This window comes from Cavia porcellus, unplaced genomic scaffold (assembly GCF_034190915.1).
Source record: "Cavia porcellus strain 051 isolate PalLab524CR breed Dunkin Hartley unplaced genomic scaffold, mCavPor4.1 scaffold_2, whole genome shotgun sequence".
NCBI lineage: Eukaryota > Metazoa > Chordata > Mammalia > Rodentia > Caviidae > Cavia > Cavia porcellus.
The window spans coordinates 133455305-133599483 of NW_026947485.1; the positions used below are offsets into that span (position 1 = coordinate 133455305).

The 144179-nt window shown below is 36.3% G+C and overlaps 1 protein-coding gene and 2 non-coding genes across 4 annotated transcripts; 2 read left to right on the forward strand and 1 right to left on the reverse strand.

The window, feature by feature from the left end:
• Nucleotides 1-9291: 9291 nt before the first annotated feature.
• Nucleotides 9292-9425, forward strand: LOC111754504 (small nucleolar RNA SNORA2/SNORA34 family). The gene has a single exon (XR_002789185.2). It is a non-coding gene; the product is annotated as a small nucleolar RNA SNORA2/SNORA34 family (small nucleolar RNA).
• Nucleotides 9426-35249: 25824 nt separating this feature from the next.
• Chd1 (chromodomain helicase DNA binding protein 1) lies at nucleotides 35250-102115 on the reverse strand. 2 transcript variants are annotated; one of them, XM_063245409.1, is made up of 37 exons: nucleotides 101944-102115; nucleotides 99974-100162; nucleotides 81310-81511; nucleotides 80359-80496; nucleotides 78800-78861; nucleotides 76219-76368; nucleotides 75731-76002; nucleotides 74802-75027; nucleotides 74328-74428; nucleotides 73932-74110; nucleotides 72814-72941; nucleotides 71380-71596; nucleotides 70394-70483; nucleotides 69289-69479; nucleotides 68482-68670; nucleotides 66115-66277; nucleotides 64791-64943; nucleotides 62521-62592; nucleotides 61794-61943; nucleotides 60630-60778; nucleotides 60268-60364; nucleotides 60077-60172; nucleotides 57915-58091; nucleotides 54526-54686; nucleotides 53156-53197; nucleotides 51998-52128; nucleotides 51272-51410; nucleotides 50999-51149; nucleotides 50010-50132; nucleotides 49142-49270; nucleotides 48499-48756; nucleotides 48001-48141; nucleotides 43194-43372; nucleotides 40248-40344; nucleotides 39337-39388; nucleotides 38615-38825; nucleotides 35250-36781 (listed from the first exon to the last, which is right to left on the reverse strand). In XM_063245409.1, the coding sequence occupies exons 2-37, from the start codon at nucleotides 100024-100026 to the stop codon at nucleotides 36436-36438; spliced, it is 5415 nt and encodes a 1804-aa protein (XP_063101479.1). In that variant the 5' UTR covers nucleotides 100027-100162; nucleotides 101944-102115; the 3' UTR covers nucleotides 35250-36435. The 2 variants fall into 2 exon arrangements, with proteins under 2 accessions (XP_063101479.1, XP_063101480.1); XM_063245410.1 differs by lacking the exon at nucleotides 48499-48756.
• On the forward strand, nucleotides 86295-86427 carry LOC111754526 (small nucleolar RNA SNORA84). The gene has a single exon (XR_002789204.1). It is a non-coding gene; the product is annotated as a small nucleolar RNA SNORA84 (small nucleolar RNA).
• Nucleotides 102116-144179: the final 42064 nt, after the last annotated feature.

Sequence of the window (144179 nt, forward strand, 5' to 3'; positions counted from 1 at the left end):
ATCTGCTTATTGGGTCCCAACCAGAGGCCTGGTTCAGCCCCAGCAGATCCTGCCAGTTCTCTCTGTGCCAGAAGCAGCTGACTAATGTCACCATGGCACAGGGCTCTGCCCAAACCCCAGCTGTCCTCTTCCAGACCTCTCTGTGCCAGGAGCGACTATCTAATGTCACCGCAGCAGGAGATCTGCCCAGTTCCAAGATGTCCTCCAGCCAGCCACAGCAGCCACGGGACCCAGTCCCTAGTACTCACCAGGACTCAGTGCAAGTCTTCCTCTTGAGTCTACTGCACACTACGCCGCTTGCCTTTACTGCGTTGCCGACACAGTGCGGGACAGTCAGAATACTGCACGGTGATTGGCTTCAGAGCTCCAGAGCTTCTCACAATCTCCTCCGGCGCAGCCAGGCAGCCCTGGCTGCTTCACAGGGTCCCAGGTCTCAATTTCCAGCAGTCGCCAAAAGCCAATACAGCTTTTCCTCTTGGATTCCCTGGTCAGTGTGTGTTAAAGGTGTAGGACTTGCAGCCTCCCGTTATCAGCCATGGCAGTCTCAGCACGACCTTAAATCCTTTAGTCGTGCTGTCTTGGTTAATAAGAATCGTTATCCATTCATCTGGCCCTCTCCATGTTGTCATATTCTAACATCTAATATGATTTCTCTGGAGAGACTCTCCGCCCAATCCCCTAGCAAGCCGCCATTTTTGAAACTCCTCTATTCTCTTTTTTTCTTGTCCTTTTCTTCATTTCCTCTCTTCCATCCCCTTTGTTCCCCTTCAGATTTAAATATTTTCTTCCCATTTCCAGTATCTGTTATACATTTTGGTCCTTATTTACACTGTTGGTTTCTCACACCAGAAAGTAAATGCAGTATTTAAAAGTGTATCTGATTGATTTCTCTTAGGAGTATGGTCTCAAGGTACATTTGTTTACCGAGGAATGTCTCAAACTTATTCTTCTTGGTGGCAGACTAGTACTGTATTGTATTTTTTGAAAAAAAAACACACACACACCTTAATTCACTCATTGTTTGATAGGCATTGGGGCTGTTTCCAAGATTTTCTACTACAATCTGTTCCACTACAAACATGGATGAGCATGTATTGCTGTGGCATGATGTTTCTTTTAAAAATTTTTATTTTGAAAGTGGTAAAATACAACAGAACAAGACAGAATAAAGCCAACTAAGATCATACAGTGAAACTGGTACAGAACTTCACAGCAGGTTACTGGGATAACAGTAATAGGTATCACAGTATATTTCCTTATCTTTATAATAGTTGTTCTTTCAATCACATATATCAAAATGAGATGAAATACAGAATATTATAGAACTTAGCAAAACAGAATATTGAATAGAGCAGTACCATTAATCAGAATAGAGCAAAACAGTAATAAAAATATTTGCTTTCAAAGAGATGGTAGAAGGAAGTCCCCCTTACTTACTATGGTCAGCCTCCCAGGAGACACTCAGATTTCTGGCTCCCATTTGCTAACAGGGAGGACAGCAGAAGGGTGATAGGGGAAGTGGGATGTTTGACTCTAGGCCATGCATCAGTAGGTTCACTATTGGTTAGCAGCGAGGCAGGCTGGTTGCTTGGTTTCCCAGGGTCCTATGTTCCAACATGGCACGGATCTCAGGAGCTGCTGGTGGTTCTCCCCCAGGCAGGGCCGCAGTCAGTCACACCGCCACCGCTTACCAGGGAGGGGAGTTGCGCACTCGGCATGATGGTTTTAATTGTTTTGGGAAGATACCAAAAAGAGGAATAGCTGGATCAAGGGAAAACTCTAGTTTTAGTTTTTTGAGAAGTCTCCACATTGATTTCATGGTTGCCATCATTTCCCTAAGCTCCTCTTGTTTGTTTTGTAACTTGTAACTGCTCTCAAGTCACTAATCATGTCATTCATTATGGTCACCATCTCTGTTATTATATGAGAAATTATTTCTGATTTGATTTTTTTCTAGAGCCTCATTAATCTGCTTTGTTACCATTGCCGTTACCACTTGTAAGAGTTCAGGTGGGTGGTTTTCAAATGGCATTGCTTCTTGTGTTTGCTTTCGATGAGCTGGAAGTTTGGGATTGCATTTCGTTTAAGTGTCTTCTCCTTTTATCTATATTTTAGTATAATTCCTGGTTGATGCTTATAAACTTGTTTATGGTGAGTAGCTTTATTACTAGTATTTAGAACTTTAGGAAATGACTACTTCTCAGAGAGGATTTCCAGGTGTTTCTGGCTTTTGGATTTTGAGTCTGTTGTAAGATCCTACATCTTCTACTTATTGGAGATGAGAAGTTACTGCCTATTTGGCCTAGCCCCTTTGTTCTTTGGCACTGGACTATAATATTGTTTATGACCCTTAGGCGCTCTCAGTCTTGGCATACCAGGAAGAACAACTGATCGGAACAGTGATGCCACCTTGGTTAGAGAAGTGCAATCAGAAGGAATGACTGGATCAAACATAGCCTAGAAAACGATAAACTGTCATAACTATTAATCTGCCACCTTTAACCATACCAACTATATTTGTGGTTTTATAACAAAATCTAAAACAAAACAGAAAATTGTATATAGTACATGGGCCCTCAATATGATGATCTTACTTTCAAGGGAAAATGTTTTAAAAGGTCTGGGGGAAAAATAGAGAAATGGAAGAGGAGAAAGAGATTAGGAATAAGGCTGGAGGATGAAGGGGAAATTATTGAAATTATCGGAAAGTGGTGCAGAAGACGAGGGAAAGACAGAAGGAAGAAATAAAAACAAGAACAGGACAAAACTATAAAAGTAGAAACAATATTCACCTTCATGTACAAACAAGAATAATCAAAAAAAAGAAAACAAAGCAAAGCAAAACAAAAGAAGAAGAAAACAACACCTTGAGTTGTGTCTCTGCTGTTACTGGTAGACGGAGTGGGCAGACAGAGCCCAGATCTGTGTTCATTAATCCCAACAAACCAGCTGTAGATTTAGAGCAGGACAGTGGATAATCCCAGCAAGCCTGCACCTTTAGTTCCACTAAAATTCAGGTTGGATTTGTGTGTGCAATTGGAACCAGAGTTATTCAGCCTGCACACTCGATGTGCCTCCTGCAAGTTTGAACTCAGTTCTACCACACCCTGACCCTGGGAACTGCTAGATGGAGCCAGCTGAGTTCTGAGCTCAGCTGGCCCTTCTCCAAGATGGCTCCCAGCCAATCACCCTCTCCTGAGGTTGTCTGAACCCCAGTAACTAACCAATCACTGCAGTCTGCTGCATTCACTGCTCCATTTCATTCCTGCATTTCTCTGTGGAGCTCTCTGAGGTTTCCAGTAGTCACTGTGTATCTGCAGGTTCAAGTCATCCCTCCCACACAGTGAGTCAGGGGCTAGGGAGAAAACATTGCTTGCCACCTCCTTCCTCTGGATTGAGGTCTGTCTCTTCACTCTGCTGGTGGGCTTCAGTTCTCACTTCAGATCCTTACTGGGTCCTGGGGACCCACTTTCCTCTCTTTTCTCTGTTTCACATTGATTTATTCCAGCCTTGAACACCAAATCTCAGAGAGGCTGTTTCTTTGCTGTTCACCACTCACCATGTTCCCAGAAGTCCTCAAAATTGTCTTTATGCTGATTTTAAAATATCCTTCATGCAGTCTTTTTAGGCTGTATCGGTATGTTTTCTTTCCAGAAAACTAAAACATCAAGGATTGACTTTTTCTTCACAGACTACATATTCCTTGTTTTGCTGAGCATCTTTCATTTGTACATCCCAAGTTCAATGAACTAACCTAACACAATTAATAAACTAAAATGACCTGAGTTATCCTTGTCTATGCCTTCTATTCTGCCATTCCCATGTATTCTCAGGTACTTAAAATGTTTGTGATAAATAACAAAATTACTAAATGAAAATCTGAAGTAAAATGCCCAAACTGCAGAAAAGAGAAGGCAAAGATACACTTTTCTCTCTGCTCTTGGAACGTGAATATAATCAAGGCTTCGACCTTTATTACCTTTGCTATCAGGCAGGTGATGCTTCAGATAGAGGCCTAACACCCGCCGGCTTGGGATCCCCAGTATCTCTGTTACCTGACTCTGGATGACTCATTTCTACAGTCTGCTTTATCTGGTGCCTTCCTAGCTGGAGTTCTTGCTGAACTGGTCTATTATGTATAACAAGATGAATTTCTCAGCAACGCTTCTGCAACCTCTTTCCCATGAGGTATTTTGCAAGAAAGCTCGTCCTTTGATATATATAACTCAGCATATTATATAATGTCACCTCTTTTTCCAATTCCATTTGTTCCAATATCAGTTTTCTGACAAAGTGAACTATCCAGAACATATCCAATAACAGGAGGAGGAAGAGTACGTGAACCACCAGAGAGATCTTACAGGATACTACAGGAGAATATTCCTTAGCTATTACTCAGGACTTATTTACTTGTGTTTTAGATACAATGTTTACATGCTTAATGAACCAATTCCTATTCAGCCAACTTCCTGCTGTATCAGTGGAAAAGCAATAAACATGCAGACAGTAAAAATGGAGGCTGGTAGGACGAGGGACACTTTGGTTATAGAAGGAATAATAAAAAATAAACCTGATAGTGGCTTTAGGTTCATGACAGAGGACTTCAAATGCACGTCAGAAAACAAGACACATCATTCCAAAGCTAAAATGCAGAGGCTTGTGGATCTCAGCAACCCCCAAGGCTATTGAGAAGTTTCTTATAATAGAACTGTGTCATCAAGATTTGTTTTTTGAATTCCCCAAATAAGATGCCAGAAGATGTATTTCCATGCTGTAAAACTTATAATAAAAATGGTTGAAATGAAAATGCCACATGAATGTAATTAAACTTATGTTAACACCGTATTTGGAAAAAGAAGCTAAACAAGCTGAGAAAGCAAAAGTCATCCGCTATCACAAAAATTAACTTAACCGCTTACCAGTTCAGTTAAGTACAGGATGACCAAAACTTGTATATTTTTCATTACTCTTCATAGGATAATATAACAGGAAATACAAAACCCACAATTTTGTCAAACTTACTGAATACAAGAATTTACTGGTTGAAACAGTCTGAATGACTCTCAGGATACTCAACACGTAAACAAACACGCTGTCTTGAGTGAGGCCCGAGGTAAACTGTTAAGTGGTTAACATGCTTTTTGAAAAAAAATGCTTTTTGATGAAATAGGAAAAAAATACATTTATCTACATTCACAGCTATATCTATCTGTAACTTCCTTGCATGGAAACAAAAGCTCCAAGTATTTATATTTATATTTGTATTTATTTTTATATATGTTTATATGTTTACATTTATATGAAAGTAAAATACCAGGGGAAAAATAATTCAAAGTCTAAAGTGGTTGCTTTTGGGAAATGTTATTCAAATGTAAAAGTCAGGAGAACTGCTGTGTCAAGTTTTTAAAAATCTTTTAGTACTTTAAACTTTTAAAACCAAAAGCGTGATTATTTTGAAAAACTTAAAATATGATGAAAACATTCACAGAAACATCTCATTATAAAAGAGAATCCATCTTTTAAAAAAATGCTAGCTCAGGGCAAAGAGCTTGTATTCAATCCCCAGCAGCACAAGAACAAACAAACAAGCAAACAACAACAACAAACCAAGACTATCCTTGGAACAATGGCTATGTTCTCTGAAAGCCTATGGAAAGTGGGATAAGATGTCCTGGGGGATTTCTTGGGCAACAGAGTGAAGTTCAAGGTGACAAATGTCAGAATCTAGATCTGGCTACATGTGAGGTTCTAATTGCTCTTCCGTCCGATTATATTTCTAGGATTTTTAAAATTATTCTTCTCTGAAACACAGGATGTACAAAATTATGACACTTGAAAGTAAATGCCTTAGGACAGTATTTTTCAAAACATCTTCCTCATAACCTGGACTATCCTCCCCTATGGTCTGTGATGGTCCTCCAATAGTCTGTTTAGCAATTATGAATGTTAAAAAACTTCCAATACAGTTTCACATATATTTCATAAATTAGAAATTTAAAATTAATTATAGTTTTGCTAAAGTTTCATCGTACTCTAATAATTCTAAGATTTTAGAGGTTGGGCTGCATTGATGGCCACTCTTGCTTAGCATTCAACTGAGCTGCAATATGGTCTTGATTCATGGTACTTTCAAGGCAGCTGAATATCGTCATTTACACTGGTTCTCGTTGGGAGCCATTAAAACTGAAAATTGAACACACATGCAGGGCTGCTGCATGGCCCGGCAGGCAGAGAACACCTGGCTCTAACTCCAGTTGACTAAATAAAGACTATAGCTGCAGGCACTTCACTCCTGTAGTGAAATGCAACAAGGAGATCTTCTCATAAGATACTCCTCCTAAATTAACATAATTTGTTACTTAGAAAAGTCCTTGAACCACTCCCAAGTTCTGTCCAATTTCCTGCATTTTCCACCCCTAAATAAATACAGGCTGCCCAGAGACATCCCCATTTTAGCCCCCAGAGTCCCAGAACTCTGCAGACAGTTTTGATCCTCCTGGAGGCCCTAAAATCATAGCACTTATCTCATTTATTCAAGCCTTTACTGTACACTAATTTGGGAGGTTGGGGATCTAGCCCAGGTCCCTGATAGGTTATATTTGCATTTTCACTGTGTTATCACAATTCAAAGAAAATATATCCACTTCATTAAAGATGAAAAGGAACGATTAAAGGAGGGATTGAAGCATACATAAAAGCAGTTCTTCACATAGATTGCAAACCGGCCTGAGCAGGAGCAAATAAATCTAAATGTGTAATGATTTTGCACAAACAGCCAAAAAGAAAAGGCACAAACAGCCAAAAAGAAAAGTGGGGCTAAGTATGATGATGAATGTAAGATAAGATAAATATAATATAAGAGGACTTCATTGGAAAACTGACCCACTCCCACCAGTCCTGGTACATTATCTGTTGAAACACTTGTCAGCAACGACATATGCCCCCAAGGATCCCATCTGCAGTGATCCTTCTTGTAAGATCAATCAGTTTTACAAAGCTACACAAACTCATGCCCTCAGTACACAATCATTCAAGACAGATACATGACCAACTAGACTGATACTCAGATTTACACACCTGCTACACATATTACTCTGAAGCTTTTAAAAGCAAAACAAAAAAATCTGTATTACATTGGAGATAGAGCAGAATATTAAAAAACATATACAAACAATGCATCCTACCAGGTATCAATAACCTATCTAATGCATAATAATTGAAACAATGTCATATTGCGTGGGAATTAGAAAAATAAGCTCGTAGAACATATATTAACTATTATATCCATAATACATGTAACTATTACATTCACAAAATCTTGATCTATGATGAATTGACTACTGAAACCAGTGGAAAAGGAACTTATTTAATAAAATATGTTTGAACTATTGCATATCATATGCAAAGTTTAACACTGTATTTTTACCTCACTCTATATGAACATAAACCAGATGTGTTGAAGATATTCCAGAAGGAAACATTTTTAAACATCAGAAGAAAGTATAAATTTATTTGCTTCCATATGACCTTAAATTAAGTAAGGATCTTTTAATCGATACACTAAAACAGAGATAAACTGTACATGAAGAATAGTTTGATATATGTGATCATCATATGTGATATGAATGTTGTTAATTTAGGAAAGGGGATAGATTCAGAGAAGCTATCCAGGAGATTTTAGTTACATATGTGTGTCTATATGTAATTATACTTCTATAATTGTGTGTATATTTATGTGTGTCTATATGTAATTATACTTATATTTCTCAAAATTACTTATAACATATAGAACAAAATGCTGAGATTTAACAAAGATGATTTATGGGTGTAGATTATATTATTTTCTGTAATTTATTAATTTTATGCTAAAAGAAATTTATAATAAAAATTTTAAGAATGTTTAAGAGACATGGAAGATAAAAATTTAGGGTTTTCATATAATAATAGTATCTCCAAAGAAAAATATTAGAACATCAAAGCATGGTATATTCAAAGAAATAATGGCTATTTTCCACAATCGATGAAAGACATAAATCAAATTTAATACATATATACATAAATACCTTCTCATGAATACATATTTCTGAGGGCTGAGGATGTGGCCCTGTGGTAGAGTTCTTGCCTTCCAGGCACAAGGCCCTAGTTCAGTGCCCACCACACACACACACACACACACACACACACACACACACACACAAATGAATATATATTTCTCTTAAATAGCAGTTGAGCTTGAACTGGGATCTTGTTTATTGTGACTTTTACAGAAAAAATAAGTATCTAAGTGAGCATGTAAGAAAGTCATCATAAACCTGAATGTCACAAGTTAAACATTTTTACCAGCATGCTGATGAACAAATAAAGAAAAGTTAAGCCATCAGTCAAATTCTTTCAAATGATGCCAATAGATGTTGCGTAAAATAAGTGACATACAATGTAGAAGAGCAGTGATTCTCTATGTTCTGGCAGGTGACTCCTTTCACTGTTAATCACTAGTGATCAAGTCATGGTTTTGATGTTAGCATCTAAGCAATATGTGTAAGATAGAGTTCTTTGATGATCTTTGTTTCATTTATTGCTTAAAACCCACACCACATGAAAAAGAACTTTTCATTTGATTAATTGATTTTCTTTCTGAGGTATAAGATAGGACATAGGTCAGCAAACGATGGCCTGCAATTCAAATCCGGCAAGATCCCTGGTAAGTTCAGTAGTCCACATGTAGATTTATATTTTAAATGGTTCAAAAAAGAAAATAAAGAGCAATATTTTCTACATGTGAAAATTATGTGAAATTGACATGGCAAAGACTGTAAATACACATCTTTAAAGGCAGGCATGTTGTTTACGCACTGTTTATGTCTGTTTTCATGTTACAATGGGAAAGTAATTGCAAAAATCCAAAAGGCTAGCAAAGCCTACAACATTAGCTCTTTATCATTTACAGAAAAAGTTTACTAACCCCTGACATAAACTCCAAATAGTTAATTCAAAGGCTTTAGCTGGGTATGCAGGAAGAAAAAGACATGCGCTGAAAATAAATAAAAGAGTTTATATTAACACTAATTTATATACACCTCTCGTCACAGAGAAGAATCATGTAGAAAATATGACTCCTGATAATGAGTCAAATTAAATGAAACTAAAAATATAATTAACTGTGGTAATGCGTATATCTCTTTTCACATGTTACAGGAAGAAATCATGAGTAAGTAAATGGTGACGCTTCTTCCTAAGTCATTAACTAGCTTTTGAAGGGAAGTTTTCTGCATGACTCTTGAAAAGGAGTCATTGGCCCTGAATCAAGGCTGGCAGCTTCCTGACACTGTTGGTTTCAAACAGGAGCCTAAAGAGATGTCTTTCAGTGGTCTGCTGGCCATTTCAGAACTTGGGCAGTGAAATGGTCTGATTAGAAAGAAACAGCTTGAAACAACCCCTCCCCTACCCCTCCTGTAAGCAGCTGTGAGTGTGGCAGGCTCCGCAGGCCCAGGTCAGAAGTCTCCAGTGTTTTGGGACCTGCGCCATGCTGGGACCTGGAGCACCGCGAAACCAAGCAACCCTCCCTCCCCCTGCCTGTTTTGTTTTGTTGACCTTCAATACACATGAAAGTATGGACAGCTATTTTGAAGAGAACAAGAGACTCTAAGGCAGCCATTAGTGACTTCCCTACTGTCTGGTTTTGAAGACCTAAAACACCTTCCTCATTCTGTTCGGATCAGTTTTATACTACATTGTTTTGTATGAATTCTCTGTATGCGAAGATATGGACAACTATTTGGGAGAAAACGAGACAATATGATAGATAGTGAAGATCTCAGGTTGTCTAAGCTTTAAAATTTATATCTCTTACATTACTTTCTTATGTTCTATTTTGTTCTGCTATGTTGTATTTAATTTTACCCCCTTTAAAATAAAAATAAAATTATTGCTGAATAACTGAAAAAAAAAGAAAAGGAGTCACAAAATTAAAACACTATCTCATGACAGTTTAAATGCCAATAAAAAATCAATGAAACTCATACTGTGTAATTGTATGAGAATAATAAGAAACCAACACTTCAAAACTCATATGTTCATGTTGAAAACAAAATTTATATTTCTAAAGAATACAGAATTATGGTTCAAATTTACTACAGCATTGATTTTTCTTCTTGTGAAGCACTAGATATTTTTCGTTCTTCAGAGAATGGCATTACTGATGTTATTGTGCAAACTTTAAATCCCCCCACTCCACCAAGTGCTGAAAGACAATAAACGTTTCCGAGCTAAATGAAACACAGTTCTGCCTCATGCTGTCAGTATTACTGTTTTGGTGTGTGCTCATTTATGCGTGCCTAAGAGAGGGGTGGAAGTCATTCTCAGTAAACAAGCTCTGCTTAACTTCCAGGTTCATGTTTAATACAAACTGTATCAAATAGTGCTCCCATTCTCAGCGATAAATAAAGGTAAGTTTCTAATTCATTTGAAATAAAAATCAGGATAAAAAAATTACTTAACTATGGAACTTCACTGTCTACCTCCAGGAAGACTGCAGATACTATATTCTGTTCTGATTTGAAACAACAGATGGTTAACATTTTAAATATGTGCTTTTCTTTTTAAAATTGCAATGAATTTATGTCTTTTAGCTGCCTAAAATAGGCAGCCTTAACTTTGCATATAAATAGTTTATGGACATTGGAATAACTTTTGAAAAAATAATTTTTTACAAAGACTACATTTTTTTGTTAGAAGCAAATAGAGAAAATTTCATGAATAAAATAGGAAATTGAGCCCATGCCTTCCTGTGAGCCAGTGGTAGCCATGTGGGCTGGGAGACAAGAAGAAGAATGTCACCCCCACCAGCCCAGTGAACTGGTTCAGAGGAACTCAGACTACGCTGATAGCAACTGAAGTAAACAATAAATAAATAAGTTAATGCTTGTATTATTTGATTGATTTTGCAGGCCTAAAGTCTGAGCATCTGTTTGGAGGATAACAATATGCATTATAGCAAATTGAGGGATTTCCTTCTGTCTTGTTTTTGAAATCCAATGTTTTGTTCTGTTTTATTGTTTTGTTTTATCCCTGTATCTGGTAACCTGGGCAATTATTTTGAAGATAACAACATACAATATAATAACCCCTATTCAATTCCCATTATCTTGTTTTGAAATCTTATATCTTTATTGTTTTTTGTTGTTATCATTTTGTTTTGTTGTTGTTGATTTTTTGGTTTGTTTGCTTCTTGACTTTTCTTGTTTTCTATTTAAATTTTTTTAAAAAATAAATAAAATAGGAAATCAAGTGAAACCTGAAGAACAGGCAGCATTTTAACACAGATATATTTTTGAACTTCAAAAACTTGATAAGAAGAGATACAGAAGTGTGATAATGAAGTAAATTTGGGAATATCTAAAATATCCCCCCAAAGTTTCATGTATTCAGGGGCAGGGATTTTGGAAGGCAGCTGGACCATACCATACTTATGGGTGGATGAGATCATAGCTAAATATGCTATAAGCAGCAAGTCCTGGCTGGAAAAGTGTCACTAGAGGGCTGGATGTGTGTGTAACTGGAAAGATGTACTCTTGTTCTTGAGTTCTCTCTTTATCTCTGTTTCTTGATTGCCATGAGGTGAACAGTTTTCCTATATCAGGCCCTTCTATCATGTGGTTTCTGCTTGGAGCAAACCAACCATGGACTGGATTCCCCTAAGCCATGAGCAATATGAAATCTCTCTTTCTTTATGTTATGGATGTCAAGTACTTTTGTCCCAATAAAGTGAGTAACCTAGTTCCTAGGAATAAAAAGTTCATATACAGGAGGTGGAAACTGACCTCAAAGGTAAATGAAAAGGTAGTTATTTTTGTTTTCTACGATGCTGATGAATAAAATTACATTTAGTTTATTTTGAAATTTTGAATTTTTAAAAATTCCATTGTTCTACCAAAGGTGAAAGCAGATATCTTAAAGAATTTCCAAATTAGATTGTGAGTACCCCAAAACAGTGGATTCTTTTAAAAAAGAAAAAGAATGTTCTAAGAATATGGAGTATAATAGTTAATTGTGGCAACTTGATTGGCTTGGCAGCCATCTAGAAGATTACTAATGCGCATATTTTTATCACGTTTCTATGGCTCATGGAGGCATGGCCTTGGGTACTATATATGGTATCTGGCACTTCCTCTTCTCGTTCTGTTTCCCTGCCCTGCTTTCTGGTGCACATGAACTACGAGGCTTTGCTTTGATACAATTTTCTGTCCTGATATCCAGCTCTGGGTCCAGCTATCCATGGACTAAATCCCCTGAACTGTGAGTAACGTTAACCCTTCTTCCTTTAAATTGTGGGTGTTGGGTATTGTGACTCAGTATTGTGAAAACTGACTGATATAACAATGATAAAATCACATGTTTTCATAAGCACACTGACCAGATAAAAAGATGAACTACTTCCAACCTAGTATTTTATATCCTATTCTTTAATAAATTAAATGGAAGGCTAGATAACATTTTTAGCTATACATTTACAGAAACTTAATACCTATGCATCATCCCTCAAAATGGTATTGGATCATTTCTCAGCCTTTTGGCTAAGATCAATGCCATTGGAAACTATGGTTCACCTAAATAGGGGGATAAATCAAGGGGGAATGTATGGGATCTCAGAGCCAAAGGAACCAACACAGGAGGGAAACCAAGAAAGTCCCTGTTATGAGATAAGAAAGATCCCAGTTCCATGGCTGTCTGGCAAGCACAGGCATATTAGTCTAACAGGAAAGGACTTTGAAAGAGTCTTCTTACATGATATGAAACTGATATGGTACTTAGTGTGTTTCAAAATATTAATTAGATAGTATGGAACCAATTAAGTACATAAAAAACGAAGCAAATGGAAAATATGACACAAATTCCAAGAGATAAAAGATATTTGCAGTTGAAAATAAAGGTAGTCACAGTTTACCATATAACCTGGTGGTAAAACAGTGTTTACATGGTTATCATAACGTAAAAGCTGAACATTGTTTTTTGTGTGTGTTTTTTTCCTTTTTATCGGTACCAGGAACCAAACTCATAACTGCCTGCTTCAAGGCAGGCGCTTATGCCGCTGAGCTAAACCTCCAGCCCCTGAATGTTGTTCTTATTAGAGTTACAATGATGCTGGAGAGACAGGGGCATAGAATGTCAGGAATAGACGGAGATAAAATTGAAGATTTTCATCCTTAAATAATGGAGATTTTTTTACTGAATAAAACAAGATCGACAAATTTTATAGAGATGCATGATGGCTATAACCATAATGATCGGGCAGGAGAGTTAAAAGGGAAGTAAACAATGGTAAGCTGAGAGGCAACACCAGGGAATGAGCTCACACCCTCACAGTTGCCAGGCAGGCACTGTGCCACTGAGCTACATCCCCAGCCTCTTAGGGCTTCTCTATTGGGTTTGTTTAAATGTCCCCCCAAAGCCTCAGCAGTCATGGGGAGTGGGCCTTTCTAAGGCAGCTGTGTCTAGCATTTGTGATTGGTTCGTTGTCTAGCACTGGGGTTGGCGGTGTGAGCCCTGCACCTGCCCAGGAGCAGGTGATAGAAGGGAGAGGAGGAGGTGTGGTTTTCCCCTGCTCCCTCTTGGTGCTTCCAGGAGTCATGAACTGTTGACCCTTGGCCACACCACCCTGCCTTGGAGCCAGCTGAGTATGGACTGAAACCTCCAAAACGGTAAGCAAAATAAACCTTTCCTTCCCTAATTTTGGGTGTCAAGTATTTTGTCTCAGCAATGAAAGAAAAGTAACCAAGACAGAATTAATTTTTGTTGTAGTCAAAGAGTTGCAAAGAGAAAAATTACATAAGAACACAGAATTTATATTATTTTATGTTGCTCACCCAGAGTTAAGTACAAGAAAGTGCAGGAAATATGTCCAGAACATTAAAGACTTAGAAAATCCAGCTGAGGGCCTGGACCCCACAGCAATGTCCTGGATGAGTCCAGCTGAAGACCTAGAGCCCAACAATTCCTCCCACGAGTCCAACTGCAAACCACCACAAAGACTCACCCAAGTTTGTTTTATAGATCTGCGCTGGAAAGACCTAAGGCTCAGCGGTGGAAGCGAAAAAGTCCATGCCAGTAGGGTGAGGGAGATGTGCCAGTAGGATGAGGGTTCTGCACTGGAGCCACGAAGCCGCACTCAAAATAACAGCCAGGGCTGCCCTGAAAAGTACCACAGCCATCCTCAGTGACCATGAGGTCCCAAGCTCCTCTGATGAGAACAGCTGAGTTCACCTCAGGAAGCCAGCATGACAAGCTTTTCCCAGGGATGGCACAGCATATCATCTTCCCCTCCGGAGCCAAGAAGCAACGCTCCCTGTAAGAACTAGAGCTCCCCTAAGTTAACCACAGCCACTCTCAGTAACATGGTCCCAAGCTTCTCTGATGATAATGGCGAAGTTCATATCAGGAAAGCCAGCGTGATCAGGTCCTCTAGCAGAACTAACAGCTCCAAACAACAACACAGGAGAACCCACAATGCTATATTGTTCCTCTCCAGGACTCCTTTGATGCTGGCAACTTTCCTCAGGCGAACCACCTATACTCAGCACCATGCTGATTTGACGCAGCTGGTGTTAACCATCAGTTTTTAATCCATAATGTGCTCTTTTTTATGGAAGCGTTGCTTTTTGCAGCTATCTCTGTCTTTATGAGTATCAGTAATTTTACTAAACCAAAAAATATATTTTCAATCATTAAATGTAGAAAATACATTTTCTACAGATGGAGTTTAGCAGTAAATATGAAAAAACATTTTACATTGATAGAAATATTTTCTTTTTGATGAGAGCGTTTTTAAAGAATATACATTTGTCAAAGCCTGTCCAAATATGTAGACTATCAAGTACTAGCTATTGTAATATGAATAAAAATTAGGAGATATAGACTAATTATATGTACTGATTTACAAAAAGAAATTCCTTCCTTGATCACAAGAATAATGTGCTGGGGCTGGGGATTTAGCTCAGCGGCATAAGCGCCTGCCTTGCAAGCAGGCAGTCCTGAGTTCGATCCCTGGTACCGATAAAAAGGAAAAAGACAAAAAAAAAAAAAAAAGAATAATGTACTAATTTAGATAAAAATTGAATTTAAGGCTTACATCACATATTCTCAACACAATTGATTTAAAAGGACCAAAGATGAGAAAAGTCTTTTTAAAAGAAACTATTTAGTATTTAAAACAATGATTTCCCAACTAGCTAACACTAAGACTTTCTATAAAGTTTGTGCATGTTATTTCTAGATCTTTATGTTTTTGTTGGTGGTATTTCTCAAAACTCTGCTGCCCACTGACTATCTCTAGTTTTGAAGAGTATACTGATTTTCCCTGCCCGTTCTCCATTCATAATTATTTTACTTCTGATTTACAAGGGAAATTCATATTCCAAACCCTCACTGGTCTGACCACAGATTGAACAAGGTGTTTGAGAGCTGAAAAACTTGGCAGCATCGAGCCATGAGAAAATTCAAAATAAATCAGAAGCAAGTGAAGGACTCCACTGAGTGGATAACTATCATTTTAAAAATCAGTTTTCAGTTCTTTCTTGCTATGAGAAATAGCAAAAAAAAAATGAAAATAGCAAACAAATAACAAAATATTAGGAAAATCTAATCCAGTTAACAGCTAAAAAGATCATTAAAATATTCCTAAATGAGCAATGATAATGTGACTTTGGGCACACAAAAAAGAGGAGCTCCAGGAATTTTACACTATTTTATGACTGAAACTTCTATTGGGGGCTACCTGAATTCGTCAGAAATAAAACTGATGCTAAACCACACCTCAGTATAGAATAAATGTCTGTTCACTTAATAACTGTATTTCAAGTACAATGTTACCAATTTGGTTTAGTAATTATCACTATGTATAGTAAATTTATGCTGCTTTCATTAACCAAATGTTAGTAATAATGTCATAGAGTCCTATGTGTATCTGAAATTTTTACAAGTACGTTCAATGAATATACATAACTTTCTTGCAGAGAATTTTGAGAAAGTGATTGAAAATGCTAAAACTATATTTTGTGGTGCCAATGGAATTTGAACATGAGTTAGAAAGAAAATGAAGGCTTTCCAATTGCTGAAGAAAGCTTCTTTATATATATTTCTTTTATGTTTAAATAGTAGTTCGCTGAGTATGGTGAGCATATGTAGGTATTACATGTTATATTTTAAAACATCAGTATTTTAAAAATACCCAGAAGTTATATATTTCTTATAACAATTTTGCCCTTATTTTTAACAATTTTAGATATAAACCTAGCCTATTTTAGGGATTCATAATTTTTTAGGTTATTTTAGAAAGTCTGAAGCCAAATATTTTACAAATTAATAGGTGACTGCTTTTCTATTCAATGTAATACATAGAGTCAGAACGCCCTCTAGTGGTTGAAGTGGTCAAGAACGCATGAAGTACAAATGTAAATATGTAGTGTTTTAGAAATAAATTTTATTTCTTTTTTTTGTATTAAATAAATAGCAAGTTTTAAACACTCTGAATAGAGTGAAAAGATTTAGAAAAATAAGAAAAAAGGAATCACAAAATGAATGGAGGAGCATAGGAGGAAATGGAAAGAGTGAAAAAAACGAACTAAGAGGTATTGTGGACACGTACCAACTTCCCCACAAGGAATACAACCAGCATGTACTATAAATATGCAAAAAATTAACAAATAATTAGTTTTTAAAAGATTTGACAATTCAAAAATATTTGTGATTTTGGGTGAACCAAGCAAGATAATTTTTTTTTTCTTTCCAGGGACACATAGACAGTACTCAAGAGTTCAGAAACATAATGCAGAGAGTAATCAGCTGAATATAACACTGGCCCTTGGGTCGTGTGTTCTTGGTGTGTCTGAGGAGGTGCAGAGCTGCACACACTCCCCTAGAGCACCTTTTCACCTTGTCACTCTCTGTTACTAACGACTACGCAGGTGGGTGCTGTAGGTAACCAGAGTGGACCTTGTGGAGGACACGCGGCTTAGTGGGATGAGAAGAGGATGATTAAACTTGCAAAACTAAAATGGGTGCCACTAAAATGGGCAATGGAAGGTTACGCAGACTTAGGGAAACTGGTGAGGAGACAGGAAAAAAGAAAAGAAAAAAACAGAAACAAGAACAGAACATCCATAAGCAACAAAAGCCCTAGAAATCACATTCACACTCAAATAAAAACAAGGACAACCCAGAAAGCAAAATAAAAATAGAAAAAGAAAGGAAGAAATAATATATGACAAATGTCCACTTCAAAGTGTGTCTCTGCTGTCGCTGGTAAACAACATGGGCAGACACAGTCCAGATCCGTGTTGATGAACCAGCAAGCCAGGCGTAGCTTTACCGCCGTCCTGGGTAGTCCGACAAGCTTGCACCTCTAGTCTGCTGAGTGCAGGCTGGCTTCTGGCTGAGAGGCTGGAACCTGTTTTGTTCAAACCCTCTGTTTGATTCTCTAACATCTTACAGGTCATGTTGCGTTCTCCCATGAAAAGAGGCGTTTCAGTTTCTAGGTTGATGTTTATAAATTGCTTATGGTGAGTCGCCTTATTGTTGGTGTTTAGAGCCCTTAGTAAAGGACTGCTGACTGGAGCTGGTTCCCTGATGGAGCCGGGTCCCGGCCACTCTGAGTTCTGAGCTGGGTTGTCCCCGACAGCCCTCTCCTGGGCGATGTCTGAACCCAAACGACTCACCAGCCACTGCAGCCTGCAGCATGCACCGCTTGCTCCACTGATGTATTCCTGCCCTGCGGTCACCGTGCATCTGCGGAGTACGGCTCAGGGACAAAGCGCCACCTGCCCTCTGCCTTTCTTCACTGCTCTCCCTGTGGGCTGCAATTCTTAGATACTTTCTGGGTCCTGAGGACCCACATCCTCCTTCTCTTCCTCATGTTGCTACACTCCAGGGTCTGGATACCAGGTGTCCCAGAGGCTGTCTCTCTGTTGCTCACCACCGTCCTCCCAGAAGTCAAGAGCTGTCTCATGGTGTTTGCTTACTTAATGTTTCATTAATTGGACTCAAGCTCTTCTTCCACTTTCCACTTAAACTCTGTCCCCGTCTCCTCCACCTTTCCTTTCCCACTCACGCTTTCCAGCCTCCCCTCCCAAACCTCTTCTTTTCATGTATCTAGGTATCTCCATTAACACTCACTTTCTTTTAGAGTACATGTAGGGCAGAGGATGCCCGTGTAACTGTGTGAGAGTCAATGATTGCCTTTGCTTCTAGGTGTTACACTCCCTTGTGACGTTCTCCTGCAGCAGTGACGCTTAGGTTTTCTAACACCGTATTTCTGCTAATTACTAACATATATATCTCTGTATATCTCCTGTTACTTTCCATTTATATTTTCTTCCTTTTTCTCCTTTCTTTCCACTTCCTCACAAAACTTCTTAAGCCTGTACCTCATTTCTCCCTCCTTTCTGGGTGTAAAAATAACCTCCTCAAAACTTACTTTTTTCGTTTGTTTTTGTTTCTTTTTTTCTTTCCCCTTAATTATAAGTTCCTTGTTTTTCTTCAGTTTCCAAGTCTGTCCTTCATCATTACTATTCCTTTGTCTTTCTTAGGCTGCAGAAAGAGTCAGGAACTTCGTAAACAAGTTTCAAAGTATATGTTGATACATGGTTGTTTTGTTGGATATTAATGTTACTGGTCACTGTTCTTTCCTTGCAATGTAGTACTAAAAATTGAATCTAGTATTCTGAATAGGCCCACTGGCTGCCTGCATGCTGAATCAAACCCAGAGGCTGGGGTACATCATAAGGAGAAATCTATTTACTAAAAATATCTCCACAATGATGGGATAGCTTTGTATCTCATCTTATCTACAGCCTACAATAGCAAAACACAAAAATTTGAGAAAACAAGGCAACAAGATGACTGAAAGAATTCATAACTCACTGAGAGCAGATCTTACAGACAACTAAGTATCAAAGATTTTTTAAAAACTAAAATTATTTTTAAAAGATCAAGGAAGAAACAAATAGCTGAATGAATCAAATTACTAAGATGATCATTACAGAAGATATAAATAAGCAGCTGAATGAATTAAGGGGACAAGGCAGGATATGGAAAAGTACTTCAGTAAAGAACTAGAAACTATGGAAAAAAATAAATAGAAATCCTGGAGTAAAAAACCCACCTGAAAGTTTCAGCAGCAGACAAGATCAGTCAAAAAAAAAAAGAATATCAGACCCTAAAGACAAAGTGAATGTAAAATAATTTAGTCAACAAAAATGAAAAAGATAATAAAAAATTGTCTAAGTACAACTAGCTAAATCTAAAAGAATAAACTTGTGGATCTATGAATTTGAGGAAGGGATTGAGATAGAGGCTAAGCGACCCACAACATTTATTCGCTAAAATTATTACAGAAAACTCCCCTAAGGAATGAAATGAATACCCAGGTACAAGAGGCATTTAGAATCCCAACAGCTCTTAACTGAGGCAAAGAAGACTAATCTAAGATTACTCTGAACTAGTGAAAAATCAAACAACACAGACAACAACACAAATGGTATCAAAAGCTTATTTATGGAAATAATAGCAGAAAACTGCCCAAATATAAGAGAAGAATTATACATACAGCTAAGTGATACACATAAAACCCCAAATAATCCTGATCAAAACAGAACTTCATGGTACATCATAGTCAAAATCCCAGAAGTCCAACACAGGAGCAGAACTTTAAATGCTATTAGAAAAAGTCAAATATCATTTATAAATTTCAACCTAGTAGAAGCAGACTGCTCAACACAGAAAAAGGCCAGAAGAGCCTGGAGTGAAGTGTTTCAAACCCTAAAACAACTCCCAAAGCATTTTCATGACCTTATTCATGACCAAGCCAGCACTCAAAAAAAACTCTGAAGAATGTCCTACCGAGAGACAATGAAGCAGATATCTAACAGAATGAGCACATCAGGTAGCATGAGCAGTAAAGCAGAAGGGAAAAAGAACAGGAAGTCAACAACAGGAAAATAATGCAGTGATGAATAATGTCAGTCACTTCAGGAAGCTAATATTACTCTGATTCCATAACTAGAAAAGGACACAATCAAACAAAAAGGAAACTACAAGTCAATCTATGCAATAAACACAAACTCATCAATAATAAGTAGGCTTCATCTATTGGATGCAGGAATGGAACAATATATGCAACTCAGTAATTTTCAGTAATAACTTTCAATGTGATTGTTCTCAATTCTCCACTTGAAAGATACAAACTGCCAGAATGGATCAAGAAACAAAGCCCAATGACTTCAGATGCGAGAAATGCTTAACTCAGAAAGCAACAGACTACATCTCAAAGGATGGAAAACACTATCCCATGCAACAGGAACCTGAAAGCAAGCAGAAATAGCTATCCTATTTTCAGAGAGGACTTCAAGCCAAAACTGATCAGAAGAGGCAAAGCAGCACGCGGTGCTGGGATTAAGCGTGACATTCTGGGGTGAAGGATGTCCACCTTGGTGTGAGTGCTGCCCACCCTAAGCATGAATAGCCGGAATGGCATGCAGTGGACAGAAAGTGGGCTACTGGCATTGCTTGGTGCTACTTCTGCTGTTTCTCTGCTTGTCAGTGGCTGCCTCCTGCTTCTCCTGACGCCCCTCTGCCTTGAAGCCAGCTGATTGTAGAATGGAACCTCTACAAACTGTGGGTCAAAATAAGCCTTTCTTCCTTCAACTTTGGGTGTCAGGTATTTTGTGTCAGCAAACCAGAAAGTAACTAAGACAATGATCTGTGCTCTGCAAACACATTGTCCGAAGAATGACAAAACAGCCATAGATGGGAAGAAAATATTTGTAAATGCATATGGGTTAAGTGTGTTATCCAGAATATATAAAGAATGCTAAAAACTGAATAAGAATACAATTCAAGTTTTAAAAATGGACCAAAGACCTAAACAGATACTTCACCAAATAAGATACACAGATGACAAATAAGTATATGTCACCAGGGAAATACAAATTAAGACAATGCAGAAATACTGCTGCACACCTAACTATTAGAATGGTACATATCCAAACACAGACACCAAAGGCTAGCAAGGATGGTACATGCAGCAAGAGAAATTCTCATTTCTGCAAGTGAGAATGCAAAGTGACACAGCCACTAGGGGAAACATTCTGATAGATTCTTAACAAAACATATTCTTACCATACCCTCTAGCAAGTGTTCCTGAAATGCATCCAAAGGAATTACCAATTTGTGTTCATACGAAAACCTGTGCACAGATGCTTGTAGCAGCCTTGTTCCTGATTGCCAAAACTTGTAAGCAACCAAGACAGCCGTTACTATGCAAATGAACACAAATTAACTGTGGCACATTTGAACAATGGACTGTTATACAGTGCTCAGAAGAAACAAGCTCCTGAGTCATGAGATGACAAGGAGGAAACTGAAGCACATGCTACTGAGTGAAAGACTCGTGTCTGAAAGGCTTTGTGCCACACAAGTCTAACCATTGCACTTTAAAAAATTGAAAGTCAGAATTATAGACATAGTAAGAGGCTCAGGGTTGTGAGAGGTTAGGGAAAACACAGGGATAAATAAGAGGAATGCAGAGAATTGTGGGGCAGTGAAACTTCTCAGTATGATACTGTAATGGTGGCTATATGTCATTTATATTTAAAATTCATGGAACGTGATATCTCAAGAGTGAGCTTGAATGCAAACTGTAAGCTTGGGCGGTGATGAGTGTACATACGTCACCTGTAACAAATGCACAACTGTGTTCAAAGATGTTGATAATTTGAGAAGCTGTACATGTGTGGTTTATGTCTGTATTTTTTTGTCCTTTGGCTATGCACCTAAAACTGTACCAAAAATTAAGATATTTATTTATTTATTTATTGTACCAGGGATCAACCTTATGACCATGCACCTGCCAGGCAGGCGCTTATGCCGCTGAGCTAAATCCCTGGCAATATAATTTAAATATAATAAATAAAGTGTCTTTCGAAAGGACAAGTAATAAAAAAAATGAAACAAAAACTCATTTAAAAATAGCAGTAACATTAGTAAACCCACAAAGGGAAGGGGAAAGCTCACTATAAATCATGTAGACATTTAAGAATTAAGGAAATATGAATAACTACTATATCACGACACGTTTGACATCATAAAGGAAATGCATAAATTACTTTAAAACCACAAATTATAAAAACAGAAGAGATAGATGATATTTGATTAATCCTATATCTTGTAAAACCAAGCCCAAATGTACTCAGGGATAATCCATGAGGGAGAAGAAATATTTTTACCAAACTCTTTCAGGAAAATAGAGGAAAAGAGTAAGTTTCTCAGCATATTTAATAAGGTCAGCATTAATCCCATTGGTGATGCTAGGAAAAGAGAAAACTCAAGACTAATACTGTCATAAACACAGATTTAAAACCATAAAGAAAACTATTATCAAATTTAATCCAAAAATACATGAAAATAGGACTATATTTTTATAAAACAGGGTTTATCACAGGAATTGCAGGTTGGCTTCACATTAAAAAATCAATATAATCCATGTCAATAATATATACAATATTATATTATATAATAATACGCATCATCTCAGTAGGAAATATTTATATAATAGAAGATAGTATTTATAATAGAAGGTAAGTTATTTAGCCTGATAAGAGACATCTATTTTAAAAAGCTTTTAGTTAGTAGAATACTTATCTGGGCCTGGTGGTCCAGCATTCAACCCACATTAGATAGCTCTTGTTTGTCCATGTCATTAATACAGAGCAAATACTGTGAGAAAATCAATATGGGACTGGCAGTGAGGGTGATCATCTCCAGTCTGTTTCCAAGATTTCAGCAATTGTGCAGTAAGGCCATATTACTCATAAAAAAATACTTAAGGTTAAGAATAAACTGCAGGGGACGGGGGTTTAGCTCAGCGGCATAAGTGCCTGCTTGGCAATCGGAGGGTTGTGAGTTCAATCCCCAGTACCAAAAAAAAAAAAAAAAAGAATAAACTTCAAATGTTTTTAATTCTCAGGAAACTAGAAGAGAATTTCCTTAAACAGATAAAAAGGATTACCAAAAGCCCAGGGCTCAGGCAATACATGCATGGTGGTTTAAAATGTCAACATGTACTTTTCAAACAGGCAAGCTATTTTTTCTTTTCATGCTGGTGTACTGGCCCACTCCTGTAATCAGAGCACGCAGGAGCCAAAAGCAAAAGAGTCACAAATTTGAGTCCTGCCTGGGCAACTTAGTGAAGCCCTGTCTCAAAATAAAAGTAAGAAGTCTGGGTTATAGTTTTGCAGAAAGACCCTGGGTTCAAACCCTGGCTCTGTGTGCACACATGCACTCACACTCACAAAATCCTCAACTCCAATCCTAGGAAATGAATTGAGGTAAGAAAAAAAGCACAGAGATTGTAAAGGTACAAATAAAATTTTGCCCCCCAGAGGACTTGACTATCGAATGTAGAAAATCTCAAAGAATCTGGAGCAAAGCAATTAGAACAGATCAGTGAGTAGTATGGTCAGGGGACATGTCACATTCAGAAAATGAGTGATTAAAAATTAAAAATTATTTATAGTAGCATGAAATATAAATTATGACTTAGAGATAAATGCAATAATATATGAGCAAGATTTGTATATGAGAATACCACAACACACTGATGAGGGGGTTTTCAAAATGTAGACATCAGCAGGGCATGGTGGCTCACACCTGTTATCCCAGCACTTGAGAGCCTGAGCCAGGAGGATCCTTTTGAGTTTGAGACTTACTTGGGCTACAAAGTGAGCTCAAGGCCAGCCTGATCTGCATAGTGAGACCCTGTCTCAAATAGCCAAAAAACAAACAAACAAACAAACGTAGACATGCATGTATTCATGAGTCAGAAATGTCAACATCAGGGGTTGGGGATTTAGCTCAGCGGTATTAAGCACCTGCCTGGCAAGTGCAAGGTCATGAGCTCAATCCCCAGTACAAAAAAAGAAAGAAAGAAAGAAAGGAAGGAAGGAAGGAAGGAAGGAAGGAAGGAAGGAAGGAAAGAAAGAAAGAAAGAAAGAAAGAAAGAAAGAAAGAAAGAAAGAAAGAAAGAAAGGAAATCTCGATATTGTTAACTTTTCAGTACTTTACAAAGCAATATCAGCATGCCTTTTTGTAAAACGTGACAAGTTAGTTGTAAAATCTATGTGGAAAAGCAAAGGAATTTACAAGAGCCAAAATAATTTAAACAAAGAACAATGGATTCATTTACTTGACTTTATGGCTACTATAAACAGTGATAATCAAGATAAAGTGTTATTGGCACAAAGACAGAAATGAAAACAGGCAGAATAGAAAGCCCAGAAATAGACCCACATACATATAGACAACTGATACTAACAAATATGAAACTGAAATTCAGTGAGGAAGATTGGAAAAGATTTTTGCAACTGTCCCTCAGACAGAGGACTTTTTATCTAGAACATAAAGAAAATTGAAAATACCATGCCCTTCCCCCAGATTTAAAGATCTAGTCCAAAAAATGGGCATCTAAGATGAATACACAATTCTCAGATAAAGAAATACAAATGGAAAATAAATATAAGAAAAAATGTTCAGCATCATTGGTCATTCGAGAAATGCAAATTAAAACAACACCGGGATTCCATCTGACTCCAGAAAGAATGGCTGCCATCAAGAAATCAACCATTAACAAATACTGGTGCACTGTGGGGAAAAAGGAACACTTCTCCATAGTTGATAGGAGTGTACACTGGTACAAACACTGTGGAATCAATGTGGAGATTCCATTCACCCAACTATTCCCCTGCTGGGTATTTTCCCAGAAGACTAAAAACATCCTACCACAGTGATACATATGCACCCATACTTATAGCAGCACAATTTGTAATAGTTAAATCTTGGAAACAACCCAAATGCCCATTGATTGAGGAATAAATAAAAAAGTTGTGGTGTTTTTATATAATGGAATACTATTCAGCCATAAATAATAATAAACTCAAGGCTTTTATAGGTAAATGGATGCAACTAGAAACCAATAATCATAAATGAAATAAATCCGGCATGTGTAAACAACCAATTGTCTCACTAGTCTAAAAAGCAGAAAGAGTAGAAAATATCTAAAAGTTACAATAGATAGAGTAAAAGGGAAAGAAACTACTGAAAGGGAAATTATTTGATCAATCTTGCTTGTCTGTATTGATAGCCTAAGCAATTACTTTGAGGATAATATGGAATCATCTTGTTTTGAAATCCTGTTATCACCATTTTGTTGTTGTTATTATCATTTTGCTTTTGTTGTTGTTTTTTAATTGTTCTTGAGTTTTTTCTTGTTTTCTCTTTAAAGTTAAAAAAATTAGTGAGGAAAACAGTCATTTCAACAAATTGTGCTGTAAAAACTGGACATACAAAACCACAACTTTAATCCACTTTTCACACCATATGCAAAAAGCCAATCTGAAATTAATCAGAAGCTTAAATACAATGTCTAAGTGTATAATCCTTACAAGAAAAAAACAAAACCAAAACAAACACACAAAGAACAACAACAACAACAAACAAATAAAAACAGAGGAAAAACTCTGAGTGACCTCAGTTTAGGAAAAGATTGGTAAACCAAACAACAGAAAATGAAAACTTGCACTTTTTAAGATAATGTTAAAAATGAAAAAATAAATTACCGAGTATAAGCAAATGTTTGCAAAACTTACTGGTATGCTTTGTTTTATAAAATTGGAAAACATTTGAAGATACTTCACCAGAGATAAAAATGAAAAACATGCAACGATGTTCAATATCATTAGTCATTAGGAAAAGATGAATTAAAATCAGTGTTGTATACATACAACAGACAGCTAAAATCTTCAGAAAACTGACAGAAGCTATTCACACAGAAAGTATTAAGAACTCCATGTAAAGTTTTGTAGGAACATAAAATGGCATATATATTTGGGAAAATAGTTTTTATAAAGAAAAACATACAAACTGGCAACATCACCACCGATATTTATGCAAGAAAAATTAGAATACAGGTTTTTCCAGAGAACTGTACATGAACCTTGGTAACATTATCATTCATAATAGGCCAAACTGGAAACCTAACTTTTCACCCAGCGAGTGAACGGTACACGCTACAAAGAAATACTATTGAGCAGTAAAAAGGAATGAAGCCAGGTATGGTGACACACCCCTGTATCCCAGCACTCAGGAGGCTGAGGCAGGAGGATTACTGTGAGTTCAAGGCCAGGTGAGGCTACAAAGCAAAGACAAGGCCAGCCTGAACTGCATAGACACTTAGACACTGTCTCAAAAAGACCAAAAATAAAAATAAAAAATAAGAGACAAAAAAAAATTAAGGGTTGGAGATGTCACTCCGTGGCAAAAGGCCTCCCTGGCAAACTGAGGTTGTGAATTTGAGTGCCCATACCAAAATAATCAATCAATAAACAGACAAATAGATGAGAGGGAATGAATAACTGGAAAATAAAGCAACCTGGGTTAACCACAAAAGTATCATACCGAGTGAAAGACAGGCTCATATACAACACCCTGGATGACTCCATGTATGACATTATGGACAAAGTAAAAATCTACAGGTAGAACTCAGTGCTTGCCAGGAGCAGAGTGGGAGGGGGAAGGTCCATAATTTATCTGAGGCAATTGAAATATTTCATATATTAAATATTGTGGTAGTCACCATATGATTTATCAAAACTCACCACACTGTACACCTAGAAAAGCTAAGTTTAATTACGTAAATATGATCTAAATTTTTTTCCTGGGAAATGTTTGTTGATATCAAGTTGATAGCAAGGCAAATTTTTTGCTGTTTCACTTAAAAAACATTGGAAATGCAAAATAGTGTCTTTAATATGGTTCTTTTAGCAGAAAAAGTGTGTCATAGCAGTTACAAACATTTATGTTTGAAATGGTTAAGGAATAGATACAATGTTTTAAGTTTTTTCCAGTCTCTGCATACATTTTTAAAAAGTATCTTCCTAAGTAGCACTGTAATTACACAAACCTTTCATTTATATATAAGTATCATTTATGAGATTAACATTGGTATTAATTATTCAAGTCAACAAAATAAATGTTAAAACACCATTACTTGCAGTTTCTCCCTGGGTGCGCTTTAGTTCCTGGAAATAAAGCGTATTTCTCTATTTCTCAAGTGTCTCAGTCAAGTTTAAAAGCTGGAAGTCAACAGACGCAATCATGAGATACTTGATAAGGCATACACGTGTTTAATAATGCTAATGAGTCACGTGAACAATGGCAAGGCAAAAGTTTGGTAATACTAATCATTTCTAGGGCATAGCATGTCTAAGGCACTGCAACAAGGAAAATAATACAATTGAGACAAAACACTATTTTAGGTGAAAAGGATACAGCAGTAAACTGACTAAAATCGCTGTTGTGGTAGTTTATTTTCTACTGAGGAGGCAGACCATAGCAAATGAACAAAACACATAAGACCAGATAGCAGTTATGGTCTAGAAGAAAAAACAGGAGACGGGATATAAGTAATGATGGTTTCAGGATACTCACTGATATTTGAGATGATATTTGATATGAGACTTGAATCAAATGAAAGAACAAACTTTGTAAAAGATAATTTTTTTTTTGTTCTAAGAAGTAAAGCAAAAAGAAAATCCCTAAGGGTAAGTGCTGAAGACAGGTCGGGATAAACAGGGTAGGTATTTTAATATCATTGCTGTTGAAAGTTGCTCAGTTTCACATATTTAAGATTCAGTATTTATTTGCGATTTAAGTGGAGATGGGGTCAGGATTATTGCTTAAGCTGGATACTCCGCATTAAAGAGGCAAATAGGGTGAAATTTCTAAAAAAGACAGAAATCAAAGGTCTTATGATAAGTAATGCCATAGAAATTCAAGTAAAAAGAACTGGGCAAAAGGAACACTTAAGCAAAGAAAACTAAAAATAATTACAAAAATTTACCATATCTAGATCGTTTAGTAAAACTGCAATACAACTCGGTTCCACAGCTTTCTATAGTTTAGAAACTAATGTAGTACGCCATAATGAAATTATAATACAGCACAAAGTAATCAGCCAGCTAAAGCACGTGTGTCATTATCCCTGTCAATACCCTTCCTCAGCTCATTTAATGGAAGCATTGCGTGTATGGATGTTTTAAATGGAGCATGGTGGCACATGACTGTAATTCCAGCACTGGAGAGAGGCTGAACCTGGAGGATGCAAGTTCAAGTCCTGATTAGGTAGGTGGCTTTGAAACTCACTGTCTCAAAATAAAAAAGAGCTCATGAAGTAGCTCAGTAGTAGAGAACCTACTAGGTCCTAAAAACACTTAGAAAAATGAGCACAAATTATTCTACAAAATCACTAGTTATTTCCAAGGGAAAATACAATTGTAATTGAATTATTTCCTTCGAAATAATCTACATAGAATGTCTAGAAATTTTAGCAAAGTTTTGAGTCTCAAGATATTGTTGTAATGTTGTTCTACTTCCCTTTTAACACCCTTCTCTCATCATAGATTTTGTATTAAATGCTACAATAGGAATTTTATTCTGTGCTTTTGAACTCTAAATTTGTTTGATAGCACTATCTTAATATCACTTTATATACTACTTCAGAAACATTTAAAAATATTTTTGCATTGTTTTCTAAGTAACTACCCAAAATTGCAACACATTCTTGAGTATACAATGAAACCTCAGTTCATGAACACTTCTGTTTGCAAACAATTTGTTTCACAGACACAAGTGTTTGGCAAAGTTTTGCTTCTGTTTGCAAACTGCATTGGTGATGAACATGACCATGGCCATCTTACCCACACAAACACAAATGCTATCATCTCCAAAGTTACAAAACAAATTAAGTTTGTAAACCAAGGTGCCGCTGTAGTTCATATTCAGATAAAGCTGGGAAAGTCTAAAAACAAAAATCTCCAAATCCTATTTGAATATTAGTTACTTTTTCAAACCCCCAAAGGTAATTTTCTAGTCAGAAAGGAATAAAAATCATGCATATTCTTGAACAAATCTCATCCATGATTTTTGTATGGATAATAAATCAGTAAATAAACTACTCAGCTTTCATTATAACTCACAAAAAATTACTCAAAGTCTAACATGCCCTGATGTTTCTTTATGAGGACACAGGACATGAGTGTAACCCTAGCCCAGCAGGACCTGGGACACAGGTGGGGTGCCCCAGCAGTGACAGGATACTGTTTCTAGAGGAGCCCTGCCGAGTCAGCAGGTAAATAAATCCACCAAGGGGAAACTCATCACTTTCAAGGTCCTGGTATATGTTGGATTTTGTTATCTAACTAGAAGTTTGCTCCTTATGGTTAAAGACTAAAAATTAAAGGTTGGCACAGCAGGTCAGTTGATAACTATGATGGGTGTTACTGTTACTGATCATATACTACTTTAGCAAACAGGTCATACGTGTTATAATCAGTTTCTTTCCCACCAATGACAACACTGTGATTGCCAGCACCACAGTCCAGTACAAAAAGACAGAGAGCACAGCCAAATAGGTAGCAATGTCCTACCCTAATAAACTGGGATGGTTAAGTTCTTGGGATAGACAAAAAGAACCACTTACACCTAGAAGGTGTTTCTCTGAGGAATAGGCATTTCCATGGGAAGCCACAATACTAGTGATAAAACTAACCTAAGAAATCTACCAGCACCAACATGAGAAATAAAATGTAATAAAAACAGAAAATGATAAGATGCAGAAGCAAATGAAATTCCAGAAGTGTAGAACATGAGCTTAAAAAAAAAAAAACCTGAAGCCACACACTGGAACTTTTTGAAATGGTAGTATAAGCAAAAGTATAAATAATAAATAAATAAATGGAGGTGGCTATAGAAAAAAGTGTCTCAGGTAAAAAAAACAAAATGACAAACGAAATGAAGGACATGCTCACTCAATCTAGGGTAGACATAGATTAAAAACAATAGAGGAGATTAGAAAAATGATAGAAACCATGAATGACCAACCTCCAAAAGAAATGGAAGCCATGAAGCAAATCCAAATAGAGACCCAGAGATCAAAGATTCCAGTGAAAGCAAATGAAACAGACTGAATGAAAGTGAGGACAGAATATAAGATTTGGAAGACAAGATTGCAGTTAGTCACCATGAAAGAAAATATCCTAAAACTAGTAAAGAACCATGAAAAATCAGTCCACCAGCTGGAAGATGAGGCAAGAAACAATATAAGATTGATCAGAGTTTATCAATCTTAGCACAATGTGGTGGTACACTTCTATAATCCCAGCACTTGGGAGGCTGAGGCAGGAAGATCATTGTGAGTTTGAGACCAGCCTGGGCTCCAACGGGAGCACAAGGCCAGCCTGAACCACACAGTGAGACCAGTCTCAAGAAGACAAAAATGAAAACAAAAACAAAAAGTAAGACAAACAAGATCACTACATAATGATTAAAGAATAACTGACCAACAGAGACAAAGATCACTATATAATGCACCTATAAAACAAGTATTAACACACATGAAAAAATCAAACAAGCCCTAGCACAAATGTAACGGGGTACCTCAAAGCCCTGCTGTCACAAATAGAACAATTAGACAAAAAAAAAAAAAAAAAAAAAAAAAAAAATCAAGAAACATCAGAAATAAGCCAAACCTGTGAACAAATGAACTCAGATGTCTACACAGAGTTCCACACCACAATATCAGAAGTCACATTATTCTCAGCTGCACATGGGACATTCTCCAATATACCACAGACTAGCCCACAAAACATCCTTCATAAAATAAAGGAACTGAAGTTATTCCATGCACATTACCTGACCATAGTGCAGTGAAATTGGAGATCAACAGCAAAAGAAACTATAATACATAAACACCTGGAAATTAAGTAACACCCTTCTGAAGCAATATCTACAATTAAATAATGCTGACACAACATACCAGAATTTATGCAGCACAATAAAATCAGTCCTAAGTGGGAAATTTATAGCAGTGAATTATCACATCAGGAAAATAGAATGAGGTTAAATAATCTAATACTGAACCTCAAACTTCTAGAAAAAGAACAAATCAAAGTTTGAACGAGAGGAAATTATAAAGAGCAGAAATCAATGCAATGGAGACTATGAAAACAATACAAATCAATGAATCAAAGAGTGGATCTATGAAAGACTAAATAAAATTGAAAACCCCTCAGTCAACCTTACCAAAAAAAGCAAAGACTCAAATTTGTACAGCTAATGAATGGAAAAGGGGAAATCGCAACAGATCCTGTGGAAATCCAGAGATCATCAAAGAAACTGTAGTCTAAGATGGAAAACACAGAAGAAATGGACAGATTCCTAGACACATATGAATTGCCAAAACTGAACCAAGAAGACATAAGAATTCTAAATAAGGCAGTACCAGTCAATGAAATTGAAAATATAAGCAAAAACTTAACAACAAAGACAAGCACAGGTCACAGGATTCACCGCTGAATCCTATGAGAAATTTTGAGATCTAGTGTCACTAAAGCTGACATTCTTTAATGAAACTAAAAAGGAAGCGACACTTCCAAATTCATTTTAGGAAGCAACGGAAGCAAATATTACCTTGATCCCAAAGCCTGAAAAGGACCCCACTCCCAAACAAACAAAAACCTGACAGGCCAATCTCCCTAATGAATACAAGATGCAAAACCCCTCAAATAACATACTGGCAAATAGAATGCAGCAAATTATCAAGATTACACACAATTATCACAAGATTATACACAATTGTCACAAGATTATACAAGTAGGATTCTTCCCAGGGATGCAGGGATGGTTCAACATATGCAAATCAGTAAGCGTAGTACACCACATCCACAGAGCCAAAGACAAATACCACATGATCATCAATAGCTGCAGAAAAAGCATTTGATAAAGTCCAACACTCATTCATGATAAAAGCCCCACAGAAAATTTATTTTGAATAGATGGCCCTTTATCTCAATCTGATAAAAGTTATCTATGACAAACGACAATCATACAAAAATAAAAACTGACACCTTTCACCTTAAAATCAGAAACAAGACAAGGATATATACAATCACCTCTCTCATTTAATGTGGCTCTGGAAATATTAACCAGAACAATTAGACAACAAAAAGAAATAAAAGGAGTAAGGACAGGAAAGGAAGTTAAATTACTTGCATTATTTGATACGCTACATAGAAGACCCCAGAAACTCCACCAAAAGACTTTGAGATTTGATAACCAAATCCAGTACTGCAGCTAGATAAAAAGTCAATACTCAAACACCAACAGTATTCATATACACAGACAACTAGTGCACTGAGAAATTAGGGAAACACAACCCTTCACAACAGCATTAAAAAATGAAATAGTTAGGAATCAATCTAACGATGGAAGTGAAAGATCTATACACTGAAAATTACAGTACTCCAAAAAAGGAGATTGAAGATACATAAGAAAATGGAAAGATATCCCTGACTTTTGGGTAGGAAGAACATAGCAAAAATGGCCACTCAAAATTGCTACACGAATTTAATGCAACCTCAATCAAGATACATTACCACACCTCACAGAACTAGAGAATACATTTCTAAAATCATTTGGAAGCAGAAGAGTCCTAGGATAGCAAAAACAATGCTGGGCAACAAAAGCAAAGGAGGGGGTATCATCATCCCTCTTGAAACTACACTACAAAGTCACTATGATAAAAATAGCATGGCAGCATCAAAAACAAAACAAAAACACTAGGAAAACAAAAACAAAATTAGACCTGAGGATCGATGAAACAGTATACAAGATCCAGAAACAATTCCAAGCACACTCAGGCATCTGATCTTTGACACAGGGGTCAAGCATGATTACTGAAAACCTCTTTAGTAAATAAATGTTGTTGGAAATACTGGCTTTCCAAGTGCCAAAGCCTAAAACTAGACCCATATGTCTCATCATGCACTAATGTCAAAATGAACAGAGATCTAAATACTGAAACAGAAACACTAAATCTGCCGAGAACAGGTAAAACACTTGCATATGTGTGTAGGCAAAGATTTTCTGAACAAAAACCCCAGTCACACAAGAAATACTACACTGCATCACAACTGAGATCGCATCCTATCAAAAAGCTTTGGCATAGCAAATTACCAGTGAAGTGAAGACACCCCACAGAATGGAAAAAATTTTAGCTATTGTCCCCTTAAATGAGTAATATCTAGAACATATAAACATCTGAAAAAAATTAAGATGCCTCCCAAATTCAAAGACCAAATTCAAAACTGAGCACCAGAAATGAATACAGACTTCTCCAAGGAAAAAATACAAAACAGCAGAGAATTATATGAGAGTGTGTTCATCATCACTGGTCATTTAAGAAATACAAATTAAAACAACACTGTGATTCTGCCTTACCCCAGAAAGAATGGCATTATTGAAAAATCAACTAGTAACTCACACTGCTGGGGCTGTGAGGAAAAGCGAACCTTCTCCACTGTTGGTGGGAGTGTAGCCTGGGGCAACCACTGTGGATTTCAGTATGGAGATTCTCAAAAAACTAGCATTAGAGGTCATATTTGACCCAGCGTTTCCCCTGCTAGGTATTTTCCTGGAAGAATTAAAAACATTGTACCACAGACACATAAGCACATCAATGTTTACAGCTGCACAATTTGTTAATTTTTCTAAATCTTGGAAACAACCCAAATGCCCAACAACTGCTGAATGGATTTAAAAAAATGGTTTTTAAAAATATAACAAGTACTACTCCATCATGAAGAACTTGAGACACTCAGATAAATAGATGCACCTTGAGATCATATTCCTAAGTTAAATAAATCAGCCACATATGTAAATACATTGTTTGGTGTGAAAAAACGAAAGAGAAATAAGGAGTATGTTAATAGCAATGTATTAATAGGCATAATAAAAGAAAGGGCAACTAGGGAGGGTGGGAGGAGAGGAAAAGTGGGGAGAAAAATGTAACAGTTTTTTAAAAAACCACTTGGTACAAAAAGAATCACTCAAATGTCAGTTTTTCACACCAACAATCTGAAAACTATTTTCTAATGTATCCTGATACTTCTTTATAAGCAGACAGGCCACTGATTTTAATAAGAACCATTTATTGTATATTATTAAAGTGGAGGGTTAATTGTACAATGTTATGCATAATTTATCCTTAAAAAAGGAAACATAAAAGGATAAAAATAGCAAAGCAGAATGAGTATGTAAAAGACCAAAAATAAACATATCTTATAGAGAATGTTTCCTATTATATCTACATACAAATGTTCTCTATTGTGTCTTCATAGACATATGGCTTTGATCCTAACAACTGATTTCTTTCAGTTAACATTTCTTGCAAATTAAGGTAAGCTCCATATTCCTCATTCAATTCACCTGGCTGGCTTAAATATCCATCTAAATGTAGCAATGTTAGAGACTACTCTCTTGTTCCCAAAAATGTTCTATGAAATTTTCCCAGGATATAATGCAAATGTTTCAGCTATGAAGTGAATTAGAAAATATCGGCTCTGATTCCAGTGTTAATATAACTTCTTAATTTTTACCCAAATGTTGTTGTGGAATATAATCATTTATACTAAGTGTATGAAAAGTGAAATGGCTTAAAAGTGTGTGCCAACATTGAGTTTTTTTAATATTTAATTATAACATACTTAAAATTGGGTTATTCCTTTACATGCTATCTTATATACCAGCAAATAAACACATCAGGGTACATATATATATATATATATATATATATATATATATATATATATAAAATTTAAAAAACAAAAACAAAACCCGGAAAGGTTTTGTACACACAGTATAAAATTTAGACTTAACTAAATGAAAGGAAAGTTGTCAATAAATCAATCTATGGATGAATTTTAATAGACCGCTTCCTCAACTGATCAATGGGTCTATGTATGAAAGTATTACAGGAATATATCAATTGTCAGAGTAAAATTAAAATTTGCTATGTAACAAGCATACTAAAAATGCAAGTCATATTATTCATATATTTCCACTGAATATAACAAAATGAATACCTATGAATGCAAGGCACCCTAAAATATCTTCAGGAAGCCAAGGGGTCCAAAGATTTTAAGGCCTTTTATTTCACAGAAAGATTCAGTTTTCAAAATAGGTTTAGTTATAGTACTACACTGCCAATATTCAAATGTTTACCAGTATCTTTTTATTGTCAAATGCTACTTAAAAAAACACTAAGTGCTTGAAAGAGTAAGATGTAGCAGAAAACTACAGGAGCCCATATATCCTTTTTGTTAAATTTAATTTGTCATATATAAGGTTTTTATATACAATCAGTGTGCATTGTAACAGTTTATATTAAAAGTCAATCAAGTTTGTCTAAAATGTTAACCTGGCTGCATAGCACATTTGACATTATTGCCCACATGAAAAGGGAAAACAAATGGATTTACAGTAACTTTTGGCTGTTTTGATTCTGAGTGTCATATATACCTACCCTTTTAAACCAAATGCGTCTGAAAAAAATGTTTCCAGAGCATGCAGTTTAGACTTTCCATATTATCTCACTATAGCTTCTTTTACTACAAACATAATATTGACTAAAAGGGGAGAGGGGAATAACATGTATCTAATAAAGTATTCAATATAAAAAGGACTAATGGAAATAAGTGGCCCCTTTCCCCATTTTTACATTCTAAACAATGATTCCATCAAGACAAATTATTAAAAAATGTTATTACACTGATTTTTTTGTTTTTCATAAGAAGGCCTGAGTTGGTAGAGAAAGGAACAGTCAAAAAAAGCCTGAGGGGGAAAGAAGTACGGAAAGCTCATTTAATACATTTACAATAATTTACAGCCATTTTTTCTTTTTGTAAAAAGGCATAATAATAAATCACAAACAGGAAATTCCTGGCTATATTACAGATATAAGTACAGAATTTAAATATTCAAGCTTGTGATGAAAAGCGGCAAGGTGGTCGCAGTGTACAATGTAAACAAGTAGCTTTGGAAAGTGAACAAAGTCCTTGAGCCTTTTTTCTTTATTAAGAAAAGAACTCTCTTTCATTCCTTCCTGAAACATGATCACAGGTCAGAGTAAAGTTCATATACAAACATAATTTAAATGGAGGTCAGTCTAAAATAACTGACTTAAAAAACAGTTTTATCCAGCCTACATGGGAGGGCAGTGTTGAGGTCCCTGTTATAGTAAACATTTTCCATTTCTTTAAAAAAGAAAAAAAAAAAAAAAGTACTACAATATTTGTAGTACAGTGCAGCATAATCCTTAAATATAAAAATAGTTTCTCTTCTGTTGGGATAATAGATCTTGCATCCTGGAAAGAAGTAACAATACTGCTACTGATAGAAGATCTGTTTATATCTTTCAAGTCATGTAAGGCAATTACTGTGTTGGTTTCTGATATATGGCTAAAAGATAAGTCCTCAAAGACAAAGCATCAGTTTTTGTTATGTTTTCCGATTACTCCAGGTATGCTCAGGTGTACTTTTGTGTTCTACTGAATGTTCAAATGGCGATCTGGAGCCATATGGAGACCTCTGATCTAGTGGTGACCTAGGGCCACTACTGGAAGCTCTGTGGTCCATTTGCCACTCTGAGTGATATCTATAATCCCTGGAAGATTTATGGTGTGTATATTCAGAACTTGACCGGTGATCTGAATGGACCCGATGATCTGAATGAGATCGATGATCAGAATGACATCTATCTTTTAAACTTGCTTCCAAATTTGACCTGTGATCTCTACTCCTGTGATCATCCAGTTTTCTGTGTTTCTCTCGGTCACTGTAATATCTAATAAAAGAGAAATTGTGTCTTTTAGTCAACCTAATAATGCAAATGACAATGTTTCCAAATAAAATCTTACCAAAAAATAAAGTAAAAATACCTTTCATTGCATACAAGCTCTTACACTTCATCAAATTCCATAAATCAGTTTCAAAATCACTAGAGTGTCTTTGGAAAAATCATTTGATTCATAAAACTAAAAAACCCATACAGACTACCTCACACAGCAGCAAATTTCATATGCCAAACTTGGAGAATATGCTTTTTTTTTTTTTTTATTTGCATTCACACATCTTATCTGTCTGTAAGTCAGAACTAGATAACCACAACCATCCAGGATCCCCATAAAAATCAAAGGCTTTTAATAAGAACTTCCAGCCAGAAAAATTTTAAATTCAAGAATAAAGTTTACAAATGACTTATAAGGGAGAATTTTCATTGACCGATGATGCCTATTAAAAGCTTTCTCGAGTTTGACTTTTAAAATGTCTTAACACAAAAATTATTAATGAAAAATGTGCTCGATAAATAAATGTGGCAATCTACTAAAAAAAGTGGGCAATTATAAGAAGTAATCTCTAAAATGTTTGCTTTCTCAAACAAAATACACTGAATGAGGGTTTTTTATTAAAAATATAAATGATATTTAATCGTTAGCCAATGAAATAATACATTCACATCATTTACTACAAATTTTTCTTTTTATTATACATCCCTTTCTAGTATTATACCATTCTATTAATTGATGTTTTGGAAAGTGACAGGATTTCTCACAAAAGAAATTAATACTGTAAGCACAACTGAAAGAGAAACAGTATTTTCTCATTTTTCTTTCTGCAATGTTGGGGTATGAAACCAGGCCTCAACATGGGAGGCAACTACTTTACAACTGAGCAACACAATCCTAGGACTCAGGAGCCTGAGGCAGGAGGACTGCCACATGTTAGAGGCTGGCGTGTGCTACATAGGGAGTTCATGGCCAGGCTAAACTACACAGTGAGACCCCGTTACAATACAAAACAAAACAAAACAAAACCAGAACAACATACCCAAAACTTCCAATAGTAACAATTTTAAAAATCAGAGAAAACTTCCCATTTCAGGACTATCCCAAACTGTTAGATTAAAGCTTAATCTCAACAAGATTGTCCCAATTTTTTTTTATAATAAGGAATGCAGAATCCCCTATCCTCAAATCTGGATTACTATTCAAGCAAGCTCTTATTTTATACTATTATATTTTGAAAAGTATATGATTCAATTGTCTCCAAAGCCAATCATAATGAATCCCAAACCAACTTCCAATTCTCACTGTATATCTGAATTTCAATTTTTTACTTCAAAACTCATAATTATGGACACTATGGTGCACCCCTGTAATCTCAGCACTCTGGAGGCTATGTTCAAGGCTGGCCTGCACTACATAGTGAGTTCACAGCCAGCCTGAACTGCAGAGTGAGACCCTGTCTCAAAAACAAAACAAAACAAAACAAAACAAAACAAAACAAAACACCCCACATTACCTCCTTATATAAAGCCAGGCATGGTGGCACATGCCTGTAATCCCAGCAATTGGGAGACTGAGGCAGAAGGAACATTGTGAGTTTGAGGCCAGCCTCAACTATATAGCAAGACCCTATCTCAAAAAAATCAAACAAAGAAACAAACAGAAAACCAAACTCTTCATTTTATAGAGAAACTCAGTTATTACTAGTGATGGAAATACTATAGATCAATTCTTTTGTTTATAAATAAGCAAGACTTGTTCTAACTGCAGGCCCAATATGGTAAATAAAAGGAAAAAGCTGTAAGACAAATTTCAAAAGGACTCAAGTTTACCTGCTGTCTTGCTTGTAGTGATCCCATTCCCGATGGTCTTTACCATTACTAAATGAAGAATAGGGTCTTTTTCTGGAATCGCTCTTTTTGTAGGAATCTCCCTGATGTCGGTCTTTATGATGGTCATGGTACTGAGATAAATGTCTATCAGAAGAATAACTGTCCCTGCTGCTGTCATCATGATTTGTATTCTCTTTTAATCTTTCCACATCTGTCAAGAAAAAATCCATGACTTTTATTAATGATTTAAAAAATATGGTGTAAGTTCCTTAATGCTAGGTAATTGCTCTTGTTTTAACTGCTGCCAAAACAAAATGATTTCTCAAATACAGGTAGTTAAAGCATTTGGAAATGTTTTAAAAAGGTAGTTCTAAGACAGTAAGAGGTCACAGGTTATTAAGTTTGAAAAATCATTATTGGTAAATGTAAGGCCCAAACCATTCTTAGACTTTCTTGTGCCTGTTATCACAACAGAATGCATTAACCTAAAAGATAACAATTATCTTATAATTTCTAGAAATTTGACAATTTAATCTATGTGAACAATAACAATAAACTAAAACATTAAGAGAATATTTTATCTAATAATGTAAGTATAAATGAAAATTACAGAATATTCTCAATATAAAACTAAGTTTCCATAATTTTAGCTAAAATAAAACCAAAAAAGAAAAACTAAGTTTTAAATTTATCTCCCAAAACAATTAGTAAGGCTTACTTACCTGGATTTCTAATTACATGAGCATTCAAGTTGCTGTTCTGATCACTGTTTTGCTAAAATAAACACACATATGTAAGAATCTTTTAAGAAGCTTTAAATATACAACATAAAACTGACGAAGGGAGCGCTTTAAAAAATCTAATATTGACTGAAGTCTACATATAAGATATTGAAATGCGTAACATTTATAAATCATATACTATTTGCTCCATAGATGTATTTCTAAGCTATTGACTGAAAAATTTTTAGATTTAACAGAAAAGTTGCACAAGTGGTAACAAAAGCTCCCATATACATTGTCTGGCTGTCTCCTAATGTAAATATTTTATATAACCACAGCATGATGATCAAAACATTGATGCAAGACTATAAACAACTATAGACCTTATTCAGACTTCACATTTTCCCCAGATTAGATCCTGGAGCTCTACACTACATTTAATTTTTATGTTTTCTGTGATAGGTTCTTATCTTGACATGTCTAAAGAGTACCAGTTAACACAGACTATCCCTCAAATGTGATTTATCTGACATGTTTTCAAGATAACATCGAAGTTAGAGTTGTTTTTGGCCATAATTCCACAAGTTTGATGGGCCTATCTCAATGCACTGTTATCAGAGATATTCATGTGATGCTTTGTCTTATTATTATGGCTACTTGTTTAAGTTAATGTCAAATAAGGGTCTCTCCCATAAACTGTTGCCCTTTTATAAGAAATCAGCATCTCAGAGAGGAAGACTATAGCACTCTTGCCCATAAATTTTAGATTTCTTCTGTGGATCTTGCCTGCAATCATTATTATGGAAGTTTTATAATGGTGGTTTTCTGTTTCATTCTCTGATTAATTCTTCTGTAATAAAGAATGTATCCTGGTTTGAATGAAATTAATAAAATATAATGTATTAATTTACCTGAGTTTCTTGTCGTTTTTTGATAGCATGCTTATATAACTTATGTAACTTTCTTGCATCAAATTCAGTAAACTTAGATACAAAAATCCACAGGTTTCTATAGAAAAAAAGACAAATTATAGTCTGGTGGAAAAATTTCCCCTCAAACACACACACACACACACACACCAGCTCTCTACAGAACAGACTTTAAAGAGATTAATTTTCACATTTACTTTTTCAAGCTGTATATATGGTTAAACTCCAATCAACCCAAACCTGATTTTATCACCTCAGAATGAAAAGGAATAATCTTAAACTGAAATGGACCGAAGATATCTAAACAAACCAGAAGGAACTCAAGGGATTCATGATCCAAAACTATATATAGCATCAGGTATGTCAGTAGTTGTGAGCAGAATGAGCATAAAATGCTATGGATTAAACTACTGGGTTTTTGGGGGGAGAGAGGGGAACAGGGAGGGTGATATGAATTAAACCAGTATAGAATTTTTTAGCCATGCATAGTGGTGCATGCCTGTTATCCCCAAACTTCAGAAAGCTGAGGCAGAAGGATTCCAAATTCAAGCCTACTCTGGGCTATTTATACAAACCCCATTTCAAAAATTAAAGAGCTGAGGCTACAACTCAGTGTAAAGACCTAGGTTCAATCCTAAGTACTGTAAAAGGATCCTCATGTATTAAAATGTAACTGTCATTTTATAAATGATGTAATAGTCACAAGGCTACCTGATCAGACACTATTAAGCAGGTAAGGGTAGTGTCTCTAGGTTTCTCTTTCTATCCAAAGACAGAAAATTAATTATAGATTGTAATTATTTCATAATGTACAAATATATCAAATTATAAGCCATAAATATATATTTTTTAAAACTGTCAAATATGCCTCAAAAAAATCAGCCACATCAGTTGTCATCACAAGGCACAGCTACACACTGAAGGTATAGTTACCTTGAAATACAAAAGTAAACTTGATTGAGAAAGCCAACTGATACCTAACTGAACTGCAATTGACTGAGAAAATTTGTCTGGCTTTTAAATGAATTTTGTAAGCTATCTCTAACTTATCTACATTCTACAGTTAATCTTCAAGGAGAAAATTAAGCTGCTTTTTGTTCATAACTGATTATTGTGAAAAATACATTTTTTGTTTGTTTTTGGTTCTGATTTTAATTCTGACACAGGATTTTGCTGTGTAGCTCAGGCTAGCCTCAAACTCATGGCAATCCTTCTGTCTCAGAGTTCCAAGTGGTGGGATTACAGGTGTGCGCCATCATGTCCTGCTAAAAGTACTTTTTGTCTTAGAATTTGGTTGTAGCCCTTTTTCTATCCCATGCACAGTATCTCCTCTTGGGCAAGCACCAGAGCTTGGCACTTGCACAAACCTGAGGCAAACACCTTCTGTACAAAGGTCAGGTCCCAGATGCTGCTTCTGTTACACCCCAGACTCAACTCTGCCCTACAAAGCTTTTCACCTTTGTTCTTTTTTCTTTTGTAGCAATAACAATCCAGACTTTCTGAAAGTAATGCTATTAAAAGATCTATTAGATTATGGCATATGCAATTACTTTGTTAGATCAAATGAAAACACAAATTTTCTACTATTTTGATTGTTCATCACTTAATTACAGTGATTTTTAAACAAAAATTAGTTTTCCACTTCAGTTGTTTTTCAGAGTTGGTAAAAAAAGATGAAAGTAGTATCTGTAAGCAACAAATAAGGCAGATAACCTTATTTATAGTTACTGTAAACACATATCGGCTGCTCTGTTATGTGTTTATCTAGTTTCATTTTGTAGAATCAATAGTTATCCTTCAGGGACCCAAGAGGTGGTCACTGTAAGTGGCATATCCAACACAGTGTATTACTCACTTGTTATTTATTTAGTAGTTGTCTTGGTTATCACACTGACTATCTAACGAAAGCAGTGCTTGTGTTCAAATAACCCTTATTCTAATGTCCCCTGAAGCACATTAAAAGTTATGTTGGCTGGCCAAATGGAATTGTCCCATCCCCACCCCAAAATGAACCTTCTAGTTGTAAAACTGAAGGAAAAAATCCAGTTTTTTGTGACACTCCAAACTGCAGAAGTTACAGCTATAGGGCGTTGCAAGTGCTTATTAATGTGACAGCTGGTCAAAAAAATCAACACTCCAGCTTCTTTTAATAGTGGGTTCTAAATGAATTTAAGAAAAAAGGAGAACAAGTACAGGACTTTTCTAATATATTCTAATCATTTTCACTCCTCCAGAAATACCATTATACTTCTTTTGATGTGTATCTACACTGCGCACAGCTGAAGTCAGCACACTAACGAACAGACAGCAGTGACTGCTGTGTGACTATTTCATGTCTCTCCTCATCTGTCTTGTAGTTTTGCTTAACACTAATCCATATCTAGTAATTAAGTCTGATCTGATCTGTACAATATAGCAGCTCAGGTTTCAATATTAACCATGTTACCACTGTTTCTAAATTAATGAAGAAAATAGAGATTTGCTTACTATATTCCTTGAAACATGTTAATCTTAACTGTGTGTGTGTGTGTGTGTGTGTGTGTGTGTGTGACAGAAAGACAGAGAAAAAAAGAGAGAGAGAGAGAGAGAGATACCCAGAAGATAAACTGCTAAATTTATGCAACAATTTTGGGGGATCAGTAACTTCTAAAGATAAAGACAATAATTTGGTGAACTGTATACACATTTAAAAATCAAATGCAATCTAAATTTTAATGAAATAGCTCCCATTATTTCTCATTTGAAGACAAAGATAACAGTAATGGCTTATCATGATCAAACTACTCACAAAAAAGCTTTAAAGGAAAAAAATAAAAATACTACTACTCAGGTTACTTCTTAGAATTCGAAAAATAAATTGAGAGAACACACATGCACAAAATGTTATGTAATTATAAATTTGACAACTCCTGAAAACTTATTACTTACTTTCTCCATTGCTTAATCTGTTCAGGATTTGCATACTCTTTCAGACATTCTGTGATATGGTCTCCAATTTTGATTAAACACTGTCTAGTATGCTCCAGTTGTTCTCTTTCTGAAAGGCCTTTCTCGGGCCTATCAAGTTGTTTCAAAGCTGCCTTGACAGGCCTCATTCTTTCTTTACACTTGAAAACGTGAAAATAAGAACATATATTGAACACATATAAATACATACGTTAAAAATCTGAAATCAACAAGATCTCTTTCAGCAATACTTACATGTGTAAATACAACACAGCAACAAATTAAACCATTACATCTCATATCAGTTTTTTCCCATTTGGATATTCCTCAGGAAAGCAAGGCTCTAAAGTTTGGATTTTACTAATCTACTACAAAAATAGTTCCTTGTTATACTATAGGGCATCATTGGCTGGGGAATGAATGAACCTAGCCTTCACACTGAGCTACATCTCCAGACCCACTCTCCTTTTCTTAAAATTTTTACTTGTGAGACAGTCTCAATTTTCTGCATTGGGTTGGCTTGAAATAGGTTGAAATCATTGATTCTTCTATCTCAGTCTCTCAGAGTACTAGGATTATAGGCATGCACTACCACACCTGGCCTAATTAAAATACAAAATACTAATACTTTCCAGAGTATATCATATATCCACTAAAATATACAGTAAAATATCAACTAAAAGGAATTTATAATGAAAAAACTAAAGGAGAATCTTTGTATAATAAAAATATAACTACAGTACTAAAGCAAATGTAGGTAGATGTGTAAGTCCTGTATTCTTCTAAACTACAAGGACAAAGCAAAGTGGAAAATGATGACTTTTGGTCCTAATTTGGACACACAGAGATTGGTGGTGGTAGTGGCGGTAGTATAGATCAGTCCTTCCCTTGATAAATACTTTGCCATACTAATAGTGAAATATCAATAACTGTGTGATTCAGCTTAGCACTGTATTAAAAACATAAAATTATACCCTAAATCAGAATTAAGATACTACTAAAAAGGCAGCTTTAGATAAAATTTATGCAAATTTAAATTGCATAAATTAGCAAGCAGCAAGCTGGTTGAGTATCAGGAATGTAGAAATGAGATTGGTCTACATTAAGCAAAGTATTTACTGCGTTGGCAATTGGCTTAAAGCCATTTATTAAAAAAAGAAATCCCTGTAACACCATTTTGATATGGGTTTGATTGTATTTTAGTGTTTTATTGGTTTACCTAACCAAACAAATAGAAGTTTTCCATTCTTTGTCAAGAATAATTTAGAAACGATTAGAATTATATATACTTTAGAGGTAAAACTAGCTTTCTGCCAGACCTGATGCCACTTGAAAAAACAAAAAATGGAAAATCTTTAGTTTTCTGATTTTTTTTTTTTATATTATTCCTAGGGGGTCTCCTTGAATTTTCTTTTCTTTTTGGTTTTGAGAAGGTCTTACTTCATAGCTCAGGCTGATCTTGAACTTGTGGTGATCCTCCTACCTCAGGCTCCTGAGTAGTGGGATTATAGGTATCTACCACCATTCCCTGCTTCCAATTTTTTCTTTTAATTTTAATTTTGGTAGTTTATATTCTCTTAGGAAATAATTTATTCAATGTGTGTAAGCTGCACCATCTTCTTGACCTTATTCCAACTCCAGAACAAAGTGCACTAAGAAAACAGTGATTTTTTGAAAACTAGATTTTGGTATAAAACAACCAATAAACAAACAAGATAGAGAGTTAGATGGTGACAATGATGACTAAGAAAAACAAAGAGAAAGAGGCTTCTTACCTTATTTAGATTTTAGGGAAGAGCAATGTTTAAGAAGGTGTATGCAGAAAGGGAAGGAACAGGCCAGTCAAAGCAGAGAGTAAGTATAATGTCCTAAATTTTTTTCTGACATCTTCAAAGAACAATATGAGTGCTAATCTGACTAGAACCATGTGAGGTAGAAATAAGGCAGGAAATAACAGGAGTTAACCAGAGACTGTATAATTTTTAGGCTTTGGTATGAAATCTTTAATCCTAAAGGAGACAAAGACTCAGTTAAGTTCTAGGTACAAAGGTAACACAGGGTGACTCTCTTCTTTGTGTAACTGTCCTAATCCTAAGGGTTGCTGAATAGAGTACAAAATGAGGCACAAACAAGTCACAGTTTGGGAGATAGGAAGGATGAAACAGTAAGAACAGCCATGATGCTACTGAAATAATTCAGGAAAGGGATGAGTGAGCTAAATCAATGTGGAGGAGCTAGAAGACTTTGCTCACTGACTTCAATGTGAGTGGGGAAGAGAAGAAATGATGACAGAAACCTATGTCAAAGCTAAGGCCTGAAGAATAAAGCTTATAAAGTACTAATTAGTTGCTTTCATTTAAATGTACTTCATCTGACCCCAACAACGGTCCTTTCAATTGCCATTTGACCTATTTTTACAAGAAAAGACTGAAGCACAGAAACAAATGACATCTGTCAAAGCCAGGTGCAACTGACCTCAAATCTTGTGCTCCTTAACTACTGATTTATATTTTATTTATAAAGATTAATCAGTAAAATCTAAGGTAAATCAAGAGTTGCCAAATAAGGCAAAGATATTAAGGAGAATGAAGGGTGAGACTGAGTTTCTTAGTAAGAGTTACTCCCCAGTACAGTGAAATTGAGCACAAGTCTGGGTCTAGAATCCCTGTTTAAAACTACTCCATTCTTCATCTTTAAGATACACAAAGATCACTTACGAAAAGGAATGAAGGAAAAATGCCAAGTACTGGACACAGCAGAAAGCTTTTCATTTTAACAGTTATATGAAAGTCAGAAGGCTAAAGGGAAATGCAGACAAGAAAAGAAGCTGGATGTACAACTTCATCTTAGTAATGATGCATAAAGGGTAAACTGTTTTGAGTGGAAAGGTTAATGTTTTGACATCAAAAAACAAAACAAAAACCAATACATGACCACCTCCCCTCTACTCTTGCCCAACAGAGTGAATTAGTAAAAAAAAAAAAAAAGGTTACAGAAAATGAATGAGAAAGCTAGATTAAAACCCATCCACCAAACAGAAAGGTTACAATCAGAATCAGTGTCTAAACCTGCAGAAGAGATTAAAATTCAAAGTCCAAAGACAACACTTGTGGTTCACGTACATAAAACAGAAGATAGGACAAAGCGACAGCTTAATACTTTGAATATCCTCTACATTCTTAGTAACCTGAACACTGTCAACAGTCCACAATGAGAATAAGAAAACTGGTATGGACTACTATATTTAAAAGTATGAGAAAATACTTGAAGGTTGTTTAAGGCTTTCCTTAGAGTCAAGAAACAAAAATATATTCATTATATCAACATGTTCTAGCGAAGGTGAAAACAGATGAGACAGTAGAACAAGAAGTAAGCTGGAGATCCACTGTCTACTTGTTATACTTTGATTTTGTGATGAATAACTAATTCTAAAATAACAATATACAGTTTATCAACTGGTGATTTCTTACTGGTTTTTTTTTTTTTTGAAATTCTGTATTATTTCTACCCTCTTTTGTTTTGCTTTTTTTCCCTAAATAAGTAAAAATATAAAAATAAGTAAAATGACATCTATAGTGGGTCAAATATAAATGTAGTTTTAGAAAGGAAAATTTCCATTTTTTAAATACAGCACTGGATTCATAACAATGAAAAAGTGATTTAAAATTACATGAAAATCTAACATGTAACTAAAGCTAGTTGTTCAAACTACTATAAAATATTCAGGTTACAACAGAAATTTCTAAAGATGAAATACAGATAGAGAAAGCAGTGAATGAAAGACACATAAATATAATACATTTACATGGCAGACTGTTTCCTCTATTTGTTGCCAGTAGTTATTTTATCTAGTCCTGGTTTAAACTGAAAATTAGTTACCTGTCTCACCACTCAGTCTTTTTTTCCAATTATTACTCCTTCCTGATTTTGTCCTTTGGCTGGACTTATCAATGAGTATCATATCTGAATTCAGTACCTCTACCCCCCATCACTGCTGATTTTTGAGCTTCCTAAATAAGCTTTTTTGAGAGCACTGGTCTGCAAACTGCGTGTACCAATTCACTCAGTCTTCATACTTACCTTCCAAACAGCTGCACTGACTTCAACTACAAACACACTGCTTCCCCACAATGTGACACTGCTACAGCATTTCCTTACAAATTTGTCTAATAAATAATTTCATAGCTGAGGACATTTATGAGTTCTTGGATATATTCATTAAATCAACCCTTTAGAAAAATACAAAGATGGATTTTCTCCTTTCATTGAGGAACACAGAAGTTTCATCATGTGTAGAATCAGTGTATTTCAGGCAAGTGTGATTCAAACCCATCTGAGAACCTGTGCCAGTGCACTGCCTTATAAGCACAGAATGTAAATGTTTAGGAACAATCTGACAGTACAATTTTATCTGAAATCTAGTAATACTGTATACTGTAAAAATCTTAGCCTGTAAAATGGGGAAAACTGCTCTTTAACTGTAGGTAAGAAGCACTTCAAAAATGGAACCTACTGGTTCAAGAATTGAAAAATTTACAGCCCTAAAGTTAAAGGAAGTTCCCTTTAAGTATTAATTAAACCCTTTACACCTTCAATCTTTATTTAGATGCCTTTCCAAACTGATTCTAAATTTAACATGTCTTTCATAATTTAAATCTATTGGTTTTATTAATCAAAACTATACTACCATGAAATTCAAATACTGTGTATTTCCAAGTTTACAAAAATAAAATTGCAACTCAAAATGCTGCAGCAATTATCATTAATAATTAGAAAGTCTACTGCTTACAATGCTGAATGTCTTCTGATCCAGCTCTTCAGATTCTTCAGATATGGGAACTGTTTCACCACTTGCAGTAATATGAACTGGAGCATCTAACATCAAAGATTTTTTAGATCTTTCTTTACTCTCAGACTTGGATTCACTCAACTAAAACAAGAGAAAATAAAACAAAAATAAAAACCCAACAAAGGTAAAAAAATGAATACTTTTAGAAAACTACTATCTCATTTTATTATAGGTGTGCTTACTCTCAATGGATTTTCTTACCTATTTTGTTTTCCTCCTCAATTTTACTTGGAAAAATCAAAATTCAAACCACTTTTTAGTGTTGTTTCCTCAATACAGCCCTTTTAACAAGTTTTGAAACCTATTTTTCTCCTCTGCTACATACCTAAACACATTTTTGAAGAACTCAAGTTATAGGTTAAAAAAAAAATGTAGTCTCCTAAAATGTAAATTAGCTGATTATTTTACTTCCTAAATTTTATATAATGATTTTCATACCTTTTCTTTTATGTCTTTTTCTTTTTGCATAACTTCTTTTATTTTGCTTTCTCTTTTTTCTTTAAAATTTTTTTCCTTTATATCTTTCTTATCCTCTTTTTTTTTTATCTCCCTTTTAAGTTCTCTTTTATTCTTTTCTTTTGCTTCCCTCTTTTCTTCTGGCTCCTTCTTTATACAGACATCTGGCTCAGGTTTTTCTTCACTGTCTCTTTCTGTTTTAAATTTTTTATTTGGATGTTTCACAGAAGTGATCTCATCCTGAAAAGTGCAAGTATGGCCAATGTATTACTAACTGAATTTTGACAAAAACTAAATTTTTTTGCATGACTGTGATCTGTATGTATGTGGATTCTGAAAAAGACATTCAAGAATCCCCTTAATAATGATACATGCCATGTTTACCTTCCTGTAAATTATGTAAGCCAAGCCAGTCTATTTAATGTCATAATCAAATTAAAAGAGACAGAAGCTTAATTGGTAAATGTTTGAAAAGGAAGTACCATTTCTCTATACTTCTAAGATAACATGTAGGCAGAATTCTATTCTATAAATGAAACTACCTTATGAAGCACAAGCACTAAAAACTACAAGATTCTTAATTCAAAAATGCCATATTCCTTTTATACAGAAAAGGCATTATTACCTTCTCATCGTCTTCATCAGACTTCTCTGAAGGCAGGGGAGAAGAATCACTCTTTATTTCTTCTTTCACTTTTATAGATTTCACTGCTTTGTTCTTCTTAACTCTTCCTTTTCTTCTCTTTAAACCGCCCTAAAAATAATTATATTAACCAACTTCTCAAGTTTCATTATAAAAAACTTGAATAATAATCTAAAGGGTAGATCAAATATTCCTGCCACATTTAGTAATAAGCTACATTAACCTTAGTTAATAAAGGTATTATAATTCAGTGAATCAAGTATAATATTATTGTCAGTATTAAAAGCCTTCTCAACTTGTAAACTACTACTTTAGAGTGAGAATAAGAAGCAGAAATACACTTTTTTCACTCCTTCCAATTATCAACACCAATTAAACTCAATAGTACCAAAAACAGACATGATTTTTAATGTCATAAAGGAAGTTACTGACACTGTAGCTATAAGATAAGTATAATACTTTAAAGGTTGCTAAAAGGTTCCCAATCGCTCCATTCTGGTATCTTTTTCTACTTTGTGGAAGCCCTTGACTCAGTGAAGTTTGACACTTATCCTTTATACTCTCTAATGTCTCCATATAAAACAGTATGCAGGTTTAACTTTCAAAAAGTGCTTGCACTATTAAGTTTTCTTTCTCCCATCACTAGAAAAAGCAAGATCCCATTTCTAAAATATGTGACCAGTTTTGAAATGTACAGAGAAAATTCAAGGCAAATTATTACCATATTCAAATTAAATTACTAAATTACAGAAAAACACACATATAGATTATATTAACTTTAGATATCTGTCTAGCTTGGTCATTAATTTGGAAAAGTAAACTGTTTTTAGGCATTTAAATTGCAACTTACTGCACCAGAAAGTCTCAGAGCTTCTTTTTTTGCAAGATCTCTACTAAGTAACTTGATGAGGTAGTCTGCACGTGTCTGCAACTGTTTTGCTTGTGGCTTTTTATCAGGATCATCTGGAAGAATCTGGAAAAGAAATTTTTAATTTTTCAGGTTGTTTTTAATAAAGTAAACTTTTTGGCAAAAAAGTGCTTAACCCTTTTAAGAAATATATCTAATGAGATAGTTAATTCTTAATGAATACCCCAATACATAATATCTTTTTTATATGTATACCACAGGCAAAGATTCGTATTTATGCCTCAAAAAAAAAAAATGAGATTAGAAATTTATTTCAAATACACAAAAGTATATTTAACATCTAGTGTTATTAACTGCTGCAGTATTGTCAGATTCCCTTCCTCTCTCAGTAACAGTATACAGTATTTAAGTGTAATATATTAAAAATATTCTTAGGATATAGAGTATGTATCTAGAAGATCCAAACTTTTATAGTAGAAATCTAGACTTTGAATTTTGCTGTGTAGTGAGAGATGAGAAAGCACCAATAGTTAAGGTTCCAACCTTTCTGAAGAGGTAAAAAAGATAAACAAAATTAGGAAACATTTCCAGTATTTTCTATTTTATAGAAAGAAATTACTTTAGCATAGGAGAACCAATCATCAAAGATTCTAAATCACTGGTATTTTTAAAAATTACAGAAGATTAAGGATCTTTTGTTTTTTTAAATAATAGTTGATATAAGCTTTACTTTTAATGTAATAAAAGAAAAATACATGCATGTCTTAACAAAAATATAATTTCAAAGGTAATCTCAGAGATCACTAATGTGTACTCAATCCTTTCATGAACAACTTAAGAAGCCAAAATCACAGAGCTAAGCAAAAGCTTTGTTTCTTTACTCCCAGTTGAATTTATTTCCAAAATAATTTAAAAGCAAAGATTATAGTACATTAAGTCCAAAATGGTCAACAGTCAAAAAACATAAGTACCTTGTGAGTTAGACTGAGGTCAGGATCCATTTTAATCATTTCCCAGCTTCCATATCCGTATTCATAAATACCAATTAGTAAGTTGGAATCATCTTCTTTGCCCCAGTCTATATCGAAATGAGCTGGCTTTGTGTAGCATGGGATTGTATACCTAGCATTCAGATTAACAATTACTGTCAAGTTCATGACTGCCCAGTTAAAAATTGATTGTGAAAAACATAATTCATTAAAAACACAATCAAAACACAACAAAAATGTTACTAAGTTACTCACTGCTTTCTTTCTTCTGGGTCTGAAGGAATGGATCTGTGCAAAGGTATTAATTCTTCTTCATGGGAAATGACTAGTTTGGCATTTACTTGTACTCCTGATATTCGGAATGTTGGCCCCTTCACTTTTCCTAGTCTACTACCTTAATTTTTTAAAGAAAAGAGTACATAAAAACATATAAAACACAATTTCACAAAATATATTACATTACTTATTAAAGAAATTGCTGACAAACCTCAAACTTCATTGTATAAACAGTAGTCATCATAATCTAGGCAGATGTAGATTCACACAAAAAATTTTTAAGTGATTAAATCATCTAGTGATTAGATCATCTATTAATACTGTCAGCCATAAGAGTCTTAACAATTTTTTCAGTACATGATTACTAAATTTTACGTACATATTCTTCTTCAGGCAGATAAATTGCAAACTAAACATAATGAAGTAACTGTACCCCAAACTATTCCCACAGGTGAACATTTACAGTCTCCTGCCCCAGTTCATACTGTAAGAGTAATTCATACATTGCGCACCAGTCAGAATTTTTCATAGACTCTTAATAGATGGAATCTATCGTCTTTAAAACCACAATTTTTTGTTTTCCATTTCCTATTACTCATTTGTAAGAATCTTTAAGACTAAAAAGATTAAAATATAATACTTAAGTCACTGAGTTTATTTTGAAACTTTTATTTATTGCACTTTAAATTACTCAGATTATGTTACCTGTTCGTTCTGTTCCTGAAGAACTATCCTTTAAAGCTTTAATGCAACCATTATGTACCAGTTCTCCTAGTCGTCTGAGGTCTGTTTCTGACTTATCAACTAATTCAGCATCTCGAGCAATTGCATCTAATCTGTAACAATACAATTTTCAAGTAAATATGTTAAATTGCCAATGACATAGTTCTAATTAAGATAAACTAGGTTTCATTCTATTTCAAGATTTAAATGTCACTCTATTGCACAACTTATAATTTCTAGTTTATTTAACTGAAATAGCATGCATCAAAACTAGAAGAATTTGGCAGGGAAGTAATTCACTTAATGTATTCAAAGATGATAAGCTTAAAATAATTTATTACAGAACAAATGGTAGACTGCAAATTTAAAGATCACATACCAATTCTGTAAAAAATTCTGATAACTGATCAAATATTAAGAAGTTCAAAAGGAGTGATCAAGCTTTATGGGAATTATAAATGAAAAGGCCAAAGTACCATAATTTTTAAGTTATATAAAACAATTTAATGATTAACAGTTAATACATTTTTTCTTATTATCTAAAATTATTATTCAAGTATTTTATTAATTTTAGGCAAGTCATTTCAAATCACATTCTCTTTTAAAAATTAAGAGAAAAAACTGTACGATTTCTAAGAGAAAATTAATTTTAGTCTCTCCTGCTTTATATCAGATTATGGGTTAGTTAACAATAAAAGACAAAGAATATTCAAATCCCAACAATTACTGAGATTATCCCAAAGCTTCAAGGAAAAAAAAAACAAAAAACAAAAAACAAATATGTGTTGAGAATTTGAATTTTAACTGTGTTTTCAAAGGATGCAAATAGGGAAAACTAAGAAACTATCCTTAAACCAGTCTAGTCAGGTTAGGTTAACAATTCAGTTCTGTGTTTATAAATCATTAAAGAAAAAGACTGTAAAAAGTACATTACAATTATAAAGATGTAACTTTTATAATTTTAGAAATGAGAAAGAAGAATGGTACCAACATATTTTTAAAAAACTAACCTGATTCTGGTTCCTCTAGTTTAATTTTATGTATGTCCATTCAAAGAAAATTCAACAAAGTAACTAAAATAAATGTTAAAACAAAGCTGACAATGAGCATTTAAAAATTTCATGAGAATTGTCAATTTACCTTTCCAAAGGGCCACCAAATTTCTTATAGCTCTTGATAAACCTAATAGAAAATAAATGTTAGATTTACATGAGTGCTTCATTATCCATTTAAGAAATATAATACAGAAATAATAAAACACTTGCCGGTATAAAAATTCAAGGCACTGTTACTAACAAAACAACAAACTAGCTAGGTTATAAACAAAATGTATGACAGTAAGCAATACACCAAGATAAGACATACGCAAACATCCAGTATGAAGATACCAATGTTAATAAAACAATACAAACTAATTTTAATTTTAAAATTATTTTATTATGTTCACAAGGCAAAAAAAAAAAAGAAAAAAGCTCCAAAGCTATCACAGAATACTTGTCAATCTAAAGTACACCTCCTCATATTTCAAGTGCTAATAAAAATTTAACAAATGGTTTCAATTCAGGTATGTAGCATTATATTAACAACAAAAAAATATTTACTTCAGGACAAAGCTACTCAAGTCATTGACAGATGAGAAGAAGAAATATCCAGGAAAATAGAGGATGAAATGCTTCTTCAGTAAAAGACAGAATGTCCAACAAATCAGATGGTCATGAAAGTGTCTTTAACAAAAGCTAATAATGCATATAGCTTTCCAGTAGGAAGAATGAGGAAAAGTTATCAGTCAGGTCTATGATTTAAAAGTTACAATGGATTGAAAGAAACAAACTCAAAATACAAAAATGAACAACCTTTTCTTAAATTCCATATGCAAAATTATTATGTAAAGTAAGTTGTTAGGCCATCCCCCTTAGAATTTGTACAACAGGAAAACATTTCAAGTAGAAGCTACAATTTATCATGTATGTTCAATCTTAATTTCTATGTTGTCATAATAATTTTTTTCCCTTTGGGTGATATAAACTATCTCATGCATGCTAAGAAGACAAATTACCACTCATCTACATACCCAGCCCCAGAAATGCTTTTAACACAGTACTTTCAAAAAGCAGTAACTCCAGTGTTCAGAAATTAGAATATAGAACTAAATTATTCCCACAAAAAATAGCTGAAAACTACAAATCAGTGTTTTTAATAAAGTATTTGATAAATACATTAAATATATCAAAATATATCTTTATTATTTGGAGGCCATTAAAAACTACGGACTGCAGTAATAAAAAAATTTAATAGCCTAAATAGTCCAACAGCATACAAATATTAGATGCTAAGCAATTTTTTCAGAGTTATAATGAACACCCAAAAGCAGAACCACCCAATTCCTATGTATATATTGGTAAATTACTTGCATCCTCTAAAACCTTTAATTTATGAAAATGACTGTGTTTCTATATTTTAGTTTGGCTCTCTAAGAAAACCAAATTAAAGAAAGCTCTGTATTATCTTACCGCCTAATTTCTGCATCACTAAATCCTTTAATATTCTCCCGAGGGATGGTGCGTGGCCTTCCACGTTTCTTTGGCCTTTTCCCTTCTGAGACTGAATCACTATCAGACCCAGAGTATCTCCTACTTCTACTGCGCCTCCCTTCACTTCCATTGAAACTAATCTGAAATTTGAAAACAAAAATTTGCATAGATATTAGGGTAAAGAAGACTTTTATCCTAAGGACAAAGAAAAGACTGTAAAAATTTTAGAGGTATTATCCTACATGTCAGAAGTACTTCATAAGCAAAAGTAATAAGCAAACAGAACAGAAAATAGAGTATCTTGTTAATGACGAAGAGTTATTTATAGCCTTAATAGTAAATTATTTTTGCTGCTGGTGGTGGCACTCAGCATTAAACCCAGGTCTTTGCACTGAGCTAGATCCCCCAGTTCTTTTTTTGGAGACCAGGTCTAAGACATCCAGGCTGGGCTCAAATTTGTGATCCACTTATCTAACCACCCTCACAGTGCTGGGATATAGGTGTGTGGTACCACACCAGTTTGAAAGACAGTTATAAAACAACAAAAATACAAGCATATTTTTTAAATGAGCAATTAATCAAAAGACAAATACAAAATTATACTACACTTCAGTGATTTGGGGGGGGGGGTAACTGGGGATTGAATAATCCATGCTTGCCAGGCAGGTGCTCATGCCACTGAGCTAAATCCCTGGCCCTGACTTCAGTGATTCTTAAAAATGCAAATTAAAGGAACTAATAAAATTCTTGTTTTAAACTCAATTTGACAATACTGAGCAATAATAGTCAATGGTACTAAAACAAAGACATTTATGTAACTGGTGATATTTAGAGTACGGCAGAGGATGATAAGGCAATAATGTATCAAGTCTTATAAATTATTCTGCTAATGAAGTCACATCAGTTCAAGGGATTGATTCTGAGACTAGAAATGTGAAGTTTACTGACCAAGTCATGATAAAACAACAAACTGCAAGCAACATTAGAGACCTAAAAAAATCTATCCAGTGGAATATTGAGAAGCCACTAAAATTTATTCTAGATTAATAACATGCATGATATTCCAAAAGGAAGGAAATAAGTTCTGAAACAACATAACTCTTTATTTCATTTGGTGAATTATATGTATATTTTAAGAAGTGGAATGACATATACTATAATCAATTATCTAGCAGGCAGATTCACACTCTTCCATTTTCCTTCTAAATCCCTAATATTTTTAATTAAGCTCATTGGGCATTTGAAAGAAAACTAAAAATGCCACGTGATCCACATAACTATCTATTTGAAGCATTCATAATTTTAATGGATACATCAAAACACACACTGGGCAACTCTTTTGGAGTTTTTCCAAAGTCTCTGTACAGATTCTGAATCCTTACTATGCTGAAGAACTGTATTTAGTTCACAGTTATTTTAACTTCCTCCAGTACTCTTCCACAAGATCTAATATAATGCTGTGTTTCCTATATTACATAAAAGGAAACAATTTGGAGTATAGAGAAATAAACATGAGAAATAATACATACAGTGGTATCTTGGTTCATGAACTTAATTCCTTCTACAATTCTGGTTGCAACCAAATTGCAAGCATAGTATATCTTATTACTTTTGCTTATTATAGTACATATATGCTTGCAATTTGGTAACCGATGTAACTTTCTGGCCAAAAGCATATTTGGTTCTATTTTTGTTCTGTAGAAAGTTGGTTAAGGGCACTGCTTAATCTAACAATGTAATGTACAAAATCGTAACTTTTCTTAAACATACCAGAGCTAAATCACAGGGCACCCTAATCATCTAAAACAAATTATTTGCAATGAGAAGAAATGAAGAATGGCGCGTTATGAAGAGCAAAAATCAAGTAACAAGCAGGTAAGAGAAGTAGGCTACAATTTGCTAAAGGCTTAAAGGTAAGGGGAACATGAGAGCATAAGATGCCTGAGCGCTAATGATCAACAGGGGGAACTTATACCCAGTCTCTACACAATTCTCCATAAATCCTCATGAGGAGTTTATGAAAAAAGGAGGGAATGTGGAGAGCCTGAAGAAGAGGTTCCTACAGACAGAGGTGGTAGTTTCTCCAAGACAGGCACAAAGCCTTTCCAAAGAGGGCATAAAGAAGACCCAGTATGGTCATAGGAAAAACTGTAAAACTCTCCTTGGGCCAGAGTGAGGTCAGTTTCTCACCTGTCTCCTGCTCAAAATTAAGAGTCACCAAAAAACTCAGTCATCAAGACAATCTTATAATCTATTTTGTAAAAGTTATGGCAAAAAGAAAAAGTATTACATTCTTTCTTTTAGTTGAAAGATCCAAAAAAGTAGATAGCATGATTTTAAACTTTGTTACTTTGTTCATTTTAGCCCTAGAATAAGCAAAAAATTTTAAAAATTCAAATCATTCAAAGATATCTGGATAACATTCCAAATATTTGAAAATACAAAAACAATTCTAAGAAACTTATGAGTTACAGAAGTCACACAAAAATTATAAAGGATTCTGAAATGAAAAAATGGGAAAAAACAAAACCCAGAGATTTATAATTTGGAAAATTCAAATTAAAAAACATTTGTAGTATTAAATATTAATGTAAAACACAAAGACTTCTATTCAGTATCAAAGTTTACATGTTGAAAAAAACTTGCAAATTAAACAAAAAGCAAAGAAGGAATAATGATAAAGAGCAGAAATACATGAATTAAAAACGAAAATGAATAAAACAAAAAGGTAATCATTTGAAAAAAATGATCACTATCTAGAAAGATCAAGAAAAATTACCAATGTTAAAAACAAAAAAGAACATCACTAATGAGTAACCACTAAAGGATAGAAAGATACTATAAATCATGTCCATCAATCCAACATAAAACACATTCCTCAAAAGAAATATCAAACTCACTCAAGAAGAAACTGACATTCTGAACAATTTTTAATCTACAAATTGAGACATGAGAATCATCTGCAAGTTTGAGACCAGCGTGGGCTACAAAGTGAGCCCAAGGCCAGCCTTAACTGCGTAGTGAGAGCGTGTCTCAGAAAGGGGGAAAAAACAAAAAAACCAAAATAATTGAAGTTGTTAAAAACCTTTCGTAAAGAAAACCACAGGGGCTCAGGTAATTTCTAACAAATGTTCCCACCATTTAATAAAGAAACATTTCCTACTCTATAGAAACTATTCCCAAAATACAAAAAAGGAGGTACTTTCAATTAATTTTATACAGCAAACAGTATCATATCAAAGACATTAAAAGAAAACCAAATGAATCTACGAACCAGTATCCCTCAGAAGCATAAGGAGATTGGGCCAGGAAGAATAATATATTCGTACATTACAGTACAAACGTAGTTTTTAAAATTACAAAGTCACCTGTTTTGCACAGTTTCTCATTCTTGGGAGCATATAAATTTCCTCAAGTTCCTTTTGCCTTTCTTCCTCTTCTAATCGTCTTCTCTGATCTTCTGGAATGATTTCTTCCCAATTCTTTGAATTTCTTTCAGGTTCCAATTCAATATCATCCTCATCCATATTTGAAAAGTTGGCAACCTGAAAAATTACAGAATTTTAACTACATAGATATTATAGAAAACTTTATCCTTAAATATTACAGAAGGATGTATCTTTAAATTACATTTTTATGTTTTAAGGGAAAAGAAGTAGCATACCAGAATATGACAATAACCTCCAAAATGTTAGCCAGTAACAGTGGTACATGCCTGTAGTTCCAGCTATTTGGCAGGCTGAGGCAGAAGCAAAGTTTGAGCCCAAGAGTTCAAAGGCAGCCTGTGTTACATGAGACCTCTGTCTCAAAAAAACACTAGAAATATCTCAGGATAATGAATATGATTATCCTCAGAGATCAAACTAAACACAACTACTAAACTAAGTTTTTTTCTTTAAGCCAAACAGACGAACTGATTTCTAAAAACCTTCCCTTCAGGAATAATTCTTTTTGCCCTGCTTGCTGACGAAATTATTAGTGTAACAAGCAGCAGCTAACAAAATAAAAAATTAGCATAGTATTAACATGATAATCTACACAAACTCCCAGACCAGTCCAGGAACTACCAAGTACTATAGAACAATATTCTTATTTTTATCATAAAGCAGTGCATAACCAGGCAAGATGGCACACACCTGTAATCTTTCCACTCTGGGAGGCTGAGATGAGAAGACTAAGTTCCAGCCGAGCCTAAGCAGTTTAGAGACTACCTCAAAAGAAAAATAAAACCACAGAACAATGGACATGGCTAAGAATGCAATCCAGAGTGAAGCCCCTACATATAACTTCCAGTACTGGAAACCAACACAACTCAGCAGACCACACAAAAAACTACTGATGTAAGATCTTAAATATATGACAGATCTCCTAAGATCTAGTTTCGTTTTCAATTCTAAGACAATGGATAGGACAGCAAACTGACATTTCTGAGGAAGAAATGTAACATTTTAAAGTATTTAGCACAGGACTGGAATACAGTAAGCATTCGCTAAAGCTGGCTACCAATACTAGTATATTAAAACTTACAGATAACAGGATGAAGGTAATAAAATTATGCATATTCTACATAAAGAATACTGCTAAATGAGTTTATTATCTCCTGTTATTAAAATGTTAACCTTAAAAACAACTGTTATCAACTCCCTGTTATAAAAATAACCCATATTTATTTTACTTATTAGTAGTTTTTTGAAATTACCAATAAGCCAAATTAATAGCAAACAGTTTTACTGCAGGAAAAAAGTTAGTTTGGATCATGCTCAGAGTGAATTCTAAGCTATACACCTTTACTTCTCTTGAGGATTACTGACAGACTTTTAACATCTCAGTTCTTGCCCCACACAATCTATCCTCCACACAGCAGTGATTCATTTAAACCGTATCAGTTATTAACTTCTATACCCCTAGTGTGTGGCACACGCTGAAAGCGGTCCATAAATATTTACTGACTAAACAATGCCATGAATGTAATTGATACACAAGAACTTCATTCCACAGAAAATGGCTGAAATTTGTTTCTTTTAACAAATGCCATTTGATTTTCTCCAAGAGGTCAGACAAGAAGAGTTAATTTAAGGCACACTACTCTCTTCAACCCTCACCAAACCAGTGATATTTACAACTGTTGATAAACAGTAACATTAGTTTGATCTGTTTCAACCTTCTTGGGCACAATAATTCTTAATCTACATAAAAAACTGAAGCAATAAAAAACGAACTGAAAGTCTTCACTCAAGGACACTAAGAGATCACAGTCATTATCAAAAGGCTTGAGGATATGCTCCCTGCTGAGCACTAGTCTACAAGCTAATTAGGCAACAACAGCCCTCTGCACCCAACTAAATGTTCATAAATGACTTTTTCTCATTCAAATCAATTAAAACTGGGTTGTCTGTAAAGTTTTTACACAATACTTTAAGACAAAAATTATCTTACTCATTGTGCTTTACAAGAAAGATTGAAAAAACACTAATTTAATCCCTTTTAAATTTATAATTATAAAGAAAAATTAAAAAGAAAAGAAACCTACCTTGAACTGGGAAAGCAATTCATCTCCTACAGTTAAAGGGCCTGGTTCATTTTCATGAGTTTCAGCCCTCTTCAAGATTTCATCTATATCCATTTCCTGTAATAAGAAGGATATCTTTGTTTTAAATTACTTGAATCCATCTCTCCTATCCTATTAAAATATAACACATTTCAAGGTAATTTTTTTTTAACCTGGGGTTCTTGTTCTTCTCCTTCAGGTTCCTTAAAAAGCTCCTCAGCACCAAACTTTAAAATAGCTGATAATTCTTCCTTATTGAAAGGAGTGGAACTAAAACAAGGAAAAATAAAAGTAACATTAACTGGAAACATTCACACTTCATTTTATTATATTAACAGTCACCTTTAGAACAGTTACATGATGAAGTTAAATGGGCAAAATATTTATTTTTAAATGAACCTGAAATTAAAAAACTAATGGGATTTTCTCTGCCTATGATTGCAAATCATTGTAGTGACACACTAGGTAATGTAATACTTAAAAACATAATGGTAGAGTGACTATAAAGTAACATTTTTTACAGTAAAATAACCACCTTGACGGAGCAGAACCTGTGTGCAGTACTGTCTTCCCAGTTGTGTCCATTCTCTGAATCACAAGATGATCTAAAACCATCTTCTTTTTGGCCCTTTCAAGAATATCTTCTTCAACTGATCCCTTTGTAACTAGACGATATATGTTCACCTGTAAAAATAGACATGAAGGAGCAAACTGCTGTGAAAATCATTTGTCTGAAGCACCCAAACATGAATACAGACTGGCTCATCCTACATAAAGTTTTCATTTCAAAAGTAAAACGAAATTTGAAAAGCAAAATGAAAATTAATGACCACTAGTCAGGCATGTAGCACACCTGGAATCCTATAACTCTGGAGGCTGAGGATCTTGACTCAAAAAAAATTTGAGGATGTGGCTCAGTGTGAAGATTTTGGGTTCAATTCCCAGTACCACCAAAATAAATAAATTAAAAATATATATATACACATAAAGTTTTATAATTTAAGAATATATATATTATCTTTCCTTCTTATATTTCTTTAGGAGATGTAGTCTGCTTATTTTTGTTTTTAAAGTAGTGACAGTTAATTTTAGATTGCTTTAGCCAAGAAAAAGGAAAAAAAAAGTGACAATCTTGCACCTGTTCCATTTTAGGGTGCCATCACTGTATATAATACAAAATTCTATGAACTACTCAATTAATAACCCTAGCCATAAATGAAGTTTCCAAAACTTGGAAAGAATTTTAATGCACAGTAAATTTTCCCTATTTCTCTAGGCCAGAGAGAGATTCTATAGAAAATAATACCACCCGATAGGAGTATTTTGTAACAATCACTAGGCAATTGAACAGGTTTATAAAATGGAGCTGGTTTTATGTGCATAGAATCCTGTAAGCATACTGACAAAACACAGGATAATAGAAAAGGTATTATCACGTTATTCATATGTTAGCAAGACATTAGTTTACATACTGAGTGAGAAACAATAAATTCTATTGTTATGAACTTAATATATAATCCATCAAAACAGAATGCATAAATCCTATTTAGGTACAGTTTCTCCATTCTGTCAAGACATTCCAGGGGACTTTATTAAACAACGTTCCAGCGACCATCTAGTGATCCTGGCTGATTAAAACATCAATCATAAATTATTTTTTCAAAATGATGCTAAACAAAATATCAGAAATTACACCTACCTGTTTCTTTTGTCCAATTCGATGCGCTCTTGCCTGTGCCTGAAGATCATTTTGTGGATTCCAATCAGAATCAAAAATAACAACTGTGTCAGCAGAGGCTAAATTAATGCCTAAACCTCCAGCTCTTGTAGAAAGTAGAAAGCAAAAATCCTGTAAGGAATTATAAATATGTAAGATTTTTTAAATTCTCCTAAGCTATGACGGAATATCCCAACTAAAAATTTTATAACAGATTTTCTGAACTTATATTTTACTATGAAAACTGAAAGTCTTAAAATTAATACATGAACTTTTACAAGACCAATCAACAAGACTCTAAAACACAATTACACATGCTAATAGCAAACACCAAATTGAATGCTGTATTTACTTCTGATGAAAAACAAAAGAAGTATGAACTTAAATGAATCTGGGCTCATTTATTTTGAAGCAAAAGAACCATCATGCTGAAAAAGTATTGGTAAGGAAAGATAAAATTTTTCAGATTTAACGCAGACTGTCATTTAAAATATTTGTGGGCTAAGGACATAGTTGAGTGTAAACTGCTTGTCTAGCATGTGTAAGGCCCAGTTTTTGATTCCAGGCATCACAAAAAAATCCCCAAACCCTTCATTTGCTAACAGAAACCATAGGAAGACTCTTTAAAAACAAGCTACAAATATGATGCCTAAGAAAAACAATAAAATAATTATGGAAATGAAATTTACAACTTTAAAAGTATTCATACCTCTGATCCCTCAGCATTAAAATGATCTAGAGCTTGTTTCCTCAGCTCCCCTTTTATTGATCCATCTAATCTCTAGAATAAAACACACAAAAGAATGCATGTATCAAAATCAAGTTTTTTAAAAAGCTATTGAAGTCAGTTACGATATTAAGTAGAAAGGGCAGTATGCACTCTGCTCAGATGTTATGAGAAGTTATGGCAGTAAAGAAATGCATAGGCATTTCGTCTTCACTAAGTGATACTCTGCTTGCACTAAGACTTCCTCAAGAGTAAGCTATTTATAAACAACTGAAATAGGTTTCATGACATGATATACTCTCATAATTTACACCCTATTTCATCTTCTAAAGTGTGCAATTCATTAAACTGACTTTCAGATCTATTAGTAAGTTAAAATCCACTTTTTAAAACACTGATGAAGTCCAGTGTGATTGCTGAACCAATGGTGCTAATATTAACTGACAACACAAATTCTTGAGGGAAGAGTCCAGAGAAAGCCCTCTGGTTAATTCCAAAAAAATATGCCCTGCAGCAAATTCCGTGCATGCTAAGCAATAAAGGTATCACAGGCTCTCTTTAAATAGTCTGCACCAGTATCTTTCTCATTACGTGCCTTAGGCAATAGATTCTATTTTCTCCATGTCAATTTCTGTCAGTGAAATGGATACCTTACTGCAGCCTCCTTCACAGATTGCAGAGGACACAGTGGGAGAAAGTAGAAAGACATTTAGCTTAGTACCTGATATATACTTAGTGCTTATTAAGCATTACCTATTATTGGTCTAGGGGTGTAGCTCAGTAGTGGAGCACTTTGCCTAACATTTGCCAGATCTAGGTAAATTTGCTCTCTAGCACAGAAGGAAAAAACAGCTATTATTTTCAGTTAAATTATGATTTACATTTTATAATGAGAAACTGGTGATAAACTAGAAATAACTTGCCTACTGTGATACATATATTTAGCTAATGAGTTAACTAATATTTTGAGAAGCTATATGTCAACTGTTATTATATAAAATTTGTTAGCAGTTTTTAACATTTAGTAACCATTTTTTGATACAAATTCTCAGTAGACAAGTTATAAAAAGGAATGTCTTTGAACGTGAAAAAATTCATACAGAAATTATTCCAAATATTATAATCAGTGGTGAACCACTCTAATCACTGCTTGTACTGCTATTCATCACTAGGCTAAAAATTATAGCAGTGTAGTAAGAAAAAAGATCTTAAAGAAAAACTGTAAGGGTTGGAAAGAAAGTAAATTATTATCACAGCTAACAAGTGTCTATTAAGTAGAAAACCTGAAAGAATTCTGCTCAAATTATTAAAATTAATCATAACCACTCAGAAAAAAAGAAATAAAACTAGCAAAGTATCAGGAAAACTACCAGTTATAAGATTTAACAACTCCCCCTAAAAAAGATTAACCACCAAAATCAGTGGCTTTTTTGTAAACTAGCAAAAACAGCTAGAAAATTAAAATGAAAAAGATACTGTTTGCATTAGTAAAAGCAAAATCTTAGGAAGAGTATAATAGAAACTATGCAAAAACAAACATGTGTTGGGTTGGTTGGTTGCTGGGTTTGTCACTTTGAGTTTATTCCTGAAAACAAACAGAAACCTTATGCTTTTTTTTTTTTTAACCTTATGCTTTCATTTTCAAGGGATTTTAGAAGAGAATGAAGGTAAAAACTGATTCTTTTTAAAGACTTTTCACCATTTTTTTTAGGCTCACTTATATCCTGATTACAAATTACTAAACCAAGGATCTTTTGACTTTCTGCAATACACTCTTGTGCAATACAGAATCATTGCTTCTGAACTTTTCACACTGGCTGATAATTATTTTGCTTTCTCTGAAATTTAATTTGTTATCCAATATCTATCATTTTAGATTCTACTCTCTTTTCTCTTGTCCCTATGTCCTGGACAGTTTGTACTCCCAGACTATCACTTTATTGCTGGTTCCAGAAGACTTTCTGAAAAAACAAAGACTAAACTGTAATACATAAAGCTCCCCCTTTATAGATTCTCAATCATCTTTTCCATCTGCCTTAAAGCACTTTTTTAAAAATCTAAAGCAAGCATAGAAGAGACAACAAAAAGAAAATAAAAATTTCTGTTTCTTAACTTAAAACAAGAAAAATAGTATTATTTAAAGGCACTTTATTTCTTTAAAGAAACATAAAAATCTGCATATAATTTCAAAACTAATTCTGTAAAATAAGGTCAGGAATTAAGTGAAACAACAAAGACAATGAAATACTTACTTGAAAGGGAAATTGACGATATTTCAAATATTCTGCAAGTATATCTAACATCCGCACCATTTGAGAAAAAATGAGAACTCGGTTGCCTCTTTCTCTTAGGCGAATTAACAGCTTGTCAAGGAGAATTAATTTTCCACTACTACGGATTAAGTGCTAAGGAAACAATAAATTAAAACTGTTAAAATATATAAATGATACAAATATTCCACTTAATAGTTCAAATGCTTTCATTACTTTCAATTGAGATTTTAATATTGAAGAACAATTTATCTTAAAATTTTCTATGACCTTTTACATTTGCTGTTATTGCCATTTAGCATCTAAGTTCTTGTCTTTTTAGGAGAAATAACAAGTATTATTTTATTTTACTTATTAGTTTTCACTGTTTTTCAAAAAATCTTAGCCAAAAAAACAAAACAAACAAAAAGCCTCCACCAAAACCCTATATAAGCAGCAGCAATTAGGTAAACAAAGGTTTTAAAACAAGCAGGTATATATTAGTTACTGATCCTAGCTGCTGTACGTGCTCTGTGACTCAAAGTGTGATTTCGCTTTTGGGATTTGTCCTTCAGAAGTAATGGAAAAGGTAGACTTTGAGATCAAGATATCCTCTTTTAGAATACCATTTGCCAAATCACAACACACTCAGCATAATCACTATTTGTGAATTCTTTTATAATTATGAACACACTAGTAGATTTTTGCTATCTACTAGAGAGGATAGAAAAATACGAATCTCAGGCATGGTGGTATGGGCCTGTAATCCCAACACACAGGAGGTTGAGGCAAGATGACTGTCATGAGTTCAAGGCCAGCCTGGGTCAGTGCATATTACGCATCAAGATAACCCCAAAAAAGTACTACAGCAAAGACACTGCCATGAAACCCTCTTAAAATAACTGTCCCTTCACTTTAAACACAGATCCCATCATTCTTGCTACATTCTGAAACAGTTCTGAAAGTGCTCTTTGCTGAGTGTCTTTACTTTTGCTCTTACGGCTACCTCAAGGTCCTGAATGGTTACTTCCCATGGTTCTTTTGACTTCATAGAAAAGCTAGAAGTTGCACAGCACCAGTTCCAGGGAATAATGTGGATAAGGACACAAAGGCAAACTAATTGTTTTAAAAGCTCTTTTATTTTTAGGCAGAATAAAGCTATAATCAAGACCATATTTAAATGAAATATTAGCCAAACAGATTTCTAATATAGTAAAGCACTATGTGCTTTTCAGTTAAAATAGAAAAAAATATTTCAAGGACTTTGCTTTACAAAAATAAAATGAATTTTTCTTACAACAAAGTAGCAATAATTAAAACTTCTTACTTGTAAGGCCTCCTGTTTATTGTAGAATTCATTATTATCTGGTGGTTTAATGAGGTAGCAATGGTTACAACATTTCTTTAGCTCCATCATAATGTTCAAAAAGCCTGAGGTACTGCCCTTGGAACCTTTGCTGAGGGCTTTGTAATTTCTAGTTAAAATCCACCTTAAAAAAGAAATAAAATTGTAAAATGATGTTTAGTAAAACAATTAAAATAAATTCTTCATTCGTAACTTACAGGAACACACAACTTCTTATCTGAACCACCATTCTTTACCCCATGAATCTGGTAAAAAGATAGTTAATTATATTGTCTATTTTAACATTTTTACAAATTTCACTTCATTAGACTGAAATTCAATCTTTTTTTACAGACCTAAAAGAAACACCGTAAGGATCCCTAGTTTTAACTATAATGTGTTTTCTAAATTACAATTATACAACTTTACAGAAAATCTGGTGCTATTTTACTACATACTCCAAACTACACATAGAATTTCCTCTTACCAGGAGCTAATTTCTGTTCCAGTATCTTTTATTTCTTTCTTTCACACAAAGTTAAGTCTTCAAAAGGATTTTATCATCCACAAACACTTGGTGTATTCTCTTACCACCATTCTTTATCACCAAGTTATTCATTATTTGCCTAAATCTAAAGAGCAAAGTAGAACCTATGGGCAATGCTCAACATCATGAAGAAGTAATAAAGGTTAAATTATTTTTCCCTCTCCAAAAATATCTTCTTCTGACTTTCTCTACAGGTGATGTTTTAAAACCTTTTATAGAAACTTAGTGCAGTTATAGAAATTTTTTCATTACCTTAGTTTCCTAAAAACAACTGTAAGAGTCTAAACCCTAGAGTCAATGACACATGACCAACAAGTACTGATAGAATCACTGGAAATTGTGTCAATTTCAACACTGCTCTTCTTTTTAAAAGAACCCCATACCAAAATCAGAATATTGCACTATCATTTTGCATTACAAAACAAACTATGGCCAAAAAATCACCTGATCTATCAACCAATACCTAGAAAATATAGGGGATGTGTTAAAACATTTCCAAAAAAGACCTAATACGCAAAATACAGATCATGGAAAAATTCTACACCATAGTTGCTTTCTTCATCAAATTTTAAAAGAGGAACATACAGATTAAAGAGTAAAATCAACTGGCCATCAACAGACTTTATTTCAATCTTGATAAAGCAAACTTTTATAGAAAGCTCAAGAGTAGAGAACATCTGAACATTAATATTAAAAACTTGATAGCGTGAAAATTTTTAAAATAGGAAACTAGTATTTTAAAAAATCATTAGAGATAATGAAAAAATACTTGTGAATAAAACACTTATCTCTGCTTTGCCTCAAGAAATGAGCTGGGCATGGTGGCACATGCCTATAATCCCAACACTTGGCAAGGCTGAGACAGGAGAACTGCTGCAACTTTGAGCCCTCTGTTACAAAGTGAGTTGAAGGCCAGCCTGAACTGCATAGTGGTCAAAAAGACCAAAAACAAAAAATAAAAAGAAGTGAAAAAAAAATGGAGATGCTAGAAGATAAAGCAAGAATAGTTATAAGTTAAAAATTAAGCCAAGTGATTAAATTATAAAACATGAGTTTTAAAATATAATCCTATTTTTGCATGTGTCTGAAATATTCTGTAATAAAAACCTAAAAAATTATGTGATAACTGTAATGCATAGCACCTATAGATTTTCACCATAAAATGTAAGTGCTCCTGAAACTCCAAATACACGTAGCAAGTTACTTCATTTTATGCAATTAAACACTCAAATAGATGTTGTATAATATATTGTCTCTTTTGACTTTTTCCTTTATTTTGGAAGGTGATACAGGGGATCAAACTTACAAACTTGTATTTGCCAGGCAGGTGCTTATACCACTGAGCTAAATCACTGGCCCTCTTATAATTCTTTCAAAAGTCTTACTATACACATTTTGACATATAAAATTATACATAATATGATGTGTTCGTGTTCTTCAAAAAGCAGAGGCTTAAGTCTTTTGTCAATTATAATTACATAGTATCTCACTATCATGGGAATCAGAAAGGATCAGAATACTTTAAAAAGTCCTTACAGGCTAAGACTGACCTCTAGGAAAGAGATTAATGATGCATTAGATGATTTAGTCCTGCCATCCCCAAATTACTGCCATGCCAGCCATTAAATTAAATCCCTCTGCTCCATTACGCCACAGAATAAAGCTACTTTAAAAGCTCACAACTGCTACTGCTCTAAGACTTACTTATGGGAAAGGTGGGTACCAGAATGAGGACAGAATATGGAGGTTACTCAAAATTAAATGCCTAGAATATGTATTCTATATACACTATTAGAACTTACTTGTAATATTGTTTCTGTAAAGCACTCATTTCCATTCTTAAAATCTGTTCAACCTTGGCAGGAAGAGATTTTTCCACATCTTTTTTAACTCGGCGTAACAGAAACGGCTCAAGCTCTTTGTGGAGGCTTGCATAACCATATTCTCTCCCTTTGCCATGTTCTTCTTCAAAATCTTCCCAGGAAGAAAACCTTTGAAATTTGAGAGAGGGAACAATCACTAAAAAAAAAGCCAAACATGTACATGACACTTGCCAGGGTAGTTATATAAAACACACAGTTTTATATAACTCTGTTACATGTTTTACACATGTAAAAACCTATCTCCCATAAAGCCCATTTTTTTATATAAGTATATATGAAAAATATGAACATATACATGAAAAATATAAAAATAAGCACTTTTGTAAGTTAAATAAAGTATGTTCAATTAAAAGTAATTTTCACTACTATTTCTCAGAAGTATGTACTAAAGGTTATGGTTCTTTTAGAAAAAAATGTAACCTTTGAAAAGTCATTTAACCTTTTCAGATTTTTTTCACTTAATAATTGGCTTACTTGTATAAATTTTCAAGGAATGTACAGTTTCAAATTTCCAAGGAATATATTCTGAACAAGTATAAAATCAATTATTGTAATTTGTCACATGTAGCTTAACTCTATGTACAAAGATTTAAAAATTCGAACATAAATCTGTGCTCTAGTGCAATAAAACCACATAGTGACCTTACTAGCCAAATTAGTTTTGTTCTCATTAAAAACCTACACACAAAACTATGATTAAAAATGTACAATACAAATTTTTCTTACTTTTCTGGCATAATGAAATGGAGCAGTGACCAGAGCTCTTTGAGGGAGTTTTGTAAAGGAGTTCCAGTAATAAGGAGGCGGTGATTGGATTTAAAATCTATTAATGTTTTGTACAGAAGAGAATCATCATTTTTTAAGCGATGTGCTTCATCCACACCTATGAATGCCCAATTCAAACCACCAAGGAAAGCCTTAGAAGACACAAAGCCACACAGTTAATATTTGGATAGAAAAATAAAATTCAATGTCAGCTTTCTCATTTGTTCTGAAATAAGGTTATTAAAACAAGACAAACTAAAAAAAAATCTGTTTAATATTTAAATAAAAAGTATTTCAGGTTTTATTAGAATTTTCAAATCAAGTAAGTCAGCATACAAAATAAAGTTTCTTCTAGGACTAACATAACCCTTAGAAAATGACACATCAACTCAGTTTTTACTAAGGTGAGAAAAAAACTCATTGCCAATTAGACATTTTATAAATCAAAGATTTTAACTTAAGTCTATGAATGTCAACCTGAAACAGACTTTACTGCAGGTGTACTTCATGAGTTTGATGAACTGATGGTCTTTAACACATAAACTTAGGTCTCCAACGTAAGACAGAAAGAGCCTTTTATGCGCCCTTTGGCAGTTCATTAGAGTCATTAAGACTTGATTTTTCTTTTGAATACAAACAGAAATAGCAAATATCTTTAAAGCAGATGGGAAAATTAAATGAGATAGTAGCTAATAATATATTTCACATAGTGGGAGCTTAAACTAGGCAACAACTTCTTTAAAAAGTTATCAATAGATAATATCAAACTGATTTCATTTAAGTCAGGAGTTGGCAATTTTTTTCTGTAGAGTCACATGGTAAATATTTGAGACTGCAGACAATATGTAGTCTGTTACACATTCTTTCAGCATGACCCTCTTAAATGTAATGCTTTAACACCTTTTAAAATATAAAAACCATTTATAGTTTAAGGGTCATAACAAAAAACCCACAGGCTACAATCTGTTGATCCATGCTATGACTTAAGTGATGCTTTTATCCTGTCCACATATGGTAAAGAAAAAACTAACACATAAAACCAGAAAATATCACAGGTAATACATACCTTATCCTTCAATAAAATTTCATAAGTTGTCAGAAGTATATTAAATTTTAATCGTTTGGTCTGGGGATGCATCCATTCATGAGTTCTTATCTATTAAGAAATTTAAGGACAATTCTAAGACAAATATTAAGTAAATTATAGTTTTACTTAAATATCTAAAGTAAATTAAAAGCTACTCTTCACAAAAACCTATGCTTATGTAAATAAGTTAATTCTTTAGTCTGGCATGCTATGTTGATCTTACAAAATGTAAATACCACAGCATATAAAATTTTACTAAAAAATAATTTTATGTACATTTTTCGTTTAAGAAAGCTTTCATTCAATAAATAACTGATTCATTTAATAATATGTAGGGATGAAGTATGAGATCTAGGGTTTGCTGCATCTTAACTGGGGAAACTACAATGTGAGAGTTACATACTACACTGGAAATGAGGAAGGGGATGTTCATATGCTATTGTGCTTTTCTGTTTACAGTCAGTCCTAAATCTACATACATTTGAGTTGCAAACTTACACAGATAGGAAAGGACCTAGCATTATATTTGCAGATGCACACATCTGTGGAAAGAGCAGCCATGTCTGCTGGATGCTGGCACAGTCATGTTGCTGTGTGCTTACTGTATGTACAATAGTCAGGGATTTACTGCATTTGTGTGTGTGGTGGGTTTTTTAATGCTTTATTTTGTGTATTTGTGTCAAATATATGTTAAGACTAACTTTGTTGAACTTAAGAATGAATTTGACTTAACCTTAAAACATGAGGTTAGGGGCTTAGTACGTTTGAAATTTTCTATGAGAGTTATACAGTATGTATATATTCATGTTAAACCAAAATTCATTTATTTTAGCTAAATGTATACTACACACTATTTGTGGAGAATTCTCTTACAGTTAAGACAGCAGAGAAAAGAAAACCAGATACTCATTCCATAAGACAAGAACTATGTCTAGATTTCTAAACTTTGTAGAACAACTACTTACCATGTTTCTGCTGTTAATGTCACCTAAATAAACCACAGCATTCATCTGAGAAGCCCACGTCTGAATCTCCCTTTGCCAGGAAGTGAGAGTGGAGAGAGGTACTACTAATAGAAAAGGTCCGTATAATTGATGTTCATGAAACAAATAATTTAAAAATGAGATCGTCTGTATTGTTTTTCCAAGGCCCATTTCATCAGCAAGTATGCAACTATTTCCTCTACAAAGTTAAAAACAAACAAAACACAATGTATGCAATACAAAGTAACTTCTTTTATATCATGCATATACATTATATAAAGTTATAAAAAACCAATATTAGGTATTACATATAGCACTACTTTTTAACGAGCTACACTTAATAAATGTGAAAAGGGTGCAAAGTACTGTGGTACATAGCAGTAATCCCAGCTATTCTAAAGCCTCAGGAAAAAAGATCAAAAGTTCCAGGCCAGCCTGGGCAACTTAGTAAGGTCTTATCTCAAAATATAATATAAAAAAGGCTGGGATGCAGTTGAATGATATAGCATTTGCCTAGCAAATGTATGAGACCCTGACTGAATCCCAAGCAATGCCATGCCTCCATCCTCAACAAATTAATATTACGAGGTGACTACAAGAGAAGTAAAGAACACTGAGTTTGGTATCCCAAACCTGTGATCCCATCACAGTATGAGGCAAGAGAATGATGAGTTCTACCCTAGCCTAGGCAACCTGACGATGTACTGAGGGTCCTCTCAAAAATAAAAAGTACCCACAAAGATAACAGGTGAAAAAAATCGTATCTCAATTGCATCCTAGAAATTTGTGTGTACACTCAAGAGTTGGGGCCACAGATCAACAATAGAGGACTAAATGATTATTAGAAATAACCAGGGGGAGGAAGAGGACACAACTCACTGGGAATACTGCCCTGGCATTCATGAAGCCCTGGGTTTACGCCTGCTATTCCATCAGTGGGGGTGGAGTGGAGTGGGGGGAATTAAAGGAGGAGAAATATTCTAGGAATAATATGGGATGGAACTACATATGTTTTTTTTAAAAAAAAAAAAAAAACTAAATTATAACACATTTAAGAACCACATCAATCATAGCTAGGCATGATGGGACACATCTAGAATTTCACCAGACAGGATGCTGAGGCAGGAAATTGTTTGAGACCAACCTAAGGTACACAGTGAATTTAAGACTAGCAAGGCCCTCTCAAAAAAACAGGAGGAGGGGATACAGGAAATCACATCCACCAAAAAAAGAACTTTAGCAACCAAACTCAAATTCCACTGGATTTCTTCCTAGTACATAAGCATTGCTTATGCAAAGTAGGAAATACAAAGACCTACATATAAAACACTGAAGAGGCTTATCCTTTATGTTCAGGGAAATTGTTTCTCAATCCTGTATTTGCATGCAAATTAAGATGATTCAAAATATACTTACTTGCACCAAGAGTGAGCAAGCCAATTTAAACCATTGAGTTGGTAATCTCTCAATTCTAAACCCTCATGTCCTCCAATATAGGATGGTTGCTTCTTCAGGGCTACAAATCTTGGTCTTTGTTTTAATACCTTCAGTGGAAATAAGTGTTAACATGTAGACTTATCCAAGAATTACTCAGAAAACTGAACACCTAAGCTTTCACTATAAATTTTAAAATTACATCTCAAGTCATCAATTTCAGATATTCCATGACTCAATATACCTAAGAATTTACAAAGAATAGTATTTTCTATGACTCTAAAAAGAATGTGCAGCCAACCCAGGTGTGGCAGCACACACCTGCAATCCCAGCACTTGGGAGGCTGAGGCAGAAAGATCTTTGTGAGTCTGAGGCCAGCCTGGGCTACATAAGCAAGTTCAAGGCCAGGTTAGGCTAAATAGCGATTTTCTGTCTAACAAAAAAAAGAGAATGCACAATGAACACTTTGTTCTTTTTTTAAACAGAAAATTAAGTTCTGCCAAAATACGAGTCTCATGTATTTCATAAGCAAAACCTATGTTAAATTCATTCATAATCACTATAATAGTACTGAACTATAAATAAAACTTACCAACAGATTAGCTTTCCATGCATTATCTGATTTATAAAATACTCTTACAAACTTAACTCAATTTTGTAGTAGCTAAGAGTTCTAGCAGCACCTACCTAACATTATCACTAATAACTTACATAACGTGAAGATTTCAAAAGTATCAGCAGCAAGGTAATCTTTATACTTTATTTTGAGTATAATCCTTTTTGCCTTTCCTTAACTTCAGAGAAAAGTATCCTCTCTACCTTTCTAACAGAGCATATACTTCTAGTTTCCAAGGAAATTGATCTCACCAGCCCACTCCTTACAAACACCAGCATCATACCATCTTCAGTTTATCATCTCTGGGACATAATACCACCCACCAAGGATAAGATAAGCACATCAAAGATCACATAGGAATTGCAGGAACCTCACTTCCTACAAGATCTACAAAGCACTCTAGAAATCAAGATCCAGCTCATATTTAGGTTTGTATACATAAATATGTATTTTTATTAATTGAAAATGCCAAATAATACTCACTTTGCAATCTTTGAAAGGAATAGTTTTTGATTGGTTCCTGCTGAAATACTCATCAATGCATGCCTGAAATTTTTTAGAAATAAGACCTCCATCTTCCCAGCTGCATTCTGAGTAAGGCAGGCCCTGCCATTTGCAATAATAGTCAGGGTAACCTGCCGCTGACTTCTGGTTGGAATGAGCTGTGAGATAAAACAGGTTATTCGTTTTGTTTACATTTAATCTCAGGAGACTAATTCTTAGTAAACACTACATAAGAAAACAACATGTACTTTATAATACCACAGTTTAGTAAGAGCAAGATAATATATTTAATATGCAGTGATTTTATGACTTTCAGAAGATTTGAAGATAAATCCAAAAAAGATAAAAGTTTTACTCAAATCATTTATAACTAACCAATTATACGTTCCACTATTTGATACTGTTTATGTAGATCATCTGTAAGTTCTTGCTGGCAATTATAATACTCCACATCTTCTGGGGAAGCATTTTTCAACCTGAAAAAAGTTAACCAGAACAGACTTCAAAATCTCCTCTAAATAACTTATCCCACTAAATGCTATCTACAGCACAAGAGCTCCCATTTTGCCACTTAATCTTAAAGAGAAGCTTGAACAATCAAGAAACTGAGGCAGAAATAGATCACGACTAATTTTTCGTGTCACAAATTTGTAATTTATAATGTATGAGAGACACTCCTATGTGACTGTTATCAAGGAAAGGCTGGGATGGCTGCCTTTAAGATGGAGTACTACCAATAAGAAATAGCTGTTTTAGGCTGTCATTTAGTTCTTGGTTATGCATCCCTGATTATCAAGTTTAGTAATAATCTTTGAACAATTAAAAAAACATGATTTATAGCATATTTACCATCTTTTTGTTTCTTGATCTTTTTTCTTGTAATTATCTAATTTTTTCATTCCTCTAACATTCTGCTGTTTAAGTGTTTCTTCTGTCTCCCAAGTGTTGTGGATATGAGACCATCCTTTCCATTTAATTAAATACTGGATCTCTCCTGACTCCTTGTTTTTTTCAAATCCTGCATTTGGATCACCATCTGCTTCAACAGCATAGATGGTGGTAGTAGCACCAGTAGCTAAAAACAAACATACAAGACCTTCCATGTAGGATTATTTCCTTTTAACTCAGAACTTTTAAGGCTATAAATATAAAAACAGTCTCTCAAGTAAACAATTACATACAGAAGTTTATAGGAAAATATTTTACACATAAATAAAATGAAAAGAATTTTAGTTAAATAAAATAAAATACACTTACAATTTTAATTTTTAGCTGAAGAATTAGCTAACTTAACACCTTAGTTTTAAAATGAGGGAAAAAAGGGTCAAGATAGTGGAAAATATAATATTACACATCAATTTACAATAATTGGTAACTGGCAAGTTGATAGTTTTAAATTATTTTAATTTCCAGCTATCTTTAAAAACTATGTCCAGATAAAAAATAACCTGTAAGAAAATTTTTTTCAATAAACAAACATGTTAAGAAATTGTAAGTATTTGAACAACTACTAATTGCTTAGGTATAGCAGGCCAAAAAACCAAATTTGCAAGTTAGAAATTTTCTACATTAGATATATGATAGGAATATATGATACAAAACCAAGTGGGTATTTTCTGGGAAGAAACTATTTAGGCCAATAACCAAGATACAGCTTTATAGCAAACAGGTAAAACAAAAGAAAATTCATCCTCTTAGCATTTAAAGTATTTAAAGAGCTATTTTGACTCTGGTTCTATTTAAAAGCCAAACAATAAAATGTTTAAAAAAAAAAATACCTCCTTTTCTCCCAATACGACAATCCATAAACCTTTCTATTGTTTCAAATTCTTCTTCCTCAGGTTGAGGAACATCCTCTCCACAGACTTCTAGCAGGTCATCAGAATCTGTTTTCATTTCTTCATCTTCCTTATAGCTCACATTGACAGTTGCCTGGCGACGAGAACTTCTTTTATCATTATCATAGTCTTCCTCATCCTCATCTTCCTCAGATGAATCAATTTGTCTCTTTTTTTGTCCAAGTATCTTTTTCCCATTTTTTGACTTAGATCTAGGGAAAGATAAGAAAAAATATGAGGGCTGGGGATTTAGCTCAGCAGCATAAGCGCCTGTCTGGCAAGCACAAGGTCATGAGTTTGATCCCCAGTACTAAAAAAAGAAAAAATACAGTGTCTTATTAGCATAAAACAAAATCTGAGAAACTATACTCAAAAAGAATATGTTCCATAAGCAACAATTTTTAGCAGCAAGGCATGAATACATTTACCTGTTTTGAGGTTTCCTGCTTTTTACTTTGTTTTTTGGCTCATAATCTGATTCTGTTTCATCACAACTGCTTTTATCTCTCTCTTCTTCAGATTCTGAATCTGAACCAGACTGAGATGGAGATCCCGATCCAGACATTTGCCAATCTTCACTGTATATAAAATTTATGAAGTGTTTTTATTTAACATACATAAATAACTTTTGTCACTAGTAAAATACAGAGATGATCAAATCAACTAAATCTCATTCCAGCTCATATCAAGACTCTCTTTATGGATGAAAATGTATTATACTAAATTAAAGAGTCACAGGTTTAATTTTGAAAATTTTGAGTATTAGCCCTCTCCAAAAACAATATTCTAATCACTTTCATATTTGCTGTCTAGAGGCTTTCTTTTAAAAACATGTCTTAGTTTTTAATTATAGCACACATTTTAAAAAGTTTAAAATGTAAAGAAAAGTTAAAAAAAAAACTACAATCAGCATTATCTCAATCAAGGTTCAACAATTACCTCAGCTTTTTTATTTTTTAAATCCACTTAATCTATTTTTTTCCAGGCAACATGTGGAGAAAAAATACTGGGTAAACACATTAGTATTTCACTTTTATATAAAGTTCAAATGAAAGATATATATTAAATTCTTAGGTTTACCAGACTAAATAGCCCCAATTAAAAATCTGAAAATTGCTGAGCATTTTCAGAGTACAGGAAAGCTCAGCTAGACTCTGAAATACTTCTGATCCTGAGCATTTCAGATAAGGGATGTTCAGTCTGTGTCACAGCCTGTCTTCAGCTACTGCTTTGCTCCACTGCTCTCCATCTTGTATCAGTTATGACAGTGCTGAAGTAACAAGCCAAATGTGTAAAATCTGATTTTGAAAACAAAACTAAACAAAGTAAACTGTTTTTATCTTAACTTTTTAGGGCTTGGATAATGAAAGCAGCAATATCAGGATATATGAGGGAAAATCTCCCTTCCCTTTTTATTTTTTTAAATATAAATCATCATTTTTACATTCAAACAAATATATTAATCATCTCGAATTACTTGTTTATTAAAATATTCTGCTTCAGGCTGGGGATTTAGTTCAGTGGCATAAGCACCTGCCTGGAAGGTACAAGGTCATAAGTTCTATCCCCGGTACCACAAAAAAAAAAAAAAAAAAATTCTGCTTCTACTCATGTTAAGTTGAGAAATTAACAACTCAGTGTGAAATTTAAATAGTTGACAAGACATAGCAGTTGAAAATGCAGAAGTGTTGAATTGAAAACTAGACTACAACAGAACTAACTCCCTGATAGAGTACTAACTTGTGTGAAGCCTTGGGTCTGATCCCTAAGCAGTTCCTAGACAGACAGACAGAGGGAAGTGGGGTGGGAGGGAAAGAGAGAAAGAGGAGAATAGAAGGAGCAGGGCAGCGGAGGAGGAGTAGAGGGAAAAAAGCAAGGGAAGACAGGAGGAGGTAGAAAGGAGGGGAGGTAAGAAACAGAGAGGAAAAGGAAAGAAAAGGAAAGGAAAGGAAAAGAAAGAAGAGACAGCGAGGCAAGGTGGCACAGTGTGATCCTAACGATCTGACAGGCTACAGCAGGTGGCTGCAAGTTCACAGCAGCCTGGGCGCGTGAGAACCTCTCACAAAAATGGGCTGAGAGAAGAGCTGAGTGATAGAACACCCTTAGTCAATCCCCAGTTTTTACAAAAAATAGAGAAAGGACAGAAAACTGTAAGGCAGATCTACAAAAATAGCCATAATATGTCATACCAATAAAGGGGTAAAAAATATAATACCAGAAGATTCACAGAGGAAAAACAATACTGAGGCCAGGGATAAAGCTCAGCAGCACAAGCACCTGCCTGGCAAGCACAGGGTCATGAATTTGATTCCCAGTGTCAAAATAATTTGTAGAGGATAATCTGAATGATCCAACACACATCTACTAATAGGACAACAGGAGTTACAGAATGAGAAAGAAAATAGTACTACTATGACTAAATTTTCGAAACTAACAAAAGATGCAAATGTTCACATTAAGGATACACAGATCCTGTGGAGAAACAGTAACAAAACCAAAAGACACACCAAAGTGAATGTGTAAAATCCCAAAGACAAATAGAAAAATGAAACAAAATGGAATGTTTCTAAAAAATAAAGAGAAAAACTCTAAACCTTTTAAATGTATGTAAATTGAGAACTTGAAACAATATTTCCTGTCAAGGTTTCCAGGCAATTATGTTTCTAAATTATTTCTGAAGATGAAAGAAATTTCGTGTGCATAAGGACTATTAATATAAATTTAAAAATCATCAATAGTCCTGTGGTTCCTAAAATTGTATTTCCCAAGATACTAAAATTTTAGAACTAAGTAATCTTTAAAATTTATAAATAGGGGAGGGGATTATAGGAGATAAAGGGATACATTATAAAAATAAATGTTATGGGCTTATGGTTTACATTATCTCATAAATGACAGGAATAAAGCATTTATAAGAGTCCATTTTGGAATGACAATTTTCATAAAGTAATACAAAGCTATCAGTATTTTCCTAATTATGAAAGTAATCAAGTGAACAAAATGCCATACTCTTTATGTTTTTTCCTTTTGATGTCACCCGAGTCATCAGAATCATCACTGCTAGATGAATCCTGTAAGAAAAAATAAAGGTCAGTGTCATTCACTAATGGCTACAATTTAACAATTTATCAAATTGTGCTGTACTTATTGCTTTGCTCATAATAGCATCTGTAAAGCCTTTTTGTGTTCCATATTGTTACATTTGTATTAGCTTAAAATAGTAACAGTTTTACTGTAAATTAACAGTCAGAAAAAAATCAGGTAAAGAATCCTATCACCATTTTGTGCAAAACCCAAAAATCTACACTCTCTGGTGACCATCACTGGTGCACTGGATATAGTTAGATGGAATCATAGCTGCTTATAGGCTAAATTTCATACTAACATTTTCCTTCACCATGATAGCTGTGTTTTGTTTTGCTTTGATGTTGGTGTGGTACTGGCAATTGCTGTGGCCATTACACTGAGCTACATTCCTACCTTTTAACTTTTTGGGACAGAGCCTGAATAAGTGACTAAGTTGCCCAGGCTCGGCTTAAATTGTGGTCTTCCTGCCTCAGCCAACCAGAGTGCTGGGATTATAAGGATGCACATTTGGCTCTAAGTAAATTTTTCTTGAATATGTTATACAAACACATGCATGTTGCTTGCACATGCAATTTATAACTGCAATCTATTCTTTAAAAACTACTATGGCAATAATTTTGCATTATTTGAGAGCTAGGATATGGAATCAACCTAGGTACCCACTGATAGGTGAATAATGAAAATGTGGTATATATACACAACTGACTACTAGTCAACAATAAAAAAAAAAAATCGAACTCTATCATTTGAAGCCATATGGATGGAACTAGAGAACACTGTGTTGAATGAAGTGAGTCAGGCACAAAAAGACATATAGCCCATGTGTGGATACTAAAAAGCTCATCTTGCTAAAAAGCACAGGTCTCAAAGAATATGGCAGGGGGAGGGATGGAGAGATGACAGTTAAATAGCAAGATCAACTTCTATGGTCCTACACAACAGCAGGGTAACTATGGCTGATCCAATGAATTATTTCACAATAGTACAGATGATACTGAATTTTCCAAACATGAACATGATAAAAATGACTGAAGTGACAGATGCTCCAACTACCTTGATCTATCATTTCACACCATATACATGTATTGAAATATACTGTACCACACAAAAATGTGTAACTGTATGTTAACTAAAAACAAAAATATGCTTAAAACAATTTTAATAATCTGTACAAATAGCAAAATTCATTGTGTATATATGTATATGCACACAATACACATATTTCCTTCATATACTGTGTTAAGTTTATCTCCAATTTTGCTAGGATAAGCAAATGCACACGAATTTCCCCTTGATTATTTTTGATTAATCCTTAAGAGCAGAAATAAATCATGTGTCTATATTTTTAAATTTTTCACAACTATTTTTAAATGCAGGTATCTCAGACTTAGGCTCTGAAAACCCAGGGTTTGAATAGTTTATAAATACCAAATGATTAGGAAACATGCCCATTTTAAAAACAGTTCATTACAAAAACATACCTCTTCAGATCCACTATTAGATGAAGCCAGATGTTGCTGCTGCTGCTGCTGCTGCTGCTGTTGCTGCTGCTGCTGCTGCTGCTTCTTGAGCATTGCAGATCTCTGAACAGCCAGAATACTAGGGCTAGACTTCCAAAACTGTTAAAGAAAACAGGAATGAGGGGAAGATGAAATGTTTGGCATATCAAAAATCAATAAATAAACAAATAAAACCAGTTTAGTAACAATTCCAACATTTTTACTCCTACCAAAAAATCAATGAGTATTTTCTTCACAAGTAACATATAATGCAGTATTACTGCAATACAGCAAAATGCTGGGCCTTAACTGTACAAAATTTAGGATAATTCAAGTTCTACAGGCAAATGATAAATCATGGGGCTGGGGTGTAAGAGCATTATTTTAAAAAAGCAAACTGATAATTAGCTCAGCCCATTTTTCTTTGGGTGGGATGACAAGAATTTCTCCATGAAGTAATGTGCACGCTGACTTATATTCTCCACCTAAGCATCTTATATCATCAGGGATTGATGCATGCACTGCATGAAGTGTGGACAGGTTTTAGCTTCATCTTCTAGCTTTTTCCAAACAGAATGGCTCTTACTTTCTATCAGTTACCTATGAGGAAGCAGAGTGCTAATAAATCTTCCTGTTAACCATGAAATGCCACCTTGAAAGCAGATCTCATGAAGCCTTTACCCACAAGAGTAAGCACTTATGAAATTTAATTTCTGCCTCAAAAGGAGGCAGAAAAACTTTTATTTATGTGAATGTGCATTTGTAACTATAGATTGCTCTTTTATTCAACAGATACATACAAGTTTGAGAAACACTAAAAGTAACTTTTAATGTTTGAATTTTTTCTCAATCTACTTAAGAACAACGTAAGCCAATCCTATAAACTCACCCAAATTAATGTAAGAAATTGACTTTTCATGGACATTTCATTACCTCAGCTCCATCCACTTTTGGTGGTTTTGCCTGAACTTTGTTTCCGCGGGATGCGTCCGACTCCGACTCCGACTGGCTGCCTGAGTCAGATGCAGACTCAGAGTCACTGCTGCCTGACTGGCCGCTGCTTCCATCACTGCTGCTCCCAGTACTCGAACCAGATCCAGAGTGCGAAGCTGACCCAGAATCATCATCCAACTGGCTACAAATTGAAAATAAACAAGTTTTAAATAAAATCCACTAGGAATTTAATTTTTTGTTTGTTTGGTTGTTTTCTGAGACTAGACTTCACTTTGAAGTTCGGGCTGGCCCTGAGCTCTTTATGAAGTCTGGCCTGGCCTCCAACTCATGGCAATCCTCCTGCCTCAGTCTCCCAATTGCTAGGATTATATGTGTCACCATGCCCTGCAGTTATTTTTCTTAAAAGTCAATGGAAACTCCCAAATGATTAATCATTTCATGCATAATCTTCAGTCATTTATGGTAACTGACATATTTAGTACAGCTTTGGCCAAAGCCTAAACAGTAAGATCAAGATAATGAGCAAAACCTACCAAGTACAGGATCCTAGGCTAGCTAATAGCAATTATAAAGTAGGAACTTTGAAAAGGTTACATTACTGAAATTCCTATATTATCAGGCAAAAAAGAAAGTCACTTCTAATTTCTAGTTGATTTCAAGTTTACATCTCTGTTCTGTAATTTCAGCAGAATGCAATTATAATCAAGCTATTATAAAATATATTTTACTTTTAAAAATTAATAATTCTGAGAAAAACTTTAAACTCATGGATCCACATATAAGTATGAAATAATAACAAATTCTAGTAATTCCTAACCTCTATATACACAGAAAGTAACACCTTACTGAGATCCTCTTTTCCCGTTTCTAATTCTTGGTCCAAGATACCAGAGAAATGGTCTGGAACAACTAGTAGATCAAAACTTTTTATCTCCAAGGTTATTTGTTTAGATGGTTTTAAAATCTGAATTGTTGCTAACTTGAACATTAAATTTCTGGTACATAAGGTAAACCCAGCTTTTGACATAATTTCATCTGGCTTCATGAGAAACCACAGGTAACAGAATTTATGTTTATATGACAAAATGAAAGCCATATACTAGTCTGTCATTTTTAAAAAACATTCCACCAGGTGGCAGAATTGCTTTAAGAAAATAGATCACAAAAGTAGCTAAGGACTTAAGATTTTTAACATAAACAAATAAAAGTTTATAAGGATTTCGATTCTACAAGTTAAAATTAAAATATTTAAACCATGAACAAAACTACCCATGTTTTATAACCTACTGAAATATAAGGTTTTCTTCATAGAAACAGTAAACAAAAATTTGCCTGTAACAGACTTATGCTACCAAGGTTATTTTTGCCACTTCTTCCATCTCATTCAATTCTGAGGCCCCAAAATAGCACAGAGCCTAGTAAGTTAAGAAAAACAGTTATGTTTGATTTAAATCCCTTGAAAATTTAGCACTGATATTAAAAAATATTTCCCAACCAACAACTTTACTTCTCTTTTATTAATCTACTAGGGTTAAAAAAAAATTAACTGTTCCTTTACTTAAAACTTTATTCATGTGTTAGGTCAAGGACAGTGAGGTGAGACAGAGTCCTGATCATTAAAAAAATCTTCTAGCTTTGAGACAGTCCTGTAAACTGGCAAGTACCATTCCGTGCTACATTTAAGACAACTAATTCGGACATAATCAAGTCTGGTGCAGAAATCAGAGAATACTTAGAAGTATCTTTTCTTCTTTCTAGACACTTGCTATGTAGTTCATACTGGCCCGGAACTCACTGTGTAGTCCAGGCCAAGAACTTGCTGTGATCCTCCTGCCTCAGCCTCCCCAGTACTGAGATCCTAGGTCATCATACCAAAATTATCTTCTTTACTATTAAAGGAATGATCTCAAGGATATAAAATGAAAAAAAGCAAGATACAAAACATAACATGCTTTATACAAGAAAAAATGTTTATATATGCTTACTTATACTGTACTCTTAAAAAAGCAATAATGGTAGCATAAATCAACAACAACTAATGTAAAAATGGCTATCCAGAGATGGAGGATTATACATGACAGTGACTGAAATTGGTCTTTAGTTTTGAAATCATGTGATGTTTTACAAAATTCAGAACTTGAAAAAAAATACACAGGACCATGAAAAGACAGTCTCCTACATAAAACAAGCTAAAATAGGTGAAAAACTTATCCTTAGTAACTTTAATTTCAGCCTAATGCAACAAATGTTCTTTCAAAAAAATAAAAATTTGATCAAGTTTCAGTCTTTCAAAGTTCAAACACTAATGAGTTCTTGCAGAATTTCACCTTTGACTAATTTTCCATTACAAAGTTCTGCATCAGTTTACATCCAGTTTTTAGCCATTGATGATCTGTTTTATCTGTTAATTAGAGGCACAAAATGTTAGTATTTTATCATTCTTTGTTTACTTAATATGTAATCTGTTCATTATTAAGCTGAATACTTCTAAAAAAGAAAATTTCCCTCATATCTGTTATCCTTACCAAACACAAAGCAAAAAGCATTTTCATTTCTTTTACTTATTCACTAGTTTTCAAAATGAGTTAAATCACAAACATCCTTCAAAGAATACCAATAATTTTTTAAACTTTGGTTAGGAACTATTGTACAGCTAACATCCTTCTTGATTTACAAACTGTCCCATTTTAGTAAGTAAGAAACCCTTGATTAGGTGAGTCCTTTTGACAAGAACTAAAGCCCCGGGGGTTTAGCTCAGAGGCCTAAGTGCCAGCTTGGCAAGTGCAAGGTCACGAGTTCAAGTCCCAGCACCCCCCCACCAAAAGAACTTAAGCAATAAGCAATTTTTGAAAATTTACTTGTATTCTGATATGACAAGATTACCCAGATCACCTTGGGTATTTCTTGCCTTGGGCTATAACTCAGCCATTTCATCAAAACACTTTTTTGTTTATTCCAGAAATTAACTGCAATTTGAGCACTAAGTGAGCCTATTAGTAATGGACTGGACATTACTTTTAAGTTTTTTTTAATGGAATAAGCTAGGATATATGCATTAAAAAATACATTATGCCAGTATGTCCAAATCAAATTCAAATTCAAAGGTGTTTTACTTAACCTTCGATTTTGTACCTATGTCCTCACTTGCATCGTTTCAGGTTCCAAACTACATTAACAAAATTGTATTTGCTTTGTGTTGCATTATCGTTAAGTTTCAAAATAATACCATTATAACACTATGATTACTGAAAGTTAAAATTTCTTTACAATTTCCTTTGTCCTCAGAAAACTACACCACGATGAATACAGGAAAATATATAAAGTTGTTGAGCTATTCCTTAAGCTTTCTGGAAGTTGAGATTAACCCAAAATTCAAAAAATAATAAAATATTTCTATGTTATCACATGCTTCCTTTATTAACGTTCATTATCACACAATCTCATTTGCAGGTAATAAACTACAAAAATGAGAAAATTTTAAAGTCACAGAACACAAATGGAACAGGAAATAAGGACATAAAAAATGTTATCTAATATAGTCACATTCTATAATTTGGTCATGCTAGGCAGGTAAAAAATATAAAGTTTTTTGCAAAAATCTTTTAAGAAACCTAAAAGATAGTTGACTGTGAAAAGAAATTGAGAACTGTAATAAGATTTGCCTAAGGAAGTACTAGCTAGCTTAGCTTATCTTCTTTTCCTTAGTGATAGGGATAGCAAGTTCTGGTCAACCCTGCAGCTAAACATGGCCATGACAAGACACCAGCATAAGCACTGGCATGTACTTTCCCAGAAAGCTGTTCAAGGGCAGCTCTCAACCAGGAAGTGCTCTTTTACAACCCTTCTGATTTTTATTGGAAGTCTATAGCCAATGGCAGAAAAGGTGGAGAGAGTGCTCAAAAGTCACATCTCACAAATCTCTTTAGCATAGATGCAAATGTCCTTTTCTAGTATCACCAAAGTTATTGTAACTTAGCTGATAACTTGAGTGACTAGGGAAAAAAAAATAACATTCTGTTCAGTACAAAAATGAGATGAAGCCAGCTAAAGTGGGGCACACCTGTAACCCCGGCACTCTGGGAGAATGCAGCAGGAGGACAGGCATTTCAAACCCAGCAACTCAATGAGACCCTGTCTCAAGAAGTTAGAGGGGTTGCATGCCCTCGGGAATGTAGCTTGGTAGGATGAAGACGGCGGGTTCAGTTCCTACCACAAAACAAAATAAAACCAAAAAAAGGAAAGAAATGACATGAAACCCACTAAAGTTTTTTAAAACTTTTTGTTTTGTTTTTTTGTCTTTCTCGTTTTTAGCAGTACCAGGGATCGAACTCACGACTGCCTGCCTGCAAGGCAGGTGCTTATGCCACTGAGCTAAATCCCCAGCCCTAAGTTTTTTAAAACTTAACCTTGAAGTTTTAAGTTTAATGCAGCTATAACATTCCTGCCCAGTTTTATTTAACTATGCCTGAACTCCATTCCATACCTACCAGATCCTGTGGTGGAAAACCAGCACTTTAATGAATTGAGAGGGTTTTTAATGGCTTTGTTCCTAGGGTAAAATGATTAAAATGAGATCTCTGCCTACTTTTCCAACTAAATTTAAACCTACTGTACTCTGCACTTTACTCTTACTTTAGCCTTAGAATTTGCCTCATAACCTTGTTCTAGGCAGTTATCTCTACTTAGAAAGTCTGTAACGCCACTCCACCCTCTTCTCTAGTACTCCTACTGTACTGACTTTCACTTCTCAGGTCATGATTTGCCTAGACTTCCTCTTCCAGACTAGTTTAGGAAGCTGGCACTTAACACACGCTTAACTTAAACTAGCTGAGCACAGGAGTGTTTTACTTAACAAGTATATCCCTACTATCTAGCATTCTGAAAAACTGAAAATATACTTGTGAATTTGTACATAAATGACTAACACTGTCTCCTCCTGCTTTCTGTTAGAAAGCCCAGTAAGTGCCCTGTGGTTGCTGGAGGCTGTTGACCACTGCAACACCTGGTGGTGGAGGGGGTGGGGTAGAGCAGTGCTGTGCCTTATGCATGGGGTCTGTGTTTCCTCAGCAGCTGCCATAGCCTGGACACTGTACATGGCGGGCAGGGATTTAATCCTAAACCTTCCACACAAATTCTGGTTTTTCTCCTCCAGGTTTTGCTGCCTCTATATTTCTTTTTTTGCTTTTCTCCTTCCTTAAACTCATCTAATTTTAAACTGTTAGGCAGAGACTTCTTGAAAAATATGAAAACAGAGTCCACTTCCCACAGCCACAGTTATCTAAATCTGGGTATCACCAGTTCCTATGGACAACGCAGACACTGGAACTCACAAATCTCCTTCCGCAAACAAATGTCTAACACATGAAAAACTTCACTCATTTATGTTACCTGGTTGGGCATTATGGACTTTTCTCATTTATTTTTCACTTTCAACAAAATTTTAATCATACCACTCAGTTTACAAAACATCTTCATACCGTATTCCATTTTATTCTTACAACAAAAATTGTCCTGAAAGATATACCTAAGGAAGGAGTTTTCCTAGCTCCTTTTCAGAGGAGCAACCCTTCTAGGAATTCAGCATGGTCTTAATTCTAGATGTAGCCAAATTCTTAGTTCCAATCCAATTTTGCACTCTTGTCCTGTTACTCTTAAGTAGCTGCTATGCTACCCTGTTTATTCACAGCTTTGGTTCTTCCTTTGGGCTCCTGTTTGTTTCTGACACACGCAAGCCTGGATAGGGAAAGAACAGCTGCCTATGTCATGGCAAAACATGAGGTGGCTTGTCTTGTATCTTCTTCCTCATTCTCATCTCTTTTTGGGGACTAAAAAGTGACAAACACTGGATAATGTTAAAGTCAACAAAACTGTCCCACTAGCCAGGGCATCTATACAACCTCAGAGTAGCGCTCACTTTTTTGATAGTGAAAAAGAAATAACTACACCTGAGGCCCTGTGTTTTAGGGTCTGGTATTTTAGCTGTTTTTTCTAACTAATGCACTGCATTGTTTATTCAACAAACATTCGAAACAACAGGTTTTACATATATAATTTTAACTCACTTGCTTATCTCAACTAACAAGGGTTAGAGAGAACCTCAAGGATTCCTACTAACAGCAAAAAAAAAACTATGGAGGAGCTGGGGATTTAGCTCAGCAGCATAAGTGCCTGCCTGGCAAGCGTGAGGCTGTGAGTTCAATCTCTGATACCCTGTCCCCCCAAAAAAGTTATGGAGAAAAATAAATCTTCATGTGTAATTAAAAAGCTAGAAGATGAATCAATTCCTGATTGAGTAACTAGAGGTGGGAGAAATGGTGACTGAGGCAAACTTAATAGAGAGGTGATGCCCAGAGCTCAGCATAGGCACCTACATTCCTAGACTTTTCCCTACCTGGAGAAGGCTGCTTCCTGGGAGCAAACTCCTTTAAGACTGAAATGAAAAACATGTTCATTATGTAGTCATCTCCTATTTCCCTAGGCACAGGTTACTGTTCCTACTGCCTCTATTATATTCGTGTTACTAATAATTTCTTTACAATATTCCAATTATTTACGTATGTGTATGTCTCTTCTAATGAATTTCTAAAATTCACTGAACAGAGATCTTCAGTTATTTTTACAGACCATCATCTGTCATTCAGTTCAGCATGACAGAAGAAACAGAAAGTAGCATGCAGTAAGTGCTGAGCATTAAAACTGGCAAAAGGCCCACAACAGCCTTTAAACTTCCTGAAACATTACCTATTCACAAATACATTACAGACTTGCAAATGAATGTAAATAAAACAAAAGTCTGATGAAGCAATCTAAGTACCATCAGCATGAGTGAAAAGCTGGCCTTGGTACTGCTGTTATGCACACACAGATCAAAAAAATACTTTGAGCATTCTATATAAAATTGTTTTATATTCTCTTTTTAAAGTACCCTACACTGGGCAGTACTGTAATCCCACCACTTGGAGGCTGAGGCAGGAAGATTACAGAGAGTTCGAGGCCAGCCTAGGTTACACAGTAAGTTCAAAGCCAGCCTACACTGCACAGTGAGACTCTGATTCAAAAAACAAAAACAAAGAAACCATTAAGGAACACTACAGAAGTTGGGCATATAAGCACAGCAATCTCGGAAGCTGAGGCAGGAGGAAACTGGATCCTGGTCTGAGCAACTAGTTTCAAAAACAAAAAGTTAAAAGGACATAAAATGGTAGAGACAGAGCTGAGTGCAAAGACCTAGGTTCAATTCTTAGTACCTCAAAAAAATTTAAAGAAACAAAGTATACCATGATTTTATTCCTCTACAATTTCAAACTGAAAGCATGAGAAAAAAGCTGCTGGAAAGGTGTGACTAGAATAGTAACTATTTACATGACTTATTTCAAAGGTGATTTGAGTTACTCATGTAGAACCAAAGGTAAATTCAAAATATTTTCTTAATTTTTCTCTAATAAGAATTCCGGGAATAATCAGATGAGAAGTAAAGGCTTTGTACACAATAGATTTAAAAGGCACAAAACAAGGTTCATAACTGATCACAATTTTCTGCAGTATCAAAGGCATAATAAAAAAATCTCAAACCCTACATTTATAACAACTAGGTAAATTTTAATAACTTTACCTATCGTGCTGAAGTTTAACACACACAAACTAAATTTCAAAATAACCAAGGGGAAAAAATAAACAGACTAATCAAGAGGAGGAGGGTAGTGGGGGATCAAAGATCAAACTGGACTGCCATCAGATAAAATGTGTTGAAGACTGATGAATGTGCATTAGTATTCATTTAACTACTATCGTTACTCTTATATACAATTTGAAATGACCCATACTGTTTAGTTACCACAATTAGGGCCTCCATTTGAAAGTTCAGCCAGGTGTGGTGGTGCATGCTTGTAACTCCAGCACTCTGGGAGGCTGAAGCATGAGGGTGACAAATTCCAACTCAGCCTGAACCATTTAGCAAGGCTCTGTCTCTCATACAAACACACACACCAAAAAGGAAAGAAAATTTCTTAAAAAGGTAGGGGGTATAACTGTGCAGACTCGAAAGTGTCAAATTCTGAAAATTACTAAATAATAGATTATCCATATAGTTCAAGTTTTAAAATTACATGTTCTTAAAATTTAACAAATAATTGCCACAAAAAGTTACTAGCACCATGTAATTTTAAAGAAAACTATTAGTAATGTGGTTCTTTATCACAATGCAAATAACCATAGAGCATGTGGCATAGAAGAACAAACTCCATTTACTGTTATTTACTAAAAAAACTGATCCAGTGATACCTTGCTATTAAGTGGTTTCAGCGGCAAAAACAAGAACAAAGGGAAGAAGGTGGCTGAGGATATAGCTCAGTGAAGTCCCCGAGTTCAACCTTTAATGCCAAAAATAAATAACAATCTACCTCAGAGGAAAAACAAGAATTCTTGTTTTAGACTTAGGGGTTCCAGACCATAATATCACTGCTTCTGATGATCCCATGAATTTATATTTAACCTCTAAAAGATAGCATTCATGGTCTTCTACTAACATCATCTACCTTAGTATTAAAAAATTACTCTCTACTTTTTGCCTAAATCTAAATACCTCACTATTCCAAAAGCCACATTACCAAGACACTTTTAGTACAAATACAATTTAAGATTACCATTTACCATATGATCAGACTTCTACATTAGAACTACACAGATTCTGTATCTGTTTACCATGTCCATCCGACACAGGTATCTGTGAAAGCTATCCTGCTTTAAAGAAATTGGAATTTTAAGTTATTCCATAGAATCTACCACAGTAAGCAGTTTGTCAATCATCTAAACCCTAGGGACAAACTATTTCTGAAATAACCAGAGTGGAGCTGAGAAGTAGCTACTAAAAGTCATTTTCATTAGAAGAGTACTATCTCACTATTCTTGTGCTTTATGCCTCATCTCTGAGAGTACTGTGGATGACTTCAGAAGTCCCAACTGATTGGACACAACTTTGTCTCCAGAACTTTATATTTTCACCTCAATAGTAGTTTTAATTTTATATAATCTACCTACCAAAGAAACCTCTGAGTATAGTTTTTCACTTAATGATGGCTTCTGATGTAGTCACATCACTGCAGTGACGTAATAATGTATTTCCAGTTATAAACAGCAATTCTCAGTTAGTCCTTTAGAACAAGTAGATTCTGGTACAATAGATCATGGGGTCTCTCCCTAGTAGTAGTATTTTTGACCAGTGCATTCAGACTGAGAATATACCACAATAGGTATCTCTGTAGTCTTCCTGTTTTATTTAATTTCACTATGCATCCTTATTTCTCTTTCTTCCACCTGATGGTCACATAAAACTTCAGCATAACACTGACTAAACTTCAGAAAAAAGAATTACAAAAAGAAAATGTCCAATTGTACAGTGAACACACATCAACTGTTCTTCCTTTCTTATGAAAGATGTTTCTTTTTTTCACTTTTTATCACTAAAGTCAGAAAAATCAAGGTAGTCCATGAAAGCTTTCCATATTGCTCATATCACTCCAGTAAGTTACCAAATTACTTTCTTTCATTTTATTTGCATGCCTATATGGCTTCATAAATATGAACATACTTTATATATAAATTGTTCCTTAGTTATTATCTCTAGATTAAAATAATCATTCAAAAGACTAAAACCAGAGGTTCCATAGAAAGCTATTCCCTTTCTTGGTAACTTCCCAAAAGAATTAAAAGCATCACAGCACAGTGATACATGCACACCCATGTTTATAGCAGCACAGCTCATAATAGCTAAATCTTGGAATAGCCCAAATCCCATGAGCCTATGAATACATAAAGAAGTTGTGTGGTGGTGGTGGTGGGTGGGAGGGTTATACAATGGAGTACTACTCAACCATAAAGGATATCCTGACACTTTTCTAGGTAAACGGATTCACCTTGGGATCATACTCTTTATGAATCAAATCAGACACACACGTTTAGATACATTACTTATCTGATTTGAGAAACCAATTGTGTAAGGAAGGTCCAAAATGTGTAACAGATATTGGGAAACAGGAAGACAATGTTCAAAAGAAAAGACAAAGAAAGGGGAAGGGGGAAAGGAAAGAAGGGACAAGAAAAAACATAGAAGGAAATAATGGAAACAAAACTTTTGTAAATAAGGAAGAGGACTAGAGGGAGGAGAGGGGTATGGAAAAAAAAGCAAGATGTATCTTGTACAATTATAAATTTCCTATGATCAATGTTATTATGTATACCTAAAATGTACCAATAAATTTTTTTAAAAATCATTCCCAATGTTTATCTATAACATTGAGATGTACATGGGAATGTTTTCGGATGAATGACCTATTCTGTACAGCACTGGGGTGGAGGTTACACAATTCTATGCCCTGGTCAAAACCCACAGAATTATATATCAGATAAAAAATTTATGCTGAGGATCTTACAATGGGATGCAGACTGACAGATGAAACCCACCTCTGTGATAATCACCCTGGAGAGGCTGGGGGGAAATGAGCTAACATGAGTAACTTTGAAAAATAAAGGTTTAGGGGCTGGGGATTTAGCTCAGCGGCATAAGCGCCTGCCTTGCAAGCAGGCAGTCGTGAGTTCGATCCCTGGTACCGATAAAAACAAAAAACAAAACAAAACAAAAAAAAAAAAAACAAAAACCACAAAAAAGAAAAATAAAGGTTTGGCCAAAAGATGTAAGGCTACACATAAAAGTATGCTGTGCACTAAACACTGAGTTCTAGTTGGCAGTTTCTCCTGAGGATAACAATTCTAAAACTTGTTTATATAGATACTAGGATGGATCTATAAGAACATGGCTGGTAGACGACAGGAATCAAGTTTCTCACTGCTGTACACACGGATTACAAAACAGCAAGCCAGTGCATGGTATGTACCCTGTGGTACAGGATTTGAAGTGGAAACATCAGGATGAAATGTTTAACTTAATATGAATACAGATGGACAGATGCAGAAATAACTACACACACACACACACACACACACACACACACACACAGAGTTTAGTATGTATATACTGGTTATCTAGCTCTGCTGACTGAGAGGGCCTAAAAGCAGGAATACTTCAGTAGCAATGAACACATCCAACCTTCAAATCTTGATTTCTAGTAAGTCTACACATCTACACCATCTTGAAGAGCAGCTGATTCTAAGGCAAAAGGATGATTGCATGCCTGCAATCCCGGCACTGGGGGAAAGAAGGGGACATGAAGCAGGAAGGTAACCACAAGTTTGAGGCCAGTCTGGACTCTGTCTCAAAAAACAGGATAGATGGCACTGTGTAAAAGAACCAAAAGCCAACCTGAAAAGGCTCTCAATAGCCAAAGTCTGATCAATTTGTGCAACAAAATAACTTATTGAATTACAAAGTACAAAACATATGCATCAATCTATGTGTATAGTAATTATTGGCAAAAATTTCAATTAGCATGTCCAGATACCTCCCCAATTAGGAGATTGTGCTTAATTATTACTCAACTCCATTGAGAATAAACTAGACACAATGATTTAATACCAAAAAGGGACTTGCATCCAAAGAATAATATGAAAAGAAATACTAACTTTACAGTGAGGAAACCTGACAAATATTATCCTGACCAAGCAATAAAACTTAATTAACATCAATGGCTTATATCATGTGACTAGAATACTTTACTTCTGTAACAGTTTTTTCTTTCTTTTTCCCCTGGTACCAGGGATCGAACTCACAACCCCACATCTGCAAGGCAGGCCTTATACCACTGAGCTAATCCCCGGCCCTGTAACAGTCTTTCTAAAACCAATAAACCCTAGTTTATCTTAAGAAAAACTCCAGACAAGTCCAGAGTTGGGGACATTCTACAAGCTACCTGACCAATATGTCTCAAAACATTTATGGTCATCAAAAAATAAGCAAAGAGAAAAGTCACATTATGTCAAAAGGACACTGAAGAAATCTGACAATTAAATGCAACTCAGTACTCTAGACTAAATCCAAGAACAGAAAAGGTGGCATTAATGGAAATACAAAACCCACAAAAACTGCAATATTTATTGAATAGTTTTCGAAAAGTATTTTAAACTTTGTCTATACATCTAGTTTTCCCTTCTGGAAAGCGCTAATTGTTAAGAAAGCTATATTACAGTTTTGAGTTAATTCATGGAATGCTCAGTGTCCTTTATACATACATAAGCTTGGTTCAGTCAAAATAAAAGCTCAATGATCATTAGCTGCCACTGTTCCTGTGTCTAAAGAAATGAAATTCACTTAGCTTCTTGCTGTCATGGTCATGACACTATCCCTGGGGGTTTTCCAGAAAATAAAACCCCTGTGTAACAATACCAGTAACAAACAACACCATGGCTCCAAGTGAACAGCTTTATATGTTTGCATGTGAATTTAACACATATAGAATTGCTTAAGAATCTTATTAAAATAAGGATTCTGAATTAAGCTGACTTGGGATGAGGCCAACACCTTCTTTATTTCTAGTAAACTTCCAAACTGACATCAATGCTGCTGTTATAAGCACCATAACTAGAGTTACAACATTTCTATGTCTTCATACAGAGAAATATTTTCTCCATCTCTTTTCACAAAGACATAGTCTTATTTTTAAAAAGAGAACTGTAATGGATATAACCCACCAGTCATCAAAACCGTAAGCATCTAGCTCAAACAGAAATAAATAGGCAACTTCCCATTTATGTTTGCTTACATACTGCCTGTACTCACATACAGAAATGTTAACTCTAAAAATTAAGTCATGCACAATTAATTCTCTTGCCCTTATCAGTTCAAATGAAGTCCAAACAATCTAGATAACACTGTCTTATGAGAGTCTGTGATTTTTTTCTTTTTCTTTTTGATTGTTCTGGGGTTTGAAACCAGGACCTTATACATGGTGAGCAAGTGCTCTACCACTCACTAGGCTATATCCCAACCGTGTTTGACATAGTGTTTCACTAAGTTGCCCAGGTTGGACTTGCCTTCCAATCTTCCGACTCACCGCCTAGAGTGGGTGAGATTACATGGGTGCATCACCTAACCTGGCTCTATGGAATGTTTAATCTGGTAACTTCTTTTGCACAGAAAGAAATCATGAAAGTTTCTGTTAAGTAGCACTGAGTTTTTAAAACAAGAAATAGGTATGCTTTTGGATTTGGTAAAATATACAGGACACACTAGAAAAACTTAGAGAAGTATATACTAAACTGAGAAGTAGGAATTAACAAATCATGAAATGGAAGAATCATACTTTCCTTTAATTAATGGCATCACAGGAAATTCTGAGTTTTCTCAATTCGACAATCTTTACCTAGCTTAACTTTATGATTATCAACTTTTCTGTCCTTCTGAAAGTGTTTCTTAGCCTACCTTTTGAAACTTAGCAATACACTGATTTAAAAAAAACAAAAACTTAGTGAATACCCACTTGAACCGGTATTGCCTTCTTAAAATATTACTCAACTTAGTGTAAGAAAGTAACTGATTGGCCTGGTGTGGTGGCACACTCCTGTAATCCCAGCACTAGGGAGGCTGAGTTGAGATAGGCAAGAGAAGTGTTGCAAGGAGACCATCTGGGCTACAAAGTGAGCCCAAAGCCAACCTGAACAGCATAGCAAGACCCTGTCTCAAAAACAAAATAAAATAAAACAAAACAAGACGAAAAACTGATTTTTTTTTTTTTAAGTTAGGGTCTTCCTATTCAGCTCAGTTTAGTCTCAAATTAGAAATCCTCCTGACTCAGGCTCCTGAGTATTAACATTAAAGGCATGTATCATCATACTACAACACACCCCAAATGTTAATAATTTGCATTATTTTTAGAGGAAATTTTAACTTGGTAATTGTATTTGAGAATTTGTGATGGGTTTTATTTCCTTTTTAAATTTGTTTCTTTTTAATTAACACACAATTGTGTATGCAAATATCTATGTGTGTGCATTCGTGGTACTAGGGAATGAACCCAAGGATTTTGCACTGAAGTACATCCCCAGCTCACTTTAAAATTTTTTGAGACAGGGTCTCACTAAATTGTTAAATTGCCCAGACTGGGCCTGAACGGGGGTTTCTTCTGTCTCAGCCTCACAGAAAGCTGAAATTACAGGTTTACCCACATGGAAACATATAATAGTTTCTGTGTCACCAAATAATCGTTATGGGATATTGTGTGATAATCAAATACATGTGTATAATTCATACCATTCAGATCAGCGTAATGAGTATGAAAAGAAGAAACTCATTCAGAACATTTCTAATGATTTTATGTCCCACTCACTGTCCACCACATCACTGTCTCCGCAGCATTTTAAAGAGCTTCAGCTGACACAGATATCTGAATCATAAAACAATGAGTAAAATATTTTCTATAAGCCAAGAAGTTTAGTACAACATAGAGTACCCTCTATGTAAATGTAAAATATGCCTGTGTTTAAAACACATTAACATAAATCAAACATTGTCAACACTATAGAAAGTTACAGTCAAAAATCTTATTTTAAGATATCAACTACAGCTTAATTTGAAATGACTAAGATTATTAAAGCACATCACCAACATCTTCCCCCACTCTGTAAGAATCATTAAGGATGATAAGGTAATATGTATAAATACCAAAGTGATTCAAATAAATACATAAATGTCCATGGACAAATTTAAACTACTGAAAATTTTATTGATATTCAAGTACTTATCAATCGTCTAAAAACAAGGAAAATCTCATCTATTTCAGCTAAGAGATGTGACTGAAAAATGTTAATTTTTAAATGTGTTAACAAAAGACACACTGCTCCTCAAAATACTGATCTCAACTACAAATAACACTAATCCCATCACTCTTGCCACTGTTAGCTCTGTAACCTTCTTTTGTGAATCTTTTAGTTGCCTTATGGTAGCTGCCTGAATTTAAAATGTTTACCTTTCATGGTCATTTTTTACTTTGGGAAAGAAGTGGAAGTTACATGGTGCCACATGGATGAAGAGCCATCACAACATTCTGATTTGACAAGAACCTCCATAAATGGTTGATCATTAATACAGGGTACACTAAAAACTCTATTACAGCAGGCTGCACTGGTGGTGAGTACCTGTGATCTCTGCACTAAAGAAGCTGAGGCAGAAAGATCCACTACAAGTTTGAGGCCAGCCTGAGCTACAAAATGATTTCAAAGCCACCCTAAACTACACAGCAAAACTTTGTCTCAAAAAGACCAAAAAAAAAAATTCTTTTACAGTGAAAGACGCATTGCCACTAATCCTCCTTAAATTACTCCCCTTACTTCTAAAATACCTACTCAACACAATACGTTGTCTTTTACTGGGATGAGTTTAAAAATTTTTAAATTAAATATCCATTATATTTTTAGAATATATAAATCTAATGGAATTAATCATCATTATAACTTTGACATAAAATCTAATCAGGATTTGAAAAACTCATTCATAAATAGCACAAGTAAACATAGGCAGAAAGTAATACTTTTAAATCTTACAGCATTTTCTTCGGAAAGCTTAAGTTCAGTTATATACTGAGCTAAAACTGTTCTACAGGTGCATCCTGACCCATATTTCTTTGTAAATAAGCGTCAAAATTTTCAGTTATGACATAGCCAAGAAAACCTATTTTTCCTGGGTATTCTTTCAAACCAGTAGTTCACTACAAAAAATAGAACTAAAAAAAGACAACAAGGGCCAGGGATTTATTTCAGTGGCATAAGCACTTGCCTGGCAAGCATGAGGTTGTGAGTTGGATCCCTGGAAAAACAAAACAAAACAAAAAACAAACAAACAAACAAAAAGACAATGTTTTTCCTTAGTAGAAATTTAACTTTACCGATCAAAAATACCAACTGACATCTTGCTTAATTCTACTTGATTTCATACACTTTCACAAAGCAAAAAGGAAATTATGACACAAAAGTACATTTTAAAGTTCTAGCTAATAAAAATCAAATCTTCAACTATTTACAATGTATAACAACTTGAAAGGCAGCACAATTTCTTATCTCATTATTCTGTGCTCAGTTACAGCTGCATGAAGCTTCCCTCCTTGATGTTTTAACCAGGCAATCTCTCCTCTGTACCGACTTACGAAGAAAGTTTTTTGGAGAGGGGGTGGAACTGTGTGTTAACAAGACCAAAGCAAAAAAAGGAAACAGCAACATGAAAGAAAGAGACAATAAAGAAGCAAGTCTCTCTATTCCTGATAAATTCAAAGCAGTTACAAAAACTTGGGTAACTCAATAATCACACTGTAAGAAGCAAACAAAACCCACATAGTAAAATTAGTGATTCGAAGCAATTAGGAAAATAGGCTTTGCAATTATTAAAAATAAGTACACACTGTAAAGCAATAATTTAAGCAAATATAATTTCACGGAATTTAATTTTTTTCACCTGAACTATCAAAATCAGGGTCATTAACTTCTTGCTTGAATTATGTCAGCGAAATACATAGAAGATTATTAGAATAAGTGGTCAGAATACATCAACAAGTGATTGTGTATTTCATTTGCTATTTTCTAAGTGTTCTGGCTCCTGCCTTTCTTCTGGATATTTCTAATAGCCACTTCCCTGCTCACCAGTAAGATAATGCAGATAATGTGATCTATGTTCGCTTCAGTTACTACAATCAATACATCTATAGAAATGTTAATCAAAACTGAGACCCAGACATTTTCTAATTTAACCTCACCACTTGTGATCCTAATACAACATTTCTACACAACTTTATTTTTAAACTTGACAATTAAGGTCAGGATTAAACTCAAAATCAGTTCAACCCTTCTCATTTTTGTTGGAGAAGTGATAAAAGAACCAGTTACAGCAAAGATGCTGTCAACTCAAGTTCTGTAACTCCCAGACCTTGGCTTGTGCAACTAAATAATGCCTCTTACTTCATTCTCTATAAGGTTCCTGTTATCTAACTGGCCTGTAAAAACTAAAGTATACCTAGCACAGCCAAAGAATTCCAAGTTTCAGATCAATATTGTGTGTGTGTATGTATGGTTTTTTGAGACATGGTCTCACTTTGTAGTGTAGGCTGGCCTTGAACTCACTGTACAGCCCAGGCTGGACTCAAATGCACAATGATACTCCTGCCTCAGTTTCCAGAGAGCTAGGATTACAAGTGTGTGCCATTGTACCCAGCTTCTAACATTTTCTTTTTAACCCCTGCCAACATTCCTGTTTCTTACCTCTCCCTCTTCTCCATCACTGTAATTTGTTTGTTATGTAGTATCCTATGTCATATAAAACACAATGCTCATTACAATTAACAAATGTTGGATCTTAGGTTTTCTGTCACGTTGAGACATGTTTCTGTCACTACGCAGTTCAGGCTATCCTTGAACTCACTTTTCACACCAGACTGGCCTTGAGCTCGTAATGATCCTCCTGCCTCAGTCTCCTGAGTGCTGGGATTTCAGGTATATACCACCATGCTCAGCCATAGAATGTTTATTATATCAGAAACCTTTATATGTAGCATTTAATCCTCAATATTATTAAGGTGCAACTTTATGATGCAACTTCTATTTTACAGAAGTAAAATCAGGGAAAGATAAAGTAATTCACTAATTCACATAGCTGCTACATGGTAAAATTAGGATAAGTAACTGGGAACTGAGTCCAGTGTCCACTTTATTGATTTCTAAACATAACAGGTGAATACAGATTATTAATGTATACATAATCCAAAATTTGGGAGATACAGAAGAATTTTAAGAGTCCTTGGAAGCAAAGAAGTTTTCTTACACACAAAAGTGGCTTAATAATTTATTATCCTCTAAAAAAATATATTTCCATAAACTACAGATCTTCTTTGAAATGATATGGCCCTTGCCAGACATGGGTATATCTAATCCCAGCACCAGGAGGATGATGACTTAAAGGCAGCATGGACTACATAATAAATCGACATCAAGACAGAAAGATATTTTTTAAAAAAAGGCCCAAGTAAAAACTGTTAACTTATTCACAGACAGTTAAAGCTGCAGATCACATTTGTCTCAGACTTCATGCAGTGACAGAAAAGTTTTCAGGCCAGGTAATTCCAGGACTTAGGAACCTGAGGAAGGAAGATCACTAGGAACACCAAGGCTAGCTTGGGCTACACAGTGAATTCCAGACCAGGCTAGACTACATACCAAGACCCTATCTCAAAAAATGAAAAAAAGTTTCCCATCTGTCCTGTTTAATGTAGTAGATACTAGTCATATGTGATCACTTATAACTTGAAATGTCAAGTGTGACAATAAATTTTGAATGTTGTATAAGTTGAATCTAATTTAAATTTAAAGAGTCACAAGTGGCTAGTGGCTACCACGTTGGACAGCACAGGTGCTGAAAATAAAGTTCCAGAGAAAAGATGAGAGTTGTAATTCTTATTGCATTTATTTGACAATTTCACTAAAAGGCAACTTAAAATTTTTTACTTGCTCCAGTTTGTTACTACCTCCAACAACATAAACATGCAAGTAGATTTAACTAAATCAAAACTTTCCAAAAGTTACCTGCATATCTTTGATAGAAAATAACTAAAATGTATAATGTTCATGAAGCTTCAAACAGTAGAAACTTTTAGGTAAGACAATATTTTTTTTAAAAAAGTTTTCAATTCTCCTAGCAAAAAATAGTATGCTTGCTTACCTTGATTCTCCACTACTGTTTCTAACACTTTCTTCATCACTGTGTCCATTCATTGTAAATATCAAGAAGTTTCAAAATAAAATATAAATCTTCAGTTTAAAAGATGAATAGAATTACGGATTCCTCCTTGAATATAAAAAATTTCACAGAATTTTCTTCTCGGATTTCCTGGGACCCTCTTTGAATCACCTAAGGAAAACATTAACAAAGTAAGAACATTTCCTGTAGAAAAAAGATAAGCCCTGTTTAGAAAATGTGGAAATCTACATAGCCAATCAGACAGAGGTTGTAAGGAAGGGGTGGAGCCCTTTACTGAAAATATCTAGATTTCTATTAACTTCATTCCTAATTATGTTCTAGAATTTAGTCACTAATAGATCTTTGAAAGAAGAAATTACAGTATTTTAGGCGTGATAAAACTTTAAGACTTGCCACTACATAGCAATATTTACATACATTAATAAAACGAAGTGATACTAGGTAACATGACAAGAACAGAAAATTGATTCTTATTGATAACTTGGTCAAAAGGAGAAGGGAAGTAACCTTTAATGAAGCCCTAATTCTTATCACTAAGAATTTCATTACCCAAGTGAGGCTAAGTCTTAAATGGTCACGTGAGAAAAGAAAAACAACTATCATATAATTCTAGCAAAAATGCACAGATCAAAATAAAAAGTCGTCTTTGGCATGCAAACTCATAGTGGAGTGAAAAAAATTTATGTATGCAGTTTGGATTAACAAAATTCCAAAGGGAAAAAAAGGCACCAAAATACATAGTATAATTGTGAAAGTAAGAGATTTGGAGCAAAAAATAATGGACCAAGACACAGTATTTCCCCCTCTCAAAATTTCAGCACAGCACTGGAGAGTCACCTACAAGCCATCCACGAATAAACAAAGGAGGTCTCCGGCAGGGGAGGGAGAGGAAGAAGCAGGGGAAGGAGACGTCAGATCCTTCCCCAGCCAGAAAGTACCAAGACAGCAGCCCGAGAGCAGCAGAGTTGTCTTCCGACCTCAGCAAAAAAATCTCTTCTATCATTATTCCCATTCCACAAAACAACACCCCCCGCAAAAAGAAGAAAAACAGACGGCTGCCAACTCAATCCTAACAAATTGCACCTAGAACAGGATTTTAATACTCCTGATCTCAGTCCAGTAGACTTTCTTCTGCAAGAACAGGTTATCTAAAAAGTAACCACTCAACTCAACGTTCATCCCTAATGTTAAACGCGAATTCCAACCCTAGTTAAAAATCTCCACTAATAAACATGTAGGTCTCTAAAAATGCCGAAGTACTCGAACTACCTCCTTCCTGAAAGTCTCCGTAAAGAAAGTTCACTTTCCGTTCTTTCCCTTTCACCTCCTTTTGCCCTCAAAATGGCTTTCCCCGTGCACCGTAACTTCCTTCCCCCCTCGCCCCCTTCTCCGCCAGCCCTCCTCGCGGAGACCCTTTAAAGCAGCCCAGTTCTCAAGCCGCGGACGCAGATCTCCGTCCGGTCTCCGTCTCCACCATAAATAACTGCACCGCATCGCTAACCTCTCCTTCCCTGCTCTTTCCAGCAGTTGCTCCGCTCCCACGAAGTTTGCAAAGCGGTCAGGGAGGGGTTTGGAGCCCGGCTCGGCGGCAGCCCACTCCCCGCCGCCCGGGGCCCGCAGCCGCGCTCGCTTCCCGCCTCAAACTTCGCGCAGCGCCGCCGGCCCCCCGCGCTCCCCACGTGCTGGCGCCGGGCTGCGGGGCCGAGCGCTCGCTCCCCCTCTCCTCTGGCGGCCTGGCTGGCCCCAGACAGACGCCCGGCGGCCTCGGCCGGGATGCGCTCCGCGGCCGCAGTTGCGGCCTGCACCCGCCGCTCCCACGCCCCCTGCGCCCGGCCGCCGCCGCCTGAGCCTCGCCCGCCGCCGCCGCCTCCGCCACCCCCGCCCGTGGCCCCGGCCCCGGCCTGGCTGCCCGCTCCCCGCGCCTTTCTCACCGGCAGCCGGGCGGGTTCGGCGGGACGGAGGGAGCCGGCGCGGTCGCTCGCTCCTCGCTGAGAGCTGGCACGATGGGCGTCCTCCCCCGCGCCCGGGCCCACGCGCGAGCTCCGCCACCGAGTCTTCGGGCTCCGGGCGTCTCAGGCTGGGCAGGAGTCCGTGAGGGGGAAGGGGAAGCCCCGGCCCGCGGCACCAAAGCGCGATCCCCTGCTGACCGGCTCCAACAATCAATTCATTATCAAAGCACCGAAGGCCGAGGCGGCCAGAGCGAGAAGTAGCGAGTCGTCGCCGCGCGCGCGCTCCCGCTCCCGCCGCTTATCGGCCCCCGGCAGCCGCCATGACGCCGAGAGAGCAAGCGAGCGCAACCGTCTTCGTCGTAGCCGCCGCCGCCGCCACCGAGGTCGTCGTCGCCTCCGCCTCCCGCGCGACGTCAGCGCCTCGGCTCCCCTCCCCTTCCTTGCAAGCAGTGAGGTGGGCGGTCGCGCGCACGCTGAGCCCTTTCGGCCGGCGCGCGGGCCTTGGGCGGAGCTATGCTGTGCGGTCGTGGCCGTGGAGAAGCAGCGATTGGTAGCAATTGATGCCGGGGCGGGCGGTTTGGGGGAAGTGCGCGCGCGCAAACGGGCGCGCGTACGTACGCCGGCCGCGCGGAAGTTATTCTACTCTGTCGAGGCTGTTGGCCGGCTGATCGTTCCTCGGGTGGCCACCTTCTGTGGCCCTTCGCGGGACTCCGGGAAGTAGGAGCCGAGGCCTCACCCGCTGCGTGTGCGAGCGGGCTGTCTGTCTCGCGGGCGGCTGCGCGGGGCTGTCGCGCTGAACGAGAGGCTGAGACGGAAACGGGAGAGAGAGGAGATGGAGACTGCGAGGGGACGCGGCGGCAGTGGCGGTAGCACCGCACCTGGCGCTCGGGGCCAGGTCGCCAGGCCTCGCCCGCGCTTCCTGTGGCCTGGCGAGGTCTGGCGGGCTCCGCTCTCCGGGCCGAGCGCGCTGCTGCGTCACACCGGGCGGCCAGGGCGCCTCTGTTGGGCAACCGCGGCCGCCTCCTACGCCCGGACGACTCGCGGCCGAGGGCGGCGCCGGGCCCGGTGCCCTGCGCGGGCCGAGCCGCAGAGGAGGAAACCGCTGTGCTGCTGACGGCCCGGACCGGGATGCCACCGGTCCGCGTTTGCGGGTGATCGGTGCCTTGATCCGAAGAGCGCCGTGCCGCCGGGGCTCCCCGGGTCCTCCTCGGAGGACGGATTAAAGGGCGCCGTGACGAATCGCGGGTGAACAAAAGCGCGCTCTCGAGGGACGCGGGTAACTGGCTCGGGAGCGCGCTGCGGTTTAGTTGACAGTTTCTTTTATAACTGTATCTGCGGCCTGGCGGTGCGCTGGCAACATTGTATCTTCCAGCGCGCTCGTGCAGCTCCGACTGAGGTTCAGGTTGGAAGCGTTTTGGTTTTTGGGGTTTTTTTAAATCGGCGTTCTTTGACACAGCATTTGTGTTTCAGGTCTGCGGATATGTAGCGAATCTCTAAAGGTTAAAGATAATTTTTAAAAAACTTTCTAATCTCGTTCTGCCGTCGTGGAGTTGGTGTAAAGAGCCGCGTTTGAGTGCCTTAACATCCATTTTCTCAAAATAATTATTTTCCTGTTTGGTAAATAATTGCTTAACTAGTTTGGTCCAGAACCTTCAAGGAGAGCTTCAAGTATAACTCCAAATATGTGCTCATTATATTCATGAGTATATTTATCCTGTGAAAGTGGGGTAAAGTATGAAGGCCCCAGTCAAAAACCGCTGTTGTCTGCGAGCCATTGAAGAGTGAACCAAAATGGAACAGCACTTATCTTTTTTTCTCTCTCTTTCTCTTTAACCCTGGATATTAAGTAGCTCTAATGCTGAGTTATGAGGAATAACAAGTTCGTACAAATCTACATTTCTGAAGTCCCTAAAGTATTGTGAACTCAGTGCTAATCTTTAACATTTAGCTTTATATTAACATCATAAAATTATGGGAGCTTCGTGTGCCTTTATTTTTGTTACCAGATTGGTAAATACAAAATTAGAATTACATAAGTACTAACCATAGGTAAATTACTTTGTACTCAGAAGTATTCAGTTAATAAAGTCATTGTATCATATCACGTTAAGAACTACTGTATAGACTACATTTTGTTTTCTGAAAGCATGTATCAAACCTTTTAAAAATACTGTGCCTCTGATATACTAGTGTACATGAAGAGCTCTAATACTTTTTTCAGAAATATATCTTGCCAGATTTATAAAGTAATTGGAGAATTATGTGTCAGGTAAAATCATATACTTTATTGCTTTGCAGAATTTTAGAATGCTAAGAATATGGAGAAATAAAAGTAGGTGGGAAATTGCAACAATCTTGACAGATTGATATTTTTAAAAGTCAGTAACTATTTCTTGGATGATTTTTTACTTACATTATTAAAGTCTGTTTCAGTTTGAATTGTGTTTATTCTTGCTCACTGGGACTAAAAACAATAGACAAACACTGATAATCTCAACATGTAAATAGCAAAAACCCCCAAAGTTAACATTAATCAGGAAGTTTTTAATTACTGTTTAAGTTATCATTTGAAAAAAATCCATATCCCTTAGGAATAATTTACAGTGCCTAAAACAGCATTTTATTGTGGTTTTTTTTTTTTTTTTTTTTTTTGGTTCCAGGGATCGAACTGCACTTGCCAGGCAGACTCGTGCCACAGAGCTAAATCCCTGGCCCTCATTTTATGGATCTTTAATTTAGAAGACCTACTGAGTAGGCAGTGGGTACTCTTCAGTGGGACAGACAGAAAATCATCTCTCCAGAATTGTGAAGTATATGACATAAGTAGAATGGTATCTCTTGCTCTTCTGTTTATTTTTTTGAATACCAAGATAGGAATTACGTTTTATAATCATTTTCTCTTTGCCTGGAAAATGTGCAGACAAGTTGCCACTGAAACAGTATTAAAATAGTCTCCAACTTAAGATCGGCTTACTATTTTTCAGCTTTATGATGATGTAAGAGTAATACACATCTAGTAGAGACTACTTAAAATTTTGAATGTTGAGTGGTGCACTCCTGTAATACCTGGGAGCCTGAGGCAAGAGGATCCTGCAAGTTCAAGGCCAGCCTGTGCTGCATAGTGAGACCCCATCTCAAAACAAACACAAAACATTTTTTCAATGTTGCTCTTTCCCTGGACTAAAGGTATGCAGTAAATGATCAGTGCTGGGCAGCAGCAGTGAGCTGCAGCTCCTCAGCCAAGCGATCATAAAGGGCGAACCACTACCACACAGATGCTGGATACTGTGGTGCTAAGCCATCGTGTTCAGTAGGTTAATTGTATTACATCTATCGTTGTGCATGTGGTGAGAGGTTGAAGCCAGAGCCTTCACACTGAGCTACATCCCCAGCTCTCTTATTTTAAGTTGGAGCATTAGTAGCCAAGAATCTTAGAACCTGAGACTTCATCCCCCAAGTCCTTGCCTAACAGAAAAATCTTTCCAAATATGTACTTAAATTTACAAAGTCCATCAAGTAGAACTCATGAAATTTTTAAGTTGTCATAGTAAAAGTTCACTGTACATTTTTCTAGTCAAAAAGTATAGGCAAGGAGTTAGGTTTCTAGTATCAGAGGACAGAAGACCATCATCTAAGAAGCATTGTCCTGATTATATGCTTGATTGTCCCATCCACTCCTAAGAGAATTTCTAGAACGCATCTGGGAAATTTTCCCAGATTGTTCTAATACCCACCGGCAGCTCATCCATCTTGTTTATGGCCACTCTATCTGGGGATTTTGACTGTTAAGTCCTTTTTTGTTTTTCAAGAGATGGAGTCTTATGTGATACATGACTTGGCCCTGAACTCCTTAGCCTGAACTACCTCAGCAGTCCTAAATAATTAGGATTACTAGATCTTGGTTCTTCACAAACCTGGCTGTTAAGTGATACATTTTTAATCACAGAAGTTCAGAGAAACTTAGAAATGATACTGAGAAGCAACTCAAAGTCTATCAGACATTGGATGAATTCAAACATTCTACTTCCTCAGTTTACAAAATTGTTTCTATACAGTAAAAATAAAAAGACATTTAAGTAGCTAAATATGTAAGTTTTTGTATGATATGCATATATGTAGGTATTGTACATATATGATATTTCAATTAGCCTTTTCTTGGTCTGGCCTCACCACTGCATCCATCTTTCCCAGTGGACACTTGACCCTAGGAAATACATTTCTTCAGGTCATTGAAAAGGTATCTCCCATTGTACATGGATAAAAGCTGTCCAGGATGGGCCAGGATGGGCCGGAGGTTTGTGTAGGTACCTAAACAGTTGACTGTTGAGCATGCTCGGTGTGCTGATGTCTTCTGAGACTTTGGACAGCTCTCTGATTGCAGCATCATTGTATTATAATACAGCACATTTGTATGGGTTAGGGTTTTGTTTTGTTTATGTTTTGTGTTTTTGAGGCACGATCTCACTATGCAATTCATGCTGGCCTTGAGCTCACATTGTAGCCCAGCTGGTCTCGAACTCACAACAATCCTGCCTCAGTCTCCTGAGTTCAGGGATTATAGGCGTGCACCACCACACCTGGCTCATCATTTGTTTTATGCTATGTTGTGAAATCTTTGAGCACAGAGGCTCTCTGTGTCCCCAGTACACTGTATTGCCATTTAATACATATGGAAAAATGTATTGCATACCAGACATTCTGCTAGAGCAAAAACACTTGAGAGTTAACGTCTAGTGCAGAAAATGCACTGTATAAATCACACATGAGAAAAATAGCTTGAAGAGATGGCACTGTGAAAATCTACAATACTTAGGAGAAAGTGTCCCCTAAGAAAGTGACATACTCTGATAACCAAGGAATTAGTACAAACTAGAAAGGCAAAAGAGGGAATGGAGATGCTTATGGGTAGAAGTAACAATGGGGCCAAAGAGATGGCGGTATACTTTTCAGTTTGCCAGTATCAGGCCTTGCTCACTTTAAGATGCATCCTCTAAGTGTCTCTAAGAAGTGTCTGGGCCTGGTGAAGTGGTGCGTGCCTGAAATCCCAGGGAGGTCGAGGCAGAAGGAACCACAAGTTCAAGACCAGCTGGGACAAGTTAGTGTGAGTTCCTGTCTCAAAAGTGTTTGGGTGGTAAATTACATTGTCACCCAAGCTATGAGGAACTGTAAGCTAACTGTAAGAAGCCTTGTACTGCTGTAGAAAGCAACAGGTGAGTAAGGTGAGTCTACGTAAAGACCATTGCCTTCAAGGCCCAGCAACTAGGTAAAGAAGCAGCTTCCCCAAAATGATGGGAAACCACTGAAGGGTTTTAACCTGGGTGGTAATTTGATGACATTGGAAAGTTGAAAATTTTACTCCAGCTGAAAATCCAAAAGAAAGATAATATCAAAGTACATTATGTATTTAGGACTATTATCAAATATTATCGAAATATTCCAAATTAAAGAAAAAAAATAGAGGTGCCATATTAAGCCAAGTAGTGTAGTGGTTGTAGAAAGAAGTAGTAGCTAAGATTTGGTGGAATTTTTTTAACTTAAAAACAAAACAAAAGCTAGAAACGATACATAATTTCAAAAAAATGGGAAATTACATTATATTGCATAATGTTATCTTAGAAATAATTGTTCTGTTTACAAGAATTAGGCATAAAAATGATAAAACGAGAGCACAAACTGTTCTTTTTGATGAATTTACAGAGATTAGTATAGTTACCAATACACACACACACACACACACATATATATATATGTATATATATATACCTATGTATAATTTTTCCCTTCTTCCTTCTTTCCCCTATTGAAGTTCTTTCCTTTTGAGCACTTTCTTTCACTTCCATTTTCACAACATCTATTGTACAATTTGGATCTTATTACTCTTTCAGGATTTTTTTACACTATGATGATATTTACACACATGAATTTGATTTATTTTGCTTATGAGTATGGTCTCAAGTTGCATGCATTTACCCACAAAAGCCTTCTTTGTACCTGAGTAATACTCCATTGCATAAAAATACCACATCTTTTTTATTCATTCATCAGTTGATAGGCATTTGTGTTGCAAGATTTAACTATTACAAATTGTGGTGCTATAAACATAGGGGCACATATATTGCTGTGGTATGCTGTTTACAATTCTGGGTAAATACGAGGGTGAGAATTGGATTGAATGGTACCTCCAATGGTAGGATTGGATTTAGTGTTAGGGAGAGGTGGGAATTTGGACAATTATAGCAGAATGATAGTGACACTCTTAAATATGAATGTATTTGAAGATGGGTAGGTGGGGAGATCATTTGGTGATTTACTTCTATTGTCTTTGAGTCAACAAAGAGGTTTTCACTGAGGAGTGTGGACTTGAGAAGTGAAATTTAGACTGAAATAAAAGCAGATAAGTGTGGAGGAAAAAAAGGGTCTTAAGAGTATACATTCAAAGAGTGGACTTTGAAAACAGTTTAGCATACATGATTCTATCTTGGCCAGGTAGAGGAAAATGAGCTAAGACATTGCACTCACCAGAAGTGTGCTGTGCTACTCCCTGAAGAGAAATGCGTAAATGCATCAAGGAAGGAGAGGTAAATAGTGTCAGGGGCCTCCAAGAAGTCACATGAAAGGGGCTGGAAAAATTCCCCCTGGATTTGATGACCTGCTGGCCATTATTTACCTTAGCAAGAGTTTTGGTTTTTCTGTCATTGTTGAAGTAAGGAGGCCAGAAACCAGACTGAAGTGCAATATGATAAATGATGATGAAGTAGAATCATTGTAAATTTCTCTTTCAGGTGTTAGGTAAAATAAATCAGATGCTCAAGTTTAGGCATCTCCTGGTTTCTCTTAAGAAGCTCAAAGTAAAAATAATTTTTAAAGAGCGAAGTAATAGAAAACGAGAAGATCTTTTGCAAATCAGAAGGAGACCAAAAGATGGAGGAGAAGAAGAATGAAGGCATGCAGCCTACACAGGCCAACTCCGCACAGTGGATGTGAACACTGTGCACTGCAAACACAAACTGCTTAAAATAGTTTAAATTGATAAAAAAAAAAAAGTCTTCCAGAGGATTTGACTTTGGGGAGATAGTAGGATATTTTTGTTTCTGAGCACTTTGAAGATTATACAGATGGTTCCATAAAGTTGATCCTATTAGATTTGTTTGCTTTAACAAAAGATAAGTCGTCCCAAAGTCTGTGGGAAATTTTTCTAGAGGCTGCTTACATGAGAGAAGAATCGAGTGTAAGAATTAGCTAGGAGGGCCAGATATGTAGTACCCGCCTCTAATCCTAACACTTAGGAGGCTGAGGCACAAGGACTGCAAATTTGAGGTTGGCTTGGGCCAAACACCATATTGAAGTCCAGCATGAACTACATAGCAAAACATATCAGAAACACCCAAGCAAAAACATAAAACTGAAAGATTAGCCCATAGAAATCATTCAAGGAGATATATGATTGCTTCAAGTCTGATATGAAATGATAGCTTTTTATATATTTCTTCCAGCCGGAAACTAAACGACTGTTTACAGTTATGGGTCACTATAGATAGTCACTTAATTGGTGTTTTGAGTCTCTAAGAGTCCCCTACTCACCCAAATATATGCCTCATCCTTGATTAATGCTTGAAAAACTCATTGGTTGAAATCTTTCTTGCAGTGTGTATTTCTGGAAAGAGTAATAGGCATAGAAAGTAGTTCTCAACTCTGTCAGAATTTAGAATTACCTGAGAAGCTTTGTATAATAAAATGTTCAAGTGATTGTTTCATTTTTCTGAAGTTGGCACAGACATTTGTTAAAAGCTCTCCCAGGTGATTCTCATTTCCTGCTATGTTAAAAAAAAATCACTGATATCATCCCACTAACTTTGAAAATACTAGATCTCATTTTGTTTAGATGAAGTGTGGAGAGGCCAGGACACTTACTTTAAAAATGATGATTTGTGATGGCAGTTGAAGGGGGCATTTTGTTCCAAATAGGACATGTGGTAAAGTCTCGAATTGTTTGGGACCGGCATATAAGGCAAGTTGCTGGGAGTTGTTGCTCCTGATGCATATGTTGTAGCTTGAGGCCAGGATCATGGTTATCAGATTCTACAGTGCACCAGACAGATCCCTTCTTCACTCAGCAAAGAATCATCTGGCTCAAAATGACAGCAGGGGCCCTGTTGAGACCCTTCCTGCAAAAGATAGCAAGCCATGTGGTATGTTTCAGTGAAATACCAGTTCCTAGGGGGTTATGTTTGGATAAAGGCACTAATGAACAAGGACCTACTCTACCTCACAACAGCCTAAAATCACCACTGCAACAAAAAAGTTTCAAATAAAAAACATTATAAAACTAAGAAACACAAAAAAGAAGGAAAAATATGATTAACAGTCTTATTTCTAAGTGTACAGTGAATGAAGTAAATGCATGTATCAGCTGAAAGGTTTGTATAAAAATGTTGTAGCAATTAGATTACAACCCCAAACTAGACAAAGTACATGTATGTGATAAGAAATATTATTCAGCAATAAAAAAGAAATAACATGGATGAATTCACAAGCATTGGGTTGGGTGAAATAGACACAAAGAATTACATTGTATAGTTCCATTATATGAAAATTTATATATTTTGGTTTTGCAACTTAAACTCCAGACCTTTACACTACGCTATATATCTTCAGACTTTTTAATTTATTTTGAGATAGGGTCTCACTAAATTACTAAGTTGCCCAGGCTGGTCTCAAAGTTTCAATCCTCCTGTCTCAGCCTCCCAAGTATTTGTGATTACAGGTGACTACCATTTTTAAAAATTAAAAATAAGAAGAAATAAAAACCAGGCAAGTTAAATTTTAACTACTTGAAGTCTTGTGTCTCAATATTTTGTAAAATACAGGGTCAACTACCTAATATACTCTTAATGAGTATAAACAACTCCATTGTTTAGTGAAAAGAAATACTAGATTTAGAGTCAAAAGTTTTGAACCACAGCTTACCAGTCGTGACATTCTGTATGTTGCTTGCTTGGGGACTTTTTGTGACCTCATGATCTGCTATCACAAAAATGCCACACGCATTCAGAGATAGATCTCAGCATCTATATATGTATTAGGTGACACAGTGCCTCTGCCTATAGCTAGTTGAACAACGCAGCTCTCTCTAGATTGGTTGATGGCCCTAAGAATTTAAAATGAGGACTGAAAGAAGTTTGTCAGACTGCTGATTGTTTGAGCATAAGATATATAAATTCAGGACAGGATTGAAAGTCCAAAATGTATGGTGAAGAACAAGAATACTCTCAGAGTGTTAACTGAGTGTGGAGGCTGAGTGAAATCCAGGCAGTTTGACTCCTGCGTTTGTACATAAATGGGGCTGACATATCAGAAAGATATAATAGCTGCCTTGGTTCCTAATAGCTTTCCGGCTCCTGAACTGAGTTGCTGGGAAAGTTGTGTCTGTTTCCCTATCTTTGAGTTATTTGTCATAATCTACCATTATGATAAAATATCTTCTTTGCTTAAACTACCTTGAGTGAATTTCAGCTACTTGCAACTCAAAGAGCCCTGCCCAGGTTGACTATGGATGGAGTTGCAAATACAAACCACAGAGAAACTAAAACTGACAAAGTTAAGGGGATGCAGAAGGAAAGTGGACTTGACACTGTTTCACAGTACTGAATCTTTTACCCAGTCTGTCTTCAGTAGTGTCTTAGAAATCAATATAGTGGCTGAACTTGGTAGCCAAATATTTGACACTTTAAATATCAAAGTTATGGGTTACTTTGTGTGGAGTTTTGAATAAGGTTCTTGTATGAAAGTAAATTTGAGCAAATTTGGCATTTTGCTCAAAATGACTCATCTGAGGGTTCCTAGATGCCTATCATGTATGGTGTCAGAATGTAAGATCCCACCAAGAAATTACTCAGTGGGCATGTTAAATTGCAGCATAACTTTTGTCATATTGCTTCTTTTTTCTTTTTTTGCCACATTGTTTTTCACATCAAATTCTTACACTAAACCAAGAAAGTGAAATATTACCAATTGGGACTCTCTTGGGGAAGAGCAAATGATATTAAGAAACTTGGATTCCTCCTCTCCCACCCATCTCTTTCTGTGCTGAGGCAGAAATCAGTATAATGAGGCATTATCAGTATAATGATACCTCGAACTCTCTACCAACAGCCACTAAGACTGGAAAATTGCTCTATGAGACGTTACTGAAAGGCAGGCTACCATGCCCATTTGTTATCTTGTTTGCTTCAAGGCTGAAACAGAACAATGTGGATGGACAGAGTCTCAGCTGTTGCTAAGAAACAGGACTCCAAAAGAATTGACAACTTCAGAGGAAACCTGACCCAGGAAGGCCTTAAACATTAGCTAAATACAAAAAGAAGGGCCTTAAGAGAAAACTGGCTGGCAGGCAGACTGTCCTCAGTAGAGCCTTTGCATGCCTTGAAACTCCCAAAGTCTACTATACACCCAGACATAGGTGATCCCAATCATTCAGACACCTCCCATTCTCTAATCCAAAAAAAATTTTTTTCTCACCAGCCAAAAGTGAATAAATACCCAGCTGGTCATGGTGGCTCATGCCTGTAATCCCAGCACTTGGGAGACTGAGGCAGGAGGAGGATCTATGTGATTTTGAGGCCAGTGTGGACTAGAGTTCAAGGCCACCCTGAGCTGCATAGTGAAACCTTGTCTTAAACAGAAAAAAATAAAATTTAAAAAAATTTTTGAAAAAGAAGCAAATAGCCTTCCCCAAATGAGTACCTCAAGGTCCCTTCTTGGGGGGTAGCCCTGAAGAACTCAATAAAAGGGAACCCAAGTTGAGTGTAGCTAGGCTTTCTATTAGTGTAGAAAATGGATTAGCTGACTCATTTCTTAAAGACTGTAGGGATCTATATACACTATACTGGGCATACTACAGCATATATTGTAGTTCAGTCAGTTAAATTTACATTTAGTCTACTGATTATAGTGTTTATCCAGGTATTTCCATTAATCTTTATCTTCATCTGCATCTACACCTACATGTACATCTATCTATATTTCCGTCCTCAGGCTAGGTACTGGAAAAACAATGGTAAAATGAACAAAAATTTTTCTCACTTGGACTTGACATTCTATTTTGAAGGATAATGAGAAAAGAGACATCAATAAGAAAATACTACAAGTTGGGATGGGTTTCGTAAATATGAAATAATGAGAGAAACAGAGTAAAGAGAAATATTTGAGTGTGAAGAGCAGCAAGGTGGGCAGGGAAGGCTTGTTTGAACTGCATCTGGAAGGACGAGCTGGAACCCACTGACAGAACTGTAAGAAGGGCAGGATGGAGAGCGGGGCAAAGACCCGCAGGTAGAAGAGTGAATGTCTGTGCTAAAGAACTCAAAGGCAGGTTGTTCTGGAGAAGCCCAAGTGAGAAGTTGAGTTGATGAAAGGTTGAATAGACATTCCCATCCTAATTGTTATTCTCAAATTTCATTTTTATTTATTTATGGAAGTATTTGAACAGTCATTTCAGGATGCAAGAATGCTCATTTGGCTGGAGGCTTTTCGAATTTCTTTTTTTATGTTTAAATTCTCCATAGAGCTTAATTTTTTGAATACCTGAAATTTATAGTTGGAGATTTGGTATATGTGGAGGATGAAGAGTTACTTTGAGGCTCTGGCCCCCTCGTGACCTGCAATAAACAATAGCCCCCGATATGCAGGACAGAGACAGGACGGGAAGGCCGACCCCAGTGAGGGAACATGTTCCCCCCTCTGAGCCCATACTGTACTTGGCTTTGTTTGCAGAGTCATGAGGAGGTGGCCGACCTTCAGGTGGCTAGAAAGAACAAACATAATTAAAAGCATTCTTGGGCTAATGGGATTCCTCCTGGGTTAGTGTGGCTAGAAGAACTGTTTGTTTAACTTAGAGAGAAACATTGTAGTTGGTCACAAATCTTGTTACAAAGAATGTTTTTCAAGATGATTGCCTGTGCTCTGTGAGTTGACCTGGTTTACTATATAAGAGCTCTGAAATAAAGACTTGGTGTGTGTGTGCCTCTTCCCGGGGTTCAGAGTGCACTAGACACTCGCGACAGGTATAGTAGGTTGTGATAAGACAAAAACTTTTTAAAAAATTTAAAGCCAATTTGGCAAGCGTGGTGGTGCATGCCTGTAATCCCAGCACTCAGGAGGCTGAGCCAGGAGGATAATTGTGAGTTGAAGGCCAGTTTAGGCTATGAAATGAGCTCAAGGCCAGCCTGAACTGCATAGTGAGACCCTGTCTCAAAAAGACACGAAAAGAAATTTTTTAAAGTCAGTTTATGGTTTCTAAGTATCTGTTGTTTCTTGTTACTACTTAATATTACATTGATTAAACAAATTGGGATAAAAATCATGCAAAACTGTGGTTTCATATAAGTCATTAAGCTTCCTGAGGAAATGGGAGATAGGCCTATATGATTCATGACTCATTTAAAATGGTTGACCAAGACCAAGAGACACATTTGCAGGAAAAGGCAAATACATGCAATTACCTTGTTCAAGTTTGATGACCTCTAAATTTTCACGGGTAAGTCAGTTTCTAATTCTAAGTGACAATATGCATGTTAGTTTAAAAAAAAAAAAAGCTCATTAGACATTTTGAAAACCACTTAGATTTCTTTCTTTCTTTCTTTCTTTCTTTTACAAATAAACCAGCAGGACTTCTACAAGGAAGACTTCTTGCCTTGTTCAATTCTGCTTTTGCCCTTGTTGTCCCTTTCTCCCTAGCCCGTGCTCAACATAGAAATCGTGTGTGTGTGTGTGTGTGTGTGTGTGTGTGTGTGTGTGTGTGTATTGCTTTGCAGTACCAGGGATTGAATCTAGTGCTTTTGCACTGAGCTACTGCCCTCTTGAACTCTGAGACAGTACCTTCCTAAATTGCTAAAAATTGTCTAGGCTGAGTTTGAACCTGTGATCCTTTTGCCTCAGCCTTCCAGAGTGCTGGAATTAGAGGCGTGCGCCAGCATGCCCAGCTTATCGTGCAGAGTTAAACACAAAATGAGTCATATTGCTTTACCGTGTAACATCCTTTTAGAAAAATCCAGCCCTCTTTCCATTGAGTCTTACAAAAAGCCTGCGTGATCTCACTGTAGTCTGACTCTCCAAAGTCTTATCCTCTATCTTTCTCTCCCTTACTCATTATGTTTCAGCCAACTGGCTTCCTGTCTGTCCTCAATCCTGCCAAATTCTTTTCTACTTGTAAGCTTTTGCTCTGGTTGCTCTGTGCTTTGGAATGCTTCACTCAGATATTTCCATGTGTGTGTCTCTTTGTCACCCTTGAGGTCTCAGGCCAGATGTCACTTTCTTAGAGAGGCCATCCTCCATTTCTTTGTCTAGTTACCCTGTTTATTTCTTGTATTAATGATGTTGACTTACAATTACCTTATTTTATTTGTCTTTCTTGTTATTATCTTTTTCTTTACTAGTTAAATATGCTTCCTGACACATTGTGGTGATGAACCATTGGAAAAATTAGGAATATGCGTAAGTGCTGCAGAGTTTTTAAAAAGAAGCAATTACAATTATAATTAAAATTTAACAGAAAGTAAAATCACAGTACCTCTGTCTCTTTGTCTTTCTGTCTCTCTCTCCACAGTCCACAGTACTGGGGATTGAATGTAGGACCTTTGCACTCTTTACCTCTCAGACTTTTCTTTATTTTTCTATTTTGAGACAGGATTTTATTAATCCTCTCTGAGTTGCCCGGGCTGGGCTTGAATTTTCAGTCCTTCTGCTTCAATGTCCCAGAGTGCCAGGAATAGTTACAGGTGTGTGCCATCATGCCCAGCTTCTATTATAATTTTGTTCTGATCTAATCGAATAGATTATTAGAATATCTATTATTAGAATATTAGAATATTAATTATTAGATTATTAGAATATAATAACACACACTACGGTTCATTTCAAAACTATGGGGATGTAGTTCTAGTGGAGTCGTAAGGGTAGAAGTACTGAGCACCAAATGCCCCATAATAGAAAGTTACATTGCTGATCCAACAAGCACTGTATCTTCTCCCCATAAGACAGTGATCATGTAATCTAGTTTAGAGTGAACCTGACTCACCTATATCTATGTAATCCAACCCTCTTGCCAATCTAATAAAGTTATGGGTAGGGAGATCTAAGGACAATAAATTCATAGCATTTCCTAAGCTGTAACTGGTAAAGAATGGCGCAAACTTCATCTTGAAATAAACTGTGAGAGAATGTGAAGGTTTGTTCAGGAACTCAGGGGAAGGAGCTTCCTTAGTTGACTTTGAAAGATCAGAGTTCACTCTTTTCTCTTCTGAAATCAAGTGTATCACTGTGCAACCAAGAACTATCGTACCTCTTTCGCCCCCACAAGAGCTGCATTCTAAAAATGAAAACAGCACAGAGAGAGAGAGAGAGAGAGAGAGAGAGATAGCGCTGAGGGAATGGCAGAGGGAAGGAGCTCCTCAATGAAGCCAGCTCCAAAGAGTCTCATAAACCAGGGCTTCCAATTACAGAAGTAAGCGCAGGTCTCACTTACTACACCAGGAGGGCCTGGGCTTTCTAGAAGCTGAGGTGTCCTAGTTAACTAAAATCTTACTATCGCTTGGCAAGAAATAATATCCAAAATACGTGAATAAAGAATTACCTGTTAATATATATTATTTAGAAAAATGAAACTTGCTTAGCAGAGGAAACAGCTTTAAGTAGCTAAATAATGTCTGCCTTTCAGAAATATGCACAGATGGGAAGAAAAGAGACAACAGACTGTTTTTGTTCATTGTAAACTTTACAAAGTTATTTGGCTTCTTAACTAGATATTTTAATTTTGTAGGTATTTTTGAAAACTTGATGAAATCTAGCTGGGTATGGTGGCACATGCCTATAATCCCAGCACTAGGAAGGCTGAGGCAGGAGAATCACCCTCAAGGCCATCATGAGTTCAGAGCCAGCCTAAACTACATAATGAGACCCTGCCTCAACAACAGACAAAATTTTAATGAAATTCAGAATTTTAAGTGGTCAATTTTAAAATTCTTATCTGAAATGACTAACTTAATGCAGTCAACTTAAAAATGAAAATATTGCTGGGGATTCAGCTCAGCAGCACAAGCGCCTGCCTGGCAAGCACGAGGTCATGAGTTCGATCCCTGGTACACCGCAAAAAGGTAAATAAATTTAAAAAAATGAAAATACTGTATTTGGTATTTTAAATATAAAGAATGTTAATAGAGAGGTGGAAATGGAGAAAATATACAGAAATGGCAAATTTTAATGGGTAAGAAGTTTGAAATTGTTTTATTTTTTAATGTCTAATAATATACAATACTACAAAAGTATGGAAAAATAAAAAAAAATTCAGAGTGCTTTTTTTTGAAATAGATTTCTTAGAATGCAACGCACAGTGTGTGTACCATTGTTGCTCCCTGATTGATGTGTTTTAAAATTTTGTTGCAGTGTTTTTCTTCTTTTTCTTTTTCTTTTTATCCTTGAAATAAAATGGTTTTGAGAAAAAAAAAAAAAGACAGAGTCCTTAAAACAAAATGTACATTTTATGTATGATATGGTATCATATATCATTTGTGGGTGGTAAAACACCAGATTTTCTTTATATTTTAATTTTTCCTCTCTCTCCTTTCTTTAAAACACTGGGAAGTAGCTTTCTTCCACTGAGGGTGTTTGGCTCCCTTTCCAAAAATACAGTGGCTGAGTGTTTGGTGTTGTGTCTGCATGTTTTAATCACGTTGCTGGATCCTCAGTCTCCTTTTCACCAGCACTGTGCTGTTTTTCATCACAGTAGCGCTGTAGTGTAATTTCAAGTTAGGGATTGTGATGCCCCCCCCCCCCGGCCTTGCCTTCATTGCACAGAATTACTGTTGCTTTTCTAGGTCTCTTCTGGTTCCAAATGAATTTTAGGAATGTTTCCACTAGTTCTGTGAGGGTTTGTATTGGTATTTGGATTGGGATTCATTAAGCCTATATAGCAATTTGGGGAGTTTGGCTATTTTTACTATGCTGGTTCTTCCTACTCAAGAGCAAGGGATATCTTTACATTTTCTGATATTTCTTCAGTCTTCTTTTTTGGAGTACTATAGTTTTTTTAATGTAAAGATGTTTTACTTACCTTGTTAGATTGATTCCTAGGCCTTTCTTTCTTTCTTTCTTTCTTTCTTTCTTTCTTTCTTTCTTTCTTTCTTTCTTTCTTTCAATGCAATTGTGAAAGGCATGCTTTCCCTAATTTCTCTCTAAGTCAGTTTGTTATTTGTGTGCAGGAATGCTGTTGATTTTTGAGTACTGACTTTGTGTACAGCTATGCTACTGAATTTGGTTATCAAATCTTTCAGTGGCTTTTTGGGGTCTTGTATATATTTTGTCATCTGCAGATAATCTTTATTTATTTTATTTCTTTATCTTGTCTAATTGCTCCACCAAATACTTCCAGAACTACATTGAATAGAAACAGTGATAGTGGACATCTTTTTCTTGGTTTTGGTTTTAGAGTGAAAGCTTTCCATTTTGTCCATTTATTATGATATTGGCTGTTAGTTTATCATAGATGGCTTTTTATCAAACTGAGATTAAGACCATCTATTTCAATTTTCTGTAGTGGTTTTTTTCAATCATGAATGGGTGTTGGACTTTGTCAAATGAGTGTCTATTGTGATGACTATGTGGTTTTTGTCTTTGGCTCTATAGATATGGTGTGTTTCCTTTACTGATTTGCATATGTTGAATCGTTTCTGCATCCTGAGGATGAATTATATTTGATTGTGGTGTATAATCTTCTTCATAATTTACTGCGCTCTGCTATTATCTTATTGAGGATCTTTTCATCCACATTCATTAGAAAGATTGACCTGTAGTTCTCTTTTGTGGTTGTATCCTTCTCTGGTTTGGGTGTAATATTTCCTTCAAGGAATGACTTTAGGAATCTTCTTTCCCTTTTGATTTCATTAAAAAAGTTTGACAACTAATGCTATTAGCTCTTCTCTTAACTTCTGGTAGGCTGCAACTGTGAACCCATCAGAACCTAGACTTCTCTTCGTTGGTTTTTAACTATTTCTTCAATTTCATTGGCTGATTTTTATTTATGTAGAATTTTTATATTTTCTTGATTCAGTTTTGGTAATTCATATGGATCTAGGAATCTGTTCATGTCTTGCTTTCCTTTTTTTACTTTTTGTTTGTACTGGAGATTGAACTCAGGACGTTGCACTTACCAGGCAGGTGTTTATACCACTGAGCTAAATACCTGGCCTTTGTCTTTCATCTTATTAGAGTAAAGTTTTTCAAAGTAGGTGTTGATGATCTTCTGAATTTCTGCATGATTCATTGTGATTTCACCCATGTATGAGCTTTGAGCTTGACTTGTTCTTGTTTTCTATATGCCAAACACTAAAACGGGACCCATCTCTCTTACTATGCACTAAACTAAAATTGAAATGGATCAAAAATCTAAATATCAAAACAGAAACACTAAATCTGCTGGAAGAGAGAACAGGTAGAACTCTTGAAGACCTAAGAGTAGCCAAAGACTTTAAGAACAAAGCTCCAATTGCACAGGAAATATACAGAGAATCAACAACTGGGACCTCACATTATTTAAGAGCTTCTGCATGGTAAAATAAAATCACCAACAGAGTAAAGTGATAACTCACAGACTGGGAAAAAATTTTTGCCAGTTGTTCCTCCGACAAAAGACTGATACCTAGAATATATAAAGAACTGCAAAAACACAAACTCCCCAAATTTAAAGACTCAATAAAACAATGGGCATGTGAGATGAATACACACATCTCAGATGAAGAAGTACAAAAAGCAAATAAATATATTTGAAAATATTTAACATCACTGGTCATTGGAGATATGAAATTAAAACAATGCTGAGATTCTATCTCAGTCCAGAAAGAATGGATATTATCCAGAGATCAACCGACAACAAATGGGGGCAGGGCTGTGGCTCCACTGTTGGAGGAGATATAGACTAGTGAGATTCCTCAAAAAACTGGGACTAGAGGTTCCATTTGATCCAGCTATTTCTCTTCTTGATGTCTTCCCAAAATAATTAAAAGCATAATACCAGAGTGATATATGCACACCCATATTTATAGCAGCACAGGTAATAGGTAAATATTGGAAATACCCCAAATGCCCATCAACCAGTGAATAAAGATGTGGAGTTTTTTAATACAGAGGAATACTACCTAGCCATAAAGAAGGATAAACTTGAGAAATTTAAAGGTAAGTGAATGCACCTAGAAACTGTACACTTAAGTGAAACAACTTAGACACACATGTAAATACTGCATTGTCTCTCTGGTGTGGGAAACTGAAATGGTAAATAAGGACCAAAATGTGTAATAGATATTGCAAAACAGAAAACATTCAAATGGGAAGAGACACACGTGAGAGGAAGAGGGAAAAGAAAGAAGGGAAATAGGTCTGCAGAGGAGGAGCTGGGCAGATCTGGGGTGCCCTCACTGGCCTCTCTGTGTGTCTGGAGGACTCTGGATATCTGCGCCCAGACTGCTGGAGTTCCCTCAGGCTTCCAGGTGCAGTGAAGGAGAGAGGTGGGTTTGAGGCTTCCAAATCAGCCTCCCCATTCCCGGCTTCATTTGGAGACCTGCTGAGCTCCCGATAGCTGGGCTGGCCCACACTACCAGCCTAGCCCAGCCTGTTTAGCTGCCGCGCCTGGCCATAGGTCTGCAGAGGAGGAGCTGGGCAGATCTGGGGTGCCCTCATTGGCCTCTCTGCATGTCTGGAGGACTCTGGATATCTGCGCCCAGACTGCTGGAGTTCCCTCAGGCTTCCAGGTGCAGTGAAGGAGAGAGGTGGGTTTGAGGCTTCCACATCAGCCTCCCCATTCCCGGCTTCACTTGGAGACCTGCTGAGCTCCCCATAGGTGGGCTGGCCCACACTACCAGCCTAGCCCAGGCTGTTTAGCTGCCGCGCCTGGCCATAGGCCTGCAGAGGAGGAGCTGGGCAGATCTGGGGTGCCCTCACCGGCCTCTCTGCGTGTCTGGAGGACTCTGGATATCTGCACCCAGACTGCTGGAGTTCCCTCAGGCTTCCAGGTGCAGTGAAGGGGAGAGGTGGGTTTGAGGCTTCCACATCAGCCTCCCCATTCCGGCTTCATTTGGAGACCTGCTGAGCTCCCCATAGGTGGGCTGGCCCACACTACCAGCCTAGCCCAGCCTGTTTAGCTGCCGCGCCTGGCCATTGGTCTGTAGAGGAGGAGCTGGGCAGATTTGGGGTGCCTGCATCGGCCTCTCCATGTGTCTGGAGGACTGTGGATATTTCTGCAACCAGGGAGGGTCCACAGGGTCCTGAAGCACTGCGGTCTGTGGTGAGTACCCTAACCCGGCTGCGATTGAAGAACTGTGGAGCTTCCAAGGGGCAGGTGGGCGCACAGTGTCCCTGAGGCCCAGCTTGTCTGGAACTGCGGAGTTCTGAGCAGGCAGAGGAGGGCCACTGGTTCTGTAGGCCTAATGGCTTGGGGTAGCGCGGCGCCAGAGTCTCAGTAGCTCCAAACATAGAAGGGAATTTTCAACAGATCCTGAGGAAGCTTTCAAATAACACTTGAAACACAGAAATATAGGAAAATGACAAAACGAAAGACCAAATTACAACCTCAAACCTCCAGCCCATCTCAAGAAACCCTAGGAGCGATGTATATAGAAGAAAATATATCCCATCCACCTCATATATCGGACACAATAGCCACTGAAATTGACAAGCAACTCCAGGAAGCTTTAAAGAAATTCAAACTCGAAATAATCTCCCAGATAAAAGAAGAAATGATAAAAGAAATGAAAGAGATTCTAAATATATCTAAAGAAAACACAGATAAAAAATTGGAGGAACTAAACAAAAAGATAGAATCCCTAGACGAGCAATATAAGAAACAAACAGAATACATAATGCAGATGCACAGAGATATACAGGAAATAAAAAACTCCACTGAAAGTTGTAAAAACCACCTTAATGAAAGTGAAGATAGAATTTCAGACCTTGAAGACAGGATTGCAGCTAGTGAACAGGAAAGGAAAGATCTTTTGAAAATAACAAGGAACCAGGAAACAACAATTCAACAACTGCAAGACGATGCAAAGAAGAATAACATAAGAATGATAGGGATTAATGAAAGAGAGGGAGACAACATGAAGGATGTCAGGAGGATATTTAGAGAAGTAATAGCTGAAAATTTCCCAAGCATGAGATCAGAAACTGACATCAGGATCAGTGAAGCATATAGAACTCCAAACAGTCATAACCAAAATAAAACTACACCCAGACATATAATAATCACCATCCCAGAAATCCAACACAAGAATAGATTATTAAAAGCTGTCAGAGAGAAAAGACAAATCACTTATAAAGGAAAACCTATCAGAATCACAGCAGACTTCTCAGCACAAACGATAAAGTCAAGAAGAGCATGGAGTGAAGTATTCCAGATCCTAAAGCAAAATGATTTCCAACCAAGACTGATATATCCTGCAAAACTATCATTCAAAATAGATGGTGCAATACGATACTTCCATGACAAAGAACAGCTGAAGAACTTCATGAACACCAAACCAACCCTGCAAAAAATATTGAAAGACAGTTTAGATACACAAAGGAAAAAACCACTAAGCAAAGCAAATAATTAAACAGAACTGAAAGATAAAGATGCAACAGCAGAGAGATAACATTCCTACAATTAACCAGCATTTAACAGTAATAACCATTAATGTAAATGGTCTCAATGCACCAATCAAAAGAAACAGACTAGCAGAATGGATCAAGAAACAAAATCCAACCAATGCTGTTTACAGGAAACCCATCTAACCCAGAAAGATACTCACAGACTGAAAGTCAAAGGATGGAAAACAATTCTTCATGCAGCAGGAATCCAAAAAAAGGCAGGAGTAGCCATTCTGTTTGCAGACAACGTGAACTTTAAACCAACAATGACCATAAAGGACAAAGAAGGTCACTACATACTCGTAAGGGGAAAACTCCAAGAGGAAGAGATAACTATCTTAAATATATACGCACCAAACTCCAGAGCACCCAGTTATATAAAACAATTATTAACAGAAATGAAAACTCAAATTATCAGTAACACAATTGTAACAGGAGACCTTAATACACCACTGACACCAAGGGACAGATCAACCAGACAGAAAATGAGCAAAGAAATAACAGAACTGAATCACACCTGTGAACAAATGGGTTTGATAGACATATACAGAATGTTCCACCCAACAACATCAGAATACACATTCTTCTCAGCAGTACATGGATCATTTTCTAAAATAGACCATATATTAGCTCACAGAACACATTTAAGCAAATGCAAAAGAGTTGAAATCATCCCTTGCATATTATCGGATCATAGCGCTCTGAAATTAGAAATTAATGACAAAGGATACTGCAAAAATTCCGCAAACACATGGAAACTAAATAACACACTCTTGAGTAATCAGTGGGTCACAGAAGAAATTAAAGAAGAAATTAAACAATACCTAAAAGAAAATGAAAATGCAGATACAACTTACCGGAATCTGTGGGATGCAATGAAAGCCGTTCTGAGAGGAAAATTTATTGCACTGAGTTCCCACATCAGGAAAACAGAACGAATACAAATAAATAACTTGATGCTACACCTCAAACAGCTAGAAAAAGAAGAGCAAGTCAAGCGCAAAGCCAAAAGAAGAGAGGAAATTATAAAAATCAGAGCAGAAATCAATGCAATAGAGACTAAGAAAACAATCCAAAGAATCAACGAATCAAAGAGTTGGTTCTTTGAAAGAATAAATAAAATTGATAAGCCCCTAGCCAACCTTATTAAAAAAAGGAAAGAAAAAGCTCAAATTCATGCAATAAGAAATGAAAAAGGAGAAATCACTACAGACCCAATAGAAATACAGAGGATCATCAACACCTATTTCGAAAACCTCTACTCTCAAAAGTTTGATAACACAGAAGAAATAGACAGATTCTTAGAAGCATATGAAGTACCAAAGCTAGATCAAGAGGATATAAAACTGTTGAATAACCCAATCTCTGCTAATGAAATTGAGAATGTAATTGGGTCCTTGCCCACCAAGAAGAGCCCAGGCCCAGATGGATTCACTGCAGAATTCTACAAGAAATATAAAGAAGACCTAATGCCGACACTCCTCAAACTATTCAATGAAATTGAAAGGGAAGCAATCCTTCCTAAGTCATTCCTGGAAGCAAATATTACTCTAGTACCAAAACCTGAGAAAGACCCAACTATAAAAGAGAACTATAGACCGATCTCCCTAATGAACACAGATGCAAAAATCCTCAATAAAATATTGGCAAATAGGATCCAGCAAATCATCAAGAAGATTATACACCATGACCAAGTGGGATTCATCCCAGGAATGCAAGGATGGTTCAACATATGCAAATCAATAAATGTAATCCACCATATCAATAAAGCCAAAAATAAGAATCACATGATCATCTCTATAGATGCAGAAAAAGCCTTCGATAAGGTCCAACACTTATTCATGATAAGAACTTTACAGAAAATTGGAATAAATGGTCTTTACCTCAATATAATAAAGGCCATTTATGACAAACCAACAGCCAGCATCATACTAAATGGCCAAAAATTGAAAGCCTTTACTTTAAAATCGGGTACAAGACAAGGATGTCCTTTATCACCACTCCTATTTAATATAGTACTGGAAGTACTAGCCAGAGCAATTAGGCAAGAAAGAGAAATAAAAGGGGTAAAGATAGGAAAAGAAGAAGTTAAATTATCATTGTTTGCAGATGACATGATACTCTACATAGAAGACCCCCTAAACTCCATTGAAATACTCTTAGATACAATAAATAAATTCAGTAATGTGGCTGGATATAAAATCAATACTCAGAAATCAATAGCATTCCTATACACGAACAACAAAATTACAGAGAGGGAAATAAGAGAAACTGGACTATTCACATTAGCAAGCAAAAAAATGAAATATTTAGGAATTACTCTTACGAAAGAAGTGAAAGACTTATATAGTGAAAATTATAATACACTGAAAAAGGAAATTGAAGATGATCTCAGAAAATGGAAAGACATCCCTTGCTCATGGATAGGAAGAACAAACATTGTGAAAATGGCCATTCTCCCAAAACTGTTATACAGATTCAATGCAATCCCAATAGAAATACCATCAACATACCTTATAGATCTAGAGAAATCACTCCTAAATTTCATCTGGAACCAGAAGAGACCTAGAATCGCAAAGGCAATTCTAAGCAGCAAAGACAAAGCAGGAGGCATCACAATCCCTGACTTGAAGTTATACTACAAAGCAACAGTAGTAAAATCAACATGGTATTGGAATCAAAACAGAGCTGAAGATCAGTGGAATAGATTAGAAGATACAACCACAACTACGAACACACTCAACCACCTTATTTTTGATAAAGGAGCCAAGCAGGTTCACTGGAAGAATGACAGTCTCTTTAATAAATGGTGCTGGAAAAACTGGCTCTCCATTTGCCGAAAACTAAAGCTAGACCCATGTCTATCACCATGTACTAAATTAAAATGTAAATGGGTCAAAGATCTGAATATTAAAACAGAAACACTAAATCTATTGGAAGACAAAATAGGTAGAAACCTTGGAGACATAGGAGTAGGTAAAGAATTCATGAACAGGACTCAAACCGCACGGGAAATACTTCCCAGAATCAATAACTGGGACCACTTCTTATTAAAAAGTTTCTGCATGTCAAAAGAAATCTCCAGCATAGTGAAAAGAAAACCCACAAACTGGGAAAAGATTTTAGTGAACTCTCTCTCAGACAAGGGCCTCTTGTCTAAAACATATAAAGAATTAAAGAAACTCAGACCTCCGAAATTCAAAGATCCAATCCAAAAATGGGCATCTGAGATGAATATGCAATTCTCAGATGAAGAAATGCAAATGGAAAATAAATACATGAAAAAATGCTCATCATCATTGGTCATTAGAGAAATGCAAATTAAAACCACACTGAGATACCATCTCACTCCTGAAAGAATGGCCAGGATCAAGAAAACCGACAACAAATGCTGGAGAGGCTGTGGGGAAAAAGGAACTCTCCTGCACTGCTGGTGGAAGTGTAGACTGGTACAGCCTTTGTGGAGATCTGTCTGGAGATTTCTCAAAAAGTTGGGACTGGAAATCCCATTTATTCTAGCTATTCCACTTCTAGGCATATTCCCAGAAGAACTGAAAGCATCATACCACAGTGATATATGTGCACCTATGTTTATAGCAGCACAATTTGTAATCGCCAGATCTTGGAAACAACCCAAGTCCCCATCAACTGAGGAATGGATAAAAAAGTTGTGGTATTTCTATACAATGGAGTATTATTCAGCTATAAAGAAGGATCACATTGAGATATTTATCAATAAATGGACGCAGCTTGAGACCATACTCATTAGTGAAATAAATCAATCTCGCATGTGTGAATACCGAATAGTTTCCCTAATGTAAATAATGATTCAAATATATAAAAATATGGGGTAATCATGATTCCCCATTAGGTGGCCTTGAAGCCTTATAAAGTTTTCACTCATTAATTAGAAAGGCTTTATTCTGGGCTTCTTGATATGAAAATATTTGAAGCTAGAGTATATGAAGTTTTATCCAAATATTTCAAGGAAAAAGACACTATGGTAACTACTATTAAGTCAGGTTATAAGGTGGTGAAGTACTAGGTTGTTGAAACAGTCATGCTGTGACCTCTATTGTTATATTGTTATGTCCTGTTTTATCTCAATCTCCCCCTTATTGTTTCAAAAAAAATTATTTAGTCATTTCTTATGTTTGTCTTAATTAAAGAAAAAATTCAAAAAAATTAGGATATATAAATAGTAACTCTTTTCGATTTCCTATTAACTTGTTTTGAAGTCCTGTAGTACTCCCACGATCTTGTTTTGACTGATTAGACTCTGTTCCATTCTATATGATAGTATCAAGTTTGAAGACATAGGCAACTACTTTGAAGACAATAAGATTCACTAAGATACCCATTCTGGTTTGACTATTGTCTTCTTTGGAAGTCCAGTAATGTTTACAATGCCTAAGTTTTATTGGTCTTGTTCTCTACTGTTTTGTCCAACTTTATAATATCTAATAAGATAGACAATTCTTTTTAAGGAAACAAGGGACAACGTTGATAACCATTGTAGATAAACTTGTACTCTGTTCTACACCATGTGCTATGTCTATCCTTGGTATTGACTGACAGCTTTGTTTTGCCATATTTGACTGTATTCTCCCCCCCCCCCCAAGAAAGTAATAAGCACTAAGGAGTAATAAAATCCAAGATGTGTAAATTTTGTTGTAAAAAAGAGAGGGAAAAAAAAAAAGAAAAAGAAAAAGAGCTCTAACGGATATAACAGCAAGTGTGTTTGGGGGTGTTAAATAGCTGACTTTATCAATGTTTTTGGAACATTGAACACAGCTGTTTGCAGTCTCCCTGTTTGAATGTCCACCTTGTGTTCTTTGATACTGTGATTTGAGGAACTATTTTCAAGAAGATAGTGTGTAATCTACTAGCAGTAATTTCTTACTGTTATGTTTTTTGTTTTGTTTTGTTTTGTTTTGTTTTGTTTTGTTTTGTTTTGTTTTGTAGTTCTGTATTGCGTGTACCCTTACGCCGCTTTGGTTTGTTTTGTGTTTTTCTCTTTTTCCTCTTAAATTAAAAAAAAAAAAAAAAAGAAAGAAGGGAAAAGAAAAAAACAAGAAAAATAAAATGGAAAGAAATCTTTGCAAATAAGGGGGAAAGGGGCAAAAGAAAGAGGAGGAGAACAGGAATAAAATAACATCAAGGTATATCATATGTGAGTACAAGTTTCATATCATGAATGCAATCATTATGTATTTGAAATTGTATCAATAAACAATGATTTTTTTTAAGTTAAAAAAAAAGTACTGGAAAGTGAACCCAGGGCCTTCACCTTGAGCTACATCCCCAGCCTTTGTTTAGGTTTTATTTCAAGACAGGCTTTTGCTAAATCACGAAGTTGCCTTGGAAGGCCTTGAATTTGGAATCATCCTGCTTCAGACTCTCAGAGTGCTGGAATTACAGGCATGTGCCACCATACCCCGCTGGATTTTCTTTTTCTGAGATGGACATTGATAATATGCTTTCATCAAGTAATATTATAACTCCACATTCCACTTGCAAAATATTGACTGCTTTAATGCTTAGCAAATTTATTACTCACCCATCGATTTTCACACTTCTCTCATTCTGTATAAAATCCCAGATAGAGGTTTAATTCTGAACTCCTCTTAGTACAAATCTGCTTTGCACCTTTTCTTATCCAGATTTCTAATAGCATCTTATATGTGGTTCACTGAAATGTTTCAATATGTTCCTCAACTACTTAATTTATCTTACAGGATAAATAGTTGGAGGCACATGGAGTAAATTTTTTCACTACCCAAAACTGATCACCTGAGAGGAAAGTAATGGATAAAATTCAGCCTGCATCCACTCACTGTGCAGTCTGGAATCTGCCACCAGGAAGAAAGTGTCGAATTCATAAATCACATCAAGTTTCTGTATGTGTTAATGGTGACTCTGGTTGGAGAGAGAAATAAAAAAGCAATAGAAGATCGAATCAGTACACGATAAATTTTAGCAAAGACTTTTGAAACACTTGCTGAACATTAGGCCTTGAGATCACGGAAAAGAGGAATTCCCAGGGCTCACAGTGAGTGGGCGTCTGCTGGCCAGTTTGCAAGCGAGACCCTCAGTTTGTGTCTGTTTTCCCCTGTCACACCTTGACAGCCTCCCTTCCACGCTCACATGGGTGCTCATTTGGATGATAGATTCTGTAGTAACTCTAAAGGAAGAAAAATTCATTTCAGACAGCAGGAAAGTCATGGTAAGTAAAACAGCACAGTCTCTTGTTTGACATGAAAGTTTGGTAGGGAAAATTGGACAGGGTAGAAATAGAGTAAAAAGAAAAGGAAGGTCTAAGATAGTAAAACCCTATAAACCACTTTTAAGGAGTCCTAACTTTAGTCTTGAAGGCGGTGAGTACTCATAGTGGTTTGGGGCAGGCGTATAACAAAATTATCTTTAGTGACGAAAAAGCAAAAATTTCCCTTCATTACACTCCATTCCCATTCTCCAGGTCTAGAGAGGCAGAAATGAGAATGTGTAATCACTGTCGTAACTGAGTGCAAACACTCTCACAGCTGACCTCCATTTAGCTCCTTGGCATAAAGGACTGACCCAGTCCATTCTCTCTGTAAAACACACCCACTGCTGTGTGGTCGGTCACAGGGTGTACTGCTGCATAGTGAACTCCAGTAGGTGGAGTGGAATCATGATAAAAGCTATACTTCAGCTGTGCATGATGGCACAAGCCTGTAATCTTAGCTCTCTGAGGGCTGAGGCAAGAGGATCTATGTTCGAGACCAGTTAGATCCTATTTCAAAATAAAAAATACAAAAAGGGGCTAGAAACCTAACTTAGTGTGAAGGTTCTGTGTTCCATCCACAGTAGTTCAGAAAACAAATAATTATAAAGTTATGCGTCAGTAGCACAGTGGTTCATTATCATCATCGAGGGTTGTGTGTGGGATCACTATATGTGCTAGAGTTTCGTAGTAGTTTTGTTTGCAAAGCATCACCACAAACACCTAAGTAATGCACTGTACTACTGCCGTACGGTGCTTCCCATCACACTGGGTAATAGGCACTTTTTTTGGCTCCACTAAGATCTAAATGACCACTGTGATATTTGTAATTTATTATTGCCTACCTAGCACAGGACTGTAAGAAAAGCTCACACACTTTGAAATCATGAATTTCCCCCCTAGTCAGGACATCTTCTGCATCAGAATATTCTCCCAAGTCACTACTGTGACAGTTTAATAATTGTGTGGTCACATTCTGCCAGGGACTCCAATACCAGGTCCTCATTGACAATGGGATAGCTCTACTCTAATCATCAAACCTCTTCTATCATGGTTCATTTGGCTTTGTGCTAAAATATGAAGTAGATGTGACCCAGCCTATGCAATTTAGTGACTGGGTTAGACCTTGTCTCAAAAGTAAAAGAGGGCTGGGGATGTAGATCAGTGCAAAAGTTCTGGGTTCAATCTCCAATTAAAAAAGAAAAAAAGATAGTATTTTGTGCTGTTATTTTTTTGGTCTTTGTGCCTTTGACTTCTTTCACAGAATTAAAGCGTTTGGAATTTTATCAGTGTTAGGATTGTCCTAGTATTCTGTATTAGTTTATTTTTCATTAGTATAGTGAAATATCTGAGGAAAGCTAATTTATAAATAAATGAGTTTAACTCATAAGTCTGGAGGCTCCAGGGCCCACATCCGGTTATGACCTTTTAGTTGGAAGAGGCCTGAGACATCACATGACAAGAGGCAAGACCTTCTCTGATCTCTCTGCTCATAAAGCTATGAGTGTTGAATGATGGAGGTGCCACCTTGATTGCCATCTCTAACCCTAATCAGGCCCCAAAGGCCCTACCTGTAAGCATCATAATTGGATTAAGCATCTACCCTTTTAATGCCTCACAAAGAGGATGAAATTTTAACATATGATCCCTTTGGATATACACTAAAACTACATAACAGCCCCTTTTGATAGTACCTGAGTTTATGCTGATAACTTAGTAGAGACCCAAAATATCCTTGTATCCTTGGGGTGGATCCACTTACTAGAAAGACTAACTGACTACAGAAGTAGAGGATTAGAATGGTTGGTACCAACCCCAGTCTCCAGGAAAGGGTGGAGGGCTGGATATCAGTAAAAACTCTTAGACCACAAGATTTGAAGAGCACCAGGGTTGCTGAACTCACAGACCCGCTGTGAGGGTGGTGTGCCTGGTGAGAAGCACCATTCTGTCTCCATCATCCCTCACCCTGAGCATCTCTTCATCCGAGTGTTTCCAAAGTACACTTTAAATATAACCATAAATATAAAGTGTTCCTCTGAGTTCTGTGGGATATCCTTTAGAGCTGACAGAATCAACAGGATATATATATATATGTGAGAGAGAGTTTATCAGGGAATCAGACTCACTCACTTTCAGAAGCTAAGAAATCACAACACATTTTGGCAGCAGGCTGAGGAACTTGAAATGCTGAGGATGTGGCTTAGTTTAAGTCTAAATACCTCAGAACTAGTAAAGCTGGTAATGCAGAGCTCAAGGATACGGAAGAAAATCTCAAGAGGCCAAAGTTCAAGATAGAAATGAGTGTGTCACAGCTCTCTGGGGGGTGGGGTGCAGGGGTTATTCACCTCCTATAATTTGTTCTACCCAAGCCAGGCCTCCAGCCAACTGAATGAATCCTGTTCATATTGAAGGCAAATCTTTCCCATCTCCTCTTTCCTCACATGCCTGGGTGCTGAGATTACAGATGTGTAACACCATCCCTGGTTTTTTATGTACTTTGTTATGCCTGGTATCTAAATGTCCCCCCAAAGCCTCATGTGTTCATGGAGTGACTGGATCATGGGTATGAATACGGATTAAGGATGTGATAACTGGATCACTCCTTTAGTTGGATTAGTACAATGCTGGGTGTGCCTGGATGGACTTACTGGACAGATAGCATACCCTGTATGTGGGTGGCACCAACCAATAGCTCTGTATGAATGGAATGTAAAAGAGATTTTAAAAGGAAGGCTGCTGCTTGCTGCCTCCTGCCTGCCCTAGCATGGACTGTTTCCCCTCTGCCACACCATCCTGCCTTGGAACCAGCTGGCTGTCAACTGAAACCTGTAGAAACTGTGAACTAAAGCAAACCTTTCCTCCTTTAACTGATGGATGTGGGAAGTTTTGTCCCTACAACAAGAAAATAATTAAGACATCTTTCTTAATCAAGTTGACATTTAAAATTAAATATGGTACTTGGTCTATTTTGAGTCAGTCAGAAGTATAGAACAAGGTATTACTAGTGATTAGTATATAAAGTGAGGTAGCTCTGTGGGGCTGAACTTTCAACCTTCTGTGCAATTTGACACTATCTCTAGGTCAACAGTGTCAGAATGGAATTAGATTACAGGTCAGGGGAATTTCTTTTTTTAATTTTTAAGACAATGTTATTACTTGTGGTACATAATGATTATATTCTTCATGGGGTATTGTTGCATGTAAATAACACAATTTACCTCTTTTTTGAGCCTCTTGTCTCTGAAGCCTTCCTCCCTCTCCATGTCTTGGTTCCCTTCTCTTTTGTAATAGACTGACTTCCCTGTTTTCTATTTTCTATTATCTATCTTTAATCTTGCTATTTATTCAAATCCTTGGTTTCTTATATAAAAGAAACCATGTGATATTTAATCTTGTGTGTCTAACTTATTACACTAAATATTATGATCTTCAGGTGCATCCGTTTTCCTACAAATGATTCGAGTTTATCTTTATTGCAGAGTAGTACTCCATTATATGTAATGCCACATTTTCTTTATCAGTTCTCCTTTTGATAGACATAGACTGTTTCCAAAATGTAACTATAATGAGTCATGCTGCTATAAACAAGTTAAGCCTGTATCACTATAACATGGCATCTTTAACTCTTTCAAGGAAATATTTAAAAGGGAAATAGAATTTCTTAGTGTAGGAAATTCCATCCATGTACCAGGCCCCAGAAGAGTTCTATATTGTGTGTGAGAGTAGATTGGCTGCTATTTAAAAGTAGCACGGACTGGGTGGCTTATAGACAACAGAAATTTATTTCTTATAATTCTAGAGACAAGAACGTCTAAGATCAAAGCAGTGACAAATCCACTGTCTGGTAAGGATCCACTTCCTCTTAACCCATGTCCCCCTGCTGTGTCCACTTATGGTATAAGGGACAAGCTGGGCCTCTGGAGTCTAAGAGCACTAATTCCAATCTTGGAAGCTAATTGCATCCCGAAGTCCCTTCCTCCTAATACAATTACCCTGACCGTTCGTATTTCATCACATGAGTTTATGAGGGGCACAACATTCACACTACAGCATCATCTTACTGTCTTCTTTCTCAGACTAGTCCTCTTGCCAGCTGAACACTTTGTGTGGTATAGTATTAGGAGTACAAGAAGTCTATCAGAAAAATGGTAAAGCAAGGGAGACACAATTAGGAAAGAGAAGGCTCAGACTATGGTACAGATGAGACAAAATCTCAGGCAGCCTAATGTGAAAGAAACTCTGAAGAAAATGTTGCCTGTCAGAGAAATCCTAGAAATGGCTGAGCCTTGACCAGTATTACCACATGGTTATTAGCTGACAGCTACCAGGAAAGAAATTGCCTCCACTGGAATGCTGTGGTGGGTTTTGAAGATGTTCAACATAGATACAGTCCCTGAAGGGTGAGTTGTAGCTAAAGAAGAGTATAAATAGTGTACCTCCATGACTGTCCCAGTAATCTAGCCTGAGAAGAAGAAAACAGTGAGGAAGAAGTGTAAGGTCGAAACAAGGCAGATTTAGTGAGAGTTGATGGGTAAGTGATTAGAAGAGATCTCCCCAATCGCTTGACACCAGGCAAAGTTCAGCTGCAAGCTGAGATTTTTTTATGCATTACAACATACATTTACATATTATCTATGTTTCCCTTCCTCCTCTCTTCTCCTCCCCATCCTCTTCTTGTCCTCCTCTTCCTCCTTCTCCTTCATCTTCTTCACTACAGTGCACAGTTGGACAAATCTAAAGTATTAACTGATCCTAGATCTACTTGATTCTTTACAGAAAAGCCTGAAATCTCTTGATATATAATTTTCAGTTTATTCACATTTACTGTATCTCCATGATAAAAAAAGCCAGTGTGCTGCTGCTTTAGTCTTCTAAACTCTGCTTTCAGAGAAATCAAATCTGTAGCCTGAAATTTTGTCTACAGTAGAAGAACTGTAATATAAAAGTGAGTAACTGTTGCAATTCAGGCCTTTTCCTATTTAGAGAGTTGGCTGCTAAGCACTTTGTCAGCAGCATTTTTCACTGCAAGGTGTTGTAGATTGAATTATGTACTCCACAAATACGAATATTGAGGTCCTAGAACCCAGTACTTTGGAATGTGAATGTATTTGTAGTAAGGGTCCTTGGAGAGGTAATTACCTTTAAATGGAGTCATTAGGGTATGACCCGCTATACTTTTAAGAAGAGGAAATTTGGACATAAGTACAAAGGGAAGACGCGTCAACATGAAAAGACAGCCGTTTACAAGCCAGTAGCAGAGGCTTGAGGCTAAGTATGAGACCAGCCCTAATCACACCTTGATATTAGACTTCTAGACTCTGGACATGTTAAAAAAATCTTTGTTTTGTGAGCCATATAGTCTATGGCAATTTGTTACTCTGGCTTTAGCAGATATAGTTTGTGGCCTAAGAAAGTCAAAGTTCTTATAGAAGTTCATCAAAACAACTTTCAAAGAGCTTTGAACTACTGGCTTTCTGCATTGGCTATTTTTACCCAACTGTATCATGATAATTCTTAATAAACCCCATCTTAAGCAAGTCTTTGGGACTCTTTAAAGACAGCTGCCCTAGGAAAATTATAAGCAAAGCTCTAGAACCACAGTGCTATAGCTTTATATCTGAAGTTTCCTGGAAAAGTCATGTGCTCAGAGACAGAGCCTGGTTGGAAGAGGCAGGTCACTATGGTCCTGTCCCTGGATCCTCCCTTCTCACTCTTCTTCCTGCCTGCCACGAGGTGACCAGGCTTGCTCAGCCATACCCATCTGCCATGCCATTTTTGCTCGATAGCGAGTCAACTATGGACTGAATCCGATAAACACTGTGACCCAAAATAACCTCCCTCCTTTAAGTTGTAGGTGTTCAGTATTTTGTCACCGTAACAAGAAAGCAACAAATATAAACAAAACAAAACAAAAAAATTGGTTCTAGGGAAGTGAGTTCCTTGATATGACTGTACCTGACATATGATTAAGCCTTTAGAACTTGTTTGCCAGAAGAGTTTGGAAAGTTTAGCAAAGTGGGCTAGACAAGCATTAGATTTCCATAAGCAAAACTTGATGAGTGATCCTGGTTAGAGCTCAGAGGACTAGAATGTTGATAGAAACAAGGACAGTAAAGGCCACACTCATAGTGTTTTAGTTGGGAATGAGGACTCTGTTGGAAACTAGACTAGAAGCCATGTGAGTTACATTCTAGAAATAAGATTGTCTATATTTTGCCCAGGACCTAAAATTTTGAAAAGACTTGGATTAAGCATGGTAGACTAATTAATCTGGTGGAGGATACTTCAGGACAGCCCAACACTCAGGATGTGGCATGGATAATGCTGGCTGCTTTCAGTAATACTTATATGAGAATCAGTGGCAAAACACAGAGCAGAACAATTTGAAGAAGATAATTTTTGGCTCAGAAGAGATGGCACATAAAGGTGGAGCCAATAGTAGTGTGGTTGCTTAAAAGATTAATGCCACTGAAAAGGAGTCAACTACTTTGTACAGAGACAAGAAGAAAGATGCCTTAAGGGCATTTTTGAAATTGTCAAGACCCCAACACAATGCAGGCTCAAGAATATAAAACCATAAGCTTTTCATTAGAAGAATCTCTCTAAGGTGACTGCTCAAGACAAGGCGTCCAGAGAACTGGTTCTCTGCAATTTATTTCTTTGTAGTGAGCCACTTTAACTCAGAGGCTATTGTAGTCATGTCCAAGGGAACCCAGCTATTGCTTAAGCTGGGAGTCAATCTTGGCATTGACTTCATGGTGCTGATTTTATACATATGCAGGATGCAACAGTAATAGGGACATGCAGGATTCCACCTAGGTTTCAAAGGAAGTTCTGAGAGGCCAAGAAATGTGCTCTTGTGGACTGTAAAGGTGTGTAAGTGAAGCCAAAGGTGCAATAGAGACTTCAGGAGATGTCAGGAATGTGTAGTCTGCAAACAAAAACCACAGATAGTGAGTGGAGCCACCCAAAGAGAGATGCATGTGGGCTGTAACTGTGCAGGCCATAGGGGTGGAGCTGTCCAAGCCCTTTGGAGCTCAGACCTTATCACAACCTACTACTGGTGCTGAACTTGGAGCTATGACATTTAATGTTTGCTCTGCTGAGTTTTGATCTTCATTTGGTTTGATTCCTTTCTATTCCCCTTTTCCTCTTTTGGCACAGGAGTGTTAATCTTGTGCTATTGTACGTCAGAGGTGTTAATTTTCTTTTTGATTTTCTCAGAGACTCACAACTGAGATTTGCCTTGAGTCTCAGAAGAGACTTTAAACTTGGATTTTTCAGCAATGCTAGAACTATTAAGACTTTTGTGACTTTCAGAGATGCAGCACATGTATTTTGCATAATGAGATGTATATAAAGATTTTGGAGGCCAGGGATGGAATATTGTTGTTTAGATAAAAATGTCCCCCAAAGTCTCATGTGTTCAGAGCTGGGGCCTCATTGGAAGAGCCAGGTCACTGACGTATATTCTGGTCCTAAGATCCTCCTTTCTCACTGTTTCATAGCTGTCTTGAAGTGATCAGCTTTCCTCTGCCATGTATTTCTGTCACTCCGCTTTTGCATTATAGCCAGAAACCATGAACAGAATCTTTTGAAAATCATGAGCCAAAATAAACATCCTTTCTTTACATGGTGGGTATCACATGTATTTTTCCCAGAAACAAGAAAGCAACTAATACACAGTGTTATATCAAAGCAGTACAGCTTCATTCTCTTTCATTTCCCATGCGCTGCCTTTCATTAGCCTCATTTCTGAAGTGAAATTAGATAACAAACAGACAATTTGGGTGATTTGGTGGCACATTGCAAGCAGGTTTCAGTAAGCCAGCTGAATGACATCCTGAGTTCCATTGTGTTTAGGACAGGATATACTTCTATTCTGAAGACCATTGAAAGGAAGAGACAAGGAACATGAATGTGTAATTTTCTTGTTAAGTATGCTCCACCTACCACTTAGCTACATCACCAGTTTCTTTTTTGTTGTTGTTGTTGTTTTGAGACAAGATCTTCCTAAATTTCCCTAGCTAGCCTGGTACTCGTGATCCACCTGCCTCAGCCTCCTGAGTAGCTAGAATTTCAGGCATGTACCATGTGCCACGAATCTTTATGGAATTTTAAAAAAAATTACACTTTTATGTACTACACTTACATTTAATGAAACAAATTCATGTTGCTTAATATGTTGCATATTATTTCTTTGAGTCCATTTCTTAAGGCAGTGACAGCCTAAAATTTTTCCTTAGCTGAAAATTTTACAATGTTTGATCAAACTTATGTGCATGTTACGTTTTACCATACTTTCTCCTTTCTGACCAAATGAATATTTGTTGGGGGTAATCTTATACATTAGTTTAAAGTAAACCCCTTAGTTTTTGGTTTATTTCTTATCTTTATCATATAATTAACAGGAGAGGGCAGTCATAGACTACTTCTAAGAATTTAATGTCTTGCATGTATTTCAGAGGCAAAATATCCTATCATTCTTCTTTAAAAACAAATACATCAGAGATATATGCTACATGCTATTTAAACTGATGAATTTCTGATGAATCATTTGCACCTCAGATATATCCCTCAGCATATGGAATTTCCTAGCATACCTGTCTAATCTCCTATGTAAAAAGGTAAAAATTAAATATAAGAGCTTAAATGATATGTTTGAGACTGACTACTCGGCCCCTTGAAGACAATATTTACTTTTGTTCTTAGTAGCCCTCTTTCCTGCGTTGTACCCATGAAATAGGAAATAGCTATGAAGTTTATAGTGAATTCAGAAGAGGTTGGAAGAGACAGTCTTGTGGGCTGGGGATATAGCTCAGTAGCACAGTACCTGCCTGGCAAATGCGAGATCGTGAATTGGATTCCTACTACAAAGAAAAAAAAGGCTTTAAAAAGTCAGTTTTATACTTCAGAATTTTTTTTTTTTTTGGTCTTTTTCATTTTTATCAGTACCGGGGATCGAACTGACGACTGCCTGCTTGCAAGGCAGGTTCTTATGCCGCTGAGCTAAATCCCCAGGCCCTACTTCAGAATTATTTAATAGTTCAAAAAGTAATATAAAATCATCAATTTACATTAACTGAATTCACAAATAAGCCTGATATCTTTTGCTGATCTTACTGGCTACTTTTCAACAACTGTGTTTCTCCTACTGATATGTTAGATATTTTATGTACACCTTAATTCTTTACAGAGGGTATTTGAGACAACCTAGCAACACCTTTTTAAAAAGTTTGCTTTGTAACATAGTAATAGGTTGGAGTGATTTCTAAAACCATTGATTATAGGACATTATGATGACGTGTATATGTTACAACTATTTTTAGCAAGAACTTCAGCGAAAGCTGGTTGTGGTGATGCATGTTGTAATTCCAGCACTTGGAAGGCTGAGTCAGGAGGGTTACTGGGACTTTGAGGCCAATCTGTGATATGCAAGTGAGTTCAAGGCCAGGCTACACTACATGGTGAGATGCTGTCTCAAAAAAAAAAAAAAAAAAAAAAAAAAAAGAACTTCAGCAAAAGCTATATTTGATATTATCCGGAATGTTCTAAACAATTGTAATTCTCACTCTAATGCTGTAATTTAAGAAAACCGTGCTGATCAATAATATGGGATGGGACATTTTTACTGATTTCCTTCTCTTGGGAAAGAGATGGATTTTCTTAACCTTGTTTTTGGCACACAGGTCTCTACTCTCTCTGCCTCTTCAATAGGAAGTAAAAAATTTTCTTCTCTGTGACTTTGGTCACAGTCACAGATGTCATCAGTTGGCTTGCCGTCCTATCTGTTACCTCACAAGAATACTTGTCATCAGTAATCTTTGTTTATAACATACTGACCAACTAGAGGTTCACAAAATGAACACACCTGGGTACACACGCACACACACACACACACACACACACACACACACACACACACACACACCTGAACGCATACACAACCCTCTATAAACATAGCTGCCGTTCTAGCCCTGGAAGGATGGAGATACCCGTTTGCCTGGCGTGTTCTCTGCTAGGCCTGCAGCTGCAGTCTTCTCTGGAAGTTGATTCTGACTTAGAGAAGCTATTTCATCCAAGTTAAACCCCACTGATGATGCAGTAATACAAAAACCTTGGCTAGCTTTTTGAAATTCAGAACTTCTTTGAAAGGACTCCTGCAGGCCAGAGGAGACCTCTTTTACAACTGCTTTATAGTTTAACTTCTTTCTCTAACACTACTCCCTCCCTGTCACAGGTCTTGCTTCTGAGAGAATCTCTTCTGTACACAAAATTCCTACATACTGATCAGAATCTCAAATTTTATTTATTAAGGTTCCTGCCGGCAACAACTTACATACATGTACTTGCCATAGGGGAAGACAAAGAAATTGGAAAAAGGCAACCAATTGTGTTCCTATCACATGTGGTATAATCATGAGAAAAAAAGACAAGAAAATAAAATTTAGGTACCTCACAAGATACATTTCCTTTCAAAACTACTATTTTTATCTTTTTGTATGTTCCTTGCTCTAGATTATCTTCTATTTAACCCTGAAGTTAAGACCAGTTCATCTTCCTTCTACGCATCATTCCTTGTCTTTATAGCTCCAAGAAGTCTGTTTTATTAAACTCAGTCACATGAAATGAATTAGCACCCACACACAAAAGGACTCCTAAATCCTTAACTCTAACTTCTTCCCCTCTCTCCTCCTCCTTCCTCTCCCTCCTTTTTCCTCCTCGTCGCCCCCTTCTCTTCCTTCTCTCCTTTGAGACAAGCTCTCATGTAGTTCAGGCTGGTCTTGAACTCACTAAGTAGCTGGACTAGGCTCTAACTCCTTGAGATTCTCCTGCCTTACCCTCCAAGTGCTGGGATTACAGGCAGACATCATCACACCTGCCCAGTTTCTCTTCTGAGATACAGATAAGAAAATCTCAAGCTGTCTGTCTGTCTGTCTCTCTCTCTCTCTGTCTCCACATGTCGGGTAAGAACTCTACCTCTGCACTACTTCTACCCCTGTCCTTTCTTTTTTGGAGGAAGGGGGCATGGGTACAGACAAATGAATACAGGGCTTTTGCGCTGAGCTGCATCCTCACACCATTTTTAGGTTTATTTTGAGAAAAGTTCTCACTGAACAACTAAATTATCCAAGCTAGGCCAAAAATTGCAGTCTCCTGCCTCTGCCTCCCAGAGTGCTAGTATTAAAGGTAGGCATGGGTCCCCATACATCCAGCTCTTTTTTTTTTTTAAGTGATACAGCAGATTAAACCCAGGACTTTGGTTTGTTTTGGTTGAATAGTACTACAAATTTGCTCAGTTCTTTAAAGTAAATTATTTAAATTATTGTTATTCTTCTCTTTTATCATGGTAATAATTGGTCACTAAATCTTGCAAATCTGATCGGAAAAGTCCCTACTTGGTTGTGGTGATACTGGTCTGTAACCCAGCACTCCCAGAGCCTGGGGCAGGAGGTGAAACTTCCAGTTTAACCTGAGCTATTTACTAACTTAGCGAGACCCTGTCTCAGCACTCAAAATAATAAAAATAAAAAGAAAGAAGAAAGAACAGAGGGGCTGGGGGTGTAGTACTGTAAAAATATTTAAATAATAAAGTGAAAGCTATTGTTTTCTCTGTTTTATTTAGGTCTTGCCTCTTTTTTTTTTTTTTTTTCTCTAGAAGCCTACTTACATGTTGGATTTTATTTCTATCTCCCTCCCCTTTTTTCTTTCAGCTCTGAACATCCCCACCTATCCACATGCCATCTATTTGCTGCCCTATAAAACAGACCGAATCCCACGGGGCTGGCAAGAACCCCTGTGGGCCCCACTTCCCCATTTCTGGTCCCTTCCTTACACAGCCTGAGTCCTCAGTCCTCTCTTTTCTCCATTGACTTGGCTTTGATGTAGGAGTCTGGGCTCTTGAATATTTTTTATGTGCTCAATTAATTACTTTTACAATTGAATTTATTTGAATCAGTATATAAAATGTTGCTTATTAGTGGGATACCGTGACATTTTCCAGTAAATGTATTAATTGGTAATGCTTAAATCAGGTTAAACATTTCTATTTTCCTTAAACATTTGTCATTTCTTTGTGGTGAAAATGTTCAATATATTTTCTTCTGGCTTTTTTTTCCCTCTGTGCAACACTGGAGCCTGCACCCAGTGAGTATGCTACACAAGCACTCTACTACTGTGGCTTTTGGAAATCGTTAAAATACATCTCTGTTATCCATCGTCACCCTGCTGTGCAATGCGCCACAGCTCTTGCTCACATCTAACTACAGCTAAAGTCTCCGCTGATTAACGTGCTCTCCTAGCTCTGGCAATCACCATTCTGTGTCCTTCTACAAGGTCAATGTTTTTAGATCTCCGGAGAGTCAGATCCTGCGGTGCTTGTCTTTCAGTAAGGCTCGGGCATCCTGTTTAGCCTCTGGGAGTCTGTCTTGGCTTTCCGCAGTCCCAAGTCATTCTCATCCCAGTGATCTGTACCCCCGCTAGCCTAACTCTCCATCCCTTTGTGGCCACAGTGGACGTTCCGTTGCTAACCGTTGAGGCTATGAAGAACTGCTCCTTCTCTCTTTTTAATTTTTTTAACCAAAAATTTTAAAGGAAGACATATCTACATATGCGAAAGCGCAAAAATCTTTTTATATTATCTCCTATTAGCAAAATGAGAAACTGATTTTGATAGATTGGTGAATGCATATAACATTCGGATTCCCTTGCTCATCTCCAAAACTCTACTTTCCAGATTCCTATCACCTCTCTTTTATTTTTAGATTACTCAGATAAAAGAAAGCATGCAGAGCTGGGGGTTTAGCTCAGTGGTGTAAGTACCTGCTTGTCAAACGTGAGGTCATGAGTTTAATTCCCAGTACAAAAAAACAAAACAAAACAAAAAAAGAAAGCATGCAATATTTCACTCTCTGACACTGGCTTATTTTGCTTACCCTGCAAATGACACAATTTTGTTCGTGTTAAAAGATATTTACATAAATACATTAAAAATCAGCATCCTGCCTCTCTCACCATTTTTTTTTCAGTATGGAGGATTGAATCCAGCGTCTTTTTTTAAAATCAACCCAGTGTCTTTCAATGAGGTACATTTCCAGACCTTTCCACTCTCCATTCTGAGACAGAGCCTCACTAAATTGCTACGTTGCCCCAGGCTGGGTTTGAGTTTGAGATCCCCCTACCTCAGCCTCCCAGCAGAAGATGCTAGGATTACAGACGTAGGTTGAAAACTACTTTGTGAGCGCACTCTATGCTGTTCAGCGCAGTAAGGATGGTAACAGTGAGTGCAAACCCCTGACAGCGTGGAACCTACGTTCTAGAGGGAGAAGCACAGCTGTCCCTCGTCCAGCTGGGGGAGGGGGTGCTGGCCGTGGTAGCTACACACAGCCACCTCCATCTTAACCTAGTGTGTTAAGGTGCTTCTGCCGGCCCACAGTTCCTTCCACAGTTGTCCACGGGATTTGCTAGCAATTGCTCCTTCACCCTCCTCAAAAGCTGTCTTGAGGTTAACAATTTTTCTTATCTAAGCAACAGCACATCTGTACAGAAGCCCAGGACTACAATGAGTTCGCTTCCTAGAATTTTACGACATTATACTGAGACATGGAATGCTTCTTTGCACTCTTCCTCCCCCTTGGCTTGAGGCTGATTATCCAAAAAGAGGCAGAGGATTATTACACAAAAGAATCCACACCAAAAAGGACACTGATTAGCTTTGAGACTCAAAGCTGACTTTCCTGACTTCTCAGGAGGAGAATTGTCTTGCAAACCTGGAGAGTGAAAACGTTTTCTCAAAGTCCCTTTGCTTGCATTTAACATATCAAAAGCTAGGACTGATAGCCACTGAGCTTTCAAACCACCACCAGGCACAGAAGGAAACAAGCTGTATTATATACCAGTTCACACAGTTCACACATAATATTCAGTGTATACGTGTTACAGCCAAAACAAAAGTTTTACACCCAAAAATGCTTTTATAACTTGCAATGCATGTGGATATATTCTACCCAGCATAATTTCACTTATTTTTAATATACTATTCGTAACAAACTGAGCTGTGAAGTGCGTTAAAAAAAAAAATCCAACTACCAGCCTACAGTTTTTCAAAAGAGAGGATCCAAAGAGATGAAAAAAAGAAAGAGGTTAATTCTACTTCTGCTGGAGGGGATGGGCAGTGGCGGGAGGCCAGGCTTGCAGAGAACATCTGAGGGATCAAGTGTTCAAATTCTTGGGCTGGGGTCAACTGATGGGAAGGAAAATATCTGACTTTAAAGAATGGAATTGTATTAATGTGGGTTATAAAGAGCCAAAAGTTAGAAGTGAATGCAGGAGAAAGTGGAAGGTCACCGAGACACTGTGAAACACAGGTAAGGAAGGATGTCTGCAGAGTGTTTATATTCTTCTGATGATAAGCATAGGATGAGCTAATCCCACAGCTGGACTTTGACCAAAGAGACTCTAACTGACATTCCAGTGTGCAGGCCCCACTCCGGATGGCCGGGGCAGTGAAATCCTTCCTCCAGAGATGATGCTGCAGTAATAATTTCTTTTAAAGTGAAGTCATTGGTGACCAGTGGCAGAGCCATCTGCGGTCTAGTTAGCGTCACTGTAAGGAAATCGCGAACAACGAATTGTGTGCATGGTTGGGTGGGAAGCGGCAGGGGGGAAGTTGTGCAAGAAAGACGGGAATGTGAAGATGATAAACAAGGGGCAGGTGTAAAAATGTCCAGACTGCATTCTCAGAAAACACTCGAGGCCCTGGGGTCTGTTAGAATAACCGAGGAGGCCACTCACAACTGATGACAGGACTTTGTGTCTTCTCCTTTCCTCTTCAGTCTGCCACATCTACACCTTTGCTGCCACCAGCAAGTGAGGCTGAAGTTTTCTTGAGCTCTCTTAAATTTAGATTTCTCCTTCCTCACCCTTGGAGAAAGGGGAGAGGGAGTCTCTCAGAGACCATCAGATAAAAAATGAAAAGGCCCCATTGTCTTTGTGTACAGGAATAAATGTGTGGCCCCAGCCCATAGGGACTTTGCTCAGATATCACCTTTTAGCAGCCCTTCCCTAACCTCTCTATTTGTAATGTGCTCCAAAGATTATTCTTTTGTGCTTCACTTTTCTACAGAGCATTTATCACAAATGAGCGATAGTGCCTGCGCATGCGTGTGAGTGTACAAACGGTCTAATGAACCCCGTGTTCTCATTCTGAAGCTTCAATGATGCTTGTTATTTTACCAGTTTTATTTAGTGTATATCCCACCACTTATTTGCTTTGTTAATGTCTGGA

Excerpts from the sequence above, each read along its gene's own strand:
- Chd1 (XM_063245409.1), bottom strand. The coding sequence starts at position 100,026 with ATGAATGGACACAGTGATGAAGAAAGTGTTAGAAACAGTAGTGGAGAA. Across the intron at positions 61,944-62,520 it reads TTAATGCTGAGGGATCAGAG|GATTTTTGCTTTCTACTTTC; the intron begins GTATGAATACTT and ends AATTCCTTACAG. Across the intron at positions 49,271-50,009 it reads CTCTGAGACTTTCTGGTGCA|GGCGGTTTAAAGAGAAGAAA; the intron begins GTAAGTTGCAAT and ends AATTATTTTTAG.